At 40.7% G+C, this 121,896-nt stretch overlaps 9 protein-coding genes and 1 non-coding gene across 14 annotated transcripts; 4 read left to right on the forward strand and 6 right to left on the reverse strand.

Annotated features, from left to right (window-relative positions):
• Positions 1–54,653: 54,653 nt before the first annotated feature.
• trmt11 (tRNA methyltransferase 11 homolog) lies at positions 54,654–62,180 on the reverse strand. 3 transcript variants are annotated; one of them, XM_053881207.1, is made up of 13 exons: positions 62,101–62,175; positions 61,793–61,858; positions 61,544–61,617; positions 61,325–61,406; positions 61,156–61,248; positions 60,943–61,077; positions 60,721–60,877; positions 60,223–60,303; positions 59,972–60,136; positions 59,741–59,813; positions 59,516–59,650; positions 56,685–56,805; positions 54,654–54,877 (listed from the first exon to the last, which is right to left on the reverse strand). In XM_053881207.1, exons 1-13 carry the CDS (start codon positions 62,173–62,175, stop codon positions 54,749–54,751), a joined length of 1,386 nt encoding a protein of 461 aa, XP_053737182.1. In that variant the 3' UTR covers positions 54,654–54,748. The 3 variants fall into 3 exon arrangements, with proteins under 3 accessions (XP_053737182.1, XP_053737183.1, XP_053737184.1); XM_053881208.1 differs by lacking the exon at positions 61,544–61,617 and having other exon boundaries at positions 62,101–62,180; XM_053881209.1 differs by lacking the exons at positions 61,156–61,248; positions 61,325–61,406; positions 61,544–61,617; positions 61,793–61,858; positions 62,101–62,175 and having other exon boundaries at positions 60,721–60,873; positions 60,943–61,060.
• Positions 62,181–62,584: 404 nt separating this feature from the next.
• si:dkey-29b11.3 (actin-binding Rho-activating protein-like) lies at positions 62,585–64,239 on the forward strand. Its single transcript, XM_053881140.1, has 2 exons — positions 62,585–62,705; positions 62,903–64,239. The coding sequence occupies exons 1-2, from the start codon at positions 62,680–62,682 to the stop codon at positions 63,411–63,413; spliced, it is 537 nt and encodes a 178-aa protein (XP_053737115.1). The 5' UTR covers positions 62,585–62,679; the 3' UTR covers positions 63,414–64,239.
• Positions 63,798–66,538, reverse strand: hint3 (histidine triad nucleotide binding protein 3). Its single transcript, XM_053881141.1, has 5 exons — positions 66,394–66,538; positions 65,910–66,027; positions 65,647–65,716; positions 64,829–64,955; positions 63,798–64,494 (listed from the first exon to the last, which is right to left on the reverse strand). Exons 1-5 carry the CDS (start codon positions 66,514–66,516, stop codon positions 64,447–64,449), a joined length of 486 nt encoding a protein of 161 aa, XP_053737116.1. The 5' UTR covers positions 66,517–66,538; the 3' UTR covers positions 63,798–64,446.
• A 1,106-nt stretch (positions 66,539–67,644) lies between these two features.
• Positions 67,645–72,215, reverse strand: LOC128768429 (nuclear receptor coactivator 7). 2 transcript variants are annotated; one of them, XM_053881311.1, is made up of 7 exons: positions 72,094–72,215; positions 70,823–71,024; positions 69,598–69,747; positions 69,371–69,523; positions 69,200–69,295; positions 69,010–69,083; positions 67,645–68,439 (listed from the first exon to the last, which is right to left on the reverse strand). In XM_053881311.1, exons 1-7 carry the CDS (start codon positions 72,117–72,119, stop codon positions 68,301–68,303), a joined length of 840 nt encoding a protein of 279 aa, XP_053737286.1. In that variant the 5' UTR covers positions 72,120–72,215; the 3' UTR covers positions 67,645–68,300. The 2 variants fall into 2 exon arrangements, with proteins under 2 accessions (XP_053737286.1, XP_053737287.1); XM_053881312.1 differs by lacking the exons at positions 70,823–71,024; positions 72,094–72,215 and adding an exon at positions 69,854–70,791.
• A 10,978-nt stretch (positions 72,216–83,193) lies between these two features.
• trnav-uac (transfer RNA valine (anticodon UAC)) lies at positions 83,194–83,266 on the reverse strand. Its single transcript has one exon. It is a non-coding gene; the product is annotated as a tRNA-Val (tRNA).
• A 2,952-nt stretch (positions 83,267–86,218) lies between these two features.
• Positions 86,219–92,687, forward strand: gnl2 (guanine nucleotide binding protein-like 2 (nucleolar)). Its single transcript, XM_053881258.1, has 16 exons — positions 86,219–86,421; positions 86,684–86,768; positions 86,854–86,948; positions 87,028–87,167; positions 87,613–87,797; positions 87,857–87,923; positions 87,992–88,150; positions 88,224–88,337; positions 89,042–89,170; positions 89,260–89,364; positions 89,445–89,603; positions 90,137–90,244; positions 90,316–90,752; positions 90,831–90,892; positions 91,992–92,068; positions 92,148–92,687. Exons 1-16 carry the CDS (start codon positions 86,358–86,360, stop codon positions 92,295–92,297), a joined length of 2,136 nt encoding a protein of 711 aa, XP_053737233.1. The 5' UTR covers positions 86,219–86,357; the 3' UTR covers positions 92,298–92,687.
• Positions 92,288–95,948, reverse strand: LOC128768399 (axonemal dynein light intermediate polypeptide 1-like). Of its 2 annotated transcripts, none has more exons than XM_053881261.1 (7): positions 95,825–95,948; positions 95,586–95,689; positions 95,201–95,343; positions 94,962–95,131; positions 93,348–93,526; positions 92,625–92,789; positions 92,288–92,559 (listed from the first exon to the last, which is right to left on the reverse strand). In XM_053881261.1, the coding sequence occupies exons 2-7, from the start codon at positions 95,670–95,672 to the stop codon at positions 92,524–92,526; spliced, it is 780 nt and encodes a 259-aa protein (XP_053737236.1). In that variant the 5' UTR covers positions 95,673–95,689; positions 95,825–95,948; the 3' UTR covers positions 92,288–92,523. The 2 variants fall into 2 exon arrangements, with proteins under 2 accessions (XP_053737236.1, XP_053737237.1); XM_053881262.1 differs by having other exon boundaries at positions 95,762–95,929.
• A 1,218-nt stretch (positions 95,949–97,166) lies between these two features.
• snip1 (Smad nuclear interacting protein) lies at positions 97,167–101,488 on the forward strand. Its single transcript, XM_053881260.1, has 4 exons — positions 97,167–99,228; positions 99,608–99,728; positions 99,896–100,428; positions 100,829–101,488. Exons 1-4 carry the CDS (start codon positions 99,095–99,097, stop codon positions 101,079–101,081), a joined length of 1,041 nt encoding a protein of 346 aa, XP_053737235.1. The 5' UTR covers positions 97,167–99,094; the 3' UTR covers positions 101,082–101,488.
• On the reverse strand, positions 97,207–98,692 carry LOC128768400 (axonemal dynein light intermediate polypeptide 1-like). Its single transcript, XM_053881263.1, has 6 exons — positions 98,468–98,692; positions 98,199–98,335; positions 97,964–98,133; positions 97,718–97,896; positions 97,440–97,604; positions 97,207–97,370 (listed from the first exon to the last, which is right to left on the reverse strand). The coding sequence occupies exons 1-6, from the start codon at positions 98,546–98,548 to the stop codon at positions 97,335–97,337; spliced, it is 768 nt and encodes a 255-aa protein (XP_053737238.1). The 5' UTR covers positions 98,549–98,692; the 3' UTR covers positions 97,207–97,334.
• Positions 101,489–102,257: 769 nt separating the features above from the next.
• On the forward strand, positions 102,258–118,344 carry si:ch211-1i11.3 (mitogen-activated protein kinase kinase kinase 5). Its single transcript, XM_053880739.1, has 28 exons — positions 102,258–102,642; positions 102,708–102,847; positions 103,219–103,406; positions 103,473–103,641; positions 104,560–104,666; positions 104,746–104,916; positions 104,983–105,095; positions 107,883–108,042; positions 108,109–108,259; positions 108,856–108,960; positions 109,152–109,201; positions 110,178–110,273; positions 110,388–110,472; positions 111,046–111,179; positions 111,713–111,840; positions 113,777–113,913; positions 113,992–114,097; positions 114,939–115,096; positions 115,173–115,374; positions 115,448–115,619; positions 115,791–115,956; positions 116,034–116,213; positions 116,318–116,423; positions 116,678–116,906; positions 116,983–117,089; positions 117,471–117,568; positions 117,641–117,717; positions 117,962–118,344. Exons 1-28 carry the CDS (start codon positions 102,312–102,314, stop codon positions 118,041–118,043), a joined length of 3,948 nt encoding a protein of 1,315 aa, XP_053736714.1. The 5' UTR covers positions 102,258–102,311; the 3' UTR covers positions 118,044–118,344.
• The last annotated feature ends 3,552 nt before the right edge of the window (positions 118,345–121,896 follow it).

The following is a 121,896-nucleotide window of genomic DNA, read 5'->3' on the forward strand; positions in this document are numbered from 1 at the left end:
CGCTTAAAAAAAAACCCCAAAAAAGTCGGTGTCTCCTTTGATTGATGACATTTGTGTCCATGTGTGCTTCGCTCATGATGGCGTTTTCGGCCTCACGCGTGGGGAGTCACTGGCCTCTCAGCTGACTGCCGCTCCATTTGAGCAGATCTTCGGTCCGTCGCTGTACATCGTGAGCACAGGACTTGTTTACAGCTGGAAATAATGAACTATAAAGTAAGAATGCTTGAAACTCGATTTGTGAATTCTAACATGCATTCGCTGGCGATTGGTCACAGACTGTGAGTTGCACAACCACAGTCTCCCGTCCTGCGATTAGCAGATTTGTCCTTATTCAACCCGACCTGCTTCGTGACTTGCTGTGCGATAGAAGAGAAAGAATCGTGCTGTGAAAAAGACCTGAAAAATTCTCCATTAGCACATCAAATTCAGAGTCAGAAACTTCCCTTCTGTTTTTTAGTTTTGAATTCGGAGATGAGGACCAGAGACCCTGATTGACGTCACGGAGGTCTGGCGAAATATTTCCAGTCTTCAGGTGTTTGTTTTTCCTCAGTGCTCAAGAAGGAAACAGGTACCAGGTGGTTTTTCATGGAGCACAGGCAGAAGACTGGCGCGGCCCTCACCATCTGATGCCGGCACGAGTGCCACAAACTCTCACAGCAACCAGATGAAGCTCTGCTCACCAGACAGACACAGACACACTGTTTGACACAGCAGGTAAACATGTTCAAATTTCACCAACACATTCGCAGGGATCAGTTAACACCATAGTAAATAAACAATCAATAGTCTTTGTTTTGTGAGATGCGGCGCTGCAGGCCAGATTCAGGAATTATTTCGGATTAATGCTTTTAGATTTTTCACAAAGAGAGATGGTGATTTAAAAAAAAAAAAAAAAAAAAAAATATATATATATATATATATATATATATATATATATAAATACATATATATATATATTTTTATTTTATTTTATTTTATTTTATTTTTTGCTAAGAATTTATGATTTTTTTTATTGATCTGTGTCTCATACTAAGGCTAAGAAAACCAGATTCCCCACCATCAAGTTAAAGCACAGATTTCAACACTACTAGTTTAAGCAGTAGTTGCTGGTTCATCCCTGCTTAAGCAACAAATGTAGCATAAAAAGAGGAAACCCAAAGGAATTCTGGAGAGGCGGCGGCTGCAGAAGAAGCCTTTGAAAGGTGAAGCCCCTTACTCTGAGAGCGCGCAAGCTGCCGATGACAAGGCCAAGATGGCATCTGCTGATAGGACCTGCTCATCAGCACCTTGATTCTACGGGCCACAGAGGAGGTGAGCGGAGAGTTCTATAGTTACTCTGGACTTCTTAATGGACTCCATAACAATATTTTAAAACCGCTATTTAGAAAAGAGCTGCGGTGGCATCACAGGAAGCAGCTTGATTTATTAAACAAGAAGTAAATGTGTGATTGTCCAGGACACCACAGGCAGTTAACCTGTCCGAACATTTCACTGTGGTCCGCTTCAGTGAAAATAAACTTTGAAACTTGCTTCTCCTGCTCTTTTTTGGTGGGTAGGATCTGAACTGCCAGCTTCATCCAAGCCACTCCTGTCTACAGACGCTACATCTAGACAAAAACATTGATCATTTGAGCCTAAACATGGTTCTTTTAATCTCATCAAACCCTTAAATAATATCTTAATACAGTATCATAGAGCAGTATAGAGCAGTCATAAAGCATCATAATGGATTTATAAGGATTTATAGACGATGTTATGAATGTTTATAATAATGTGTAGTAATTTATGACAAGGTTTATAAATTATTATTAGTAGTGGATTTAACTTAATCTATTTAGATACTTAACCATAACCCTAAACCTTAAACTAACCACTCAGTATAATATTATTGGAAATAACATGACACTTTTGTTTCCAATTTTGCACCCAACTAATACAAGTAATACGAATGAACTTTGTAATAAGTTGTTATGTGATGATATGAACGTTCATGACATCTTCTATGGAGCTTTATAAATGCATTATGATGCTTTTATTGTTTTTTGTTGGATAATAGCTGCAATACTGTTTATTTCTTTATAGTTAGTATATACATTTTTTTGGTAGTACATTTTTCTGATAAGTATTTATCTCATATTTATTTATTTTTGGACATCCAGTTTTTGTTTTTGGAAACCGGAGACCAAAATTTCGTTGCCATGATATAGTGATATGTTTTTGTGCAATGACAATAAAGAAAGTCTAAGTTTATGAATGAGCAAATAATTCATTATAGAAGTGGGTTTTAAGCAAAATGAAATTGGAATTTGCTGAAGAATAGTGTGTGGTGCTTTAGATTTTCGGGTGTCAAAACTGTCCAAGCCATGTTGACGTGGACTCCATATTGTTTTGATTGTTGTAGTTGCCGAAAGAACTTGATGACTTCAAGACATTGCGTACTGAAAGAAGAGATCGTGATAAATTTAGTTCAGCAATGATAAAATGAATGGCTTAAAACTAAACACCAAAATGCAATATAGCCAGCAAGAGTGAATGAGTTTAGTTAGCGTATATTCCCCAACTGATATCAACACGTGACGGCAGGATTCTCTACCTCTGGAGAGGCTTCAAAACAAAGTAGCAACAAAGTAGTAAATATTATTTGGGACATGGCAAATGTGAGGAGCTCAAGATAAAGATGTGCTGTCGTCTATTTGCTTTTACAACAGCCAAACATCTCTATTCAGTCTCAACATATACTCCAACTCAGACTTAATAGATCGCCACTCAACAACACCCCAGAGTTAACTGCTCTACAAAAACAGAGGATGTTTTAACTAAATCCAGTAGACACCAGCGGGATGCCAGCTTTTTTTTCCCCTGGTGTGGAAAGCAGATACACCTCTGTATTTAGTTTGGCACCGGACTTCACCTCCGTCTGCTGCCAAACATGTTCCCTCTTGGAGCAAAAAGGCAGGAAAAACCTACTTGTACACACGATGACATGGATATATTTTACACACATCTGCTCTTACACACGTGTTGTCCTAATTCAGCCTGACATATTGCATCCAAACTCCAGCTGCTGGACAGGTGACACACTGGCTGAGCGCAGTGTCTGCAGTGTTGTTTAAATGGATTTGAAACAAAATCCTTTTAGATGAATAATAATGACAGTACGGTAAAGGAAACATAGAAAGTCCTGAAATAATCTTTAACAGTGACTTTTGTCCCTCAATAGATCAAAAACATATTATACAGTTTGCTGCAATACTCCAATAGAGAGAGAGACAGGCAAGGGCATCCTACCCAGCGGTTTTCAAGTCTCTGCATTAACTTTGTGTTTCAGCTTTTTGTGAGACTCTAGACTCTTCCTCTACTGAGTGTGTGTGTGTGTACTTGGTTTATCCTTACTTATGCGGACCGATTCTTGACAAAACACCTCCTTGTGAGGACCTCACACCTTTGTGGGGACAAATTCAAGGCTCAATTTTAGGATGAGGACGTCAAAATAACTGGGTCATTACATTAAGCTTTAAGTTTGACTCCTGGTTAAGGTTAGTCATTTGTTTTGGATGGTTAGGCATAGTGTGTGTATATATCCAAATACAAACCTACCAGAAACCAGCAGAATTACTGAATTATCAAGCTATATGGACAGTTATCTTCCACCTGTTGACACAATCCCGGCTGGGCAGGGCAAGACACAGGGGACACACTGGACAGCTGTGGAATCAAGCTATCCATTTGCTATGATGAGCATATTCAAATTCATTTACTGTCATGTAGTGATGAGGCTCAGGAGAATACATTGACAGCTGATTCACGTTTATCTTGGAGTGTGTTCTCTTGGAAGAGTGCAGTTATCAGCCCCCACGGGCCTCTCACTGTGGTCGGCTGCTTGAAAACTTGGACGCAGAATAACACAACAAATCAATACGGCAGTCCATGTGCAAACACTTTTGTCCGGCCACTATACAGACGGCAGTACACAGAACCTTTCTGTCTCCCAGCTTATGTGCTTCAAAGATTATTTAATTTATAGCCAGTAAATAATTTGCAAAAATAGCTACAATGCAGCGTCTAAAATTATGTTAATGAGAGAATCATAATGGTGACTTTCGAGATCATCTATATCTATATCAGAGGTGGGGAATTCAATTTCCTGAAGGGCCACATTAGAAACTGTGACTGTTGGGGGCCATCATCGAAAGAAACTCAGCAATGACTACAAAACATGATGGGAAAATATCCAAAATACATACTGAAGTAACTAGGACAAAATGAACCTAAAAATATTTCATTTCATATGCATTTAATTTAAATCTAAATCAACATAACTATGGACCAGTGGTTCCAGATTTAAAAAAATATAAATAAACAGTTTATTTCAAAATATATTTTCAATATTCCTTTAATGTATTTTGAGGAACAAGAAAAACACAAAAATAGCCAGTGAAATCCAAAACAATAATAATGCTGAAGTGGTGGTGGTGACTAAAATAAAGAACAAAAAAAAAGGCAGGAAAATTATAACATATCAGTTATAGTTGTATAGTTTCAGTCTGACTTCTAAAGGGCCACGAAAATACATGCAAAGGGCTGCATGTGGCCCCACTTTGCCCAGGTCTGATATATATCATGTATAAATGTTTTTTAGGATTCATTTGTGGCACAACTTGAAATATAACTAGATTATGCCCTCCTTTTTTCCTTCTTTTCTTCTAATTTTTTTGTCCCAAAAATATGTTTTGAAAGAAAAGATGGAAAAAAAAAGTATCTAGGAGCAGTGCCACTGGAAACCATGGGGGAAGTGTTGCTGTGACTACCTGATATGCAGCTCTGATGAGACACAAAGGACAATGGCGGAAATTCTCCATCCTCCATCTGACCACCACCTCCTACAATGCTGCCTCCGCTTTGTCTTTTGTGCGAGAAGTACAGTATCAGTACTTCTGCCATGTTCCATGGGTTTTGAGTTTGTCGTAAATTTTTGACTGTGGGCTGCTCCCTCTGGTGGATATATTGGCGAACAGCAACACCAACGTAAAGAACGCATGGAAGCATGTGATCAATCGCAGTAACAATGTCTGAAATGGACGGCCGCAATTTTGTACGTAAATGGAGCATAAATGGACCTAGTGTTCCACAGTAATTACAGACTTAAATCTCATTTCAAATGTACCTGAAAATGCCACTTTTCTTGTGCGTAACCTGTTCTCAAAACATGAAACTATGACCTGCTGCGAAGACGAGCGTTAGTCGCGGAATGATAAAATCCTTGGTTTCGAAGCAAAATAAGGTCAAAAATGTCCTTCTCTGCTAAATTAAATCTCTTTCAACACCTGACTGATGCCTGCTCCGATGGAACGTGACCGCAAACATCATGCTGTCGGTAAAGAACAGACCGGTGTTTTTTCAGTTGCTACCACAGCTTACACAGCGCAATACACTGTACTTGCATGAGTGGAAAATAGCACATGGGCAAGACGCGGGTCAAATCCCAAACCACACTGTGTGCAAGAATCCAACATGCCATGGACAGGTGCACTTCAGCAGAGAGTTCCAAGAAGGTCTCAGAAGGCAACATTATTCATGCTTGCATTGAGAATATTGCTGATATAATTCCCTCCACACAGATGCGCAGTTAAAAGCGCTAGTGGAACTTGGGTATGCAGGTAATGGGCAGAGGCTCTGATCTCTAGTTTCTTTTCATAAATCCCTGTGACATTTATATATTTTCAGATTGTAAACTATACATTCAGACCAAACGTGAAAACTTCATGGTTCTGTCTGTATCTGTATGTGAACTGGCATTCTTTCCCTTAATCTTGACTGACGATCGCTTTCTCTCTTTACTTTCGCCCCCTTAAATAAAAATAGTGGTTCTGTACGTCTGCCAACATCAACATCTAATAAAGCCCCAAGATAAACAAGGACCTCAGTCTACGGCGGAGTTGATTTCATCCCTGAGGAGCATCGGCCAACTCCCGTCCATCTGCCCAAACACAAACCTGCTGCTTCCAGGGGGGAAATGGAGAACATGAAAACAATGCTGTGGGACTAGTTTTGACTTGGACTGTCTCAAAATATGATGATGCAGAAGTGTGAATATCAACTGGACAGCCGTCCCTCTGTGTTACCTCTGTCATCACACCTGGCTGCTTGGCATCTCCAGTTTGGCTGAAAAAGAAAATGTCTAAAAAGAGCTTCAAGCTTGTTTAAAAATGATCGCTGTCACTGTCTCCGTGTCAGATTGTTGATATAGTAACTGTGTTAGAAATATGCTTCGTGGTGAACGGGTGTCCCATCTCATCCCAAACACTCAAAATGATTCTGGCTGTCAATGCCGCGTTCGCAAAAAGTGCATCATTTCCAGGAAATGAAATGGACAGGTCATACATTGTGCACCCCGACATGGCCCGAATAACGGAAAACTCCAATCTAAAATGTCACATCTATCCTTTTATCTTTGTATTATTGGTGCGATTTTTTTTATTCATAAAAATATACTATTTTTTTTTGACGCAAGTATTTCTTCTGAAAATCCTTTTTTTCTTTTTTCTTTTTTTTTTCTTTTTCGTTGCCTTTGATGTTCATGTTCTCATCCACTCTCATCCAGATTGCTTGCTACTTCATCCCAGCACGCAGATGTTTGACAAGAGGTCATCTGGAGTACCAATAAACACCAGAAAACAATTCATGCAGTGCGTGACTTCTGATAAAAAAAAAAAAAACAGACAAGAAATCTGTCATTAAATAAGAAGTTTGTATTTCATAATCTGTATGATATGTATAATTCGGGAGTGAGTGATGGTTCAATGTTATTATTAAATAATAAAAAAAAACATCTGTTAAGTAGTCTCCATCAGGTGCAGGCTAAGTTTACATACCTCAAAGTCAAAAGTCTGAAAGAAGTATTTTATATTTTTATAGTTCATAAAATATATATGAACTTCATAAATCGCATTACCTAAGTATTACCCAATATATATTGCTTTGACAAATTCCAGCGCTAAAATAAAACTTTTTTTTAAAAAGAAAAAAAATAGATGACCATAAATAGAGGAAGACACTTTTTGTATTATATCATGTAGAAATATTACTAGTAAATATTACTAGAGTTTAGAATTAATTTTTATTTCTTTTTTATTTTCTTTTTTCCACTATTTTTTTGCCGAAAAGAAGTAAACTACTGGCCTATTTTTCTGTCTGTGGGCACATGGAGACAAAATGCATAAATGTCCCCATACATTTAATCGAGGGATCGAATGACTATACAAGCCCAGTTAGTATGTTTGCTGCATGGAGTATTCATAATTGTGCACAGGTGGCTGCAGCGATTCCTTGCACCAATGGAAGAAGACCCAGGAAGCATGTTTTCCATCCTTGCTTCAGAAGGTTTTGTTTTGAACATTCTTATGTGTTTTATTGCCTATTTTAAATTGTTCAAGCCATCTTCATAATACCGCCACAATATTATAGAACTTTGCATGTTACTGTATTTAGTACATGGAAGCTTGAATCAGCCCCTAGGTGCATTGGACTGAATAAACATATTTGAGGAGCCTCATTTGATTCGTGTCTGACATGATGGCAAGACTTTACTCTGGGAAGGGAAGAAGGTTTTTCCTGTCCCAAATACTTCTTCCAGATGAGACGAGTATACTAAATAAGAAACAGGTTTCAGTGGCTGAATGTGAAGCAATAATCCATCAGATTATTTGATGAAGCCTTTGCTCTCAAATCTATCCCACCTGAGCTTTTAAAGGCTGAATCTGTTTTGGCTGTTATGAGGATCTGCTGCCCGGGGTCACTGCACTCACTAAACACCTCGGACTCTGTTGGTTTTTTCTGACTTCATCGTGTCTTCTCCTTTAAATGCTCAGCCCAACAGAAGCTGTTAAAACACTGCTCGCTTTATTAGTCTGGCACGGGTCTGATCATGGACGCTCAGAACCAACAGTCATTTTAACTCCATCGTCTCGTGTATTCTGAAGGCACCTGGTAAACTCCACTGATTAAATTAACAAGTATTTTTCTGCAGTTAATTTGGAACAGGTTGCTGCTCTTACCATTACTACACAAAAAAAAAACAGTCCAGCGCTGCCAACCCACAATAAACACTTAAAACCAAAGAAAAACAAAGTAACACAAGCCAGTTCTGGCTCGGCCAAAATATTTGAAGGATTACAGGGTAGAAACAAGTTTCCCCTCAAGAACAATAGTTTCTTGAATTGTAATTCCTTTCAGTTTCCTGGAGTCAGCAGGATCTTTTTGGGGGGTAAAAGAACAGTCAGTCTTTAATTCAACTCAAATACTTGTAGCTTTAATTCCATTATTAAAAGAGTTCTTGCAAACATGACCTTTATTCACTGCCAGGCCGGACTGCAAAAGACTGACAGCTCAAGGAGGAAGACCACTGGCCAAAGACCTGAGGACAGAAGTGTTCGCCAGGTCAGAGGACAAAATTTGACTCCCTGGTCACATGGTTCCGGCAGAGACGGGTAGAGGAATACAACATGTTTTTGAATGTCAATGTCATGATTAAGGAAAAGATTCAGGGTTTTGGTTAAGATGTTAAAGGAACTTCTTAAACAACTGTAAGCAGAATAAATAGAATTCATTCATTCATTTAATCCACATATTCTTGGGTTGAGAGGCAGATCCACAGTTTATTTATTTATTACATTTTAGTCATTTATTTTATGTTTTTTTCATTTGTTTTTTGTTTCATCTTATAGCCGTTGATTCTCCTTACTGTTGGGATTAAAAGATTAATGTATAGAGTTAAACAGTCATCTATTAACATTGGACTGTGGTGGGAGGAAACCAGAGTGCCCAGTGGAAACGAATGGAGTTGGAACAATACGTACACATGGTTGTTTATGGTAGAGCTGTTTTCACTTAAATTTATCTTTACTACTTAATTTCATGTTTACTTGGATTTTACGATGACTTTTCTTTTTTATGAAATGATATAAGTAAAGTGTGTTGGGGGAAACTGAATACATAAATCCACACAACAGTTCCCACATTTCATGTGGCGCTCTGGTTCCTAAATTTGTCAGTGTATTATATCCATTTTAATCTGCAGAGCCTCAAAGGTTCCGGTGGGTGTGGCAGCAGCGGCCAATAGTCTTCAGCCAGAGAAGCCGCACAGACGCTCGGAGACGACTCGGCCAGAGTTAAGCAGACCATCTCCATCCCACATTCTCACTCTGTTCTCTTCCACTTTCTCATTGCTCCTCTCAGCGTGAGGCGCATTGTTGTCCGAGCTCCTGCGGAGACAAGAAACAACCTGCTCGTCTTATAAAACCCCCATAACCAATTTCAATTCTCCAGCTCCTTCCAGCATTTGCTTGATCTAATTAAATTTGCACTGAGTGGTCCTGGGCACTGGAAACCTCCTTTGTGAGGTCTCTTGTGAGGGACAGGCAAAACAAATGGAGACCCCCGCAGGTGGAGATTAGAAGCAGACCCTCCATGTGGCTTTTTTTTTGTGTATAGGGGAAAAGGGAGTTCCAGAGGTCGCGAAGGTAGAAGTGAGACAAGGGGTCTGTGGTGGATGTGGTGGGCAAGGAGATGGAGACAGGCGAGACAAGGAATGGAGAATGGCGACCACAAAAGACAAGTAGGAGGCGAATTCATGGCAAAAAAAAAAGAGACGGGCGGAGGGATGCAAGGGAAACATGGAGGGGGGGCATCTATAGGCGACCGCTTGTTCACATTTTCATCCAACGGAAATGATGAATGACAAGATTGAAAAAAGAAAGTGACGACTTCAACAATAAGGATCCAATTCTTGCTGCTACAAAAACTGAAAACATAAAGAACAATAGAGGGGCAGTAAATTATTAGGAGACATGTTTAAAACTCCATTGTCGCCTGACGCAGCGTCAGTAAACAGGCCGAGGTTTTCCTTTCTTCAGGAGCCTTCTGCCCTCTTCGGAGGGAATCCCATATCAGTGGCGACAAATTTCTCCTGAGTGTTCCAGTGTGGAACACTAGCCCAATTTTGAGGTCGACTGACTTAATTCGTGGCAGATCTTTCAGATTTTCGCAAGAATACTGGTGGTTTGATTACACTCTTTATTCATACTTAATAGTGACAGTAATAGTTCACAGACCATCGTGTCATTTTATCATCTAAACTGAACCTGTTCCAGTAACTTGGAGGCCCTGACATGAGTGCTGGAAAAGTTGGTGTTCTTCAAGAGGGACGTGTGGGGAAGAGTCAGAGAGAGCTCGGCAAGAAACCAAAAGTTTTCAATCTACATCTCACTTTTATTTTAAAGGAGGACTAGTGACTCTCGAGCGGCTTATTTCCAGCTGTGTCAACATGGGGATGTGTTAAGTCATCCATAAGTGGAGCCTCCTGTACTGTAAAAGAGCATCTGCTTGGCAAACAAATAAACACAGTCACTCAGGCCTCAAAACCTGCTGTTATGTTATGGTTGATGGACACATACTCACACGCAGACACACGCATGCAGCGTCATCAGATGAAGCGTGACCCTGGTCTAGTGGTTGCCATTGTCTTCCAGCAGCGTGTCGTACTGTGCATATAAAGATACACTCATATACTGTACATGTCAAGAGCAGTGGTGGCAACATCTCCATAAAATAGTGGTTTTCATGATCTCTCGCTTTTAGTCTTGATAAAGAAATTCCTCTCCTCCATAGTCTTTTCAGATGAATGCCAGTGACGTCCTACTGAAACAAAATATATATACTTTCAAACTTCGCATGTGAAGACTGAAGAACATATTGAACGTGTTTTTACTTGATGTTCATCATTGTATTTCTTGTGACAATGACATAATATTTAGAATCGTTCAGTCTGTGATCTAACAACACAGTGATCTTTGTACGTACGTATCTTCATCAATATGCTCTGAAGACCCATTTATACTCAACGTTACCTTCGGACCTGGATACGGACGGAGCCTTTTGTGTTCTGTGTTCATTTCGTCCGTATTTTTAACTTTTCAATTCTAAATATAACTTGATTTTGTCCTTCTTTTTTCATTCTTTTCATCTGCTCTATAGAATCTACCTGAGAAAACATAACAATGGCGGAAATTCTCCGTCCTCCAGTCGCGATATATGTATCAGCCAATGCTGCCTCCGTTTCATCTTTAGTGCGAGAGATACATTATCAACACTTCTGCCACAGTCGCCATGTTGGTTTTGGAGTTTTTCATTGTCATGAACTTTTGACTCTGGACTGCTCTCCCTTGTTGATATATTGTTGAACAACAACACCAACACAAAGACTGCATGGAAGCACGTGCTTTGTAATGGTAGCAATCTCTGACACGGATGTGTGCAATTTTGTACATAAAGGAGCATTAAACAGGTTTTAATCATGATCCTTCCTTCGCTGCGGTGCAAGAGATATGAGAGGCGATACCTTTTTAAAACATCGTCCCGGGGTTCGTATTTCTGACATTTCATTTTCATTCTCAACAGCAGCATAAAGAGGAACGCCAGGGAATGTCCACAATCGTGATCTGGAGTGGATCCCAAATCTTCAGCATCCACTGGAATGACACTGCTGACTATGTAGAAAGAAGATAAGTTGTTCTTTCCATCTTTTGTCAAAGAAGAAATTTGACAACTGAGGCCCCATATTGGTGAAGGAAGGATGGTCATATAGGCTCTATTACCTGCTGGGACGATAGTTTGTGACAAGAAATGAGAAAACAAACTCTCCATAAGTGCACATGACTCCTGGCTTGTTCCACCATTGGATATCAGGAGATCCAGCTGAAAACCACCTAGTGAGGGCGTGAAAACATCTTGGACCAATTCCCATAATTCAAAGGAGTCTGCTGACTTGCAGGCTTTCTTTTCAAGTCCGATGTATATCTGCTAGATATTTGTTGGTTTTATTAGAAGGCGGTACTTTGATATGGGAATGAAAGGCGGAAGAGCGGCATATGTGGCGGAGTCTGTTGCCTTCTGATGGATGGCCTCAGCGCGCAGCCTTGCCAAGTCTGGCTAGCTTCACACAGCTGGTCACTCTATCACCCCCTTCTCTTTATTCCATCTTCCACGGTGTCTTTCCTTAAGCTGCTCGATGCATAACTCACACCAGAGCACGGCCACTTCCTTCCTAAAGTGAAGCGCAGGAAGATGAAGGGTGAGATCCTCCGTGCCGTGACGGGCCGTGTGAGTTATCCCTCACATCCGAGACGTATTCTTCAATGTTCGCACTTCTGCTCCGCTAATATATGTGTACACTGAAAGCACGATTCCTCAAACCTCCCAGAAACAGCATGATTTGTGTCCCGCGCGGAGACTGGGTCAGTGTGCTCTTTGATTTCAGCAGCACTGCCCTCTACTGGCTTTAAAAATAGAGCTGCCTAAGATGATGACTATATGCCTCCATTGCAAACACATTGCAAAGACATGTTTTAGTCTTGCATGCTGTGTAACTTAAGAGTGTGAAGAGGATTTATCCTCCTCTTTAATAGAGTACAGACTGGATAAATAAACATGGAGGGAGACACACACACGCTACGGTCCTATCCCCGACTGCCCAATTAGAGTTGACAGTAGGATTAAGGAAGGCTGACTCCCGGGGTCACGTGAACTCTGTTGATACAGTCTCTCTCTGGAGACACGCACGGGACTGATAACACAAAGAGAAGCATGTGTGTGTGTGCGCGTCCATAAAGAGTATAGAGAAACATTTGTTTTCCTGCGCTGTGTAGCAGAGCATTTGTGTGTAACGTGTGTGTGCACCCGGAAAACGCACCACAATACCCTCTCAACAAAAACTGCAAGACCCCTTTAGGTGTATTAAGTTACGCTCTAATCCATCATGGTATCAATGGCATCTATCATAACATTCTATCAACTGTGAATTCCAACATGCCAACAGCTACTGTAGGTCTCTTGATCCGGGCCACAAAAAAACTTCTGGTTACTTTTTTTTTTGTCTTAAAAAATTCTGGAGAAAAGAGGTGCCCCCCGGCGTCAAACCTCACTCATGTTTGGTTAGCAACAGAATATCCATATCTCATAACGCCGCTGGTCGACCTGGACTGGTTCAGCTGAACTTGTGTGAGCTGCTTTAGTCAGCACGCAGCAGATAATGGGCCTCAGTCTCGTCGGTGGCCCGCAGCCAACTATTTTGTTTTCTTCAAGCGGAGGACGAGAGGGAGAGAAAGTGAAGGTGGTTACTCAACCGTGTGTCAGCGTGTAATGCATTACCCCGGTTAAGTGGCATAAATTGTTTACTCGCAGCTATTAAGTAATAGTCAAGTCCAAATACGTGCAGGAGCCAGAAGATACACAGATCCGATGTCAGGAGGTGATAGTACACACACGTACACCGCCACAGCACGCACACTGGTTTTGACTGGTTTAAAAGCATCTGACATGAACTGGTTTGTGCTAGAAAGTTTCATTCACTCATCTGTTTTCTTCGCCTGACGTCACTCCTGAAGTGAAGGATTTATAGAGATTCAGCCACAGAGTCCCAGGATATTGAGCCACGAGCAGCTCTAATGTGTGTGTCTTTAAGACATCAACCTTGCAAATCTGGGAAAAACACACGTTTTTTTTCCTGATGTGGGAGGTGAAGATGGACAGATGTGTGTGAAAGGTTGCTGCCGAAGGTGTTTAACAGCTAGATGCAAACAATCACAAAACATCTGAGATAAGACTGGTCTCCTGAGAGTAGCAACTTATGAGGTCCAACAACGAAATGCAGGCCATCGTTATTTTAAACAAATAACTGATGGTCCACATTTCTCTGGCTGGGAAATGGGTCAGGGGTCACGGAGGACTGACGCAGACTTGCCGTTCAGGTGCCAAACTTGAGAGGAAAAATCCAATTAAATGCATTTTTAAAATTTATTTTAAATCCAGTTATTTCATATATATGGAGTCAGTATGTGAATAAAATTGTTCACCGTTTAATTATAATTTATACAACTAGTTTAAAATAATAAGCATGGATCAGTGAAAATTACTAAAATACAGATAATAAAAAATGTGATTATACATATTGGTCAAACTATAGTAAGTATCGATACATTCGTGGTTTAAAGAACCTTGAATGTGGAAAAATAAAACAAGTGATAAATAAATAAATAATAAATCTCTCCAGAAGAATATTCAAAACAATGACATGATGACATGATACAACAAATAAATTAAATGAATAAATAAGAAGAAAACATCACAAACATTACTTGAAACTAGCAGAAAGGGGGACATTTTCACCCATTGTGTTTGAGTTTGTCAGAGTAGTACAGGCCGAATGTGGCCTTAGCAATGTTGGACTCCACAATGGAAGCATCGAGGAGCACTGACACAGAAAATGGTGTTTCCTAACTTCGCTCCTTCTAAACAAGTAGCTGATGTCCATCCACTCCTTCAGGAAACTGATGCCACTCTGGTAGATGACTGTGGCTCCCAAGCATCTCCACCATCCACACGGAACATGGGGACACCCTGGAAAGGTGGCCAGTCTATAACAACTGTAAGAGTCTGAAGTTGTTATTTGAAAATAAATGGAATCTAAAGGCAATGTAAGAACAAACATCTTGAAAAAGGACCGGGTAAAACCCCAAGTATGACCACATCACGGTTGCGAATCCATGACGTAGTCAGCGTACTATTCGTCTTTCTTTGAATAATAATGCGATGAATTGAGTGTGAATTTGTGTGGTCTCTGGTGAGTCGAGTATTTTCTGTCGTGCTCCAGGCGTGGGCTAACTGGCCGTGGTGCATGTGTGCGAGCTGGGCTCCATGTGGGGTGTTCTTTGACCTCGGCAGCCACCAGAGACATCATTACAATCAGCCACAGGATGGGCGTGAACGTTGGTCGGACGCCACAGAAAATGTCAAATCACACTCGCTGTTTTGATATGGAATCCCTCCTGTGATGTGAAACATTCGCCGAGGCCTCCGCCAGCGGCCAAGCTCGACAGCAGCTCAGAGCTTAAAGTGTAATTGAACATGAAAAAGGTCTTTTTCTCGCAGCGTTTCCTTGGCGGCGGCCGCTGGCTAATGAGGGTATTGATTGCACTAACACATGCTGATGAAGGATCAATGGAGCAGGCGCCGCGCCGTGACATCTGTTAACAATGCTGCGGCGTGATGAAATGAACGTGGGCCCAGGACATGTCATCTGTCCTCCTTTCCTTAGCTGGAGCTAACTTACATGCTAATGGTGAGAACCGCGGCGGATTCCAATGCAGTTATTTCATGCATTTATCGAGTCAGTGTGTGAATAAAGTTGCTCACCATTTCATTATAATGAATACAACTAGTTTAAAATCATAAGCATGCTGCAGTGAAAATTACGAAAATACAGATAATAAAAAAAATGTGATTAAAAAATTGGTCAAAATGTAGTAAGCATCGATACATTTGCGGTTTAAAAAACATTGAATGTGGAAAAATAAAACAAGTGAGAAAATGAAATAGTCTTAACAAAAAAATATATATATATGTTTAAAAAATCTATATAATTTATAATTGATATTTGGTTTGTTTTTTGGTTTTGTTTTGTTTTTTTAATATAAATATTTCTCCAGAAGAATATTCAGAGCAATGATAAAAGATCAATACCATTATAAACACATCATAAAAACAAAAAAAAATTGAATTAAAGAAAAAAGAAAACATCACAAATGTTACTTGAAACTAGCAGAAATGCGAACATTTTCACTCACTGTGTTTGATTTGGTCAGAGAAAGGGCCGGAAACTTTAGATGGAGAACTTCATTTATAGTCATGTTTTTCCATCCGATTTTTCATGTCATTTCAGTGGCACGTTGCACTCTTGCTGTTTGGGTTCCCATTCATCCTGGTCATTGCACCTGGCACTCACTCTTATTAGGTTCATAGGAAGTAAATTGGATTACTATGTACAGTTTTGTGTGGCGTGAAAACAACTGGCATATAATGGCTGGCAATTTCCCTAATGTTTCAGAAAGTGTATTACTACTAGCCCTTTTTAAAAGCTACAAATATTGGCCACGTACATTAAATATAAGCAATATAATTCAACAAAACAAATACTCACATAGCAAACAATGATGGGGGGAAAAAGGCACCATCGAACATTACTTTTTCCATCATCCTTTGCCTCAGCAAGTCCTTGCCGAGAAAACGCCAACACTTGGACTAAAGAGTCCTCACTGACTGGAAGGACAAAAGACTCATCATCATTGTTCCTCTCTGCCGAACACTTCAATATGTTAATAATTTGCAGTACAAAGGAGCTGCAGCCATTAGTGGCATTTATTTTCCTCTTTTTAGTTTGTGGTATTAGCTCATGAGCTGGACTAAGGCTAAGAAAGCACAGCAGCATCCTGCTGGTGTCAACCGTGTTTATTGTATTACATATGGACAGGAAGGGTCCCAAGTCCTCTCAGCAAATGCATTCTGAATCCATCAAAGGGTGACTGTGATTTAACCCCACATCATGAGACAGAATAATGAGAAACACAATGAGGTGATTTCACAGCGTCGCAGCACAGCCTCGACTCATTACTCCTGCGTGTTCACTCGGAGAAGGTGAAGGACTTCATTTAGTCAGGCTTGAGTTAGTGACTGACCAGGAGTTGTTTTGTCTGTCTATACCCACCGGCAATATACGTTTTACGAATCCAACAGATCAAGAACATATAATGTTTTCACTGTGGCTCAGATGAGTGTGCAAGGTAAAGAAGAATGTAAAGCGTGTCTCAAACACGAGGCCCGGGTGTCAAATATGGGTCATTTTACGTGGCCCGCAACAATCTCAAATTCAGTTGGTGAAATATTCACACATACCACACATTATATATTTATTGTCCCAAAATGACGCGGAACACAACTGTCGGGCTGTGCCCGGATAGAGCTTCTATCTGACCTATAAATCGTAAATGTTCGACAAGCTTATCCGCCATTCGTCAGAGAATCCTTATGTCCAGGATGTGTTAAAAGTGGGTTTATCCCATAATGAGGTCCGAAACCAGCCAGAGCTACGATCGTAAATGTTCAAAATGTTCAATATTTTGGCCAAACATCTTTTCGTGTGAGGAGAGAGTGAGTGCTCCTGACTTGAACTGTGACATGGCACAGAATGCAAGCAAACTTAAAAAAAAAAAAAAAAGAAAGGAAAAGAAATACGCCTCTTTCGGCTTCCAATTGAATCTCATTTCGCCCCCTGCGTTTGTTTCTGAGGCTTCCTATACAGAAAGGACACTGGGTGGGTTTACGGTCTTGCCTTGGTTCCCTCTGTATACTCATAAGGTTCTCTATATACTAAGTAGCTTTAAGCATGAAGTACCGATCACGCTCACCACCCCATCCTCTTGAGCATCTCGGGCTGAGGGGACCTCATTGAAACGCCTGTGGGTCAGCATGCGACACACCCGGCTGACTTCTACGTCAACACTGGACACAAATGTTCACGCAACCACAGTCAATATGACTCGTTGGGATTAAGAATGTGTTGAAACATCAATTGACTTGTGAGAACAAGTGTGCTGTAAGCTAGCTCTTGATCATGACACGTAAAGATGACAATGTTCAGGCTTGGAACAAGCAGTTTTCTATGATTATGAAAACAAATTCATCTGGAAAATGACAAAGTATTGCTGCAGATGGAGGGGGATTGTTAGTAGAAACAAAAAGTGACTGTTAATGTGAGCGTGTTTGAGTGTCTGACTAAAGACCTATCCAGCGTGTGCCTTGCCTTTTAACTACTGAAACTGGGAAAGGCACCAGACTCTAGCAACCCTGTTGTGGAAGTAGATACTGGTTGAATGCATGAAAACAGTGTTTTCATAGAGGATTTCTTCTCATAACTGTGAAAGGTCCTGAAGCAGACACAGGCCAGACCCAACAAAGGCAGTGAAGAAGAAACGCATAACTGACTCTCTCACTCAGATCTTATGGAAAACTTTCTGACCCTTACACACATTCTAAGATGCATTTCTATCTGGAACTGCAGGTGCACACACATACAAATTCACACACACACACACACATGCTAATCACTCACAACTGACTTTCCTCTGGCAGCAGATTTATTTATCAGATATCCGGCATGTCAGATTTAAGTTTCTGATACCAAAAGGGTATGAATAGCTACCTTCTCTTTCTCACACACAAACACACGTCCACCTTGGTAACGCACCGCAAAGGTCGCTGAAAACCTCTGAACTTCGTCCAAGGAAATTTTCCCAACTCTGCTAATGATTTGGACGGACAGAAAAAACAAACAGCTTTTCCTTCTGTGCCTGCTTGATAGCCATTTGGGTGCAATTTCCAGCTATTAATACTTCATTTTCATAATTGCCGGGTCATCTCACGGGTGTCTGGGTATTTCTCCAACAGCTGGTTTGAAACAGAGTTTAGTCTGGCCAGGAAGATATTGCAAGATCGGGTCTGGTTCTAGTTAAAACACTATATCAAAGGTGATTTTCGGCACTTGTTTGATTTAAGTATTTACTTGCAGCAGGTCTGGAATACCACATAGATGTGTTCATCCTACCTGCGCTGCGCTGTGCCACTAACCACAAAAGAACAAAGTCATCATCCAGAGACATTCTGAACATGTTTTTAGGAAAAATAACAATATTGTATATACGTATATATATATTTCACAATGGAGAAATTCATTGTTCCAGAGTTGAGAACAAAGAACATGAGGCAGGAGGAGGGAGAAAAAGCAACTCCCAAACTTTGTTGCCATAAGCTCATGTGAGTGAACAAGTCTTCGACCATAGATTTAAGCTTTGTGTTTCCTGAGCCGGTTTACAGGTTTTCACACGATGATAGTGATAAGTAAAAACAAAATGGACACTGTACAACTATGCTTTGAATGCGCAACACAGAGGCGACTCGTATCAGTCATGTTCTGCCAATAATATTGTGGGGTGAAATTATACACGTGAGGGGCTTTGTCAGGCGACCGCATGCGCTGAGACAGCTTTGAGTTCTCAGAGCAGGCAGTTTTGGGCAGCACCCTTGTATCTCTCACAAGACTCTATTGCAGCATGGGGCAGTCTTGTCATTGCAATGTATGCAATATAATGAAAAATATTTCCAACATCCAGAGCCTCTTCATGGAAATGCAAAAACCCTCTCGTGTTATTTAAGAGGACTATTTTAAAAGTCAGGTCCTTATCACTTATTATTCTCACTCCAAAGGGACACTCACATCAACTTGCCATCCCATGTTGGGCTGAGAGGTAAACCAAGTCTGTCTACTCAAGTGTGTCACTTGGTATATAAAGCACTGCAAATGATCGTATACTGTAGTAATATTCCACATTAAACAGTAGATTCGGTTTAATGAGACAATTCCATGATTCCCGTCGCGATTCCATGGTCGCAGAAATCATAGGGCCCTAGTCATCAGAATGTGCAGCAAAATACGTATGTATTTAAGTAAATTCCTCAATATTAAAGTCTGGATTTTATGTTTTATTTATTCTCATTTCATTATCAATGTACCTGTGTAACACTATTGTAATGCCTGAATGAAAAAACTGGCACAGTTCAGTACTGTTCACAGTCACTGAATGGGTAACTTTATGCCACCCATAGTACTTGCATATACACGGTATATAATAGTGTATCCACCCATAGGCTACCATAGGGTGTTACGTAGCTTAGCCCCTAACTCAGGGAGCGACTTAGCCAAAACAAGCAGTTCTTAGCATTTTGGGATATTGTGGTCGCCTTTAGTGTCTAACTCCCACAAAAATTGGTGGTGGTGGTGGTCAAGATGAATGTCACACATCCTACAACTGTCCTTTTGAAACAGCGGGAAGGAGAGCGCTTTACTGCATTGAAGAACCTTTGCTTCAACATGGGACGCAAAAGTCCATGTGAAAATAGTCACTATTTGACACCTTGGGTCTGAGTATGTGTTGGTTTTGGTGTAGGACTCGAACCACGAACGTTCGACTCCCACACCAGAACCAACCTCCGTAAACATTCCTCTAGCTCCTGAAACATTTGTCGCCCCCCTCCAAAACCGGGTCTCACCTTGTCCTACAGTGGTTGGTCCGAACACCCCACAGGTTGTTATGTACAGCTTTCCATTGTTTTAATGGAAGCTTAATCTCCAGCTTCCGCAGTAGACTTCTCACGATGACCAGGACCATGTAGGTGTGCCACAATCTCTTTGAAAAATGGTGCAAGATGTAAGATTGTCGTACGAGGGCATTTAAAGCACTCTCAGCGTGGGATGCATTAGGTTCCCTAAAGATATTGCAGTACGAGCGTGCGAGGTTGCGTGAAGGACAACTGTAAACTTGAAACGCAAGGGTTCACTTCTCTGCAGAGAAATGAGACTGCAGTGTTTTGAAACCAAACAAATTTCTTCTTAAGTTTCTTGTGAGCACTAAACAATCATTCCACAATGAACCCATAAGAATGAAACAAAATGACTCAGGGACAAAACTTTAAAATCGCATTTATTAAAATAACTTATTTATAACTTAAAATAAGTGCATTTATTGAAGGTTCATTACATGAATATCATGAGTTCCAGCTGTGTCTTTTCAAACCTGATTCCCAAAGCAATTCCCCGAACCAGCCAATATACGAGTCAACACCTTTGTTATTGGTCAAAGTTTTGACTGAGGCGAGCTCTGGAAGATCATCCGTCTGTCAGCCACTCGGAGTCCCAGCGGAACAGCACGGAGAGAAATAGAAAGCCAGCATTTTTACAACTTTCTTGTAGAACACGGCCAAGAGTTTTTGTGTTCAACCAACCATCAACCGTGGCAGAGGCCATGCCAGTGCAGGGGAAAGAACAGCCCCTGCCCAAAGCCGCTTGTACCACCCTGAAAGTCCTTTGCGTATAAACAGCAAGATCCAGATGAAAGTTTGGTGTAAAATACTTTGTGACATTTGCTCATTTGTAAATGTCAACACCTTTCCACGCCATCTGCGCGGCTACCAACGCAACCAGTTTATGTATAACTGTAACAAAACAATTTCCAGCGTGAGCCCTGTGGAAAATCTGCGGAATTATAAACTGTACAGGGGCTACTTACGAGATTTCTCTTACTTTGTGTGACTCATAAATGTCAGATATTAAAAATTAAAGGCAAAAATAGGCGCAGCGGAGCTGGGTTTCCTGAGTTACTCATGCTCCCACATGACCTATATGCTTTCATTGCTTCTCTCCATTAAGGTCAGTGACAAGAAATCTGATCAGAGGTGTTTACATGCCATTGGCATCCAACAACATCAAATATCAATATGAAATAGACAGCTGCATGTTGGCGTTTTATTAACTGAAGCTGAAGAACACTACGTTATGAGTGGACACATTATTTGCCCATGATCACCATGAATACTGATGGTACTCTCAGATAGGCTGCATCTCAGTTTGTGACATCTGTGAAGCACTAACCCGTACATATTTTAAAAGAGCCAGTAAAGAGAAAACACTATGGAATTACAGCCTGATGTGGTCTAAAATGACCTTTAGGGTGTAAGTCTCTTTAATTGTGAGTGCGCAGGTTTGTGTCTTACGCACTAGAATCTCAGGACCGCTCCTCTGTCATTACTAGCATGACAAAGTGTTGGTTTGGAGCCTTTTTATACTGAACTTTTTAAAACAAACTCACTGACCTGCAGCTTTAAAATACAAATCCCAATTAAGCCACGGAAAAATATGGTTAACCAAAAGCTCCGGGGGCAAGATCAAACCAGAATGAAAGAAAGGAAGCCAATGTGAGGAAGGCAACCACTTCCACTCCGAAATCTACGCGATCATGTCTTTACTGCAGGATTAGACCCCTGTAAAGAAGGGTAGACGCAGTCTGATTTTATATGCAACTCAGGTCTTTACCTGGAGCCCGTAAAGTTCTGCCAGCTGGCTCCAAATTGGATTTTACAGCTGTTAAATTTAATTTGAAATATTCTTTAATTTGTACATGCAATTTAAAAGTTGCAGAACATTTTACAAGAAAAAATAAATATGGCTGAGCAATCCAGTGTTCTGTGCCAGATGTGCACGTCACTCAAAGACTGGAAAGGAAAAGGCCCTGGGATCGTGGGCGTTTGTCAGTCATTCAGTTTGCAAAATAGCTATTTTATTATCACAGACTTCATACATTTTGATGAAATCTTTGGGAAATGGGTTAAGGATGTAAGAAATTACCTGCTGGATCCATGAATCATTTGAAGATTTATAGTCTTCATTGTGCAGAAGGTGCTGCCTCCTGATGTCCTCACGAGTTACTGCTACCAATGGTATGTAAAATGCTTAAAACATGATACAAAAGGCACTGCATTAGAGAGATAAAATAAATGTAGGGCAATAAAAACCGACTGTTCAAATGTTTTGGGACACTGAAGAAGACTGAAGAGCATCAACAGAATACACAGGCAATAAGAGCGGATGAAATATACACATACAGTATATAGCTCCATAACAGGGATGGAGAGATTCCACAAACAAGCCATCGGAAATAAAACTGCAGGGGGGTTGTGTGTGCATGGAACCTAAGTGCAAGTGGTAACCACCAGCAAAGACACTTGACTAAGAGAACAAAGTTAAAACAATTGATTCATACATGAAGGAGACTCTAGGGGGAAATAAAGACATCAGCAAACCAGAAACAAACTTGAGAAGAACCGAGGAATAAATTGAGAAACGGAGAACACAGAAGGGAATAGAGAATGACAGACACTGGTTGTAAGATATAAAAGAAAGTCATATGGTGATCAACAAGGAAATGAGAATAAAATAAGCTGAGGAAGCAGGGACAACAATGGGAGAGAAAACAGAACTGCCTCACAGACAATATAACTATATGAAGCAAAAGGATCAGGAAGTGAACAGTGCAATACGCGGAAAGAACAGTGGAAAGAATAATTAAGAAAGATCCAACATACTGTACTTGCATGGGAGAAAAGACAAGCTGCTGCAGAGCAGAAGCTCTCAGGAGAAACAAAGGGTCTAAAACAGGAAATGTACCAATAAAATAAAACCAAAATGAAAGTGGATAACGGAACGTGAATTTGCGAGATGGAAAGTCACCAACAAAATATATTAAATATAACTGTTGAATGGATAAACACATTTGAACTCACCAGGTCATTGCTGCTGCCTCGACTTTAGTTTTAATGTGGGAAAATAAAAGGAACATAAGGAACATTTTGCTCACCTTTCCAACAATACCATAAAGTTGGAATGGCAAAAGAACACACAATACACACTTTGAATCGGGCGTCAAATACATGTTAAGACAGTCCAGCGACCCAAACCTTTGGAAGCAAACAGAGGATTTGGGGTCCAGGTGGCTGGAAGGAATCACAAGGTGTGTGACAGACAAATGGTTTCTGATGCACTGTTTTGCGATTTTCAATTGTCTCATCTCTTTAGTGGCAATTGCTTAAATAAGACAGCCGAAATCTTCATGTGACAATTACTGATCATTTCCTGCTGACCCACGTTTTCAAAGAGAACATCGACCCACTGCAAGGCACAGCCCAAACATCTACGGTTACAAACAAAACCGAAACAAATTTAAACAACTTGTGAGAATTTGCTGAAGGAACAGGATATTCCTCAGCCACCTGTTTGTTGCGATCATTAGCCGACTGTCTGGACAAGACGCGGGTCGTGTGCTGAGTGCATCTGGCACGGCTTATTATAGCACGCAAGCTACTGCATTGGCAAGTCACCATAAAACCACACGTGTAGTAGGTCATATCCACTTCAGTCTGTACCATTAAAAGCTGATTAAAGACATCAAACAGCCTCTGTTGCAGAAGCGCTCTTTTGCCTGGGTTTAGGGGAAAACACTCGGTCTCTATAAACAGTTCTGGTTTGGACTGTTGCGGAGTGATTGGTGTTGTACTGTATTAATGTGGTCAAAGTTCGTCACTGTGATGGCACTGGAGAGCTCGGTGTTTACGGAGGAACTGTATGACTCAAAGGGACCTGGAAGTGCTGACTGGGCGCGTTACAGCCCACATCACTGAAGGACTTTTGCAGGGTTTCAGTGACCTTTGGACTGAACCTAATCATAATATTTGAATGTGATAAACATGCTGTATGTCTCAGTCAAAACTATTTTGTAAGTTGCACTTTCTTCTAATGATGAATGTGTCGATGATTAATAATGCTGGAGTATAACAACATGTGATTGTGATTCTGTTCTGTGATTCAGTGTCTTCCATTTCAGAGCCCACTAGGTGGCGCTCTCTTTGGACTTGGACAACCATTTCAATGAAAACTCACACTGTTTTCTAACCAAAAGCGCCACCTACTGAGCTTTGAAATTGAAGACACTGTTTCACGAAGCCTCATCAGCCCCATCACTATTTCTTTTATATTAATTCACGACAAATAAACAACTATATTATGACAAAAACATGACAAAAAAAAGTGAATAGAGTGGAGTCGTTCACCCATGAGCTTCCTTAACCTAAGATGCATCATACAATGCATTGAATGAAGCAACTTCCACCCGAAAAATGAGCTCATGGCTTGTGAATACTAGTGAGTGCTAATGAAGCTTCACGAAACAGTGCCTTCCTTTTCAGAGCCCACTCGATGGCACTCTCCGTTCATAAACCTTTTGGATTTGAACAACCATTTCAATGAAACCTTACACTGTTTTTAAACCATGAGCGCCTCCTACTGAGCTTTGCAATTGAAGACTCTGTTTCATGAAGCCTCATCATTAGTGAATATTGAGAACTGTTGGCATCTTGAAAAACAACATCAAATAGAAAAGTAATTTAAAAAAAAAGAAAGTGTTGTTGTTGTCACTTCAGATGCAGCTGAAAATAAACCAAAGCAGCCGCCACGATCAGCATTGCACACGTGGTAGGTATTGTTCATTCAAGTTGTTTCCCCCCCACACACACACCACCCCCCCAAAAAAGAGAAAAAATTTAAACATCTGCAAGGCATTTGCAAAATTAAAAATAAATTAATAAATAATAATGGGCCCTTGGTGCGCTGCCAGGATTGCGGGTCCACTTTACTAGCATGTGGCTTCTTGGTCCGTGCTCATTTACCCTGCTCTCAGGCAGCAGGTCGGAATGAAAGCGACGAGCCCAGGGGCAAATCATATTGACTAACAAGGACTTGAGCGTCAGGCTTTTTATTTTCGTTTGGTTTTACAAACACACATAATAATCCCCACTGAAGTGCAAATGCGTCCGTGCCTGGTAAGTGGTGAATGCGAGTGTGATTATAATGTTCTACATGCCAGCTGTGGATGATAAGAGACACGATAAGACGCTAATGCGGAAAATATTTTCGAGCCAAACTTTCTCACTTTCACTGTGGTTTTTAGACTCACGGTTAGTGAGGAATATTAGCGTATATGCTCTGTGATTTATCCGTTTATATCAAAAGATTTGACGTTTTTGGTTTCATAAATTTGAAATGTACGTGGACTTTTCCACGTATTTCACTTATGTTTCCTATTGTGTTTCATGTGGACGCCACTTGCCATCAAATAAAGGGACTCAACACTTAGTACGGGCAACTTCTCAGTCACACGTGTACCGTATATACTTTCATGATTAAAAAATAGTTTTCATGTTTGGTCAGAAACACAGGAGCAGCTTGGTAGCAGCTGCCGTTTTATCTGCAAGTTCAATCAAACACCGACTCAAATCATCACAGCAAACTTTCATTTTTTCTCCCTGTGCATTCATTCATTGTGTTGAAAGATGCTATTACAAACACAATTCTACCACAGTAAGAAGTTTTTTTTCCCTTTTTTCAGATAATTAGCGGGTCATTTCCTGGCCTCCACACATTTTTCCGACTCCATGGTTGGTAGTGATGGAGGCTTAGAGCCTTGAACTGCGATCAAAGCCCCTTCATACACCATTAAGCAGGAAGTGCTGCTATAACGACTCCTAGCTGTTGCCAGTTTTCACACCCTTCTTGAGTTTTCCTGGATCATCGCCCACCAGACAAAATCTTTTCAGTTTCAACACATTACTCAAATCATTTGGGGAATTTTGAAGTCAGTGTCTCGTAGTGTCAAAAGAAGACTTCATTATAAATTCACAATAAAATATACGTTAAACACAAAGCTGGTATTACTATGAATGGTCTACGAATAAATGCATTATTCAATCAAGTCCCAAGATGCTTTCAGTCAGCATCACACATGTTTCTTCGTCTTCCTTCTCTGTCGGCATTTCCCATCACCAGCTGCCACAACAAGTCCTCCTCCTTCACTTTAACCTATATGAGCATCACCTCCGGACACACCAGTCTTTCTTTCTGGTTCCTCCGTCTCCAACATTTTCTGTCCAACATTATCTACAGTCTCTCCTCTAGCATCTTCATATCTGCCCCCTTCAAACTCTACTTCTTGCCTGCACTCTCCTCTTCACCTCTGTCTGTCACTTACCATTTATCTGTCTCAAACTCAAACTCATCTGTTACACTTTTTCTATTCGGCTTCACTGGTCCTTCATCTCTCTCCTGACTAAGGGGAGTCAGTTAGAGAAAACTGCACCAAAGTTTCTCCTGCTTCCTCTCCTGCTTTGTCTGAGACTGTCCTTCATCCACATAAGAGGCAACGTTAGCATGATCGACATTTGCATGCACTAACTACCATTAAGTCAAGACCGATCATGAGTCATTTGCTTAAAACAAGCGTAATGGAGATGATGATTTGTATCAGAGGTTTTATATTTCACGACTGGCAACATTGGCAACAGTTTTGGGGAAGCACAACTCCACTAAACCTACTACATTAACCTTAATTCTGTCATGGCTGCTTAGGAGTCAGACCCAGCTGCTGAATTGTTTGGGAGAATGAGATCAATTTAACTGATGTATTAACAATAGACAAATAACACAAAGACTAACAGGAACAAGGCCACTAACCAGAACGTCGGCACCAAAACGCGGAGCGAGGAGAACACACAAGGGCAGGGAAAAAAACCTGAAACAGAAAACAGGTGAATAAATAACTCAAGCCTGACTAAGGTGAGACAAACGCACTTAACTTAACTCACAAGACCTAATAAACAGAAAGCACTCATGGTGGAATAAAACACATTCAGAGAAGGAAATAACGGTAACGGGAGAAAATAAAAAAAGGCACAAAATTTAGCAAGATTCTCACAAGAGAGCGGAGTCGCAAGGGAATTTACCGTCGGAACGCGAAGTAACCATCTGGCAACATGAGATCGCAACAAGCGGTAGATAACGTGGAGAGCTTGATAAGTAGATGAATGGCAGTCGCGTTGCTCAGGAAGCTGGAGGAGAAGAAGGAAAGAAAGAAATAACAAAAGAAAGAAATGAACCCATATTTAGGACCTTGGAGAGCCCTCCTGACAAACAGGATTGCAGCTCGAGTGCATTTCAAGCAACCTGTGCCTCTAAATGCTAATGGCAAAATTCTCCTGACCCAAATGAAAGCTCTTACTGTCGAAACTCAGAATCCAAAAACCATGGGTCACCAACTTTTAAGAAACCGTGAGCTACTCCAAGGTCACTGTGTGACCAGAACTTCTACCATCGGTTCAGCACACACCTCTGAATTTATGATATATAATGCATGACAAATGACATTATACAATAATTACCAATGATGCAACAAAAAATGAATCACAAACTCAAATCAGATAAGATGGTTATTACATGAAAATTTAAATTATTATTGCCCGTGGGCTACTCATTTGGTCTATGTGGGCTACCTGGTGAATATGGTCATTATCTTGATCTACTGTCTAACCGACACATATTCACTCCCATGGAGTGAGCAAAGTTGACTTCTGTGTCCTATACTGCCGACCTAGACAGCTCTTAGTGTTGCGTTGGGTTTTCAATTGAAGTGCATGTTCTGCATTCTGCGGCCGGTTGGAGTTAACCATGGGATGTCGCCTCTTTTCATTCTACATACAGTAGAACAACGTGTCAATAGCTATTTAAAGCCTGTCAAACGGCTGTGCACGAAGGAGGAGAATCGCATAAGGGGTAATAAATAGCAGCTGTACTCCAATATAATTCAGTGAGGAGAACTTCTGAACGCCTCCCCTTGTGCCTCATGCTCCCTCCCCATTGAAACACCTATCTACATGCAACGCTGAAAGCGGATTTTTGGCAAAAATCCTCTTTCCAAACGTTAATACATTACACCGTGAGAGTGAGGATGGGTCGGTCTAATGCTCTCCCAACTGAGCTTTTTCCTGCCTCAGACAATGCGACATAATAGCGATTTTTACCATGAATATTTCAGTCAAATGAACTGACTGTAAAAGACTATGCAGCCAAAGAACACTTTTTAGCTTGTTGTTTATATTGCCATGATCTCGTCACACTTACTGACACATTTATTTCATGCATTTGTCCTTATTTTCAGCCCCCTGACATTCTCATTGTTCCTTCTGTCTCTTGGTTGAACGGCCCTTTCCTACAGTCACACTATATGACATTGATCCTCACATGATTTAGTTGCCCACCTGTGTATATGCTGCCTACTGTATGTGGTGAGAAAACCCAATAGACAAAAGCATAATAAACATCAGCTCTGAAAATAAATGAAAAAAGCTGACTTTAAAACACTGTGTTGGATGGTGCAGTTTTGTTCCTCTACTGGTGAATGGCTCCTCAACACTCCTCCAGTCTCAGAGGGGAAAAGCTTCCCCTCATTTGGAACTTCTGGATGTCATTTTGGGACGGAGACTGGGCAACCTGAGGGCACAGCACTCACGACCGCATGCTTCCACACACACATAAACGTACGCACCAAGGCTGGAGGAAGCCAGGGGCCTTTCAAAATAGATCAGTCTAGTGTGTGACAAGTGCTGTGTCAGCTCTAATTCGGGCCTCTCCGATGACGAATCGCACTTGTAAGCTGCTCACTTCCATCCAGGATTAGTAAACGCTACAATGATTAAAGCCTAAAAACAACACTGTACAACAAAACATCTGTGCCCAGAGCTGCATCCGTCCACATACATTCATGTTTCTTTTCCCCTTCAATTAGGCTCAGATGTGATCATGAGTCCCGGCTCTCTCTTCTGAAGCGGTCGTCCTCTCGTCTTTGCTCTCTCGCACACAGGGCCTGGAGGAAAAAGAAACTCTGATATGTCATCTGTTGACCGCAACCTGCTTCCTTAGACCTCCGTAGTTGATAGCTGAGAAACATAAAACAGGTGCACGCACACACACACACACACATCCAGCACTGATGGAAATGGCCCCCAGATTTTGACAGTATGTTCGGAGGGAGATTTAGAGGTCCTGCTGAATATCAATATCTCCTTCTCTAAACACCGACGCACATGTGCAAAAGTGGGCATCAGTGAGACCCCATGTCTGCACGCTGAAAGATGAATGAAAATAAATATTTAGTAATGCTGTCTGCTGGAAGACAGATGTAGTTTTTGCAGACAAACAATTATCCAGCAACAGACCAGCAGGTCATATACATTATAGTTTTTGTGGATCAGGTTTCCTGGAATTTACATTTTGGAACGCTGGGATTGAAGCCTGCACACTGACTTTTTAATCCCCATGAGAAAATAACCTGAGCGTTCATACACTACCTTCTTGATGGATAGTTTCACTTTAAAGTTATTTATATTTGACAGTCATGATTTCCTAAGCCATCATTCCTTTGACTTCATTTACCCCGGAACTAGATCTGCTGGGACAATGTACAGTCTATTTTCAATAGAAAACATACATTTTAAGGTGAAGGAAGAAATATTCACAATTAAGAACATATTTTTTAAAGGCATGGTTGTGTAAATGTTGAATCGTGCTAACAAAGCAATAAGATGGAAATCCAACAGAAGCATTCTAAGTTAAAATGTATACATTGAAACATTTTTATTCCTTCATAATCATTTTCATCAACATTAATAAACTGCAGTAGATTATTGAGAGCTAGCTGATGTTTATTACTTACATGTACTTAATTTGATCATGGTAAATAAAATAATTGCACGGTAAAACGGTCACTTAAATTATGTAACTGTAACTATTTACTGACATTTTACTGACATGTTGTAGTCATTATATAAACATATATAGATTCAAGTTCAAGTTCAAGATGTTTATTTGTCACACATACAGTAAAGACATGTAAAGATATATATATATGTCTTTTTTAATAAAAAAAAAAGCCATTGCAAATCTCAGGAAGAACTTCAGAACAGTTCCATGGGTCTTATCTGGAGAAGCCTGAAGCAGTGTCTTCCCCCACTGCAAGTGTGTGTAACATGTTATTACAGATATCTGGGTTAGTGATTTGTCATGGTTTCGAAAGCAGCAGGGTGTCAGACAGCAAGGCAAGCATTTTAATGAACCCACTCGTTTAAAAAAAAAAAAAAAAGATTTCATGGCCGACTTTTCAATCAGATAATATACTCTACATGATGAAAGTGTTTCCTCAGTAGTTGTGGCAAATTTTTATTTCACTGGAAATTGTTGGTGACTTTTTCCACAATAACAGGAAGCTTTGCAGACTGCAGGATCCTGATCCAGAGCTGGTCCAGTACGTTTGACATACGGTGAAATTGTACAAATCCTCTTTTCCTCTGACTGATAACACACAGAATTTCAGTATGTTTATTTACCCCACCGATGTCACTGAGGGTCAAATATGGCAAACCGTAATAACATCAGCTCAAACTCTGTTTTCCTCTGTTGACTCTCAAACGCTCTGAGTCACTGAGACCATTTAGCCCCAGCTGCCGCCTCTCCACTCTCCACCATAGTTGGTCTTGGCATAATGTCACTGTGGCAGACAGTTGTGATGGCGGACGCTTCTCCCGCCCGAGCAAACACACACTCAAATGAAGTACCTGCTATACTCACAGCTCAGTTAAATCTATAGTAGTCGTTCATGCCCACATCTTTAAGTGTGAACTCATTGAGGCTTTCGCTCTCAGCATTAATCTCTTGTGGTTTCCTGCTCACAAACACGATACATTAGAGTCAACGATTCATCAATATTTGCTTATTTAAACAGGGTCCGATTTCTGTGTTTGGGAACCTCTTAATCTGTACTTTTTGGAGCACACAACTGAAGAAAAAAAAAGAGAAAAGTGTAATGGAAAGTGGTCTTTTTAAAAAGGGAAAGGGGAGCAGGGTGAGGGAGTTTGTTTGCATTCCCACGTCGTGTTTATACTGTATCATTGGTGTGCCATGCAGCGCGGCCCCACGCTCTCTCTCTCTCTCTGTGTGTGTGAATCATTCTTTCTAGGATTCTGGAGGGGTGAGGGTTGGAGGGCTCTGACAGCTAAATGAAACCATTAGTACAGAGAAGCAGCGGGTTGATGACATTTCATTCACAAAATTCAGACCAGCTCAACCTGCAGCGGAGTCGGACAGACGATTGAAAATGTCACGGGAGTTTAAAGCAAGCCTGTCGATAATGACTTGTGAGTTTCTGGTTTCAGCTCCGCAGCGATTCATTTGAACTGTTTGCAGTTGACTGACTGCTCAAAAATGAATTGTGAGCCTTTGTGTTCGTCACCAAACCGCAACATATAAGCACAAGTTTTTACTGATTTCTGTTTATTTGAACGTTGAGCTGTGCAACGTAGATTTCCATAAATTTGTCAAATCGTGACACTTTTTTTTTTTTTAAAGAAGGAATTCAGTGAGAAGGCAACCAGATTCAGGTTTTATTTATTTATTGTAATTTCAGTTGTGACTTTGTAGTGTAACAGAAGTAGAAGTGTGTTACTCTTAACATAAACATTAGTGCTTTAAAATCTTTCATCTCACATTAATATATGTAGGAAGGCATATTTTACAGCTTACTTTTTCAGCTGAGTTCACACTTTTTCAGTGCTATAATCATAGTATATAATAATAAATCACAAATATGTTTATATTATCCCATCTTTAATGAAAAACAATTGTAGCAAAATGTCTTTCCCATCATCTTTATATGACAAAAGAAACGTTCAGGAAAGTTGGAAACTGAACTTTTCCATCAGGTGAATGAAGGAACAAACCTCCCTTAACAACCAGTCCACAACAACACAGCTGCAACAGCAAAAAGCAGCCGGTCCATTCCTGTGGTGTCGGGGTCCGAGGGTGTCAAGAGAGCTGACCCCCAACGCACAGCAAATAAAATTGATTTACTGCTGCTTTGCTGGCTGCGCCGCACTTTATAAAACTGTCCGAGACAGAGTTATGACCCGGGGTAACACACGTATAGACACACATGCATGCAGACATTTGCACAAAAGTAAAACCTTGTTGCAGAAACTTGAACATCAATACACGTGTAGTGCCACGGAGCCCAGCCTTTTAAGGCAAGAGAGGGGATGCTCATAAAAATGCTAATCTCTAATGATGTTTCAGGACTTATGGCTGAAGAATGTACTCGCAGTGTGTTCAGGGTTCCGTGCGAACAAAAGAGGCGCATCTGGATGGTGCTTATGGACTTCTTTTCTCATGCAGTTTTTCTTTTACACCAACTCATGTGACGAAATTGGCTCCTGGGTTGAATTGAACACAATAATGTTGACCCTTTTTTTTTTTTTAAAGTACCAAATCCAGTCTTTGTATATGAACTTGAAATGTGATTGAAATAAAATGATCTGTTGGTTTAAAGTGCACAATGACCAAACAATAGACCTCCAAAAATGTGGATTATCTAACCAAACGACCTCCTGCCACTAGAGTGCACTGTTTCTGACTCAGCTGTTGCATCTACATTGAGCACCGTAGTTGTTAAAAATACCTTTTGAATGTTCCGAATAAAATATCATTCGGTTGGAGAAGCGTGTGCAGTGGGAGAACGTTAATTTCAAAACAATACAAAACAAAATACAGATAACTGGAACAATGTTTTAATCTTTGCGGGGGGTGTTGCAAGGTTATGTAGTTTGTTTACAAAATGAAAGCGGACGTAGCGTGGTGGAAGAGTCTCTTCTTCTACGCTTATTTATAGTTATTTTATGTCCACTTTTACATGTCAGAGTGGTTTGGTTCATATTGTGTCATTCAAACAGCCATCAGAATACATTCATTTAGACTGTGTTTAACAGGTTAAGTTGAATAGAACGGAGGAAAGAAAGATGGAAGATGATCTGGTGTCTCAGGATGACAGGCACTTTGCGTGAGGAGGGAAAGGCAGATTCTTTCACCCTCAAACCTAGTTTCAAACTAAATATTTAGTTCGCCAAGCAAAATTTTTATTACATGGTTATTATGGATAATAAATTTAGATGTGACAACTGAAGCTACAAATGCTAATCACGTTAGCATTACAGTGTTTTCCCGCACTTATACCACTGCCAAAAACTTCACGAACATATATATTGGAATGATACTTATCAGCATTGTAGTACAGTAAAATTGCCTTAAAGAACATACAGTTTTTATGTACCTTTTACGGTGCATATCCAGCTCTCGGTCAGTTTGCGACACAAAGCAATACAAATGACATAAACGCCTTGTTCAGGAAGACACACCCTGCTCTCTCCTGGAATGTTCTTGGAAAGGCAATGGCGTTAAACTTCCTCTGCCTGCATGAGAACTTACATGCATTGTCAATAGATTTGGGTAACACTGAGCGTGAGGGTGAGCTAGGCATCGGCACTAGCTCCTAATGCTGCTGCTGCCCCTCACGCTCCCCCCATTTCTTCACTCAGGCTGAATCCCTGACACTGAACAGATGTGCTGTGTTTTATCTTGTCTTGACACAGAGCTACTGAGCAAAACCCCGAGATCGGAGTCTGAGCATGAGCCTAATATAGGTTTCCAAAAGGGCTTGATACCCCATCAGGAATGTGTGTTATGGAAATATAATAATCAGGTGCCAAAAGGTCTTTGACGTTGAACAGATATCCTCTTCAGATTGAGCTTAAGAGAAACAGCATGTTCAGTGTATACCAGGGAGTCAAGCTCTTTGGAGGTGAGTCAAAGAACAGATTCTTGTCTTAAATGAGAAGCACAGCTTTTCCCCCTTGTTTTTATTTTGCAGTTTCACCCTTTAATTATTGAATCCAAGACCATGGTTCTCAAACAGAAATTATCAAAGTAATGGGTAATGGGAATAAATCCCAATGTGGTTTTGCATAATATAATGAACCCCTCATGATCAGATTGACTTTTGAGTTCCGACCCGTTCAAAGGTGACATCCAGGTTAAGAGGAGAGAAGTAAATCAAACTGGACCTGCTCTGTCCACAGGTGCAGCGCCTATTCTGTTTCAGGCCGAGGTCATTGTCTCCCCCGCTGAGATGCGCAGGTATGAAGAGAGGGATGAAGCGACTGGAGGACAGGTCCCTTCAGCGCCTCTTTGGGTTGGACAATAGCGGCTTCTGCGCGGCCAAACGCTGGCTGAGTGTGTGAATAGGGAGGATTGAAACTGTGTGTGTGTGAGTGCACACTAACCTTCCGACATGTCAATACCTCAGCACACACAGATGTCATCTCTGACCTAAGGCTGACCTCACTCGGTATCTGGTTCACCTGTCCACGGGGGGGACGTGTGCTGTCAGCTCATCACTCTCAGCTTGCATTGTAGCTCACGGACTGTAGATGCAAGTCAAACTCTCTGCTGTCCAGCACTGCCTCCAATAGAACTGTTCCTTGATGCTGTTAATAATCCTGGGGCGATGTAATATTCATATGAATGTGTACAACAATTTAGTGGCAATAAAAAGGACACAATACAGTTCAGCAAACTACAATTAGAATTTGTGAAGCAAAGAGCTAAAATCCAGGGCAACACAAGCAAACAGAATTGGGAACCTTTGAAAGCGATTGTGATGATCACCTTAGCAATTGAGCTGCAAGAAGCTGGAACGTCATTTTAACAGAATGAAATGAGACGTTACCCTCATTATATTGATTTATTGTATTTTATTGACACTCAATAAAGTAAAATAATACAATAAAATGATTTTAAATTATGAAATAAAAATGACATATTTGTTATTAAAATAACATATTTTACATAAAAAATGCAAATAAATAATAAAATTAATAAAATATATATTGCTTTGAAATGCCTTCACTTTAATAATAGTAATAATAATAATTATAATAAAACGTTTCTCAGTAAAATATGAATCACATTTTACTACTATTTTATTATATTAAATGTATACATTTATATATTAATTTAAAAAGTACACTAACATTATTAACATCTAAGATATTCTTAACTAATAAAACATCTTAACTGTTTTTCTTTTTTTTTATTCAAGGTTTAGTGTTGATTTGAAACAAACTTTTTGGCCTCTTTCAATTAAAATTAATTTTGTTTGCTGGAATTTCCCAGCATGCATTGCAGTAGTATATACTTGACTAAACTTTATTTTATTATACCATAATACCAGGAATAGATGAGCAAAAACATTTGATGTGCGGCTTGTTGGAGCAGATGCTGCTTCATCACAATGTGCTGTTGAATATTTCTTTCTCAGTTCTGAGCGCTTATCAAACCGTCGGGCAGTAAGACATGACGGACATCCTGGCTCTCCACTCGGGTGCTAGTTTTACGTCAAGTTACCCCTTCACCTCTATGTGACACTCATCCATCCACCATCGTCACAGATGGGACTAACAAAGAGTACTGGACCATTTGAGCGGCGCGCTCTCCACACAAAAGGTCACAGAGGATAAGTATGTGTCCGTGCGTGTGTGCGCGCGCGTACATGTGTCATGACAGAGAGATCCATAGTTTGGACTACTTGGCCTCTGTCCTATCATCAAAGCACACAGGTGAGAGCTGCATTGTGGGTCCTGAGTTCTCACATTACCCTTTCAACTCGGGAGGCACATCAAAGTACAGGCTGAGCACAGACACGACACACACACACACACACACACAGGAACACACAAAAATTTGTTTAAAAAAGACCCCACTTTGTCAAGGGGCAGCACGACTTATGTGTCATAAGATCATTTGAATTTAGCCTTATTGTAGGGTTTATTTTCAGCAACATCATTTATTGACAACCACATTTCATCATCACACACAACCATAAACGTGTCCTCACCAGACAGTGAGATCAGCAGGGTTTGGGGTAGGGGGGTTAAAAAGTATCGGCTGCCGTTTTAAGTTGGCCAGTATGATTTTGGAGAGATACCAGCGATGAGCTGTTAAGTCTTTGGGCCTATCGCGGTGCCTTTTTTGTCCCCCCGACCTGCATGAAGCACACCTGTCGGGCGGTGTTGGTGAGGCAGTGGGAGGGTTCCAGGTGCCCCAGAGGGAGCTGCAGCTCATGCTTCAAAAAATTCCCAAGCATCGGGAGCATCAAAACTCAAATCACATATTGCGATCTCATGCTTTTATTAAGTTTCATTCCATTTCTGGGCCTGGCATTTTAGTTGCAAATAATACTAGTCAGACAAAGACAAAAGTTTGATTCAATAATCCATGATTATTGCCTATGAGATCAAAGGCAATGTGAACGTAATGAGTGAAAATAATAAACACATATCACATGGTCTTGTGATCACATTTAAATTATTATTATTTTCTATCATTCATTATTCATCCGTTCCCCCAAACACACCAGAAAACCAGTCCAGATATAAAAATAGCTGAGAAAAATGAGGTCAAGATTCCAGCTCCATGTCACCTGTCGAAAAGGGTGTGCAATAAAATAACAGTTATAATATCAAAGTCAAACAGAAGTGCTCAAAAGTTTGTACAATGGCAACAAAATTTTAAGCCCAAAGAAGACCAGAGTCCAGGCCCAGATAGAGGGGCTACAAATGAATGAAAACGTCGAGTCAAAAATGAACATTCCGGAATAATTCTTTGCGAAAGGCCTGACATGCGTGTAATCGCTGTGTACGCTCACGTCCAGCGCGCTGCTGAGGACTTGGACCTGAAGTTTGAAAGTGAGCCATGCTGGTCAGGGATGAGTTGCAGAGAAGCCTCGGGTGGAAGAGCGGGTCATTCTCATAAAAGTGACTTACAGTCCGTTCTGTCAGTGCAAACAGATGTGCGGAAGTATCATTCGTCTACGTGCACTTTTAACTCAATTACCTTGAATAATAGTGAACAGGTGAGTGCTGCTCTCTCTTCAAGTGTTGCAAGCGCCACCACAGAGCGGGTTTATTAGAGGACCCCTATGGTGGCTCCAAGCGGATTAGAACATGATGAGGGAGCGTGTGATGGAAGATAGGACGAGCAATAAATCATCTTTGATCTATTTTAAACAGGTTATTGTAGACAAAGAGTCAATGTGGGTTCCCTCTTAAGCAGCTCAGCCTGACTCCATGCCTGGAGGTTACGGACTACTGTCCAAAATTGTCTTCTCCTCCTCACCCTCCTAGGCGCATAATCAGATCCAGGAGCAGCAGCTGTGGTTTACTGTCAAGTTTATTGGCCACAATGGTTGATTACACGGCTTATTTATGAGCGTCGCAAATTAAAAATGTGCAATGGAAAATGTGATAGGGAAATAAACCTGAATAAATAAACTGATAGATGTATCAAACATGTAAACAAACACTCACTGCTGGAGCAAATTCATGAAATGGTTCACTCTTCGGTTTTTAACCAAATACATCAGTAAGAAACACATTTACATTGTAGTAGCATCTCACACACTTCACAGTAGGTGAGTTAAAAAAAAGTGGTGGGAAACCATATTAGATTGTCTAATCTCTAACTTGAATGCTAGGTTTCCTTTCCTTTTCTTTAAGAAAAATGATGAATAGATAATAGACAAATGCACTGTGTGAAGTTAAAAAAGGGTATTCGCTTTGTCACATCTAATCAGGAAGCACAGTAGTTCAGTTGGCCACACCCACTGTTCTCTGGCGCCACCATGCTTTCCTCATCCCACGTCATGACTAAAGCCCTCTTCTGACTCTCCTGTAGCCCTTACCTGCCTTCAATATACAGTAAAATGGGACAAGTCCTGCAACTGAAGACTGAAACCATAGCATCAATTCAACTGCACAAACCTCAAAATCGTGGTGCCCTCGCCATGACCCGCTTTTGTTTTGGTTTTCTATTGGCTAGAGTGTTCTTCCCCTCTGTGTCTCCCTGACCTTCATCAGGTACTGGCACACACTTGGAACCAATCGGCAATCCAGCTTCCCACCTGCTGCTGAAACACCTGCTGGCACCAGATCCACTTCCTTTCTGTCCTCTTACAACCTGGCTTCTGGTGCCTGTGCTTTTTGAAGCATTTTTCTGCGGCTGCACTTGTTTGATTCTTCTATTTGTGTTTGGTGACATCCACCTTATCTTCTGCTCTGCTTTTATGGTATTGTCCTGTTCCATTACTTTAGGTGAATGTTTGTGTTTTCCATGAACCTGTGCTGACAGCCATGTGCATTGTGTGTTTCTGTTCTGATAAATGTTCTGTTTTTTGGTTCTCTCCCGGTTCACTGACGATTATGTTAAAATCAAACCATGTTCAATATCAATATCTCGCCTCCAACTGGTCCAATTTAATAATTTTTGAATTTTTACTTTTTAAACCTCCTCTTAGTTGGACCAGCTATGTGCCAGTTTATGGTCATAGTTATCCCCACTGCTCCAAAATCGAGGCTGAAGTCAAAGGAGACTATTTGTTCCTGGAGCCATGAGCAACATTTCTGTAAAATTGAATTTAAATCTGTTCAATTTTTTCAGTTATTTTGCTTAGAGATTGATAAATGTAAATAAGGCAACCTTTTTGATTATTGGTAACACCGCAGCTTTCACCTGAACAACAAGGAGATGCAACAGCAAATCACCTGAAGTCACAGAATAGTGGTCACTAAAACATTCTGCACTGAGTTCGTCTGAAGTGCCAGTTTTTTCAAGCCTATAAGTAACTTTTGTTCCCCCCCATGCCATCAAAAATATACAGAGAACTGCACTGGGAACTTATTATTTACATCTCATCATTAGTATTAGCATATTGCTAGTATTTTTTTACTGTAATTGGTGCAATAAATGTCAAACAAACCAGCTTCATTGTTTTTCAGTCTGTTTGCTTCTTGGCTACGTCCATTTCACTGGAGTGATGAGGTGAACTGGAACTGGAGAGAAGTTCTGCTGATGACCCAGGTGCTGTGACTGAACACGGAATAGAACGAATAGAACTTTACATAACGTGGTTGGTAAACTGTTTTTGTGTGGAGGAGGGATGTGTGTTTGGGGAAAATTGCACAGAGGGAAGCAACACTGGAAAGCACAGCAAGCACTGCACAGACTGGGCTACAGCTCGGTTACTGTCAGCCACAGAGCTCGGCCATCTGTTTGGAGTCGGGGGGGCTGCTTGTATTATCCACCATTTAGTTCTGGCACGGTCAAAAATATTACGCAATTAAGTTCAATATGCCTCGCATACGACCCGAATCTATGAGGCAGGGGTCACCAACCTTTTAGCAACCGTGAGCAACCCCTACTGGCTACTGCATGATAAATGATATTCCTCTCAAATACATGTCTTATCGCCAAGTTTTCACAATAATTGGTATAACCAAAAATGCAATCACAAAATCAAACAAAATGAGGTGGTCATTACATGGTTATTATGTTGTTATTACATGGTTATTACATTTATTTTTTTATTTTTTTAAACGCTGTGGGCTACTCCCTTGGTGTTAGTGACTGGTTAAGGGGGTAGAGGTCTTCAAAAAAAAATCTGTGGATGTAGAATCACTTGTTCCCCAGCTTCTGCTGTCATATGCCATGCCATGCCACATGCATTCTATCTTTCTATGACAGAAATAACGTGAACGCCAGCATCTTGAGGGGCCTATAGTCTGCTAATGGAGAGTCTTTGTTGGACACTATAAAATCTTTTTCAACAACTACTGTTTACCAAGATGATAATACAATATAATTGTGTATATAGAACATACTAACAGGCTTTACTGCGTTTACAATCTGTCTGGTAATTCTAAGCCTCCCATACCTTCCTGTCTGGTGTGAATGAAGGTGTCAAGGCTGAATCCAAGACATACAAAAAAGGATGGAGACGTTAAAGAGACATTTGTCAGAGAAGTAAAAACGCACTGTTTTATTTAAGATGAGCCTAAAGGTGAAATAAAGTTAAAAATTGCAGGAAAGTGCTACTGTGGAGCTGGTCTGTTTATATCTCACTTCATCCAGCAAGTCCTGGATCGTGTCAGCCGCTGTCCCTCCTGAAGGCTGAGAGCACAAGAATTTAGCCGAGACACTGAAGACACATCAGCGCCAAGACGCCGACATTGGCATCAGACAGCTCACATTTTTGTGTGTGGAAACACGCAAGTGTGTCCAGACATCATTAGGAAAGCACTATTTCAGATGACATCACTTGTTGGGCCCAGATGAAGGTTCGTGGCTGAACGTGGAAGGGAAACATTATCATAATTAAATGTTATTATAATTTTGGAGGGTAATACAATTGGAAAAGGACGCAGTGAAGCAATGGAGCGGTTCTGTAGGTCAGCCAGCAGATGTCGACTGAATGTGTCAGCAGAGAGCACAGGGTTTTGGAGGCGACCATTTTCAATTTGTCCAGAGGAAAAGCGACACCATTGTAATGTACAAATAGTCTTAAAAGAGTGTTGTCTTCTTAACTATGCATTTTTGCTACTTGCTTATGGACTTTGTCTTTTTTTATTTTTATTTATTTTATTTTTTATTTAAGGACCTGTATGTACAGTATGTCAGGTGTTTTGGTAAGAAAAGGCAAAAAAAAGCATGCCACTCTTTATGGTTACCACTTACTACAAACTTTAAATGCAATAATTTCTTCGTTTTTTTTATTTAATTTTTTGTTCTTTTTATTCATTCATTATTTTTTATACTTTTTTTTGTTTCTAAGTCATTTTGCTATTTCCGTGTCTTCACTTCTCCTGAAGAACAAGAGATCTGTCTGTATTATTATTATTATTATTATTATTATTATTATTATTATTATTATTATTATTATTATGTGTCATTGTTTTTTTCTGCAGGTGTTCCAAAGTTTGGACAAAGTTTCATATGGTTCTGCCCTGGAAACAAAAGTACATATGCTCCATATTCATTCCCATTTTTCTTGTCAGCAACCAGCTCTGTCAATGAGTCACCCGATGAAAACATGAATTTTGTCAGTCAACCAAGTAATAAAACAACCACAAGCCCCTCCATGTTCTGCTTGGAGGAATATCAGCGCATAACTTTCGTCCTAAAGAGCACGCAGATGCACTATAGATCACGGAGTTCAGCGCACAGTCTGTCATATACAAGTGCAGCCAGCTGTTAGCAGTCCGCTAGCTCCAGAAAGGACCAGCATCGATCTTGAACACAGATGTGGATGCTCTTGGTCCTTAACATTCAGCTCACCTGGTTATCAAGTGTCATCACGGAGACTAAAACAGAGTTCAAGTCTCTGTGACATAGTGGAAATGGAACTCTAAATGCTTCAGTAAACCGGAGCGACAGTTTCCACATTGTGGTCTGTTGTTCTCTGGTTGTTAAGACCTAAAAAAAAACCTTCATAGTTTAGAGCTTATTTCAGAACAAAGACGAAAATACAAGTCTGCAGCAGAGAGAATGAACCAGTTTCCAAATTTCATCACACATGATCGCACCAAGCTATTGCACTATTTATTGTAAATGGACGTGAATAAATCAGCAGTTTGGACTCGGTTCAAATGGCTGTGATTCATATGTGAGTTCTGATGATGCCACAGATACATTCTCCGATGAAAATCCAGACTTGACTTCAAAGTTTTGGAGAGCGCCAAGCGCTGTCAAAAGTGCGCTCGCAGCCAAGTGGAAAACATTACTTCAGTTACTTTTAAGTGTTTTACAACCTGGCAAGCACCATGTTTATTAACAGAAGACAAGCAGCGCCTATACAGGTGCTCCGACTGTTTCCTATAAGGATGTTTTATTCGTCTTTACATCCCAGTGATTTAAGTTAAGCTAAAGGAATTAGAAGGTTTTAGTGCTTCAGTGTTAGAAATTGATATACAGTCAATGGTTGGATGATTGAAAACTCACAGCTGTCCAGTGATAAAGTGTAGCTACTGTCGATAATGTTGCTCAAATCTGACCGAAGTCAGAAGTGTGAACTGGTCCTCTAAAGTGGAGGAACAAGTGAGCAACATGGCAGCAAGCAGCAAGATCGGATTGAAAAGATTGAATGTCTTGTGTGCAGTGTCAGGCACTCCGGCATCCAGGAGAGACTCAGTAGAAACACTGCTTCCCCTCCACAGTGAGAGGCTGAATGTGGTGTCTCTGGCATCTTTTAAGTGTCTTTGAAGCCTCCCTGGGACGGTAGAAATTCCCTTGGAACCTTGTCTGCTACCACAAGGATCACACTAAAATTATTACTTCCACCCAGGAGGTTGTGTTTTTGACAGTCTCTGTGTCTTTGTTCACAATAACTTTGTGTGTCTAAGTGAAATTGGATAAGGAAGAAATATTAAATTGTGGGAGTTATAAGATACGTTTTTTTCACCATCAATTCAGGCATTCGGAACCTTAGATATACACACTTTCAAGGTCTTCATACTCTCTGAGTGCGTAGGTGTAAGGCTTCAATGTGCTCACCTACATGGACAAGGTTTGATTTTAGATCAGGAAATTAGGTATTCGCTCTGTAATGGACCCTTTTTTGGCAGAGGTGTGTGCTCGCTGAGTGCTTTCTTTAGTTGGCCTTTGAGCAGTAAGGATGTGAGTCTATGAATACCCCCATGGAAAATTGCATTTGGACTGTAGGACAGCTCCACCTTTCGCCTCACTGTTTTGGAATAGCTTCCATTGACTCTCCTGTTTGCCTGGGAAGAAATCAATACAATTTCCAGAAGTTTCACATAAGGGAAGCCTAGGCCTCTGTGCCTGTGCTGCTGCCCCCACAACCTATAACACCTATTTATGCTCAGTCTTCTGTACAGATCCGGATATGGACAGAGGCTTCTGTCTATACTTTTCATCCATTTCGTCCGTATTTCTGCGTGTTTCCACAAAGCTTATGGACATGAATGGTGCAGTACCACTGGAAACCGTGGGGGCAGTGTTGTTCCTTCCAATATGTAGCTCTAATGAGACATGAAGAAGACATAACAAAGGTGGAAATTCCATTGGCGATATATTTAACAGCCTCACCGACAACACTGCCTCCGTTTCGTCTTTAGTGCAAGAGGTATATTATCAATACTCCTTCCACAGTCGCCATGTTGGTTTTGGAGTTTGTTGTAGTCATAAACTTTTGACTGCTGTCTGCTCCCCCTAGTGGATACATTGGTGAACAGAAATGCCAACGCAAAGAACGCATGAAAGCACGTGATCAGTGACGGCAATGTTTGAATTCCGTACATAAAGGGAGGATAAATGGGCCTTTAGTGGTGGAACTGGATGAATGCCATTGAATTGTGAGAACAAATAGAACCACACACAAAATCTGGTGGAGACAGACTTACAATTTAAAACCTGAAATTCAGGAATTACAATTAGAAAGGGTGAGTAATGCAACATTTGAGTGACTTTTTAAGAAGGAAATCTGTGGATGTGGATCATCAAAAGATTTGTGGGACATTTTACATGTATCTGTTAAGTGCTGCTTTTGTGAAGGATCACTGACTCATGTGCATTGTGAGCTTTATGGCTTAGATGTTCGGAGATCAGGAAGACATGGCTGGTTGGATGCACATGGAGAGATACTGTAGACGACTGCTGCCCTCAACAACAGGATGCTGACCCACCATCGCCATCCCACTCCAGCTCATAAAGTCTACATGACCTAAGAACATTCGCGATGAGGTCACTTTCCAGAGACATCTGCGGGCAAACATCCTCCACTTACGCTGGGTGACATCTTTACAGTGGAAAAACATACCTCACATCTGGGAACATCACAGTTGGTGGTGATGCCATCTCGCTGGCCCAACGTTGGTACCTCAGGTTGATCTTGCCGCCTCATAAAAGCAGAGAACATCTAAGCGCTTTTTGGATCCAGGTCCTAATTCATTCCTTACAATGTGATGTTTCCAACGCCGCCGCCACCTTGGTAGCCTCCTACTTGGCATGTATGCTTTTTATTATGGTTGTTTTTTTCTTTTCCCCCTCAGTGATTGTGATCTTTTTTTCAAGTATTCGATGATGAATGACTATGGTGTCCTTGTAAGAATCTTTAAAGTTCACCGAAAGGTGAGTTACCTCTTTGTAGAAGAGCAGAAGTAAATATAAGAGGCGCGCAAAATTACGTCAGGTTATGATGCATACTTTCATCCCGCTAGCGTGTGGCTAGCATATGCCGTCAGGGCTAATTTGTCCACATGAATCACAGTGCTACGCTGCTTTGTTTCGAGAGGCTTCAGAGGAATACTTTAAATACCGATTCATATGAGACGCATTAATTCTCCATGCGCTTTTCAGCCACATTAAGAATAAAGTGCAAACACCTACCAACACCTGCCACTCATGTTCGCCACCGCTGCCGCTTGGCAAACCTCCAGCCATCCCGTTTTACTGCAGGTCCGTCTGGAACGTTCTGATGAGGTGCTAAGTGTGTAGTAAAGGGCGAGATAAAAACGCGTCATGGTTCCATCCACTCTCCGGCACTCGCTTCATCACTTGCCAAAGGTTCTCCACAGATGGTCAATCCAAAACCACAATAAGGCGCTCAAGAAAAATAATTGCTACAGCAGGAGTTCCACGCATCATTTGTATCACATGGACACGTAACAGTTGTGAGCTGGTGAAGAGGTGGGCAGCCAGCTCTGTAAAAGGAGTGTTTCATGTCAAGCTGACATCAAGAAAGGTGGTTTTAATGTTTTAAAATCTGTTAGAAATGCAATCATCCTGTTTACCATAGCATGGTCTACCACCTAATACTATACTTGCAGTACTGGAAATGTCTTCTTCCATTTCCAACATGCTATTTTAACATGAACCTGAAGTTTGCAAAGACAATGTCAAAAATAATAATCGGAAATCATCTATCTCCTCCTCCGTGACAGACTTCAGGGACCTTAGACTAAAGACAGTAGGGTGCTGGTTGGAGGAATTTCACCATTTCACCATTTCAGGCTGATGTGCTGACCTCACAGTCGCCCGATAAATCCAGGCATGTGGACCCTAGACAGAAAAAAATCTAACCTTAACAGAGACAAAAGTAACCTCAAGATCATTTAGTATTTATATATATATACAGGTATATACATTTTTATTGACCTTGCATGCCAACATCGTGTGGTCACTTTGTCGCCAAGCACTAGACATAAGTCACTGTCACTGTTTCATTTCAATATTGACATATATATATATATATATATATATATATATATATATATATATATATATATATATATATATATATATATATATAAAATGAAGCCAGCACCAGTGTGTGGCATATGGTATATTTGCAGCGCCTCTATTCATGTATAGATTGTACTAAATTCAGTCCATTTTCTTCAGGCTACGCAGGCAGACAGATAAATGTAGTAAAAATGATCCATGTCTGCACGTTGGCTTTATATGCCCCTCAAACATCAGAGTGGGCTGGATTGAGATGTTTCAGAAGTATTGGAAGCAGGTGCAGAAGAAGAGTATCATTAATCTAACGCTGAATTATAGATAAGCCCCGTGTGCTCGACTCAACTCTGGGCAGGCTGGAGATTCCAAGGGTGAATATTTGATACAAGTTTGAAAATGGTTTTGAACTCATTTTTCCCTCCAATCGGCATAAAGCTTTATTAATACTATTTCATTGGAGAATGCAGATATTTTAAACAGCTATTTGATCAGTCATTGAAACAAAATGGCAAAAAAGCAAATGGATAAAAATAAATCTATGGCTCCTTCTAACCTTCTCCATGGGGTCATGGGGACACTCTGGACAGGTTGCTGCACAGAACATATAAAGACAGATCACCACTCAGAAAAAGCTTCACGCTTCGAGTATTAAAGAGACAAGGACTCATTTCTAATTTCTCCTTGAATCTGTCTCCACTCCGTGGCTACAGATACGGGAGCTCAGACCCAAGCCACAGATCCGAGATTGGTTCTCAGATAACACGCTATCGTGAACATATGATGCCAGCAGGTCATGTTTTGGAGGCATTTGCAAAACACACAGGCTGAAAATTGCTTGAAATACCAACACGGACCAGTCAGAGAGGAAAGCATGCAAGATATCATTGACATCTCAATCATTACTCAGGAATAAAACTGCCTTCTAGACACTATATAGATGACAGAAACTCCCACAATTTAATGGTATAAGAATATTCAATTTGCAATTTTATATATGTATATATATATATATAAAATATACAGTGTATATGTCCTCTCCATATATAGATATATACAAAATGTATGATCTACTTTGACAATGTTATATCACAAAAATGTCACTTAGAACAAAACATATTTTGAGCAGAAAGTATCATGGCTTACTATTTTTCTTTTGTAATATTTAAATATCAAATACATGTAAAATTGCATCTGACCCAATTTGAACCCCATAAGCCTGTTGTCGTTGACCGGTTGTCTCTAAGTCAGGGCAGGTGAGGAGAAGAAAGAGGCAGGAAGGGGAAAACCAAGCTAATAGAGCGACAACATGGAAAGCCCCCCATGAGCGAGGCAGGTTTGGGCTTCGTTCCAGCCTGAACACACACCGGCTGTTGTGGGTGTGCATACACCTACACACATTAACTGTTAAATGTTTCTGCATGCAGAAGCTTATACAAACACACATTTTATTGATTTAAAGCCATAAAACCCTGAAACAAAAGCAAGGCAAGAATGTCATAAAAATCCAACAGTGACAAACGTTTCATGGTGAAGGATCCAAACACACTGAGTAAACAACTGGGACCAGCTTCCCACCAGAATCACGTTACAAACTATAGATCCTGACACGCAACCTACATCCACATCAAAGTCAGGATGAATGACTGAAGGTTTGGACGGCTGCGATGTCCTCCAGCGCTGAACAACCCAGCAGAAATCACATGTGCATTTTACGTTTCCTGCAAACCTGGCAACGCAACAAGCAAAGTCCGACGGACCACCAGGGTGCTTTGCCGTCTCTAAAAATTGTTTATGTATGAGGGTTAGACGAGGTAGCGGGGCAACAACTTCTAAAACAAAAATAAGGAGGGAGGAATCAAAGCCCGGTGACACTTCAACACTTCTCCTAGTGACAACATGTCATATAATTCAATCAATAACAGTCTTCAATTTGGCGGAAAATGATGTTTAATACAGCTTTAGTTTATCCCGCTGTATTAGGAAAGTCCCCTCAACACTTTCAGTCCGTTTTATTGCTTCACTGAAACAACATCTGCAGCGTGAGTTTTTTTTCTTCTTGCTGATGTAGCAGTTCTGGGCATCTTATGCAAGGTACATGGGTGGACATGAGAGTCGAGCCAAAACTGTGCCCAAGCTGAAAGCTGTAACAACAAACACTGACTCAAACGTTCTGGTGTATTTGGTCACATTTCCACACTGTCAGATACTGGCAGGGCCGCTTTGGACCACAGGTTGAGTGGGAGAGAGAAAAAAATTTTGCACTCCACACTGATGCATTCATCATATTAAAAAGAAGAGTTTGGGGTCAAATAAAACTGACCTCTTATCTTGCTCGTCCGGCCTTTTGCTTCATTATAAATAGTGACACAGCTGCCCAGAAATACTTGGTCAGTGAGTGGTTCCGAGGCACCTTTAGGTACTACTTTCAGGCCCATGACAGAGTTCCTCAAGTGGCAGTGTGATATGTATGTTGTATGTATTTATATGTAGTGTATGATGAGGTCAGGCAGATGAGGTGAAGTACGAGTCTCCCTGGACTATGATGTTGGTTGATGATGCAGTGACATGGGAACATGGAGGAGAGGTGGAGCTGGAAGGAAAGATAGTGAAAGTCAACCGAAGTAAAACATAATACATACTGTATGTGAGAATGAGATGGAGGAAGAGTGATAATAGTGGTAGCAACAGAGTATTTTTGGATCATACACAGTAACAGGCATAGGAGAGTGCCTCCAGCTATGGTAGCTACACAGACACTATCTGAGTGACTGGAGGTTAAGCCATCTTGATGAAGCTTCATGAAACAGTGTCTTCAATTTCAAAGCTCAGTACTGTCGGAGGCACTCTTGGTTTAAAAACAGTGTGAGGATTCATTAAAACGGTTGTTGAAAACCAAATATTTATGAGCAGAGGGTGCCATCTAGTGGGCTCTGAAAATGAACACATGGTTTCATGAAGCTTCATTAGCTGTTGTTAACATGATACATTAGATATGTGATTGAGGTCCATGTGCTCTTGCAGCCACCATATGACCTGAACTGAATCACTCATGGACAGTACCGTAAAACCGAACGTAAATAGCTCGGCGAGTAGAAAAAGTGAGAATGGTCCCTGTAAACCCAGCAAGCGATTGGCAAGATAGTTGCGAGGCCATATTTGGCTGAGAAACCGTGGATGCATTGAAGACATGACAAAGAGAGGTGTGGGCGAGGAGGATGTAAAAACAGGTTACCAAAAGAATTTTTGGTACAGAAAAAAGGCCTGTTGTTCCTCATCCACAAAAAATCAGGATATTTAGGTCGGTATGTAAAAAGTAAATGACAATAAAGACATAAATGTAGGAATTAAAAAGACTTTTTTATTTTTATTTAATAATAAATTCCAAATCTGTTGCGGGGTGGGGACAGCTAAGGCTGGTACCAGTCCTGTGTGAAATCCAGACACACGTTGGACAAGGTGAGTCTCAGGAAGAAACATACTGATAACCTGGGTATCAGCCAGTTGAAGACACCTGCAGGTGATCTGGGCTCAGCTGGTGCTCACCTCTGATGCGAGAACAGGTGCGAGTGGAACGCTTGCCAGATGAAACCTCAGAACACAGTTCAGCGATAACATTGAAGGGAGGGGTGCGGAGTGAGGAGGAATCACCCGAAGATTTGTCCTGCAAGTATCCGGACCTGACTAACACACACATTCATCGATAACACATTCCACTCATCCGAGTGTCCAGGAGAGAAGTGAGGCACAACATCTGGGATGTACGCAACCAGCCGCGTTAGAGGACACAGGACTAGAACCTTCAGCATGACAGATAGTGGGAGTTCACCGCCATAAAAACCAGCATAACGGAACGTCTTGTAAAAATCCACCAGGAGAGGATGACCTTGAAGAGGATGTCGTGATTTTTAAACAGAGTGATTTAGTCTTTGAGACTGATCCAATTCAGGAAACAAGTTTTTACCTCAACACGCAGAGGATTTGTGGGCCTCCCTTTGTTTCCGGGTTGAGTGTTTTGACTGCAGCTGAAAGCAACCCTTCTGAGTTAAGGGTGAAGGTGTCATGTTGAAGCACATGTAAGGGTGTTTTCATAGGTTAGGTGATCCTGTTTTCCTTATCAGGTGGAGAGAGCCTCATTGGGTAGAAGAGCAGCTCAGTCAGAGAACATGGCTCTTGGTAGGAAAAGGTGTAATGTTTTGATCCAGGTAGAAGTAAGGCTCAATCCCATGTCACACCCTTAAAACTAGCCCTTGGTTTTGAGTGGCCTCCACTATGAAGTGCCCTCCAAAGACGTAGTGAGAAGTGATGGATGTCCTTCGTGCTTCACTTACAACACGCATCAAGACAACGTAAGTGTCATTGGCTGCCATTTTGTTTTCTGTGTTGGTGATGTGGAAATGCCAGCTCCAGTAATTTTGCAATCTCTCGCATCAGCACTGATAATCTCACTTGGTAAGGTGAACCAACGGAGAAGAAGTGGGTGGAGCCAAAGCCAGCCTCACTGCTATTTTGCGGTGATACGTCTATTCGATGTATGTCGACATTAATTTTGTCGGACACTGTTGACTCTTTTGGTCACTAACGTGTGAAAGAAACTCAGTAAACAGAAGAGTAGCCCATGTTACTAAAATGTCCCAGTTGTCCTACCCCACACTGTCTCCATCTGTTTCATGTTATACAACTCACACTTCCAGGGTATCCAGGGAATCTAGCCACACTTCATCTTCCCACTTCGTTTCAAGCCTCCTCGGTTTGAAGGGATCATTTCAATCGATGTATTGGGAGACACTACACGTACGTGTGAACCTGCAAAAATTAGTGTCAGCGGCGACGCTCAAAGAAGATCCATTACGCCTCCACATGAGATGAAGCCAGTCCAGAAGGCTCCAGTCAACACTCGAAGTCCACTCGAAGGCCTCCCAGGTGAGGCATCCAAATTGTGGCGATCCAAGACACACTATAGAGGTGCATTCTTGCAGCTCTTGAAGACCTTGGTCCACCCCTGGATTCCGGGAAGAAGTCACTCTTGGGCCAGGTTTTCTGCATCCTTGTGGTGGTAGTCAGTTGGTGCTCAGAAGAAGACGGGTGTCTGTCCCACTGATAGCAGCCCATGTGGTCCTTCCACTTCAGCCACAGCCAATGGATGCTTCTTACTGCCTCTGGCTGAAGTCCACATCCATTTCCTAGTCCTGGGCTGCATTCTGCAGACCTGGTGGTGCAGGGTTGGCCGGCTACTTCTCCACCTCATTTGGATCTGCCTCAGCTAAGACTGGTCTTGCAACCCCTTGTTGAGATGGTAGGTCAAGTCATTCTGACACGTCAATCCTAGATGAGGCGGTAAGGAAAGGTTTTCAAGAATTTAGACTGTATCGAATTGTGATTCCATAACTTGGTATCGGGATCGTGCTACCCTCTTCTACAAATGGTGCGTTCCAGCTGTGCGAGGGCCTAGGAAATCCCCAGTTACGCAACTCCCTGTGATGTCCCTCTTGGAAAGTGGGAGAATCCTCAACACCCCAAGTACACAATCCAAGATGGCTTGTAAATGGGAAAAATAAGTTTTGAGTTAATAAAATATGCCGAAAAGAGACAAACATGTTCCACCAATTCGTGTTTCCTAGTTGCAAACAGAGCGTGTATTTGTTAAGAAGTGGCTTATGTCCGGACACGGCACCCGTGGGAATCGCTTTGGTGGACGGCTCAGCTCCAACTTGCCACATTCAAGGTAACTGAAACACAGCGTATGACTCGGAAACCGTCACCTTTACATTCATTCATATATTGGTGTGAAAAAAGCGGTCGCTGAAGGATCATTTTAAAACGGGAGCTCAGAGAATTAAACTTGTTCCTCTCCTCATTTCCTTTGGCTCCCTCAATTTCCCCCCGTCAGCCGGTGAGACTTGTAAAGGACATTAGTAAGAATGTCAGCGGGCGGGTGTGGCGGTCCAGGTTGTCATGAAGGCATCAGGAAGGCTACCATGAGTTCCCTCCTCACTAGTGTCTTACATTTAAGGCATTAGTGGTTTAAGACAGGGAAGCCGAGGAAATGTGTCAGAGCCACCATGTTTGCCATCTTGGACTGTGTGTCTGTTTGCACTGCTAAATGTGTGTGTTCCCACTTGGCAGTTTGGAGTCATTAAAAGAGGGCGTGAGGGAGCCAACCAGCGGTTTCATGTCATTAATGAAGAACAGCACTGACAACCACAGAACCCACAGTCGCAAAATTAAGCGCATATGGACAAACATCCATCGACTGTTTGCCTTAGAAGCCAAACTTCTGCTTCATGCCGGTGGTATTAAGTATGAAGAGCCCATAAATAAATGAAACTCTCACTCGCACACTCACACACAGTCGAGCAATAAATTTTGCCAAAACAACAATGGATTTGTGAAATCCTCTGAAGGATTTAAGAGAAGAATAACAGGAAAACAAGGAGATCCATGAACCACCCAGCGGTTTGTTTAAAGCAAAGCCTCAGTGGTTAGAGGGACGATAAAACTGGTGATATAATAGCCAAAAATGTCTTTGAGGCTAGGTGGAAGAAGGAAGTTCTGTGACAAGAAGTTCAGTCACCCCCTTTACTTCCTGGATCAACAACCCTTACCACTTCCAGAGTGTCTTGAAGAGGATGTTTTGGGTGTTTGGAGCGGCTCTGCACTTTCTCAAAGAGACACAACTGTTTGTTTAGAAGCTGCGCAGCGTTTGTTATCGGCAAACACTCTGCAGCACGACGTGAACGCTGCTCAAGTTTGTCATCTAGTGGTGCCGACTTCACCTATTCTGGTTAGAGTTTCACAGAGCAGCGGAGGATGTGACACCAGTGATTTGTTGATGGCTCTTCCTCCCAGACGTTGAGATAACAGCTCTCACCTTACCTCGATCAACAAGAAGTGAGAGGCTTCCCGGGGTGGACGAAGGCAGGAGAGCGACCCGAGGGCAGGGGCGGAGGGGCCAGGCAAGAAGAAGCGGATGGCTTGCAGGTGTCCCCAGCTCCTCTGGCTATGGACAGGTGCGCTACACCTGTGTCACATATGTCCACTCGCCCCCCTCTGCAGGTGTGGGGCTCAGATGGGACACTGGCCCACAGCTGTGAGCTACCAAGTTACACTTAGTCCTGCTTCCTAAACCAAAAACAGTTGACCAGCAGCACAGCGAAAGAAAGAGAGGAAGAATGATACGTCATTCCCACAAAAAAATGCCTGGATTTAAAATTGTGTTAGTGAGCTGTTCCGGCGAAACTAGTTTCATTTGTGCATGAAGGTGATTCTTATAGCGCGCTGGCTGATCCACAGCACTTGATAATCATTAAGGACGATGGAAGAAACCGTGTGTGTTAACAGTGACATCTAGCGGCTGTTCGGTCCGGGGGCGACACGGACACTGAGTGAGCTGTTTTGAGAGTCAGATGAGCCTAACACAAGCTATATATATATATATATATATATATATATATATATATATATATATATATATATATATAGCTTGTGTTATATATATATATATATATATATATATATATATATATATATATATATATATATATATATATATATATATATATATATAGTATCATGAAACTATACAAATTGTGTTTGATAAATAAGTTTTGAACTGGCTTATTTATTTATTTGTTTTGTTTTGTTTGGGGAGAACTTTTACTGCGAAATAGTGCAATATTTATAAATATCTTAATTTTTTTAAATTTAATTTTAAAATTAATTTACAGAATAACTACAGAAATTTACTGTTTATACGACTAAATTAAAAAAAAAAAAAAAAAAACGTTCCTTTTCTTAAAAAGTATCATTATATAATCTAGGAATATTGAAATAGGAATGTTGACATTTCAGGGAAGAGTCATAAAAAATAGTCAGAGAGGAATAAGAAGGGTAAAAACACAGTCAAATAGATTAATGATTCATACACATTACAGCATTTGTGCTACGACTGTATCCAACCATCTACACTTGATGTTTACTTAGGGGACTTTGGAAATCAAAATGGACTTCAATAATAGACTCCGAAACTTGTCAGGGAAAAGAAAATCCAAAAACAAAGGGGCACAAATTATAAATCAAGTTGATGATGAAATTATATGCATGTTCAATATGTATGAACATAAACTATACATTACAAAGAAGTAAAGAAGGTGTAACACAAAGATGTGAGTGGGGAAAATGCACTAGGAATTAAAAAATGAACATGATGAGAACATGATGAAGAAGAGCAGGGGGCAGAGGGGCAACGCGTCCATTATGTTTAGTTCAGTAAATAAATAAATAAACAGCAGATGTAACGGATGGCAGCGAGAAAATATTTGCTAGTTGCCACCAAAACATTTTTATCGCTGCAGGAGTTCGCCAAGAAACCGCAGTTGCATGAGTCAGAAGCCCATCTCACATATGTAAACACACACAAAGAGAATTTCCTCAACGTCTGGACAACATTAGGTGGCGCAGAGTGGAACCCCCCTTCTAATTATAGTCTGCGTTGAACAGGGGGCTCTTTAGAACATTTTATCACTGAGTTGTGGAAGCACAAACACACAGAGCATGTTTCTGACAGCAATATACAGCAGCTGCATCACGTCTAGAGTTGCGCAGCAGGAAATCGACTTTTTAAAGATGTTTTACGTGACAATTATAAATAAAGGTTTTGAACTGCGCTGAGATATTGATCGGCTTTGCTCGGCCACCAAAAAGGCCACTGTGGGAACTGTAAACAGAGCAGACCGCAGATGATGCTGAGCCGGGTATCAAGTGATGGAACCTGGAACTGGGCTCCTGTGAAACAGGGCAAACGGGGAAGTGCGGTGCAGGACCGAGGCCCGGCTGATAAACAAAGTGACAGAGTGATGTGTACGGGAGTCTGCCGCGTCGCTCTCCAGAGAAGAATAATGAGCAGCTCTGCATGTAAACTGCGGTTGGAAAACAACAAAAGCTGCTGACTGCTGCGGCGTGCGGTGAGCTGGAGATGACCCGTCCTTCAGGTTCATGCCTGCGCAGACATTTGTCGCTGTTTAAACAAGCTACTGTTCAACAAAAACACAGAGGGGGCCTGGATCCCAATATATACTGGAAACGGAGTCAAAAGCCGAGCTTTGTTTGCTTGTAATTGCAGTTTTTGCGGATCGGATTTTGACACTGTTGAGTCATTAATCCTTGAGTCAGAGTCGGGTCATGAGTGCGTAGAAGAATTTGCTGACACAGCGATCCACCAACGCTCAAGTCAAGTGTATGTCGATCGTGCCTGGATTTTATTTAAAGCCAATTATTCTGCATCAAAGTCCATAGTTTTCACAGTGTGACAAGATACTTCGTGGACATGGAACATGAGAACTCTTGACAAAAGCGCCCCATCTCGCTAGGTCGTGGGTTCAATTCCCATTTGAAGCAACGCAGGGTTTTGAGTGAACATAAATCCTTACAGTATTGAGTGTCCATGTTTGGCACTCTGGTTTCCTCCCACACAATGATGGCCTCAGGAAACAAGCAGAATGAAATCAATGACAATCTTGCAGGTGGAAATATTTATTTCAAAACACGATCAGGATAAAAATGATTCTCAAAAGAGTGTAAAATATCATTACAAAATATCAGCAAACTTCGCAAAGCTTGGATCAATCACTCTCCATTGACGTCTTCCTTGCCGAACTTTTTGTTGACTCCACTAAAATACTTCTCCCTGAAAGCATTGTGAGCCTGATAGGGTTTGAAGCCAGGGTCTGATAGATGAGCCACACTGTCCGAGTCCTGTGAAAATACAGATCTATTACAGTCAACAAAATACACCAGCGGTCAGATTACACTCGTTGAAATAGGGTTGAAAGAAAATATTGATCCACACACATATCGCAGTACAACATTGAGTCAATATTTTGAGTCCAAAAAATATATTTAGTTCTGGTATGCAGCACTCCTTTGATTTGCTTACGTTCAGACCCCTATGATAAAGGGAAAATATATTCAGTAGAACCCATATACTGATATTTTCTTTTATGTGTTTGGAGCCTTGAAGTCACAAAAACTCACAAAAAGTCATAATTTTAATACTATTTTTAGAGCAAATTTGCATGAACAACGGAGACTACCTTCAAGCTACAAGCAAATCGAATCTGTAAACAGCCACAATAGTACAACAATAGAACAAAAATGTTGTTTCCATGCAGAACCACAAACTAAATTCTCAACACAACCTCAGCAACAGACACAAGCGAAGCTGCCAGAGGGATATTAGGTTTAACATCTAAATAAATAATAAATGAAATATACGACGATAGGCTTAGGTTTATATGTTTGTATATGAATAATAATAATAAATGATATTTTATACACCAGTGAAAAATTGGCTAAAACATGGCAGGTCAGACAAAATACATTATATAAAATTGGAATAATAATATACCTGTGTATCTTAGTGATAAGGCAAAATGTCTGACATAAACAAAGTAAATGTTCCTCATTGTTTTTGCCTGTTGGAGCAGAGCTGCGCGCACATGTGATTTGAAAGCAGGATTCTGTTAGTGGAGGAATAATAAGAAGCATGGATAAGAAGGAGAGGTCTCATTTTTTAACACTGACTGTGTGATTATTGTGAATAAATGCGGTAAACGCCAGCCAAGGCACAGATGGAGCCGACATGCTTTTCTGTTAAATTGGGCGAGTTGAGTGTCACCCATGAGCAGGGCCATCCTGAATAACCCCGTCATAAAAAAAGTAACACGCGCAACAATTTTTATGGATCTGTTTGCTATGAAAACACAGAAACGACACAAACATGACTGAGGTTGCACTGATCCGGGGGCCTTAAGGATTGGACAGGGTGGAAAAGAAAAAAGAAATGGAAATAAAAAGGTTCAGCAACACAAAAGTGTCATGTTAAGTTTGCTCATGGTTAAAGAAAAAACACTGATAAAAAGTGAAATGCACATGAAATTCACGATTCACAGTGAGACGGTACGGAGACAGCAGAAGAGACAGTCGCTGGTTCGGCCAAGTGGTTACACAGAGAGCAACAGCCAACACACTCTGGCTCGACATAAGCCGAGTTACATCGCTGCTCCTGTTCAGGCTCACTCACAGATGAAACCACGGGCGATGTGATTACGCAGACTTCCTCAACAACTCTTGAAAATATACATCAAGAGAGGCTCCAACATCCGATTACATGGTGCGCTTCAAAATCATTCGCATGTGCGAAAAATAAATCCTTTTTCTCAGGAAAAGATCTGAGTAAACAATAATCAGAGAGGCCAGCCAACACAAGCGTGTTATTGATTAAACAGCATTTTACCATGGATTTATTCTTTTTTTAATGTGCCGTTTCAACAGTGTCTACAAACGCTCTCGCCTACGTTCGAGTAGAAAAATTATTTTGCATTGAGGCGACATCCATCTTTGGCTGGGTGTCCTCACCGAACACAGGTCCACATCAGCTTGTGAACTCAACCCTCAGTCCTCATTGAAGCTCTTGCTAAGCCACGCATTTACAGGATTCAGTGCAAATAAATGAGTCATATAAATCTGTCTTTCTAGAGAGAAACATAAACATCACACAGACCTCTGGCTCCTTGATCTTCTCCATGGTGATGAGGCGTCGAGACGTATGGCTGGACAGCGTCTGCTCACAGTTGCTGACCAGCCGCAGACAGGGATGAAGAGGAATCATCTCCTCAGTGTACCTGGATGGACGTCAAGCCATGAGGAGAAGGCAGATGCTCATTTAGTATGTATTTATTTTTACTACAATTCAATTGTAGTTGAATTCTGAGGAACCTCGGGCAAAGCGCAATTGTGCTTCATTGAAAGTCCTGCAGAAAATCCCTTTTAAATTGTGAAAAACTGTAGCTATTGACACTTGAGTATCTTGGCATGATATTGACAGAAAATGTACTTGTTTCAAATGACTCCAGCAAGGGGTGGGCCATATGGCAAAAATATTTTATGATCTATTTATTCATTTATTCTTAATAACTTTGGATTTTATCACTTCCACTTATTACTTTTACATGATTTAATTTTAGTTTGGGGAATTTTCAGAAAAATCTTCAATATTATTTGCTTCATAACAACATCGTTTCTTTATTTCTTCACATTTTGGAGCGCATTTACCTGGTTCTGCATTTAGTTTTTGGTGAACTTTTAGCAAATCATGAGCGTCAGTAAAGTTTTGAAGTGAGATGTCGCGTGAGCTATTAGCTCTGTTAGCTCAGTTATCTCTGCGGTGCAGACAATCTTTGCCGTCGCAGTGCAGGAACACTCTTTCTTGCATGAATGTGTGTAGTCAAGTTAGAGGTGCATCAGGTTTAGTTGGACATTTCACCGGCATCTTCGCTGTGAATGAGATGGAGACGGAGTTCAGCTGTGAGTGATGCCAAAGTCAACATGGTCTGAAGTGTATAGAAAGAATCCATGTGAACATGTTCTAATTGTCCATGGTTTAATGTCATCATATGAAACTGGATCATTTCCCACGCTGCACCTGACAGTCGAGCCGCAAAAAAACGCTGCTTAGAGGATGAAAAGTAGCCTGAGATACAAATCCTTCAAAAGATTCTTGGATGTATGAATGTTATCATCTCTTCCTACCTTTCTCAATACGTCCTGAAAGATTAACTGACAGTTTGTTAACTGACTGACACACTAACAATGCAATAACCACCTTGGCAGAGTTCAATAACTGTTTCATGTGTATCAAACATGTTTTTATCTGAATTCACTCATGTTTTATAAAAAAAAAAACGTTCTCATTTGGTCAATCACAGTATCACATTACTGCTGCTTTGGCATAAACACAAATGTTTTCTAAACTACCTTCAAGCATCAACCTCTGAAAAACTATCCCAACATGGCTCTCTTCATGAGGCGCAACATATATTATATTTCTATTCCCAGTTACAATTGCGCCAGCACTTACTCTGTTTGGATTATAATTAGGTTTCAGGAGTGTGATGTCAGATCCGAAACAGTTTGTGATTCTGCATGCAAAAGGGGAGGAAAGTTCAAGGATCAAGGATTCATTTTGTCATCTCAGCCGCACACTACACTCGACACACACACAAACAGGGGTGACAGAAAATCTGCAGATCAGGCCCGAGAGACTGGTGCCGCTCCTGCTTCTATACACAGCTGTACACGGTTCAGATCCTTCGCACAACTCGCCTGCAGCCAGACGTTTATTTTGGCAGATCACCTCGAGAGGAACACAGTAGATGAGCGAAGACAAATGTGTGAAGGTGCTGATGAACGCGTGTGTACGTCCTAATGTATACAGTGACACACACTCATGTACGCAAAGGTAAAAGTAAAACAACCACTCTGCAAACAGCGGCAGGGTGAAAGATGATCTCATCTCCCTTCCTGATTTACAGTTGAAAGACTCTTGGCCCCGCAGCACTTTCCTCCAGGAGCTGGAGGTGCTGCTGCTTCAAACACAACCTTCCAGTCAGCACTTCAGTTTCCGCGAAGGCAACTGTGCTTCAGGTTTGTTGGATGAGCCGACACATAAAAAGGTGCTCACCACTGTCATTTGTGGTTACACACGGAGCAGCTGTTTCAGTTTGAAAGATAGTGTTTTTCTAAAGGAGAAAACAAGGGGACAGACTGCACCTGTCTTTTTACACGTCCAAATGGTTCTGGTTTCATGGTTCATTCTGGTCATTCAGTTTTCAGACTGAGAACACACACAGTTTTTCACAACTTGGAAGACATCTTGTCTTCAAGATGGGAAATTCAGTTTTCCATTGACAACCTCGAGTCAGTGAGTCTACTTATTCATGACACAGTTTACCGTATGGAAAACGTGAGATGTGGATTTACAGACTCTTTATGTAAAAGATGAGTAGTTTAGCAATAACAACCTGAGACTTAAAATGATAAAACTGCTTTTTAGAAAAATCCAGTTGCAAATAGTGTTATCTTTCAAACATTACACAGATTTAAATTATGGATTTCCAAAAAAAGACAGTGATATTTTTACATTGGGCAGAAGCGCTATACACTGCTGATGGTAAAAATGCTAACGCTGTACTGATCTGTTCATCGTTTATGGTGCGCTGCTGCCCCCTGCTGACGTAAGTTTAAATTACGTACGGTGCTAAATTGTGCGCCATCAAACTGTAGTTTACAATAAATAAAAATATCTCCACTCTCAAAGTTTAAAGTAAATACAAAAACCAGGCAGATTGTCTCCAAACAGAAGTGTCCAATGCAATATTGGATAATAATAATAATAATAATAATAATAATAATAATAATAATAATAATAATAATAATAATAATAATAATAATAATAATAATAATAATAATAATAATGCAGGTAGAAGGAAGTAACTGACATTATTAAAAGGCAGTGAGGCAGTTTTGATAGCAGAGATGTTTGGATCAACTCACTCCGGTCTGTAAATCGGCAGCCAGTAAACCAGTCTTCCACCCATGACCAGGTGCTCCGCAGAGAAGTTGAGCAGGTCAGTGAAGATGTCGCTCAAGTGGTAGGACTGTGAGACAGGGACGTGTGACTCGGCATATCTGCACAAAAGACATTGGCAAACCATAACAGGCCAACCGATACACATGAAAGAACATATTGGAAAAATAAATGGAATCATGAGCACTTACATGCCGTCGGCTGGTTTGTTATGGTCCTTGTGGGAGCCGGTTCTTCTGGTTGACTCACGAACGCCGTATGGAGCTGAAAAAATGAACAAGGTTAAAATTTGATTGATCCGACGCACCTTGTTTCTCAGTCTTCAGCAGGATGGATTTGCTAAACAATATTTTGGTCTAAAATCCCTTTACATCACAAGGAAGCCGCCTGGTTAAGCAAACAGTAGTGAAGTCAGGACTCACGGTCCGTAATGATGGCATCGAACAGAGGCCCCTTCTTCCACACAGGTTTGGAAGCATCAGACACCATCACATCAACATACATCTTCTCTGTTCCATACTGTCGCAGGTTGGCCCGGATGTTTTCATCAGGCCCCCGCCACTTCTGGTCTTTACGACTCGACCTTCCTGAAGAGAAAAAAATCATATAAAAATCTGATGAAGAAAGTGATTGAAAGTAATTTTAAGTTTATAATATATAATAATAAACCTACCACGGCCATGAATAGTGTTGTAGTCGATATCAGCGCCGCAGACGTACGCCCCAAAATGGGAACACGCTACCAGCAAGCTCCCTTTGAAGCGTGAGGAGAAAACAAATGGGATTCAGTCCAGGACATTAAACATTGTTGCTTTTAAAAATCAGTTATATAAGCCAAGTATTTATATGCAAGGTGGAAATGGAAAAACAAAATGAGAATTTAATTCATTGTATGAGATAAAAATTGAAGAACCTTTTCAAATTTTTGTCTTGTATGGAACTAAATATAATTTTTTTCATATACTGTACATTTATTAGTATTTTGTTAATTCCGTGGAACATATTATATCCCATTATATCCCATTACATTGTATCTCTGAGTGGTTTAGTGCTCATTGTAAATAAAAGCTTTTCACTTTTTTTAAGTTTCTAAATCAAGTCTAACTGAAGCCGTTGCTACTTGTGGCATATCTGGCCCATGTCCTTGTGAATATCATTCTGAAGGACTCACCAGTTCCCACAAATGGGTCAAACACAAGGTCATTCTCTTTGACCATTGCATGGTTGGTCATTATGAAAGAGAGTCCAGCATCCATGCTAGTGTTTCCAATGAAGTGTCTGTTCTTCACGCTGTGGGATCGGATCAGCTCCCGTTGTCCATCTGCTATCTGTGCAGGGGGACATTGGCTTACTGGACTTTCAGATGAAGTTGTAAGGGGTCAGCGGCTCTTACCCAACGACCAAAGTATATGTAGAAAGGGTCATCTGGAATGTTGTTTGGATCAATGCCATAATCCTCCAGTAAACAGAAGACATGCTGTGGGTTCTTCAAACTCACTGTGCCTTCAAATGGAAGGTATTCCAGTGCCTTGGGGAAGAAAAAAAACAGGAATTTCCATAAATAAAAATAAATATTAATGTAATGCAAATATATTTGAACACTCACATCAATTTTCTTAATTCTCTCTGCAAACTCAAGGGTTTTGTTGAAGGTGAAAACATTAATTCTGTATGATGAGTCTTTCTGCAGGTACGGTAACTGCAAACCAAAGAAAGATGTGCAGATATTGAGTCAGAGTTTCATTAATTGTACATGATTTTCCTTCCCAACTGACCATGTTTTCAGTTGGATATTTGAGAAGGGATTCTTTAAGCTCACTATGTGTGTGTCCATGACCCCACAGTTCAAATGCAGACCTGGAAATTACAGCAAACAGAACACACTTGTTTTTTGTTTATAGACCGAGTAGTGTGGGGGCTTCTTTGTGTATATACAATTACCATTGGTGACAAGACTAAAATGAACAATGGAAACATAAAATTGAACGGCTCACTTGGCACAAACAGATCTTGCCATTACTCCACAGACATCCTCCTCAGACAGATCATTCAGACACCAGAAGGGAGACTATCAGAAAGAGAACAAATGGCATTACTTCAGGGCAGCATCTCTTCTCTCTGTGCATCTCTCTCCTTCAGCTTATCTTTTCAGGTTATAATTTAGATTGTCAGATGCGTAGGCAACTTTGGAAGTGAGTATTAAGCAAAGATCATTAGAATAAAGGGAAAAGTCAAATGAAAACCTTTTCATCGAATTTCTCGGTGGCATGGAAATGTCTTCCTCTGAGGGTCAGAAGAGACTTGATTTCCTAAAAGACATAACACGGAAACATTAGAACTTAAGGGCGTCTGTTACATACAAATTAAAAAATAGCTGCGAATTGTGGTACTTTTATATCAGTATCATAATAAATCACTGTACCAATGTATTTTCAAAATAAAAACACCATTCATTCTCGATTGAGTTGCATATTACCGTATACATTTAAATTTATCAAAGACTGTAAAACTCTTTAAAACTGAGGAAAAAGCCACAAAATGCCAGGCATACCGGTAACCTGAAGTCTAAATTATCTTGTGCAAGATGCAGTAAATACTGTAAACGTGATCGTCCGGGGGCCGCCATTTTTGTTGCGCTCAAAACAAGTCCGGCACAAACAAGTGTCAGTGAAAGTAGTACCGCATTCAGAAACCATCTCGCTAATCATACAAAATAAAACTATAATGAGGAAATTACTATCTGAAATTGGACGTGTATTTTTATTAAATGTAAAAAACTTATAATTGTCCGCGCAGCACAATTCAAAATCTATAGTTTCCTCTCCTTTTGTACATATTTTTATATATATTACATTTTTAGATCTAAATGAACTTTGTTTATTTTTATTTTTCATTTTTGGCGTTTAAACCAAGCGGTCAGTTGCGTGTCTGGATAAAGTCTTGTAAGCTGCTTTCATTTTAGTCATAAATAGTCCCGCCCTCTCTGCATTGTCATTGGCTAATCAGATAATATCTGAATGCCATTGGTCGATCACGCCGTTTCTGTCTGACAGCGTTCCTGCTGCTGTCAGCGCTGATGCTACTGGACTTTGAAACACCTTTATATGAAGCAAGAAGCGCATGAATAACAATGTCAACCGACGATCGGGGTTTATTGTGAGTCTTTTTATGTTTGCTTCACTTTTAAGGGGTTTAAAGACGTTTGAAAGAGCCTTAGTCGCGGTAAACCAATCACGTTATATTCAGTCTTATACTTTTGATTTTATTTTTGTTCTATATGTAGTAGCTGCTGCTTAGCAGCGCCTCTTACACATGCCCTTAAAGTTGTTCATTTGTTTTGTTTTGGTTCCCAGGACAAAGCAGCTGATCGGTACAAGTCAGAGTGATGGAGCAAGGGGAGCTGCAACTAAGCTCTCTGAAGTCTCTGCCAAGAACACAGTGTCAGTCAAAGGCTTGAAGGATAACTGGCAAAAGTGGTCCAGCGAGCACCAGCAATACCAGAAGAACAACCCCTTTAGTAATGACACAAGGACCAGCCCAGCGGTTCTTCAGAGAGGAGAGGACGACTATGGCAGACCTCAGCAGGGCTCCCTGACGGAGCGAAGAGGAAAGGACGCCCACACACACGTCAGCAGGGAGGTGCAGGAGTTATGCCAGGTGATCAGGAACATTGGAAGTCAGAACAAGGAAGACAGAGATGGAGTGACAGTGGAATTTGGGAGACTGTTTGAACATTATGTGAACATATCCAATAAGCTGGTGGGGATACTTCTAAGAGCCAGGAAGCAGAAGTTGGTGGACTTTGAGGGGGAAATGTTATGGCAGGGGAAGGATGACCATGTGGCCATCACACTACTGCAGTAACCACGCACATTCATTTAGTAGTTTGGATTTTCTAAAATTACTTTTAACCCTTTTAAAAACAAGTGGTAGCCATTATTGATTAGACTCCACCTGAAGACCGCAACCAATGTTCCCGAGATCATAGTCATTGGGCAATTTATTGGTAACATTTTCAATACTTCAGTCGCTGAAAGACAAGGGGAATGGAGCAGGCGACTTGTCAGTAAAAAGGGAACATGATCTCTCTGGGCTCAGGTGCTTCTGTGTCTGTATATGTTTCAAGTGTACCTTCATTACTGACTGACCTCCATCAGGACAACTGCATATATTGGTTGATCTCCTGCTAATACAATGTTCCATGAAGAAAAAAACTGAACTGAGAGAAGACAAGATTTTGAACAAAGGAAACACAGAGCTTGTGTGTTTAATTCAGCAGCAAAACCCTTTTATTATAACTGAATATTTATCAGGTAACATACAAGTACACATCACATATAGTAAAAGGTTGCATTTAAGCCCCTGAGAATCTGACTGACAGATTATTAAAATTATCATATAGGCACATACTTCAAATACTGAGTAGTCATTTTAAATACATTCTCCAAGAAAGGATGATGCTGCAGGATGCTTCAGTATTTTAGACACACTTAGATTTTTGTATTCATTCATTCTTCTACACACTTGCACATAGTACGGTGATGTTTCATATTAATATACATAATTTATCTAAAGTTACATGGGTAAATATGAATAAAAGAAGTGTCATTTCAATGATCTGCTCTCTTGTTATGATGTGTAGTGGATCTCTATCTAAGATTCACAGTGTAGTTATATTTCGCATTAAAGCTCAGCGTCTTCTTTGGCGCCATCTCCTGCTTGGTCCACGAAGTACACGCATATTTGTCAATTATGACTGATGCACTAAGTAAAAAAAAATGTCACATGCAGGCACCATTCCTTCAATCACAGAAAAAAATACATTCAGAAAGATATTATATTTGTCAAGAAGGATTGAGGCATCAAAACAGAAGAGCAGACCATCAATAAATATAAATCAGTTACTCTCTTCTTTGGAGTTTAGAAGCTCAATCAGCTGGTCAGCCTGGAAAACAGAAGCAGATTTTTATCAATATCAGGAAGGAACAGACTTGAGCCCAACCTACTGTACACCCAGAAATGCTGACGTACAAAATGACAGGGTTGTTCAATCGATCGATATTTTCCTATTACAGCTTCCTTCCTCCGGTACAAACAGAAACAATGTCGACTCTGCACAAATATCAAACTGAGAAGTCTCGCTCAACTATAAACACAGTTATAAATAGGGCAGTATTCTTGGCACTGCTTTTAGTTTTCCATTCCAGGGTCTTGTAAAGAGATTTCCCTGATCTATTTTTTGTGTGATTAAGTACACATGTACACAACATTTAACTTACAGTGACGAACCAGTAGGAGTTCAGTCTGTAGAAGAAACGAGACATGAAGCCCAACTGACTGGCAGGCGCCAGGACGTGGAGGTGCAGGTGGGTGACGGAGCAGAAGGGGGGCCAATGGAAACCAAACCTGGGGATCATATAAACAATTAGGTCAATCATTTTTTTATACAAACACTTGAATAAATCTGTGTTTTTAAAACAACTGCATCTCAACTGACAACCAGAAAGTTGGCATTATCTTTCATTAGATCTGGTTAATTCTCAAAATAATAATCAGGTACAAACAACAACAGCAGAAAAGATAAATACATTGCAATATATATTACATGTACATTTCACTTGCGCAGTAAAATACGAATTAATGTTCATTTCAATCACCTCCAATGCATTGTAAATGCCTTACAATGTTGATGCATTGATGGCTAATTTTGAATTTGTCATACAGACTGACTATTCTCACACGTGTCTCCGGGCAACTTGTACTATCCATATATTTATTTTGTTTTAAGAGCACTAACACATGAGTCGTACAAGGTGACGGTTTTGAAGATTTCGACTATGAAACTGACAATGTAATCCAAACTAAGCAGTCCAATGACGATGATACATTTGGCTACGAGTAATCAGAAAGCAATGCAGAAAAAATATATATTGTAAATATATTTTGTTATATCTAGAAATACAGTATTGAAATGTGAAGTTACACCATCCCACCACAAATGAATGTAGCCGAAAGTGATCTAATCTTTAATGGATCGGTCACAAGCTCCATTTGTCTTATGTGCAACTGTATTTACAAATGACAGCGCAGTGCTCACCTCACATCATCAAGGTCTGTGAAGTCGTTTTTTTGCAAGATCTCGTTGCCCATTTCCACCATGCGTTTCACTGGAGAGAAAAATAGTGCTTACTCTGAAGTAGTTTATCATAAATACTAAGATTTATATCCTGTTTGTACATAATATTGTTTCAACACTGGTTATACAGTATATTATAGAGCAGATTCCTGCCATATCCGTTATAACACGTTATGTGGAATATAAGAATATAATATAATAAAGAACAATACTAAAAGATTTACCCAATGGTATGTGTGATTTGTTGAGCGATTTACAGTTCCCAACGTGTTTGGTTGGAACAACGAGGTAGTGGTGCGGGGCGCCCGGTTTAATGTCTCTGAAACATGAAATCTCTTCATCCTGAAAAATAGACATTCGTTCGAAAAGTCATCATAAAATGCGACCGTCAACAGTATGCAGTGTTTGAAACCAGATTATCTGAACAGTTTTACCATTAACAATTGTCAAAACAATCCTGGTGTTCAGGGTGTGACTGGCCATTAAGTCGGTGCACTGGTCATATTATGAAAAGAAAAAAATGACAGTCGAGTATCAATAAATGTATAGAAATTCCAAGCATGACAAATTATATGACAAGCCGTGTCAGATGACGATTATAAAAAGACAGGTGCACCTTTACAGGGGCGTTAGCCACAAAGCTACAGCTAAAGCAAGTAGCTGAGGCTCACTTTAATGCCGTGCGCAACATAAAAGCATCATTCTTACACAGTGAAGAAGCTCAGTTCCCATTTCGTTGTTAACAACTCTACAAAAAATACATTTCTTGTCATATCCTTCCGGAGGAGTGTTGGTTGCGGGGATATTTTGTGCCTCTTCAGTTCCAGCCATTGTTGACGCTCGACGAGACCAAAGTAATCGAGCTCTAAGCTAATCGAACGTCAGCACGCCGACTGTAACGTTCTGGTCGGAGGTGAGCACGAATTCCGAGGGCACTAAAGCAATGGGAGAAGCAGCAGCAGTAGTAGTAACAGTAGTGAGGAAATTTTTTTTTACTTATTTTAATGAGGAGAAAGCAGTCGTGTTGCCATATTTTCTCTACGTGACGTGTTATCTGACTGGAACCGAACAGAAAAAAATAAAATAATGACTAATCAGAACACAATATAAAACAATATAAAGGGACTTCAACTGAAATTTCTGAATTGTTCAGTGATTTTTTTTCTTTTTGTCTAAAGTACAGAATGAGGAAGAACGTCATGATCGAAGCATTACTCAGGACTAATACCGACCCTCTATGACTGAAATAGAAACCGATGCCATTTCCAAAACACCAATGTGTCTTGTCTTGATGAAGTTATAAAGCATGACAAGACACAAGTGAAGAAGTAGATAAGTCCTAAAGCAGCAATGTGTAGTTTAAGAATATGTCCAGCTTTTGTTTGCAAGTGGAATCTAGAAACATCTTTCATTCAACAGACAAACAGAATACAGAGGTCTTCCTCTGTATTCTGTCATTGAGTTGTATTGTTGAACACACAGAATAAACACAGAGCCAGTCTCAAACACGGTAAGTCCCACTTCTTATTTTGACGTCAACAGAAGATGTTACACAGTCAAAGGGAGTGTTTAAAAGACAGCTGGAGAGTCTGTCTCCGCAATTTTTGACTGTTCAAACTGATAATTGTGATTTCAGTAAATATGAAAATAATCTATTTATGTCTAAATGTTACGCATTGTTGCACCTTTGACTTCATAAGACCTATTGCGCAGTTGCTTGGCGGCCATCTTTATTTATTTATTGTGGCCTGCCTTTTCTTTTCAGTATGTTCAATCGTTGTAGTAAATGACCTTATTCTTGACATGTCAAATCAACTACCTATTACACACTTCTTTCTTTTATTATTATTATTATGACTATTATTATTATAGCCCTGTGATCAGATTCTTCTTCTGGTTTGTGTAAGATTTCAGTCTCAGTCTTCAACATCCAATAAACAAACAGGAACAAGGAGGCGATTTTGTTTGCTTTGCGCTTTAATTCTTTTCTTAGGAAACACAGTTAAATACATTTTAAATAAAAACATGTGAACCACACCGACTGTTTTGAAAATAAAAAAAGAACAGGAGAGTATTCAAACATGGCTGGTGGTCTATAAAGCAACAGCTGAAGTCCCTTCTCCCGAAGACATATTGCAGATAAAACATAGTGCAAATCTGTACTATTTTGTTCAAACATTCTTATCGAGTAAATCCATGGACCTCTGACATCAGCCTCACTTAATGTAACAATCATTTCTCATGCCGCAAAAATATCTTAAAAATATAGTTTTTTTTCTGAACTTTTTAACCAAACAGTTAGTTAGCTTTGGGCAAGAAAGCTCTGTACAACTTTGTCAGAGAGCTGAGCATACTCTTCATAAGTAGCCAGTAGTTTACAGCTGAAAGACCCTGGAATGTGAGAATCGAAGTGGCTGCTCATCTTCAAGTAGGAACAGGTCCATATGGTTCACAGACGTGCTGTGAACCAGCAGAGCAGGACTGGAGGACGTGGGAGGCAGCAGCCACTGCACCAGTGGTGGAAAAACCAACCACAAGTTTCGGTATCGTCACTTCAGATAACTGACTTTTTTTCCCCATTTTTTTTTCTTTTTTAAAAATCTCATTCACATTGTTTATTTCTGCAGCGACCAGACCTCCAAGTCCTTCACGATGAAGTCCATCTCACTGGAGAGAGGAGGGTTGTGGAAGGTTGGGCAGGAGATACTGGATCCGCGGTACAGGTTGGCATCCAGCCACAGTCCAAATCCTCCGCTGTAAACACAGAGAAGAAGCACTTGAGCGTCCCAGTTCTCAAACAGTGGCACTAACATAGAATCTTCCCAGATCTGCAGCACCATTTCACACGCACACTCACTATTATTTATTTTCATCTTAATTCCATTTGACAAGTTAATAAAACAAATATTAAAAACAGAATTTAAGCTCTGGTGCTGCTCATCCATATTGAATATGCTTTCATAAACCAGAACTAAAAATATTTGTTGACCCCTGAATACTTTTAAAAGCTTGTACAATGGTTCATCTTATACGTTAATACACAACATTATAACCACCTAACATTCTCTATTCTATTTTCACGTCCCAATTATTTTATATGTCATATATTTTTCCCAACTGCTGTGAGAGATCATTTGAATACACATATGTAATATGTGTATTCAATATGCAATGTATAAACAGAATGCAAAAATTCAATTCAAATTAAATGGATACATTATGTGTTCTGGGAGGGGTATAAATATTTAATTTAAAGGTTAAGCATCATATTACTATGGGATAAATGAGGCAGGTGTGTCATATTTGTATCAAGCTGTTACTCACCCTCCTCCTCCGATCTGCAGGGAGTCGATGTTCCCGCTAACAAAGTAGGAGTTCTCACCGCTCCACCTGTAAGCCTTTAAAAGCAAAGTACAACATAAGACCCTTCACTCAAACAGTGACACTGTACATCAGTTAAACATTTCCAATATCTATACGTTCGTTACCCAGTAAAAGACAATGTTTCACTGACCTGGAATTCTGGGTTGCAGCTGAACAGGAACGTCTCTCCAGTACCATAGCAAGATGTACTGACTCTGAATGGATCGGAAGAAAATGCCCCGAACACCTGAAGAGAAAAACGGAGTTGGTCATGAAAACTGCGTCGGGTCTTGTTGTGACGGAAGTTGAATAGGTTGCAAACCTTGTTGTTCATGTCTTTGATGACCAGCAGCACCGGGCTGTCCAGACCCGCCATGTTCCGGTAGAGGGTCTTCAGGCTGCTGCCGTGGATGGCGAGGCTGTAGACCAGTTGCCATGGGTACCCCTGAGTCCTGGCTGGCATGTGAGAAGCAAGCTGTCGAGAACACCAAAATTATTTCCTGAACTTCTCCATTTACGTCCGGACTTGACCGTGGTGGTTCTACTTACGTTCTCCATGTGGTGGTCCTCCAGCAGCTGGCTGAGGTCGCAGAGAACGGGAACAATATCCTCGACTTCCTCGCGGTACTCATGCTCAGATTCTGACTCTTCTGAGCTACACAGACTCAGGCGACGCTTGGCATCCTTCACAGTGATAATCTGGAAGAAAAGAAGGTCAAGTCAGAAACAATACATCTCCACCTCAAGTTTGAATGACTCAGTTCATATTTCTTGCATGAAGACACAAATGTCCCTAAATCCCCACCTTCACATACGGCTCCACACTATCACTGGCATAATAAAAAACCTTGATATTCTCGGGGAACCCCCTGGTCCTTCCTGTTATCTTCATCTCCTCGCTTCTTCAGACTCACATGTTTAGATGAATGAACTGACTGGCCTCATGTAGTTTTATACCCTCAAATGACTTCCTCTTTCTGAGTGTGCTGCCATTGGTTTGTTGGCAGGGATGGATAGAATCTGATTGGTCTGCTCCTGCAGGGAACGGTTTTCATTTTCGGGAAAGAGGAAAAGTGTTGCGCAATCTCAACTGACGGGGGTGTGGAAGTGTTGCCCATATAAAGAGCAAAGACTTTCCAAAAGTGGGTGCAGCAACATTTACTGAAAAACAGAAGGTAAACTGAGGAGAAGAAAAGCCCAAGCCTGCCGAGATTTGCTCTCTACCATGCCAAATTCATGTATGAGGTGGGGATGTTTGGGAATAGGGAGAGCATGGAATGTCCACAGCATGCCTTCAGATTTAGTCACCTAGATCTGGATTGTCTAATGCTGCTGACCTAAATACTATGGTGTATATAATACGGTAAAATTTTTAATTTTCCTCCATCTTTTCTTACAGTCTGGCAGAAGTTATTTCATTATTAGAGCTGACCTTTTCACTCACGTTTTTTAGCTAATGGTCATTTTGATCATCTTAAATGTGTCACATCCGTTTTGTGTTTTCTGTTCTGCCTTTCTTGCAACATCAGTTGCTGAGCTTCCATGTTGTCTTGAAGTCCTTTCTTGCATCTCACTGTATTCACCTTTAACAATGTCTTTGTCCTTTGCGATCATAGGGAGCATCGGTGAAATCCATGTTTTTATATTTGTGGTGATATTTCTTTTACTAACAACCTAGTACATTTTATTTTCATTTTCGTTTAGAATACGTGTTTGTTATTTGTGATTCACTTTCTAAGCACAGATCCCCTGTGTCCTTCATTCATCGTCTTACCCTCCAGTTCTGGACGGCAGGGTTCAGGGGCTTGCTGAATAGTTTGCTGATGGCGGTGGCCTTGCCCTCCTCCACCACCATGTACCGACTCTGGTTCTTCTCCTTGATGAGGTAACGGGATTGGCGGTGCTTCTTTGTCGTCTTGTCGCTGCTGTACATTTCTGGTGACCACTGCACGAAGAAGGTGTAGAGATGGTCCACTCTGTCGAGACAAACTTGGTGTTAGTTCCGGAGAGCTGGCTGCATCAAGTGTGTTTTCCCAGGATCAGCTCCAACAAACAACACCCTGTGATTGAATGTGGAGTCGTGTCGTGGCACGACGTCCTCAGTGAGAGTGACTGCTGTGAATGTCTTGGGCGTTGATCATTGATCGCAGTGGATTAAATTTGCAGAAGAGCAAATACAGAGAGATCAGCAGAAAGAAATGCTTTCATTCCATATTTATATAAACTTTTCACATGCCTGTCACTGTTAAAAAATGGTTATACATGGTAATAATAGTCTAAATGATCATGACAGAGAAGTGAAGAAGAGGAATTCTGCGTGTACTGTACTTGTCAAGAGTCCAATTTGAATTGGTGACACAATATTGTTCATTTAATTGTCAGTGATAGTCAGGTGACCTTTTAACCCGGCTCAGCTGGGCTATTTATTAGGTGATAAAATAACAGACCAACTATCACGGTGAAATTATTATTATTACTGCATTATTACTTTGTTATTTAATTGAAAATGTTGTTTACTTATTTTTTTATTTCAAGATAATGTTGCACAGACAGATGCATTGAAGCAATGAAATGAATATTGTTTTATTTTTGTTACTTTTCACATTTGACATATAATATTGCTGATAACTATTATTAATTAGGTGCCAGTTTTGCAAAGCGTCATGATTTTAAAAATGAAAAAGCTCATTGTCAAAATAGGTTAATATATTTGGAGCTCAGTGGACCAGTCTTGCGCAACAAAGAGCTACCAAGGGGGCTACAGGAAGGAAACGCTGCGAAGCTGTGCGGGCGCTTTGCCACGCATTGTTCATTGCAGGGTCTGATTCTGCACAATTTGATTTGTAATGCATGAAAAATCACAACTGATCTAAAATAGAAATGGTTTCGAGCAGCCAGCTTCTTTATAAAAAGTTACAAAAAAAACAGCTGCTGAAATTTAGCATTATAGTGCAGAGACTCTACATCACCACATGATTCACTCAAATGCATGCATCAAGGCATTAAAGCAAAGTCCACGAAAACATGCTTCTCAGTTGTACTTACTCTCCGACGCTGTATGCGACTCCCATGGCTGTAGATGAATCTGGATGGTAAGAGGTGAAGGAGAGAGAGCTGGTGTTAGGAGGCTCAGTGCAGCTGTTGCATGTCCACTAAGAGCCACTGACACCTCCTGCCTTTTATACCCTCGGATCAATGGCCGGGTCAGATAAGCCCCGTCGACTGTAAACCCTCCCTTTCTCCCCCGACAGCAACTCTCAGCATTTCACAATGAGAGTTGGTGATTAACCTGACCTGCTGGGAGTCTGCTGCCCTCCCGTTGGCCCTCGTCCAGACTGTAACTATGTCAAGGCAGTGGCTCGCTGACCGATTGAAGTGGCTGCACACAGAGATAAAGAAATCTGCCTGGATGGCAGGGATCGCTTTTAATTCTTCACAACCTCTCTCTCACGCGCCTCATCATTCCAATCGACGGCTGCTTTTGCTTATTATGTAATTTCATTCCTCCTTACTTGGACCATTCACACATACAGTGGTGGAAAGTTTTCAGGCACCCAATGCTTTCTTCTGTGTGCTGATGGTGATGATTTATTTTTTGTTCATATTTGAAATCACTCAGTTTTGTTACTTTGTCTTACAAACAATAAACAAAAAAAAAAAAACATTCGTATTTTGGAATTTTGGAACACAAAAACCATTTTACTACATGATGAGTGCGTCAAATTTTTTGGTCTTTTATTTTATTTTCCGCCACTGTACAGTCTTAGACACAAAAGTACTAAATCAATTGCATTTCTTTACACTACAAATATTTTAGTTAGTTAGTCTCCAAACATTTTCCTTGTATTTCTCTCCTTCCATTTTTTGCTTCTTTCATTATCGGAAAAAAATGTTCATGAAGACTATTAAAATGTTTTAATAATATTTTACTCCAATACTACTGCCATGTAATTTTTTCATTAATATATTGTGATTTGAGGTGTCTTTTTTAAAGGATCTTAGCTAAGAGTCACTTTTATGGCCGTTCATAACAGTAAAACACAAAGAATACTGAGACATAGATCAAAGAATAATAAGTTTCTTGACACTGTCTAAACCACAGTCTGCAATAAGGACATAAAGACATAAACTGTTACATAGCTCAGTGTTCCACACACACACATAATGCAACACCACGATAAAACAGTAAAGGATGCCAGTTAAAGTTGAGTAATCCAGAGCAGTTTTTCTTTGTTTTCAGAACAGAAAATGACATTTCAAATGCTCTGGATTGATGAATGTTGAAGCGGCAGTGGCCAGCAGTGATTAATCTGTGTGAAGATCAAAGCTGACGCTCGGTTTCGACTTGTCTCCCTGAGAGACATTTGCATTCAAATGCATCGAGAAATTGGTTTAGGAAATGGTGTTGATTACACTCATGAAAGCCATCATTAGTGTGAATTACTATCAAGCCAATGCTAATTTAGTCTCCCTCATTCAAACCCACCAAACAAAGAATCATATTGAAAACTTTGAAATTTGTTTGCGTGAGTGTGTAACAAATTTTGCACAGAATGGAAAATGCAAGCTGAAGCTTTTCCGTGGTAGAACAGGTTTCTTTAAAAACACAACTGCTATTGTTTATAGTTCAGACTACAAGTCCCATGATGCAGCAGCTTGTATTCCAAATTAAACATTTCAGTTCTGGCTGTTTGCTCACCCAAGACAGAACACAGACTTATCAAGTGTTAGCTCAGGTTTAAGCTCAAATGTGTAGATTTAATCAAAGATGAGAGCCGCTATCGCTGGTCAGAGATCAATAAACAGGCATTCTTCTTTTATCACGTGTCAGTGCTCACTGTTGTCATTATGCTTATGTTCAAACACGATCACAGGCACGTCTGTTCCGTCTATCTGACTGTGGATACCGGAGCAAACACAATGAACGTGAGGAACAATGGATCACATCATCGGAACGCTCCGCTCCGACCAGGAAGTCCTGCTGATGGGATTTTCAGGCCACTCAGTTTCACTTAGATGCTTCTTCACGGAAGTTGAAGTTGTTGAAAACAAATCTATATGCAGTTACATAAGCAGTTCCATTGTTTCAGTCGTGGCTTTCAAGCTTGTTCATGTTTAGATATCAGCTTAAAAAGATTACAAAAGAGGACACCGCCAGGTCAGATGTCAGCTGAGGGGCTCTGGCTCAGGAGGAATATGAAGGAGATCAATATGAGCTCTCATCCTTCTTACAAATACATGCACGGACCCAGCATGCTTTTGGGTCATGTGCACATGAAGCCGTTGTTTTTTTTCCACTTTTTTTTAGGTCTGTTTGCAAACTGGGGAATAAAAGTGATCACAAGAGGCAGAAATGAAATTTTGTTCACCAAACACTTGAGAAAGACAATCCTGCCAGCAGCAGCAGATACTGAAATTGCATTTCCCATCTTTAGATATGTATTTAAAAAAATCAAAAATCATTTTTCGGTTTGTTTTAAAAGGTGAAGACTTTTAATATTGTTTATTCAAGGAGCCCCAAATTAGAAGAAGCACAGCAGCAAGACACATTGTGAAGTCAACTCAGACTTTGTCAAGTGGGAGACCACTTTGCTGTGTCCATCACTTCTTCTGAACAATATTTAGAACTTACGTACAAATAAATAAAAATAGTAACTAAATATCCTTGCCGCCAGTGGTCCAAAAATCCAAGATCAAACAGAGTTTTAATGTGGGGAAGAAACTTCAGTGAGAAAAATCTGTGAAATATGCAGGGAAATTTGGAAACTGATTGAAAAGGTTTAACTTGGGCCTGCATTCACAGTCCTTACACAGCAGTGCGACAAGTGGAGGAAAGTTGAGCCTGGAAAGACCTTTACAGTAAATAACTTGAATACAAATATAGTTAAAACTTAAGCGGTGGAGGCGAATTGGCCACATTATAAATTCTATCAAAACATCATCTGCATACAGAGAAATTTTGAGTGATGAACCATGTTCAAAGTTGCCAGAAATGGTTATCACAAACAGAGGTGGTCTTCCTATCTAGTTCAGAAAGTATTTTTCATGACTGACGCTCGGGGAAGAGTTTTATCTCGGAAATACATTCCTAAACAAAACCCAAATGTTGCACTCGTTCCAATCTACTGCACTTTCAAATAGGTAAATTGGTTCTTAGGTGTTGTCGAAGGATCCTCCTCACCTATCTTCAGGCCTGAGACAGTCTGTATACGAAAATGCCATTGAGGAACAGTTTCCCATGAGGTCATCAAAAAAATATTCAAGTACAGACAGGAGTCTCTTTTTTTTTCAACCGGCCTCTGATGCAGATTCTGGGAGAAAAAGTTCAGGCGTCTCAGGTATTAATCTTCCAAAACTAATGTCCAACTTTTGTGTGGTTAGTGACTGATATAAAACATAGCAGACTGATGAACTACTTTGATGCATTTTAAGAAATATTTAACCACTAGGTTCAAAAGTGCGTTTAACTGGCATAAAATTTGGACAAAGGAAAAAAAAGCACTTCATTTATGATTTTTGCAATTCTATTAACATTTAAAACAGTAAATAGTTTATATTACTGCTAGTAATGTTGAGTAACATTACAAGCAAAACAAGCACACCTCAGCAACTTATTATTTATTCAACTTTTGCATATATGTTTTGTTCTTAATACTTAATATAATAAGGGTGCAGCGCTCGATCTATCTGTAATTGCACTTTGCCCCTCTCCAAAATGAGCTGGGTGACATGCACCTGCAGTTAAATACCTCCCACAAAGGCCGATAGAACTGCTTCTCTACTTCCTCTTCTGCTGGGCTTCTCCAGGCACATCCCTGTGATTCCTGTTTTTGACCCAGTTCGCCTTCCTGACTCTGCGTTTCTCTTCGGGCTCTGCAAACTCGACCTCCTGATCTTATGTGCTTTCCATGCTTTCTTTGTCTTCTGGGTCTTTTTTTTCTTCAGCTGGCCTGCTCTACTGGCCCTTCCTGTTCAGTGTTGAACTCACTTATCACTTCATCCCCAGCCACACGGTTCTCCCTCACTCTGCTCGGGCCTCTTTTTGCCTTTATGTTTCCTGCTTGGGAGTCTTCATTTAAAGAGATCAGTATGGATTAAAGAAAAGTAGCGCGTCAATGAGTCACGAAGAAGAGCGAAAGGTCTAAAATAAGTCGTGCTGTTCCTCATATATACATTATGGTAAATTGAAATATGAAACATTTATTTATTTATTTCTCACTGTACTTCATTGTACTTTGAATGAATGCATCAACCGTCACGGAGATTAAAGCTAAGTTCATTGACAACCCAACAAAGCAAAAGGGATGGAAGTAACTATCCCCTTTCCCACAAAAGGTCCTCAGTGGATGCAGGTTTGTGTTCCAACCCTGCAAGCACATTGAGGTTAACCAATCAGGTGTCAGCTGAAACAACCAGCACCAAACTGATAATCAAGTGATGGCAGCCTTCAGACACCCGATCGGTAATAAGAAATCCTGTTGGTTGGTTGGTTCAGGACTGGTTTGGCTCGGCTTCTCCTGAGTCCTGCTGTAACATGGACATAGTTGTGTTTTCACTCTCAGAGGTTCAGAGGTTCATAGTGAGGCTGTACCTCGGTGGATGTCTATGGTCCAAGCAACACATTGTCTCTTCCAAAGTGTCAAATAGTCACTTTTTTTAATGAACTTTTTGTAAGATGTCGGCCTTCCATGTTGCGCATAGGTGTTTCAATGGAGTAAAAAAAAATTCTCTCTTCTTTGACATTCAGTGTGGGTTTAATCTTAACTCTGCCACACTGCCTATAATGCCAGGATTTGCTGCAGACATTTACAGATCTATCTTTGTCCCGACCCTCACCTATGGTCATACGCTGTGGCAGAAAGAACATAGAATACAATACAATACAATACAATAGAATGACTTTGTTCTTCCCACAATGGGGAAATTTGGGTTACAGCAACAAGCATTGAAAATTCAAGATATAGACAAAGCTACAATACAGGTATATTCAACACGACAGAAACAAAGAAAGCATCTCGGGATCCCCCAGTCGGAGCAGCTAAATGTCGCCCAGGAGAAGGGCGTCTGGCGCAGCCTTTTGAAGCTGCTGCCTCCGCAATCTGGCAATGGATAAGCGGACGAGGATAGATGGCCGAACATGTGCCTCAATTGAAAACCTAATGCAACAAACTTTCGCTTCACCGTGGGATGCAAAAGTCCTCTTGAAAATAGTCACTACCTGACGCCTTCAGAGTGAGAATGTGTTGCTTCAACTAGTCGCAGGTTAACAGGCTGCAAAATGGGCCTCCTGCTCCACTGCTACACACTTAGATGCCAACTTTAAAAAGTATGACCTCCACTAATTCAAGCAGATGATTCAATGCACTGCAACATTTGAAGAAAGATATACAGTAAAGTTTTGGCAGCAGTTGTGCCATTTCATCATGGGGCAGTCTTTAAGTTTGACACATGAATAACACGTTTATTCAAAATGGCTAATCCTCCATAAAAAAAATATGGCACCAAAATTGTGGGAACAGTTGCTGCTGACTGTGAGATTTACCTCTTGTCCGTGTCCTATTCATCAGTTCCCAGACAAATTCAGTCAGGTGTTGAAAAACCAAATGCTGAAGAGGATCACTGTTGTGCACAACTGCACTCTGTTCAGACAAACATGTGTTTGCTTTGCCCTGCCACCTATTGTTTTCTCCTCATGTCAGTTATTTCTCAAAGGGCGTGTGATGGCAGCCGGAGGCAACAAGAACATGGTGTGTGGTTAGAAACGTCCAGATTTGCAAGGTTGTATCATCAAGTCCAAACATGTCAAACACATGTCATTAAGCTTTGATAGGCATTGAGCCACAGCAGAAATGCCACTTTCATGAGACACCCAGGCTGCACTGCAGCAGTTGTAGGTGTTGACGTTACAGTAAATGATTCAATTTAATTGGTTTTTTTTCTGTTCGACTTCAGACAATTCAATAAAAATTCATCCTGTTTGACTGTTATTTTCAATTTGGCACCTCTTCTCTCGACTAAATCTGTGAGTCAAAACCCACTCAAACCAGAAGAAACTTTACTTTTGACAAGGCATTCTTTGAAATACTGCCTTTGACTTTTCCTGAACATTTTTAAACATCTTAATGTTTTTTTAACATATGCTTTCTAAAGTACGTCACCACAACAGGTTGGAAGGATGAATACAGAAGATTTAATTTGCCCAGACTATTTCTCTAGTTAAGATAATATCATGTATGAAATGCAAACGATAAGAAGCAAGTTCATGCTGGAGTTCAAACAGGCAGCACAGGTCATTTAAAAGTGACTCAACCATGTGTGAACCCATACTATTGATTTTAACAATCCAAAAGTCCAGTTGTGGTCGCTGGTAAAACTATGAACGCTTGAGGACATTTTCACAACCTTTGTGTGTGTGTGTGTGTGTCTATGTGGTTTGGAGAGAGACAGAAGTTTTCAGTTATGGATTAAACATTTCAGCCTGAACATGTACGTCCCAGAGATCATTCGATTCGGGTGAAAGTCAACAATAGCTGTGTTATAAAGATAATGAAACAGGACTGAGCACCTGTTGATCGATGCTCCTGACGGCTTCTGAGTTCAGTATGTGTCTGGTGGTGAAAGTTGCTTATCTGGTACAGTACAATACAATAATAAATTGAATAACAATTGAATAACACATACAACTACTTGACAATGAAATTCCCAGGAACAACAACATACACAGCACAGGCATCGCTCACATGGTGGAGCGGTCGTCTTGTGACTGGAAGGTTGCTGGTTTGATTCCCTACTCATGATACGCTTGTGTCAATGTGTGGAGCCATGGCTTGATTCTGATGGATCTGCACTCATGTTGCATCACAGACACAGGTGTGCGACAGTGTAAAGCATTAGATAGTTGCTTAAGATGGACCTCGGAAGTACCATAAGTGGGAACTAAATCAAGCAAACTTTGTGTCTTTTGTTAAATAGACACTTTTTATTTATGCGAATGAGGAAGATGCCATACGATGAATGAAAAAAATTCACTTCTGGATTCGTCTAAATTAATAAACCTTTCTAAAATTCTATTTTTATACTCATTCTGACAGTCTCGAACTAAGCCTCTAGCAAGTTGCTCATTTAGTGGGATTAGCCCACCTAAAGTGGGTTAGCAGTTTTGTTTCTCATGTGAGCAAATCTCCACTCAAGTTTTGACTGAGCAAATTACACCAAAGCTGTGTTTGCCATCCACTTCTTTTGAATAATGTTGGATTCTATGATGTCACATGAATTTTGACAAGGGGCTTTCCTGAGCTCAATGTGTGGTTTGTCACTATTTCCTGTATTGTTTTCAGTTTTTTTAAAGCTTCTTTTTAAAGCTTTAAGGGTTTTCTGAAGAAAAGTGAAACCCGAAACTTGAATCAGAAAAGAGATATTATTTTTATCGTAAACTAAACTGGTCTGGTGAATGTTGCGTTCTTTACTTGACATGATGAAAGCGCCTCAGGTCACCTTCTCTACTATTGAAGGCAGGACCTGCTGACTCAGGGATGTTAAACTTTAAAAACCGTCTGTGACGTTTATATAATGAGGGAATCAGCAGGTTGTAAACGGCAGTTTTAGGCTTGATGACGTTAACTGTGCTGTGTCAGCCGGGGTTAATGAGTGAATCTCAGGAGAGAGAACTCTTCCACTGACCCACATGCGATACAAATGCTGTGTAGTGTAGTGTAGTGTAGTGTAGCGTACTAACTAGAGAAATACCGGGGGCTCAAAGAAGAGCTAGAGAAATCCTGGAAGGTGAAGGTATTGCTTGTGGTGATCGGAGCACTCGGGGCAGTGACCCCCACACTGGAAAAGTGGCTCCCTGGAGAAACATCAGACTTGTCACTCCAGAAGAGTGCAGTCCAAAGGAACAGCTAAGATACAACGCAGGACCCTCAAGCTCCCAGGCCTAGAGGACCCGAGCTGAAGAGGAGTAACAACCACCCACCCCACCTGGGAGAGGGTGAGGGAAGAATATATATATATATATATATATATATATATATATATATATATATATATATATATATATATAGAGAGAGAGAGAGAGAGAGAGAGAGAGAGAGAGAGAAAGAAACACATGAACAGAACCAAAGAACAACCTGAAACAATACTATAAAATGAGAAAAAAAATCACCTAAAATCTAAGTTTCAGTCCAGTAAATCACTAAATCCACGGTGATCTTTCTCAACTAAACATTTAAGTTATAAAAGTAGTTGAAATTGCATACTTTATAATACAGAAAAATAAATGTTTTTTGGGCAAACAACTAAAAGAGAGAAGGTCAAAACAAGTGCACTGTGACACCATTATTGGATTATTATTTTAGAGCTATATAGGAAAATAGCTCTAATAAACTGAATAAAAATAAAGCCTGTGAATAAAAAATATTTGCCGGTCTGCTGCGTTGCATGAGTAGAAGTCCCTTGTTTTCAAGTTGCCCGTGGATTATCTCCATCATCACAGGTCCTCTGCATCTATCAGTTCAACACTACGAGACCTCTTACACACTTCCCCTTTTAGGTACACAAACCCCCTTGCGTCAATTTCTGTGAATAATTAACATAAACTTTTGAGGCGACACACACACACAATATCTGATAAAATATTGCTGCCTTACCTGAGAATGAATGTCAGGATGCCACGTCTGAAGTTGAAAATGCAGTGTTGTTTTTTCACAGGTTTTGTTTGTTCATTTGTTTTTTCTGTAATACACCTAGTGACGTTCTAAGCTTTGTTTACCTCCATGAAAAAGGAACGTTGACAAATATTTTTTCTTTTTATCTCAGTCAACAAAATGAACACAAGACAATGTGGCAGATGAGGAAAACGCATTGTTGCCTTTCAATGTAGATTCTACTTTGTGAACACATGAACGCCTCTAGCAAGTTCATTATGTTGGTGCAGTATCGTATGTCTGCACCTTCGCCAGAGTCCAGTCGAACTGAGGCTTCGCATCAGCCGCGCCAGTCTCCTGCTCCTGAGTGGAGGATGTGTCGGCAAAGATCATGTCACAGTACTACATCGTCGAGCTTGTTCCGATATGACAGCTGGAGAAGTGACCAGGAAGAGAGGTCCACCTACACGTGAGATGAGTCTTGAGGGGCAGATGTACTCAGATCTAGATCAAGCAGGTGGAGCCAACACCCTCAGCGTTTTACAGTACTTCTATCTTTAAAATATCATGCAGCAATCATTGCATCCATGTGCAGTTATTTACAGATTTGTACTGCCTAGCTTGTACCCACAAAATTGCTCAGATATAAAGAGCACATTACCATATTCAGGGTGTGTGTAGTGAAGTGATGTAATTTGCCTTTTTTTTACCCCATTTTAGCGTGTCTTTCTCGCTCGGCATCACGCACATTACACCCTTGGTAGTTCCTAAAATAAAAGACTAGAAGACATTTGAAAGACACCATAGGGCACAAATGTCCTTTTCCTCTCTGAAAATCAATACCACATTTTGACACTGAGAGGTTCAGGGGTTGTGGATGTGAGAGCGCAGAGGAGGTCACATCTTTGAGGCGCACGCTTCCTTCCTTCCTACACTGCTACGTGCTACGTGCTTGCAGGAGTTTTGCCGACACGGCATTTAGATGGGATTACATAATAATGTCAAATTTCTCTTCACGTCGTCAGGTGAAGGATTGCTGATCTACGACGCGAGTCATTCCTGTTCCAGTAGAAGCTTCACCAGAACATCAGAGCAGTTAGACACATTTTTTTTCAAACGTCCTCTATTCTCTTCTCTGTTGGAGGTGAGGGTCACGATTACGCAACAACTCTGTGGAGGAGGGTGGAGGAGGGGGGTGAGACAGACTGGGACGGCAAGGAGTCAAGAAAAAAGGTCAAAACTGCAAATAATACAAGAAAAAGAAATTCTGAGATGGCACCTTGAGAGTTGCAGTGCATTATGGGATATGTCCATCAATGTCATAAGTTGGTATATTTTCTGAACAATTTCTGAATGAGCAACTTTCCCCTTTTGAACAGTGCTGCAAATATTCCTGCATCATTGAAACCTCACAGTTTTACAAATGCATGTTTGTACAGGGACGGTATTTTTACATGTGTGTTGAACTACTTGTAGTGAAGGGGATTTAAAGAAGGGTGAGCATCAAGGTGAGAAGACACAATGGGCAAAAGATCGACAAAATGACGAGAAAAAATTACCAGCATGTAAACTGGAGGGCAACATCGGAACAGCTCTTTAGCAGCAGGAATTTTGATTTCAAATAAACTTCTATCGGTCCTCCAGCCCAAATTATAGATCAGGGGAAATATTGTAGTGAAAAATAGATGGTTTCCCGACATCTTCAAAATTCATTGTATTAAATAAGTATGAAATGTATTCAGGCTTAATGTATATAGTAACATACTGTAAAGACAAGGCCATGGCAAAAAAGCATTACAATTCAAGGAGAGAAAAATCTGTCAAAATAGCATAAAAAATATAATAATAATAATAATAATAATAATTGCTTGTTTCACAAATACAAGCGCAAACATTTGAAATTCAGTCGCATTTTCAGTAATGGTGAAAATATAGCTATAACTTAGTTTGTTGTTTTGGCTACACAAAGGTGAATAAATGAATTGCAACAGTGTGAACTTTGAAAAGTCAGACGGCAAAACAAATCTTCTGTTTGCCTCTCGTAATGGCGGGTGGATGCATCATTTTTGTGGACTACACACAGCTGAGGTAAGTATTGAAGAAATTGTGAGGACATGGGCCGAAAAATACAACAATTCACACATTCATATTCTAGAATTTACACCGACAAGGGTGCATGTCTGGAGCCTGGCGTAGTGAAGCATCCATGCCTAATAGCAAAACTGGTGATTTATAAGGTTTCATGAAACCATGTTCTAATTTTCAGTGGCCACCCGATGGCACTCTTTGCTGTAATCTTTCTCTTTTACCAACTATTTCTCTGAAACTGCACATAATTGTGAAAGCATGAGCGCCACCTACTGAGCTCAGAAACAGGCATTTACACCTGCAGAGAATTGAAAGACATCAGTCAGCCTGTGTGCATATTTGATTTGTAGCAGGAAACACCAGTCCAGGGAGATCTTACAAAGATGAATGTCCACAGCTTTAAAAGTCTTACTGGTTCCACTGGGGATCGAACCCAGGACCTACTGCGTGTAAAGCAGACGTGATAACCACTACACTATGGAACCAGACACTTCAAGTCGTCTTCGACATGAACCTGACCTGCACCTTTTCATAATTGAAACTAAAAAAGAATTAAGGAAATAAAAGGAAAATAAAAAAGAATTAAGACAAATAAAAGGGGAAAAAAATAAGGAAAATGAAAAATAATTAAATAAACATAATACAAAGCTACAGTTACGAGGAAAATAAACTATAATAATAAAACAAAGATATGTAGAAAGACAAAATGCCCTGATAAGTTTCTTGCATGCAAGCATGGAAATATGTTTATTTTGTCATTCCATTCTGTCTTTTTCCCTATGTTTGCCGTACAGGTCACGCAGGCCTGAGGTCGGTGCTGTCCTTGCAGATGTTTGCAGAGAAGGTGAGAAAGTGAAATCACACTGGAGCAGATCTGTCTTCAGCGCTGGCACATATTGACAAATGTGTGCGTCAACAAAGTGAGTCCTCTGCTCAGCACGTTCCCAGAGTAGACCTCTCTGTGTCCACGTGTCCATTTATCAGTGGCTGCACATGCCACAGAACAGAGAAAAGTAATAATGACTTTCCCAGATAAGATACCTTCAGGTGTGGAGATAGTCTGTTTACAGAGCTTAAGTGGGATATTGTACGATGCATTGGAGCAAAAGATGAGAAACCAAGTTATTTATTGACGTAGTTCAGATCAGAACCGACAAATGGGCATCCTGGGAGCCATAATCGGACCCTTGAGGACAGTGAGACTCGCTCAGAAGCTGACCATGTAAAGATATTGTTTTCAGTTGACTGTTCCACAGGCTGTTTGGCAATTTGAAATTGTATTTAAATATTATTATTTCACTGCTTGTCTTTAATTTCAGTTTGAAAATATTATTATTATTATTATTATTATTATTATTATTATTATTATTATTGAAAATAATATGAATTATAATAATCTTAATAATAATAATCCCTGTGCACACATTCATGAACATAGCTGCGAAGTTCGTTGCATTTTGGATATTTGATCCATTGGATATATGAATCTACACACAGTTCAGTGCAAAGATTTTTTTGTTTGTTTTAATTTTACACTTGAGGGACTCCCTCAAAAAAATAAATCCACACACACAATTAAAATGATACAATTTACAGCACGTTTTTAAATTCAAAAATTGTAATAATAAATAAAGAAATAAAAGTTAGAAAAAAGAAAGAAAAGTAATATGACAGTGAAAGGTTTGTCGTTGTTTTTTATGTCATGTTTTCCATGCATATAAATGTATATCGAATGCCTTCGCCAGGTTCAGAACATTGCCTGACATGCAAGTAGATGATCAGTCAGCAGTTTAATCTAAGTCACGTGAGGTTAAACATGTTGATGTTGCTGTTGTCATTAATGTACCAAAGAGGCCGCTATGTTCCCAACCTTCACGTGCCAGGATTTGATCCAAGTCTTGTCTCAATGACAGTGACCCACTTGTGTTTTACACACCAGGACAAGGGAAGCTGTAATCTTTTTGCAGGACATTGTGTTCTGTCTGCTAGTTGGCTTGATCTGCAGGAGTAAATACCAGCCAACAAGCAGCTCAAACAATCTGTTTCTGCAGACATAATTTGTTTATGCAAAGATACAAAGTTAATATTCAACCAGACTTTGCGCTGATTATTAAGTTGAGCTGCAACGTTGCACGCTGCTGCCTTTCACCACGATGAGCTGTGATTATTCTATGTTTATTTATTATGAAACAAGCATTGTCAATTGTCTGAGTGCACATCACAAAGAGGGACTAAATTCGCTTAATATGTTCAGACTAATGTGGTGAAGCACCACCTAACTTCTAGTACTGTAATAACATTGTCATTGTGCAATGACTTTTTAATTTATTTATTTTTTAATTGTGTGTGCGTCTGTGTAGAGATGTAGAAATTCTCAAGCTCATACTTAATATTTATTTTTTTAAATGTTCTGAAGCGCTCGTCCATGTTTAGAATGGAACTGTTTGAATTCTTTTTCCACCAGCATCTCCTCTTTATGTCTTCATTTAACTGTTTCTCTTGCTGTGCTGCATCCAATATATGCACAGATTGTAGCACACTTGTAGATCATAGCAATAGTGTTGTTCCTCATGCATCATTTTCAATTTACATCTCACAAAACTGTTGCTGTCACTGGAAAACCTCAGTCTCAGTCGCGGTCTGCACAGGAAGTGGTTACTCGACACGTAAAAAATAGATGCGCTTTATCAGGTCTGGTGTTTCAGTTCTCAGGTGAACCATTGCTCTTGACCTGGGAGTTACACAGATCTGCCAGTAAATGGCGGCAATCTACTAGCAGAGCTGCACACCAAGCACTTTATTTTGTGCCCAATGACTGACACCTGAGGAGTTATGGTCTGCGACAATCCATTTTCAGAAAAGAAAAAATTCAGATGCAGAACGAAGAATGGACTTCTCCTTCTGTAAACAATCAAATTGCTCATGAGCGTGGTGTTTTTATTTGTTTAAGGAATTTTGCTCCATCAAAACGCACTGAAAACAAACAAACGAATCATTTTATTCAACGAATTCATACCAATCCATATTCATGGAAATGCAACGTCAGCTTTAAACGATGACTTATACCTTTATTGTCCTCTTGCGTTAGTCCTTGCTTGCTGCCATCTACTGGCAGAGCTGTGTAAGTGCGGGCGGCAGCTATTTCAATGCGGACAAGATAAAACGACAAAAGTGGGGGGTAAATTGACGCAAATTCTATAATTATTAACGCAAACACAGGTATGAAATGTACAGTCTGCTGGTGTTGCGCCCTTGTGGAGACATATAGGATATTACTATTAGTTATTATGGATGAATATAGTACTATACTGCATGTTCCAAGGTGTAACACATTAAAATACAAACTAATAATATCATCTTTGGTTGTCGGCCACTCGCTCGCTCTGACAGGGGGCGGGACTTCCTCGACTGTCGCTCGTGGTCTGACGGGCTTCCTGTTTCCAGCGTAGACACGTGCGCTGTGTGGTTCCGAGCAGAAGGCAGAAAACCAGCAAGAAAAACAAAGGCTTTGGCTCTCGCTCCTGTCGCGTTTCTCCTTCTTTTACCGGCGAACCCAAAGCCGACTAAACAGCCATCATGGTGAAGCCAAAGTATAAGGGGAAAAGCTCCATAAACCCCTCGACATCCAGTTCCAACCCCGGTGAGCTAATCGCCGTTAGCCTCACAGTTTGTTTATACGTGGTTGTTCCCCGTACGTGACAGTAGTTGTATCGTAACGTTGAATTGAGATTAAATATGACAATCTATGGCATTATAGACACATAACTAATTCACATTAATGTACCTGTAAAGCAATTCAATGGCAATGTTAGTGTCGTCCAGGAAAACTAACCCGGGCAGTGTAATAACGTAGGTTTTCAGGCGTGAATTGTTCAGTATGTGCATTTCTTTTACTCCAACAGATCGTGTCAAGGGAGCTGGTGGTCAAAACATGAGGGACCGAGCCACGATAAAGCGTCTGAATATGTACAGACAAAAGCAGAGATGGTACCGTCATAACTTTTTCTGCTTGGGTTATTTGTTAGTATTATTTAATTTCAAGTGGTACTTATGTTTCTGTGTTCTTTCCCAGCGATAAACGAGGAAAGGTCATCAGACCACTACAGTACCAGTCAACGGTTGCTTCAGGCACGGTAGCCAGAGTTGAACCCAATATCAAATGGTTCGGTAGGTAACATTGTTATATTTGTGCAGCGATTGGTTGATTGATGAGTGTGGATAACGGGAAGTGTTTCAAACCTTCTAGCAAATACTCGTGTGATCAAGCAGTCGTCCCTCCAGAAGTTCCAGGATGAGATGAATGCCGTGCAGAAGGATCCCTATCGTGTCGTGATGAGGCAAAGCAAACTCCCCATGTCCCTCTTGCATGATAAAGTTAAAGCTCATGTGAGTAGTTTCAGAAATAGAAATCCCCGTCTTTGTCTGTGGAGTAGCTGATGTTGGCTCCCCACTGCACAACTTGCAATGACAGCAAGCTTTACCAATGACTGTGTGTTGGTAAAAGTCTCAGTCTCAATAGCTGCTTGCTCTTTTTCAAATCTTCCAAGAACAATCTGCGCAGATATTACTGATGTTCAAAGCAGTGAATTGACAGGTGTTGTGCTTTAATTTTATTAAAATACAAAAAACAGCAGCTTAACAAATTCCAATCTTTGAACTGGTCTTGAATAATATATAAATTGAGGGAAAGCATCTATTTAAAATGTTATTTTTCTCAGTAAACCGTGATCTTGACTGGCTGACTGTGAGCAATGGCTTATCAGTGCATGTGGTCTGAACAGTTATTAACAAAGAATAGATTCATATTTCTTGGCAACACAATTTCTTCCAGAACTCCAAGGTTCACATTCTGGACACTGAAGGCTTTGAGACCACATTTGGACCGAAAGCGCAGCGGAAAAGGCCCAATCTGATGGTGGAGGATGTGAAGGACCTGCTGGAGCAGGCCGAGGCCTCAGCATTGAGTTACAATGCAGAGAAAGACACAGACCTTGTGACTGAGGACACCGGAGTCCGGTAAGACTCTTCAAAATCCGGTATGATTTTTCAGCAAAGCTAAGGGATTTATCCCACAGGGAGGAAGCACGTGAAGAAATCTTCAAGAAGGGTCAGTCGAAGAGAATCTGGGGAGAACTCTACAAGGTATACATTTGTTGTTTATCATCATCATCCCTTATTAAGAAACTGACAGCTATGGTGTGTCTCTCTAGGTCATTGATTCATCTGACGTTGTCATCCAAGTCCTGGATGCTCGTGACCCCATGGGAACCCGTTCCAAGAGCATAGAGCAATACATAAAGAAGGAGAAATCCTGGAAACATCTGATCTTCGTCCTGAACAAGTGTGATCTGATCCCCACATGGGTCACCGTAAGACTTTTTGCTCGTGTATTGGAAATGACTGTCAGTTGTTTCTGTGGCTAAAGTGGCATTTCTCAACCAGAAACGGTGGGTGGCAGTTCTCTCCCAGGAGTATCCCACACTGGCCTTCCACGCCAGTCTCACCAACTCATTCGGCAAAGGATCCCTGATTCAGCTGCTGCGACAGTTTGGAAAGGTAGACTAACCAGGGGTTTGAGCTCACCTGGCGAGACATCGTGCTGACGTGTTGACAGAGAAATACCCAGAGTCGTACTGATCCAAAACAAACAACTTGGTGCCATCCACATCACCTCTAGCTCAACGCATCACATGTAAAGATTTACACTCTTATAGTCTCGTCGAAACCGCATCAGATGGCAGAGTCGCCCTGACGCGTGACGGATGGACGTCCAGGGTCGCAGAGTTGTATGTCACCATAACATCTCACTTCATCACATGTGCTGTACACACTGCCATTTTGTTTTATGTTGTATGCTCAGATCATTGTTTAAACGGACACAACAGAAGTGTGAAAAGAAACCCGTTGCACTTTATGATTGCTGTGTGTTTGTGTGTGTACACATTTTATCTTTATTTTTTGAGAAAATGGTCTAAAACCGGGTTGTTTTGAAGCAAATAATTTTGACTCAATTTATTCTCTGAATGATCAATATCTTCTGATGAGCATATGCAGCAACTTGATTTTACTTCTCTTCTTTAGATTTTTATATGTGTGGGGTATAATATCTCTTTGTATCGTAATAGCGTTATATCATGATAATATTGTATCGTGACCCAAGTATTGTGATGCACATCGTATCGCCAGGTTCGTCGCCAATACTCAGCCCTAGATTTGATGTATAGTTCGACCGAATGAATAATAATTCTTAAACCCTGCAGCTCCACACAGACAAGAAACAGATCAGCGTTGGTTTCATCGGGTACCCCAATGTTGGCAAGAGCTCCGTCATCAACACCCTGCGGTCAAAGAAAGTCTGCAACGTGGCGCCATTGGCTGGAGAAACAAAGGTAGAGCATAGAGTCATGGCATTTCCAATTCTCCCACTGTGGGATGAATGGAGGATATCTACTCAAACTAATTCTGATTTAAATTTTAGGTCTGGCAGTACATTACCTTGATGAGACGCATCTTCCTCATCGACTGCCCCGGTGTGGTCTATCCTTCAGAAGACAGTGAGACTGATATCGTCCTCAAAGGAGTGGTGAGTCGTCGCTAAACGTTTTCTGCTAGATCTGGATCTGCTCAACACGTACTGTAACTGCTGCTCTCCCCTTCATAAAGGTTCAAGTTGAGAAAATCAAAAACCCAGAGGAGCACATCGCAGCAGTTCTGGAACGCGCCAAACCGGAGTATATTCAAAAGACGTACCGAATTCCCACTTGGAGCTCCGCTGAAGACTTTCTGGAGAAACTGGCGTTTCGCAGTGGGAAGCTTCTAAAGGTCTGTTATTGGTCCTCAGTGGACATTCAGTTCCAACTTGTGAGACTTCTGTTTACATCCCGGTCATGTTTCAAACTGAAGTCCACGGGGACTGCAAATACTTTGTTGATAAACTAGATTGACAACAGGGCATGTTGATATAGTGTACTGCGAAGATCAGTGTCCACACTTTGCCCTTCATCTGGCTCGCTAGTGGAGATTATAAATGTCAAGACTGAATCTGGAAAATTCCTTAAAATTGATGTAAGTTAGAGAGAAGCCAGTGAAAGATGGTAGAGCCAAATTCAGACTGTCTCCTGTGTTAGTCTGTGGTGAAGGAGGACAAATATTTTGAAGCTAGTCACAGAAAAGCCTAAAATTATTTAAACATTCTTTGATAAAAATTTAAATAAAACTATCAATGACTGTATTTTGCAGAGCTTAACACATGAGAGTTGGGTGATAGTTTAACACATCTGATCTTGGTACATCAAGTAAAAGGACATTTATGAGAGTCATGTGTTGTTAAACGTCTTGTTTCTGCCCCTGTGCAGGGAGGTGAACCAGATCTGGCCACAGTCTCCAAAATGGTGCTCAATGATTGGCAGCGAGGACGAATACCGTTCTTTGTGAAACCTCCTGGGCCAGAGGGGGATCAGGAGGTAAGGCTCGCTCCTCTGTTCTGTTTACTATACTGGTCCTCTAGTTGTGCTGATCATGCATTTGGTTGTAGGAAAAGCAGTTGGTGCCAAACCAGTCTTCAGAGGAAGTGGAGGAAATGCAGGAAGAAGCAACTGAGTTAGATGAATCCCAGGACCAGAATCAGAGGCAGAAGGAGCAGGTTCAGAAGATCCTGTCCAACGTTCGCCAGAACTTTGGCAAGATCAACGTGGCACCGGAGTTCAACGAAGAGGACATGGTTCCTGTGGAGATGCCCGACCTGAACTTGTCCGACTTCTCCGACTCCGAGGGAGACGCCGAAGAAGACGAGGACGAGGAGCCAGAGAGAACAGCCGGAGACAGCCAGGGAGAGTCTCCAAACCCTGAAGCCACAACCGATGGCAACACCAAGAAGAGTTCGCGGGAAGTGATCCGCGAGCTGGATGACAAGATTGCCAAGTACAAGCAGTTCTTGGACCGGGCCAAGCTGAAGCGCTTCTCGACAATCAGGTCCGTGAAATCCAGTGCATAGTTTCTAATCTGCTTAAGTTACTATTACGCTTACACTGGTGACCTTCTTTTTCACAGGATACCAAAGGCGTTTTCGGACAAAATATTGGCGGATAAGTCTAAGAACCAGTGCAGAAAAGGTAAATACTTGAGTGATTAGAAACATCTGTCTTCGTCTGTCATGTTGAATGGTACCATCTGTTCTCCAGCCTACCCTGATCACAAGGCAGGGTCTCGCTCTCGTCTTGTGCTTTCTCCACCAACTTTGTTATGCAGGGACTAAACTTCAAGGCAGTTGCGTTGTCGATTGAATGCCTAGTATTTTGTGTTAAATAAACCAGACAGGAGACGGTAGTCAACAACAAGTGACGTTAGAGCTGCGACTAGCGGCGATTCGGCAGCGAGTCAACCTGTCACCAACTACGACTTAACTATAAGTTGAATAGTCAGCAACTTGTCTTGATTATAGTGTTGTAAATAGTATGTAAATTGTTGAAAAAACTTAGTGTTGGAAACATCATTTGAATTTTAATTGTTCAAACTGTGGTGTAAATAATGTGTTCTTTATGAAATGGTCCCATGCTGTTGACATTTTGGTGATGTTCCTGAAGCCTCAGCTTACTAGGAAGAGAGCGATAACATCACAACTCTTGGACTTATCAACCCAACATTGACTTATTAAAGTCGATTACTAACTAACTTTTCATTACACAAAATTGAGCTGATATCCAAGCTTTATTAAAAAGGTGTTACACAGGCAATTTTATAGCAAAAAATCTTACCGTGGACAAAAGAAAGATTTGGCTCTCCCTGTTCTCAGATCAGTTGTACTGTCTGGTGATCAGATGTACTGGATGGGGATGAGCGATATGGACAAAAAAAAAGATATCACGATAAATGTACATTTTGGTGACAATTATCATGATAAATACATTTTCATTCTATTCCATGTGTTGTACACCACAGTCTCTCTTGAAACTGTTTTATGATGAAAGTTATGAGTGGAGTTTGTCTCCCATGTCGTGGTCTCGTCATGTTCATGTGTGAAGGTCCAATGCAGCGAGTGTGCCACGTGTTTATCGAATTTAGCATGAGATGCAGAATTGTCATCGCAGAGATTGTTTTTGTTGTTATATCGTGTACAATATTATACAATATTATATAAGTTATCGCCCATCCCTAGCACTGGAGCAATCCCACATGGGGTCATGACTCACTGCTGATATTTGTTTCACTTAGTCTCAGCTCAGAAGGCTCAAAAGAGGGCAGCTGAAGAAGAGGGGTCCAGCCAGAACCACAAACTCTCATCCAAAGAGGTAAAAGATTCGGACCTGCCAAAAGTGGTCAAACTAACATCGTCAATAAATGTCTAAAAACCTCGCTCTGTGTTTACAGAAAAGGGCGTTGGATCGGGCCGCGAGGACCAAGAAAGTCGGCGTTCGCTATTATGACACACATAATGTGAAAAACAAGAATAGAAATAAGAAGATAGACGCCCAATCACAAACAGCCGACCGAAGAAAAGCAAAGAGAGCGAAGCACTGACAAGCATCATGGCTAAACTGTTTAATATAACACTCAAAGTACAGCACAGGAGAGCGGGAGGTTGTTGCAATGAAATCACATCCATATCTGCCTCCACCTCCAACTGCTTGCATTCATTCATCTGGACTCTTGATGTTCAAGAGAGGATTTGTCTGGCCATTAAGAGAAATAAAATATTACAGCGTCACAGTGATGATGCTCAAGAAAGAATGCAACCGTGTTTCCATTAGGTCTTTGGTGTGACGATCATTTCCAGCTGAGTCTGTGAAACCGATCAGAACGTCAGCACTCGTTTTTGGTTACATTGGTGCATTCGATTAAACTCACCGTGAGATCGTCCTTGGCCGTTTTCAAGAACTGGATCTCATCTCTGTGGTTATTTTCCCTCAAGTATCGTCTCTCTTTCCCTTTCCTCTCCGTTTCCTCACATTTGAATTTTTGCTCCTTCACCTTCTGTTTCAGCTCCTTCACCTCGTTCTCCAAGTCCAGGATCTAGCGGTGGGACATATGATGAGGTGTACATTTATGGTCATTGCTGTACTTCTGACATATCAGAAGCGAATCATTGTTGCACAAACAATCCCAGAGTGTGAGCTCACACTTGTCAGGCTGTCTCTACTTATAAAAGTCTATTTGTTTTGAAGAATTTCCACTTACTTTACTAAGTAAAAGTTTGTGTGCGGTGTAATTTAGGATGTATTTCTGGCCCCCAACCCGAAGAAACAGTAATGGAATAAATATACATCCCGTTATTTATTTTCAAAGTATTAACTTTCAAACTAAGTTTTCATAAATATCCTAGAAATGGTCATTTTATTGGTTATATCAGCGGTAACAGCATCTTTCGTCATTTTGTTAGCTATGAGCGTTTCCTGTTTATGAAACAACGGAGGTCTCTGCTGGACTGTAGTTCTATTTGCCCATCAAGATAGTATTTTTGCTTTGTTTTGATTGGAAAAAAATAGTTTGAATCACTGCTTCCGAGAACAAATATTTATCACCTGAACCCATTCTCTCATCACATCTAGATGAACTAAACAAGCTGCTTACTCTTTGCTCGACGTCCGTCTTGTCCCTCTTGGCCTTCAGCGCTTTCCGGACGGCAAAAGCAACACTGCTCTCGTAGAGAGTGTGATAGGCAGCCATGGTGAGTTGGATCTCATTCCTGACCCTCAACAGGAGCAGCCCTCTCTCAGCACAGTTGATGGTCACCTGCCTGATCAGCTCATCTGACATCAAAAGAAGACAAGGTGTCTGTATCGCCAGCTTTTTAAAATGCAGAACCCCAGCTCGCTCTACTCAGAGCCTCTTGACCACAACCTTTTTTTTTTTTTTTATTAACAATTTACTAAACAAGAGAATAGAACATCATCATCAAACCTTAAATAAGAATATTCTTATAAACATATAGATGATATAAAGAATATACAGTAGGTCACTACAAATATGAAGTTAACTTAAGACAATAATATCGAAGAGAAAAAAAATAAACATCGTGCCCACGATTGCCAACATGTCGGAAAGCTACTATAATTGAATCTGTGTTGCTGTTCTTGGATCTAAAGTTGAACAATGTTTCGGGTCCTTCTCAAAGGTACGTCACACCAAACACTATGTGACTGTTTTAAAGTCAACGGTGCGACAGCATTTGTAGTCTCAGAGCGTTTCTAGTAACACTTCTCCTGTTGAAAAAGTTACACGTTTTGTCAATCATAGTCCCGATTCCACCTTGCTTGCTGCTATTCACTCACTCAGAAGGACCCAGAGACGGCGATGCTCAAATCTTTTCTTATTTCTAATATACAGTGGAACCTCGGTTTTCGAACATCCCGGATTTCGAACAAATCGGAGTTCGAACAAAAAATTCAAGATTTTTTTGCTTCGGATTTCGAACGAAAATCCCTAACTCGGACGCCTGACTGTTTTTTCTTCATATTGAGGTGTAAAACCTTTCCTGCCTCCGCACTGGACCAGTGTCACAGGGGAGGTGCTCGCTCTCCACACCTCCGAGGCTGGAGCGCTCACTCCAGGGTTTGATGTCCTGTTGTGGGCTGGAGCTGGGACAGGGATGAGGCGAGTCTGGGACAGAGCGTTACTTGGTTTATGACTTTGTCACAGCCAAACTGCACAGAAGCGCACATTCAGAGCTGGACACGCACCGGGCACCTCTTCACTTCTGGAGAGACGTCAGTCACTGGGCAACCCCTCCCACATGCAGCGGCCACACACATAGAGGAACAGCGCACCTGCAGCAGACACTCTACATTCACTCCTACAAAAGCCTATTTTAAGGCTTGGAACGCATTATTTCTTTTTCCATTAATTGTAATGGGAAAAATCGATTCAAATTTCGAACAAATCGCTTCTCGAACGGCCGTCTGGAACAGATTGTGGTCAAGAACCAAGGTACCACCGTACTTCTGATCCGCCAGTTGACTTTCACCACTCTCCCCCAGGTGGTCAAGATACATTTTTTATCGTTTTGGGAACTAGCAACCACTCGTGATGCGTCAAGTCGCTATATTGCATTTGGTACAGTATAAATGCGTCTTCAGACTGTGAGATCAAAGTTAAGCAGGCTTGTTGAAAGGCAAACAATAGGATATCAACAATCAGTGGAGGCGATCTTGTTTTTGGAGTCCATCACTCAAATAGAGTTCTCACCAAAACACTGCGTGTAGAGATCCCTCCGTGCCGGACACAAGCCCGTCTCTTTCGCCTGTCTCAGCTGCAGCTTAGCGTTCAGCTGCTCCTCCAGACTCATGACGTCTGGCCTGGTGCAGGGTGTGGTGGAAACCTTGAGCAGCCACAGCTGATTCCCTTCCTTCCATTCCCTGCCGTTAACAGAGGCTCAGTAAAACAACAACGGGGGTTGAACAGCGAGTGGAGGTGTCTGTGTTTACTTGGGCGGGAAGATGTAATTGAGAATCTCCTCGTTCTCCTTGAAGGCTCCTTCAGAGGCAGTTTTGGGTTTGGGTGGCGGAGGTACGGGAGAGAGGGTGGAAGAAGGTGGGTCGGGCTTCATTTTCGAAGGACGTCGAGAGTCCTGGACAGACAGTGTTTGGTTTATGTCTGCACTCATGAGGTTTTACTGATGCTTTTGACTTCTTTTATCATGTGACCAGAACCTATTCATTGTTAAACACTGGCTAGAGATGACACTACCCCGGGAAATGTTTGCTCATATAGTCCACTTCTACATTTCTCTGATTCAGTTTTTCGTTAGAATTTTATGACACGTAATGTAGATTGACTGACCAATAACAAACTTCAGAATGCTTTTCTTACCTTTGGGCTCTTCAAATCTGTGGTCTTGGTGACCAACATGGCCGTGCCATATTTCAGGAGAGACTCACCCGGCGTTATAGATGCCATCTTGTTTCAAGAACAGTCTGAACACACGTTCAAGCATGAAAACAACTATCAATTCAAGATACACTTTCAATAGTTCATGGCAAACGTACTTTTGTGAAGAGAAGGTGTTTGAATTTCAAAAGTTCAAGTACATTTAAAATGTGATTCCATACCTCTGGATAGCAGAGAGGGGTAGCTAGCTAAGCTAACACGGGAAGTAGCCTAGCTAATTTGTGTTGTGTCCTCTTGCTAAGTGGCAAACAATAACTGCTTAAATTAAGCCCAACCAACTCCTTATTTTAATACTTTTTTTATTGTTATGTCACTTTTGTTTTGCTTCTTTATGACCTCACATCCTCCTTTGTTATAAATGACAAATATTTCGTCGCAACCAAGTCACCAGATCCGATCCCTTTAGTCTGGAGTCTCTAATAAAGGACTGTAGAGTCCTTTTACACTTTAAATGTAGGCAGCTCCACAAGACAGAGAAGGCCATTGTTGTCTCAGTGAGGCGACTCATTGGATCTGAATTTGCTCACCACCGTTCGCCATCATCTCCGTGAAGACAGTCACAGTTGAGATAAGGCACAAACATTTTGACACCATGACATCATGGTGACCTCGGTTATACATTTAAAGTGTGGGCTCCACGTGAATAATACTTTTTAATGATGAAAGATACTATAAAATTGAAAGGTGACACTTAAATTATAACAAAGTGAGTGGTCAAAGGTGCGTCACATAAGTGTTTGAACTCTCGCATACGCATTACCATGAACAAGTGTGTTGAATTGGGAAAGACAATGAACCACAATATCATTTTTGTTTGAGCAACTAAAAACTGAAAACGTTTAAAATTAAAACAAAGTCATAACTACTTCTACTTACGTGGATGTCGGAGTGGCAGCTTTTTTTTTTGTTTGTTTGTTTTTTGTGTTTGTTTTTGGTTTGTTTTTTTAATCCAAGGTTGAGTCACTGCGGCAGCAGGAGCTCCTAGGCCCAGGCTTCCATCCCTCCAGAAACCTCCAACTCTGAAGGACTGCAAAGGTTGTTCTCCAAAGTGATCAACCTGCTATAATTTGACTCGCTTCCTGATGATTTAAGCTGTGAACCCGGAGATCAGTACCACGTACACCTCCCACTACCTGATATGGGTACACAACATCCTCCGTGACCAGCTCCACAAGCAGATGTAAAACATAATACTATGTTATTATTACTTATTACTTTTAATAATGTGTCGTTATTAAAATAAATGCTGGTGCACGAATAGACAGTACCTCTCTGTTTGCATAGTTTACTCTCTGTATACACAAATGAATATTTGTGTTCCATTGAGAACATATTCTAATAAATATATGCCGTCTGCAGGTGAAATGTGGGGAACGCAAGGAAAAGACAAAAGCAAACTTTATTCATCATATAATGGAACGATCATGGGTTATTAACAGTGAAACAATAAAGGGGAAAAGCAAAAACTATATATATATATATATATATATATATATATATATATATATATTTTAGCAATGAAATGTTTCAATATTAGCTTATATTTAATTATATTTCCCAGTGTTGCCTTTTGCCTAATGCAGCTGGAAATTTGGAAATATGTTATCTTTTAACACGTTTAATGGCTTGAATGTTTTGGTCGAGAAACCAGAAAGATGTGCCTATTGAGAGTTACTTCTTGAAAGTAATGATCATCTCCAGTTGGTTCTGTGAAGACAGCAGGGTCAGCAGTGATCATCTGAATCTGAGTCATCATTTTTTGAATAGGAAATTCACCTTCAGCTCCTGGTTTGCTGCTTTCAGGAACTGTATTTCTTCCATGTGCTTTTTTTCTTCCAACTGGCGTTTTTCATTCTCCCTCTTTTCAATTGCATCACATTTAGCTTTTTGTTCATTCAGCTGCTTCCTCAGCTCCTTCGCCTCACTTTCCAACTCGACAATCTGGAGACGGAAAGTCAAAGTTGCAGACGTTTAGACTCGAGAGTCAAGAGGCATTACATGTGCAGGAGACTGTCTTTCAAAGAGCAGAAGTGAAAGTAATTCAACAGCGTTACTCGTTTCTCCACGTTGACTTTGTCTTGCTCGGCCTGCAGCGCTTTCCTGATGCCGAAAGCAATGCTGCTTTCGTACAGAGTCTGATATGCAGCAAGGGTCAGTTGAATCTCATTTCTGACCCTCAGCAGCAGCAGACCTCTCTCCACACAGTTGATGGTCACCTGTCTGATCAGCTCATCTGCAACACAACATTGGATCACATTATCATCTTTAACAAACTAAACAAGCCTTTTTCTCTTTTTTACCGAAACACTGTGAGTAGATTTCTCTGCGGGTCGGGCACAGTCCAGTCTCTCTCGCTTGCTTATGCTGAAGTTTCAGATCCAGCTGTTCCTCCAGATTCATCACGTCTGAGCGTGTGCACGGTGCTGTGGACACGTACTGCATCCACAACTGATTGTCTTCCATCCATTCTCTGAAATATCAATCTCATCTTAACAGCTCGAACCTTCAGCATTTGAATGGACTTCAAACATGTACCTCGGTGGAAGCATGGCGTTCAGGATCTCTTCATTTTGCCTGTAGCTGGACTCCGTCACCCCGGATTTGGGTTTAGGAGGTGGTGGAACAGGAGAAAAGTCAGACTGCTGGTGCGGGCTCATTTTTAGGGAACGTCCCTGTGTTCACAAAGAAAACGCAAAAACTAACAGACAGCACAAACTTCACATTAAACATATTTTATTACAAGTACAGCTGTAACAGGAGATGGTTAAAGTTGTGTAATGCTTTTTCCCCCCCAGTAAACTCACCTTTGGTGATTTGACATGTGTGTTTTTGGCGATTAAAATGGGTGTATCATATTTTAGCAGCGAATCAGCTGGTGGTATCATCGTGCTGCAAAAGTTTAATCCAGTTTCCAGAAGCTGGTGCGCAGTGTTTATGTTGCTATGGGAACGTGGATCCGGTGTTTCACTGTAATGTGTCCGTTTCGCCAAAATGTAGAATGTTTAATTTATATATACATCTCAGCCCAATAATCACGTTTGCCATCGCGTTTAGAGTGAAATTGTTTATTTCACATGAGTAGTGTAATGATGTGTTGCCCTGCTGTTCTGAAGATAGACATGTAAAACAAAAAACAGTCTGTCTTTTCTGTATTTTTATAGTATTCAAATTATTGTATTTATTTTATATTGTCTTTTTTTAGCATTAGTTTTATACTTTTGGGGGGGAATGTACGGTCGCTGGAGCAGCGGAACCAAACACACACACAATGTGTCCTCACGGGATTATTTTTCCGGTCACCACCGGAAGTCGTCCATGATCGCATAACGTCTGATGTGATGGTCTCATGCGCTTTTGTTCGAGTTGTTTTGAGAATCTGCGTTTGATTTACATCGTTCGTATCAACGTCGCTCTCTGAAACAAAAGGCAGGATGGCCAAAGAAAAGAAGCACCGAAGACGTGACTCGCCGGAAATGAGAGTAAAGGTTAAGGAAGAGAGGCTGAGTCCAGTTAGGCCGAAGAGTTCACGACGCTCAGCGAGTCCTCCGAGAAGAAGAGCGAACCGGTATTTACACTCAGTTTAGCTCACCCCACATGCGGTTTTTCTTGTTATACTCAAAATACCAGACGACATGTGAAGAACACGTGTGCTGTGAATGGGTTATATAAAGCCGTGTGCGAGCACTTTGGAACGGATTTAGATAAGATTTGCAAACACTACTTGCTTTTACAACCTTGCATTTATACATTTTATTTTCTCTTAAAGTCATCCGATTTGAGTAAACAATGACAAGTTCACTGCATGACCTGCTTTTAGTGCGATTGAGCGTGTCGTAAGCAGGACGTTAAGTTTTGGACGAGAAGTTGAAACAGGGCCCGTTGCGGTGGGAGAGAAGTCAGTTACATTCATTTACAGTGTAGTTACGTTGTGTTTTTTTTTTTAGTTCACCTCAGAGGGCAAGAGATCGCTCACCAGCTCGAAGAGCAGCGTCTCCGGCCAGGCGCGGCAGCCGTTCACCAAGAAGTAGAAGTCCTCACCGTGGAGCTGAAGTCAGGATAAAGCGGGTGATTAGGTTTCTGAATACTTCCGGTTAAAACCAAGTCTTTCATCAGTCACATGTGAACTGTCGATCTGACATATTGTAAGGGTGATGTTGTATGTGGTTATAACCCAAAATCATTATGTAAGTTGACTCGCGATGACCAAATAATGAATGTGTTCTTTCTGAAAGGAACGGGAGGAGCATCGAGATGATCGCAGAAGAAGAAACGAGCAGCCGGAGGAGAGACGGAGCCGGTGGGAGTCAGACCGACCTCAGGAGAGGGATCGCAGCCGAGAGAGACACAGAGAGCGCCGCGCACTGGCCTCGCAGCAAGAAGAGCGGCAGCAGCACGACGAACGCCGGCGGGAGAACCGACAGAGGCGAGAGGCGGACGGAGAGCAGGACTTTGGAAAGCCTGAAGGCCAGAGCAACAGCCCTAATGCTGCCCCCGCCGAGAAAGAGAAGCCAAACTTTGGACTTTCAGGCGCTCTCACAGAAGACACCAACACATTCCGGGGGGTGGTGATCAAATACAACGAACCACCTGAGGCTCGTATTCCGAAAAGAAGATGGCGCCTGTACCCCTTCAAGAACGACGAGCAACTGCCTGTCATGTACATCCACAGACAGAGCGCCTATTTGATGGGACGGCAGAGGAAAATCGCCGACATCCCCATTGATCACCCGTCTTGCTCCAAGCAACACGCCGTGTTTCAGTACAGGTAAAACACACACCTGGATGTGCAATGTGTTTTGTTTCGGCGTGTTCATGGTGACCTCATGCTTGAGCTTCCTGTAGCCATGTTGTTAATCCAGCACCCTGTACAAGGCTGTAAAAACAGGCCTTTCATTAGACTAGAAGTGCCTTCTAATGCGTGTAAGAGGCAGTTTTTGAGCACACATTATGTTCTGCTTGTTTTGGGTGGCAAGCTTCCAAGGAGGTGTATCACACCTCATTATTTAATCCTAGTTTACTGGCTCCGGAGCAAGAGCCATTTGAAATACCTATGTGGTATGTAATTGAGAGCCAGCTTCAAAGATCAAAACAAGTTGTGTGCGCCCTTCATATTGTTTATTTTTGTTTATTTCGTGTGATTTCATGTTTTTTCTTATTTCTTGCAGGCTGGTGGAGTTCACCCGGTCAGACGGCACCCCCGGCCGCAGGGTGAAACCCTACATCATCGACTTGGGCTCAGGCAACGGCACCTTCCTCAACAACAACCGCATTGAGCCCCAGCGCTACTACGAGCTCAAAGAGAAAGACGTGCTGAAGTTTGGCTTCAGCAGCCGCGAGTACGTCCTCCTGCACGAGTTCTCCGACACCAGCGAGGTGGACGCCAAGCTGGAGGAGGATGACGAGGGACTGGACGAGTAGTTTGACCTGTCTGGATATATGGTTGACTTTACTTCGTAGGTGAAGTGGAGGTTATGATTTGTGCTCTCTGTATTTAGCTGATTATTGCTGAACCCTGCCACAACCCTCTCAAAGACTTTGAAACTCAGGTTGTTTGTACATTGTCATGTTATTACACAGTATATTTTTAGATCAAGCAAACGATTAGAACCAAACATGCAGCTGAACTTTTCGTCATTGGCCTCAATGAATGTAATCTCAGTTCCTCCTGTCATGCATACACAACTCTCTTCTATTCTGTTACGGAGGAGGAGAACAAAGTCAGTGAGTGCTTTTTGTATATACACCCGCTGTTTTGTTTTGTCCACACAACGTTGATGTTTGATTTTCATATTTGTAAATAAACAAGTCAGAATGGTTTCCATTCATTCACTGCGTCTCTCTTTAATGAAAGAAATAAAGGCAGAGACTGGACAAATCATGTGACACAAATCTATATAAAAAAAAAAAAAAAGATATATATATATATATATATGAAATCGTATAATCTATAAAGGCCACTTGAATTTAATTTGCAATAGTTGATATGAACTTGTAGAAGAGCCTGAGTTTCAAAAATGAAAGTTGAAGTTGAATTATAACTGATGTGACTAAAGTGCAACCGTTTTAATGTTTAATGAAGTTGAAAATTACACGTATTACAGATTCAAAGTCGTATTTACCTGATTTTTAAAAAGGCATTGAAATGCTTATGTTAGAAAATGTTTGATCTGAATTAATAAATCGTGATTTAAGTCGAAAATATAAATAAACAAAACTGTAATAAGCCATGAAAAGAGAGATTACAAAGTCAAGACAGAGCAAGGTAAATAAATATAAAAAATATCGAAATGAATTTAAAAAAGGATTAAATTACAAAAGTAGGCGCCAACTTGGCCTGAAGAAAAATAACAAGTTGCAAGGTCTTGAACTATAAACTATCACAATGACGACATGAAAACTTTAAGTCTGCATTTTGTTCGATGGAATCCGTGGTTTGAATCACGTTGTTCTGTCAGTGAAGCTTCGGTAGAGGTCACGAGAGAGTCGAGCAGGCCGGTTTCGGTGTCTGCAGAAGCAGCGGGCGGAGCTCAGCAGGGAGGGGACAGACCGGAGTCTGGAGTCGGACGGAGGCGTGGATCCACCTGGGGAATTTTGTGGATCCACTCGTGTGAAAGTGTCGTGGGACATGCACTGAGCAGAGTGGCAAAAATGTACACGACTGAGCGCCGGCGGATGAGTCTCCGCCACGAGCTGAAGCGCAGAGACCCGGTGTGGGTGTCCGCGGGAAGTTTGTGGCAGGACGCGTCTGCGATCGAAATGAGCTCCGGTAAACATTCCGTCTCTCCGCGGAGTCGCACCAGACCCGTGTCCGTGGCCTATATCACCAGCCAGGACGCGTCCGTGCCGCACACCGAGGAGAACTTGTCCCTGAAGAGTCTCGGTGAAGCCTGCGGGGACGCCCACGCCGCGCTGAAGACCATCCCGTTCGAGAGGCTCTCGATGGGCACCACGGAGGTGCTGGACGGATTCTACAACGCAGGCAAGTGCAGGCATGCGAGGACCCGCGAGGCTCCACGCAGGCTGATCCTCTTCTCATCTCCTCAGACGTCGCAGTGGTGGAGATCACCGACTCTTTCTGTCAGCCCTCCATCTTCTACCATCTGGGAGTGAGGGAAAGTTTCAGCATGACCAACAATATCATTTTGTACTGTTACAAACAGGACAGTGATCTTCACGCCATCAAGGTCAGTACATTAATGCTTCTGATATAGCCTTCAAAAATCTCCATAAATTAGTTTCAGTTGTGGATTTCAAAATTAATTAAAACACGTCTAAGAAATTAAAATAAATAAATGTTTATAAATATCAGTTTAAGACTGAATGAAACTAAATCAATTGGGAAAGAAAATATCTTCATAAAGCTTCATAAAATTAAAATTAATACATGAATGAAATGTTTACATTAAATTAGGATTGTTTACATGATGTTTACAATTAATAAATCTGTAATAACCCACATTAAAATGACAAATCGTTCCGAATCCAAGTAAGTGCAGTTCCTATAAATTGTTTGTGGTCGTAATCTTGTGGTTCATTGAGATTTCTGTCTGCACAGGAGCAGTGTGGGAGCTACACCTTCATCCCCTACGTGGTGTCGCCTCAGGGCAAAGTGTTTGCCTGTGATGCCTCCATGATGACGGGCATCAAAGAGTTAATGCAGCCCAGTTTCCAGCTGGAGCCACTGCTGACCCCTCTGGTGGAGAGGCTGGTCCATCTGTTCAACAACGTGCACGTACAGTCCAGGTTTGGTCTCACAGGTCTCGTCCTCGTAAACGCAAAGGCGATTCAACTGTGGTCTGTTCATGGCAGCGAGTATTTCCGGGAGTCTGTCAGACATGAGATCCGGATGGCGAGAGAGAGACTGACTGGGAAAGATCTGAGCGACGAGCTGAGTCGCATCCAGCAGCGTCTGGACAGCGTGGAGCTGCTGACCCCAGATATCGTCATGAACCTGATGCTCTCATACAGAGACATCCAGGTGAGTGCTGTGCTGCTGAACCTGTTTGAGTCGTGCATATACATTTCATAGATCTTATTTTTGATCATATTGCCTAAAGGCTTTCATTTTTATTATTGATTTCATTGTTTTTTTTACCTCTTTGTTGTACTTACTCTCATGCGTCTTTTTCACTTGGTGTTGGAGTCTATCCCAGCTATTTGGGGCAAAAGGATTGAAGGCACCTGGATAGTTTTGTTTTTTGTCATCACAAGACCATTAAAAAAAGACCATTAAAATAAAATAAAAGTTTCACTAAAAAAACTCTTAATTTTCTGTTTGCATAAATAGAGATAAAAAGTTTTAAGAGTAGGAAACAAAATGTTTTGAGTGAAAATTCCCTCATTTACAAATAAAATCGAGTTATTGATGCAACAACATTTAGATCTTATGTCACAGTAAAAGCCATTTGAGATTAAAAGTAACAACTAAAATAATCACACTGAACTTAATATTGAATTTATTTATGATTTAAAAACTTGTTTTAGGTTTAAAATAATGCAGTTAATGAAAAAGTAATTGATGCACTAAATAAAACAAAAAAATATGTAAATAATCATTCAGAATAAAAATAGTTTTTTTTATCTTAAAAGTCGGTTTCAAAGATAAAAAAACACATTTAAACTCATTTTTTTTAAAGGATTGTCCAGCTTTTGCATCATAACAACAATTGCAGTGAATGAAAGTCGATATAAATATACAAATGAAAGACTGCAAACTGCTGTGTACTTACATGAAATGAGTTTTAAAATACTAATCGTACGGGTGACACGTGCGATCGTTATCTCAAATCTGAGTGTCGGGTTATTGCTGCTGTGAAAGGCAGGGTCAGATTCAAAGCGATATCTGGTGTCACTATTGTTTAAATGAAGTAAATAATTCAGCCTCTTTTGTGTGCAGGACTATGACTCCATGATCAAGCTGGTGGAGACTCTCAATGAGCTGCCGATGTGTCTGGTAGCAAGGCATCAGAATATCAAGTTTCACTACATATTTGCGCTCAATAGGTACCGATTTAGATTCAGGTCATGTAATCCTTGGATATTTTCTTTCTCACCCTCATTCAGTATTTGTTCCTCTAACCAGGAGGAATCATCCGGGTGACCGAGCCAAAGCTTTGAAGGAGATTCTTCCCATCGTGGAGTCCGGCGGGAAGGTGGCCTCGGACGTGTACTGTCTGTGTGGGCGGGTCTACAAGGACATGTTCATGAGCTCGGGCTTCACTGACCAGCACAGCCGGGATCAGGCCTGCTACTGGTATCCACACCTGGTGACGCCTCTCTGCTCCTTTCAGTGATGAGTAATTCCAAGTATCACTTCCAGGTATGGACGAGCCTTTGAGACCGAGCCGACTCTTCACTCTGGTATCAACAACGTGGTGCTGCTGATGGCAGCAGGTCACGAGTTTGAAACTTCAATTGAACTGCGCAAAATAGGTGCATAGTCACACTGTGGGAGAAAACATTGTGATGCCCTCATATGAAGGGTTGAGGTGTTTGTTGCGTCTACAGAAGGAGTCGCGTCCTCACAATGCAGCTACCATGGCAAAACAGAGAAACAGACAAATTTTATTAGAAAAATTATTTTGAATACACGACATTCTTTAGGAGAAAAGCAGTCATGATTTTTATTTATTTCGCTGTATAAGTCAATGATCTTTTTCAGTATTGAGATATCAGTTATAGTAATGAGCTCTGTGGGACGGCTGCTTGTAACAGCATGACAAGGCACGTCAAAGAAACAGAGCTCGTGCTACAGCTCTCTGCCTTGAGAGCAATGAATCTTCCGAATATTCGTGGATCCAGACGGTTATTTAGAACACTACTGATGTAATGTTGTGTTTCTTGCTCCGTTATGAATATTGCCCTTAATTTTTATTGAAATCTTTCCACCTGTTTTTCAGTTATTTTGTACGAAAGCTCTGAACTGCCATGTTATTTTTATTTATGTATTATCTTGTTCGTACAAGATAATTCTTACGTTCGTACGAGAAAAAAAACACGTTTGCACGAGATAATTATTATGTTCGTACGAGAAAAAACATGTTTGTACCAGATAATTATCACGTTAGTACAAGAAAAAAACACATTTGTATAACATAATTATTACATTCGTACGAGAAAAAAACACATTCTTATGAGATAATTATTACGTTCGTACGAGAAAAAAACATGTTTGTACCAGATAATTATCACGTTCGTACAAGAAAAAAAACACATTTGTATAAGATAATTATTACATTCGTATGAGAAAAAAACACGTTCTTATGAGATAATTACTGCATTCGTATGAGAAAAAAACATGTTCGTACAAGATAATTATCACATTCGTACAAGAAAAAAACACATTTGTATGAGATAATTATTACATTCGTATGAGAAAAAAACACGTTCTTATGAGATAATTATTACATTCGTATGAGAAAAAAACATGTTCGTACAAGATAATTATCACATTCGTACAAGAAAAAAACACATTTGTATAAGATAATTATTACATTCGTATGAGAAAAAAACACGTTCTTATGAGATAATTATTACATTCGTATGAGAAAAAAACATGTTCGTACAAGATAATTATCACATTCGTACAAGAAAAAAACACATTTGTATAAGATAATTATTACATTCGTATGAGAAAAAAACACGTTCTTATGAGATAATTATTACGTTTTATGAGAAAAAAACATGTTCGTACAAGATAATTATCACATTCGTACAGAAAAAAAAATGTTCGTACAAGATAATTATCACGTTCATACAAGAAAAAAATGTGTATGTTTGTGTGATAATTATTATGTTCGTATGAGAAAAAAACATGTTTGTGTGAGATAATTATTACGTTCGTACGAGAAAAAGACATATTCTTACGAGATCATTATTGTGTTCGTACGAGAAAAAAGCACGTTCATACGACATAATTATTACGCTCGTATCACATTCGTACGTGAAAGAAAACACATTCGTATGAGATAATTGTTACGTACGTATGAGAAAAAAACATGTTTGTGTGAGATAATTATTATGTTCGTACGAGAAAAAAACACATTTGTATGAGATAATTATCACGTTCATACAAGAAAAAAAACATGTTTGTGTGAGATAATTATTATGTTTGTACGAGAAAAAAAAATATTTGTGTGAAAAAAAGAAGGTTCATATGAGATAATTACGCTCGTGCGAGAAAAAAACATGTTCGTACAAGATAGTTATCACATTCGTACGTGAAAGAAAACACATTCGTATGAGATTATTATTACGTTCGTATGAGAAAAAAAAACATTCTTACGAGATAACTATTACGTTCGTACGAGAAAAAAGCACGTTCATACGATATAATTATTATGTTTGTACGAGAAAAAAGCACGTTCATACAACATAATTATTATGCTCGTATGAGAAAAAAACAAGTTCATATGAGATAATTGTTATGTTCGTACGTGAAAAAACATGTTCGTACAAGACAATTATCACGTTTGTACGTGAAAGAAAACACATTCGTATGAGATAATTATTACGTTCCTATGAGAAAAAAACAAGTTCATATGAGATAATTGTTATGTTCGTACGTGAAAAAACATGTTTGTACGAGATAATTATCATGTTCATGCGAGAAAAAAACACGTTCGTATGTCGTATGTCTCTTTGTCGTCCTGGAGCTTCTTAAGATGGTCTTCTGACAGTCCGCGGCTTCTCAAGAAGCTGCGCACGATACCATGGTGTCCGTCCATTGAGAAGCAGCTGCTGTCAGAGCATTTGCTCGACGGTCTCCGCTCATCCCACATCTGATGTACAAACGTGTTTTTTTCTCGTACGAACGTCATAAATATCTCATACAAACACGTTTTTTTTTCTTGTACCAACATGTTTTTTTCTCATAGGAACGTAATAATTATCTTGTAAGAACATGTTCTTTTCCCCGTGCAAACATTAATTGTCTCATACGCACAAGATAATACATAAATAAAAATAACTTACCATGGCAGTTCAGAGCTTCGGTAATTTGGGACAGACAGACATAAATAAATGCCTAGCTACTAATCCAATAGCGAAACTCGAAGTATCCACTGGTGACGTGATCACGTGTGTAACTGATTTGAGTAGTATTTTGGCTCCAGATATAAACACATCAGTGGGATGCCAGAAAACACATGTTAAAGATGCCTGTGTGAGTGTGAGATCAGTTCTGATGATTCATCCTGGTCTGGTTCTCCTCACATATAGGTGTCACCATCAGCTCCCTGCTGGGAAGAAAAGGCAGTTTGGAAAAAATGAAGCAATACTGGGATGTTGGATTTTATCTGGGGGCCAATATCCTGGCTAATGAACACAGGAAAGTCATCGAAGCCTCAGAGAAACTCTACAAGCTGAAAGCCCCAATATGGTAATGGATAATTCAATCCAAAGTGAAAAACCTGCTCATGTTGACTGTACTGTAACTGTGTTTCAGGTATTTAGGATCCATCATGGAGACTTATATTCTTTACCGTCAGTTTGCTAAACCTCCAGAGGTCAGGTCTCCGAAGCAAGACACAGTGAACTTCTGGATGGAGATGCTGTTGCAGGCGTGTAAACCAACCGTGTCCACCAGCCGCTGCCCAGTAAGATCAATATGTCCAGCCGGTGGGGAACAAAAGTGGGACAAGAGGGCACATACTGTCAGATGCAGACTTCCTCCTGGGGAAAAAAAAAACAAAACAATTTTTATTCAAATTAAATGCCGATCACCAGCTCCAAGTTTGAGGGTGGGAAAAGGTGGTTTTCCCACTCAGGTCAGAAGGGAGTCTTTGCCCCAAGAAGAGGAGTTTACGCATCAGGGGTCTTATGTGTGGGATCAAGTGATTGACCAAAGGATCAGGCAGGATTCAAGTGGCCATGGTCAACTTTGTCCACAAGTAGTGATGACCTGATGAAGCTTCACGAAACACTGTCCTCCGTTTCATAGGACACTAGATGGAACTGTCTGTTCCGTAACCGTTGGATGACTATTTCAATTGAACCTCATATCATTTTGAGCTTCCCTGCTGTGACTCAGATAAGCAGCAGAAAATGGAACGATAATTTTAAAAAAAGTTATATTGTTTTTTGATTTAGAGGGTGAAGGTGGGAGACCAGTTGAGAACCACCACTGACCTTATAACAGACCCTCCTCCACCAGTGTGTAATGTAAACAGTCTAAAATAATGTGTGATTTAAGGTGCTAATTCTGGAGCCCAGCAAAGTCCTTCAGCCGTCCCTGGTGTCGGTCAGCGAGGAGGACGAAAGTCGCACTGTCCAGTTGAAGCACATCACCCCCCTGAAGGTATGCCCTGTGTATGCACCCAACCAGGAAGAGGCATTTCTGGTGAATATTTAATCAGTGTGTGGGCGAGCTTGATGTGTCTGAAAAGAACCTTCGTGCTCTTGACTTGTCTGTTTTACATACAAAGGCTGCGCTGAAGTTGCTCTACATACTTTAAAGCTGATTTGAACGGGTGTGTTCTGAATCCACAGAAAGGCTTGCATCAGTGGACTTTCCCGGCGTCTGCAATTCGGGGAGTGAGGTAGAGTGAAACAAGTGCTGACAGCTTTTAAATATCTTCTCGCAGTCGTGGGTGTGTTTGCACCTCCGGGGAACGGCGGGACTCAAAACACCGGCTCTTCTGAGCAGTCGTTGTTTTTCCTCTCACTCCGGATTCCCCTCTCTCGATCAATGACGTTGTACTTTGACCTGCTGTGTCATCACCGACTTTTCTTTCAAACCAAGCGGCCGCTGTGTCGCCTTCAGACCAAAACTCAATGAAATTCTTCTTTAGTGTTGACTGTGTTTCAGCGCGGTATGAGTCGAGCTTTAAGAGTGTTTAAATATTCAAGGCTAATATACAAATATTTGCAGAAGCCACTCGCGAGCATTCACTTTCCTCTTTTCTTTGCTCCGCCCATTTCAAACATGTGAATTAAGAGGAGTGACAACACAATAGAGATGCGGTGAAGCAAAGTGGTCTGAAGCAAAGGATTATGGGACATAAGAAATATTAGTAAATGAGAATAGAATTTGGATTTGGATTAATGGACTGAAAAGTGGCATCTACAGATTTAGTTTGCCCCAAGAGTTAGAGACGTGCGACAGGCTGAATCATAGGTCCCATACCATTATTAGATGTTACATGAAATTACTAGTAAATGCAGATTTTTGTGGCCATGCCCCTTTTGTGGCCAGTATATATATATATATATATAAATAAATTCAGACGTATTTCAAGAAGAGTACCTGACTTGGTTTCATTAAATGTCATTTAAATTCAGAAATGTAAAAACAACATTAGGTGTTTGTTATATCCTACTTATCAGTACACTCCATTTCTTTCTTAAAATTTGCTTATTTTGAATGTATATATGGTTTGTTCTCCTCAAAACCATTTTGCCACTTAGGACTGAACATAAGCGAGCATCAGTGTTGTGCCTAAAAATAATACTCAATCACACGCTGTCTGACAAATGATGATGCAGGGCTCTTAACGTCCATTTTCTCCTCTGAAGTGCTTCGAAGATTGATGAGCGAAGCTGCTTCCTCTATGTCCACTACAACTCGGACGACTTCCAGATCTGCTTCCCGTCCGAGGTTCACTGCAAAGGGTGAGTGACCGCACCCTTGTGCGTGCGCATCATTGCCGTCCGCTAAAAGAGTGATTCGGTGCTTCAAAAGGAATCAATAACATCAGATCTTTCCGTGCATCTTTCTCTTTCCAGGTTCTGTGAACTGGTGAACTCTTTGGTGCAGCAGGTGGAAGACCCCACTAAGGACCTGGAGCACCAGAGTAAGGGGATACTGGAGGTCAGTTACAGCCCTCATTCCTGGGAGTTAAGACTGGTGGCTATTTAGGGCGTAGCTTAGCATGCTAGACGTTGGGGCAAAAATGAAAAACATCAGTAGAGTTTGTTTGTTGTACAATGAATGTATACAATACACGTTTTGGTTTTTATTTCAGTTGATAAACCGTGTTTATGCTAGTTTCCCACGACAGGGAAAACTTCAGTTGCTGTTACAACCGTGTAATTGATCAATCTGTCCCTAAAACAGTCAGATAAACAACCTGATCCACGTGCTCAAATCATAGCTTTAGCCACGGAAGGTTCCTCATTTTAGTTTAATCATGTGGTATGAAGCGGTTTGGCATCCCGCCTGTGACACCATTTGTTGTTTTGGAAAACAAATCAAGGTCCTGTCTAAAACAATATACCATGATGGCATCATCTTCCACAACCTCTACTTCTACTATACTTTATTTTATATACATCACAGTTCACCTTCGAGGTGAGACCAAAAGTAATCTCAAAAATTCCACATCCCATCTCACCAATATCTCCAAGACTGTCACTTCTCAAAGGCCTTCTTCTCATTCTGCAGTTCATCTACGAGACCAATGAGAACGGCAACAAGGTGATCCTGGGGAAGGGGACCTACGGGGTGGTTTATGCAGGAAGAGATCTGAGCAACCAGGTCCGCATCGCCATCAAGGAGATCCCAGAGAAGGACAGCACGTACGAGAATGACTCACTCCGCTCTTGTTTTTCTGAGGGACAACAAACCACAGTGATTCTTCCTGTTGATATTCCCCCTATGATCCCCAAATTTGGACATCACTTGGCAGGCGCTGCTGTGCTTGCTTTATCTGAGAAAGCTCCTCTCTTACCCGGAATCCGTGGGGAGGTTTTCTGAGTTTCCCAGAATATCATTTTCTTAAGACGATGCAAAAATATGTGTGAAAGTAAGGCCTATATGTTTCATTTTATTTAAATATATTTTAAAATGTGAAAATATTTCCCTCATATTTGTGTATTTAATAGCTTTGCTAAATTATTATTAATTTATTTGCTTATTATATTTGTTTTTTTAGTGTCATTCATAAATATTTTTTCATTCTTGTGTTTGTTCTTTTTCATCTTCATACACGTTTCTTGATGCTAATACTTTGCTTGAGGAGTTTTTAACGACAGTTAATATGTTGACTGATGCTGTGTAATTCAGATTGTAAATCTGTTTCAAAGTTATGCCTTATGTCTGGCTCTCTCAGGTATTCTCAGCCACTTCATGAAGAGATCGCCCTGCACAAGAGACTCAAGCACCGGAACATTGTCCAGTACCTGGGATCTGTGAGTCAAGATGGCTTCATCAAGATCTTCATGGAAGAAGTACCAGGAGGTATGAGTTGAAATTCATTTGTTACATGTATTTTTCACAACTGAAAACATCAAAGACGTCTGCTATAATATTTTTATTTATTTATTTTTATTTTTATTTATTTTATTTTTTATTTTTATTTTTATTTGGAGATGTCTGAGCTTCAGGTTTTGGAAGTGAACTCTTGCATTCAAACAAAAACAAAAAGAATCCTTAAAATGTTTACAACAACAATAATAATTATTATTATAATTGTAATATTTTTATAATTACGTAAATTACAATGCAGATTCAATAGACTGCAATTGTGTATGTTTTAATGTCAGAATATGAGATTTTCTTCTGTTCTTCCATTGAATTAAATTTGGTGTGCACTGGCATAATATGAACGTGTATTTTGTAAATTCAATATTAATTAAAGATTAATATTGAATTTACAAAATACACGTTCATATTATGCTTCTCCTCAGATCTGTTCACACTGTAATTCAAAGAGAGGGACCCTATGTGTGATATTATCACAAAATCAAAAGTAATCCATTTAGGAGAGATGAGACTCGGATGTTATGCCATCAGATAAGGCGGCTTCCTTGACCAGGATGTCGAAGCATTGCATCCACAGTCATGAACTGCACTCTCAGTAAAACAGAAAAAGAATGTGCACCTGAAAAATTCACAATGTGAGGTTTACTTTTTTGATCTGAAGAGATTTAATATCCAATAACATTTTGCGGTACTTTGGTCACATATCAATTTGAGCTGCCATTTTGCTGACATCAACAATGCTGGCCGTGTGACCTGTAAAGTGGGGTAACCAAAATGAGACTTTTTGGACCTTCCTCCACTTTCTTTTTAACATCATACAAATGCGTCCTAAAACATTTTAGCTCCTAGCATAGCAGGGCTAATGCCACGTATAAACTAGTGTGGTGTACCACCACGGCTTAAATAACAGCCACCCTGCTGCAACATCGAAACACCTCCAGACTTTCCAAAAATCCATGGAAACCCTGCATAGAATGGACTTAAGTTGGCTACATTTACAGCTGAACTCCGTCTCGCTTGTTTTTGAATGGACACAGATGGGAAAGGTCCATGCTTCCTTTTGTGGAGTTTAAAAAAAAAGATGTGATGTCATTGTATTTCTCCTCGGAGCCGGATGAGTTTTGAACCACCCACTTCCCCAGAAGCGACTTCTTGCACAACTGCACATCCGACTTTGAAGGTAGTGCTCTAGAGCCCTGTCCTAATATAGACTTCCTGTCGTGTGTTCCGTTGCCAGTCACCAAGGTCAATTTGTTCAGTTGGAAATTATTGGGATGAATCATCCATCATCCTATGTTTTTATTCACTCTCGTGTCATTTCATTGAAGCGCTTATTAACCTTTTATTTGATATGTGTATATTTATTTAGCGAAAAATGACCCTATTATCTTATCGAGACAGTTTAAATATGACACATGCATCAACATCTGAGGATTAGAATTAAACCCCAGGCCACTGCAGACAGTTAGAAGATGTTGAAACCAAGTTTAAAGTTCACTGAGTCGGAAAATCCGTTTGAAAGTTATGTTGTTTTTTTGGGCTGTTGGTTCACAGTAGCTGAGCAAGCGATTATCATTTAAAACTTCTTCCAAACTCCTGGACATCGCACTAATAGAAAAACTGAATTACAGACAAATATTTGTATTGTAGATGTGTTGTACCATGTGATAAAGTTGTAATGGTACTTTTTTCTTTGAAACTCTTACTTTGACAAACATCTTTTTAATGACTGTACAAATCAAAGGTGCAGAAATAAATGAGTGAAACACAGAAATACTGCAGCTATTCAAACAACACTGGTCGCCATCTGTACGCCATACATAACCAGGCGTGGAAATATATCCACAAATACCCTGCTCATGAAAACTGAGGGGATTTTATTCAAGCTTTTTATCCTTGTTTCTCCTCGCAGGGAGTCTGTCGTCGCTCCTGCGCTCCAAATGGGGTCCTCTGAAGGACAACGAGACCACAATCATCTTCTACACCAAACAGATACTTGAGGGCCTCAAATACCTTCATGACCATCAGATCGTCCACAGAGACATTAAGGTGAGGCAGTCTGTTTTTCTCATCCTCTTCCCACCTGAAAAGTTCTCATTTTACAGCCGTCCTCTCTGCTCCCTGCAGGGCGACAACGTGCTGATAAACACCTACAGTGGAGTTTTAAAGATTTCGGACTTTGGGACGTCCAAGCGCTTAGCAGGAATCAACCCCTGTACCGAGACCTTTGCGGGTGAGCTGCGCCATGTTAATGGTTTATAAAAAGATTATCAAACTATGGGCCGCAATTTAATATCATGACTTTAAAATCGAATTAAATTACTTATTTAATTTAATACAGGAGGCTACGGTCCATCCAGACCAGAACCTCCCGTCACAGGAACAGCTTCTTCCCCTCGGCCGTCACACTGTTAAATTCATGAACAGTCTTGTTGTTATGTTATTCTATTTATTTTATTTTATTTGTTTTTTTGTTGCACTTTATTCCAAGGCACTTTCCTAGTCAGTGGGCTCCCCACTGACCATGGCAATAAATTTGATTCTGATTCTGATTCTGATTCTTATCCTTGGGGCAGTTGTTTTCAATGGATGACTTAAAATTTGTAGTTGCATTTTATATGAACCCATGACTTCGTAGTCCATCATGATTCATGCGATGCAGTGAGCTAAGCTTGCTTCTACTGTGGAATTTCATCTTGTGACTGCAGACCCTTCTACCCTTCATCTCCATCCTTTCTCACAAATAAGACATGAATCAGAGAAACTTCTGTAGGTTTTCTTCTGTAGTCGTATCCACCACCTTGTTCTTTCAGTTCAAGGACAACTATTGGCTCAGCTCCATCCTCTGCAGGACATTAACTCCTCCTTTTAGGCTCACACCTCAATTGAAACCAGTACAGCACACTCCAACCTTCACCAGTTCTGGTGGTTAAAGTGATCGAGACATTTCTCTCTGGTCATTTTTAGGTGGGAGGTGAAAAAATAATGGGCAGTTTTCAAGTTCCAAACTACTATTTTGGCTCTGCAGCATGAGCGGACCGAATTGTGATTGACTTTTGATTATCTTTTTTAAGGCACTCTCCAGTATATGGCCCCGGAGATCATCGACCAGGGACCTCGTGGCTATGGGAAGCCGGCTGATATCTGGTCCCTTGGGTGCACTATTATTGAAATGGCCACTGGTAAAACACCCTTTCACGAGCTGGGAAGTCCTCAGGCAGCTATGTTTAAGGTAGGAACCAGTTCCTCAGAATGTTCACAAAACAAGCTTTCATGTTGAAGTCTGTGGTCCTTACTTCATTCAAAAGGTGGGCATGTTCAAGATCCACCCTAAAGTCCCTGAGTGCATGTCAGATGAGGCCAAGGCCTTCATTATGAACTGCTTCGAGCCGAACCCCGATGATAGAGCCACTGCCACCCAGCTGCTGCAGGACACCTTCCTGAGGTCATCGCCGAGAAAGGTCAAGGTCAAGGCTCCAAAAGAAACAGACTGTGACTTTCTTTCATCAGGTGGGATGTCTATGCATTTCCTTTTTCAGACGTTTTTAGGACATGTTTACAGTCCTCATCCTCCTTTCCGCAGGTGACTATCATCGCAGTTTGTCCGTGCCCATCTCCATCTTTGTGGAGGACACCGACTCGTACTCCGACTCCATCGACCTGTCCTGTTCACTGGACCTGAGAAGGCCCCAGTCCTGCATCATGGAGGATGAGATAGAGACAGAGAGCCCACCGAGCACCAACAGTTTCCTGCCGTGAGTGAAACTTCTGTCTGCTCATCAGAGTTCTATGTGTTTACGTCAGTAGCTGACCACAATGAGGCCTGACTTGTTAGTGAATCTACATCCTACAAACACAATTTTTTTCGCTGAATGCACCGTTTTTGTGACTTGTACTTGATGTCTCTGCCTCCATCTGCCTTCCAGGCTACCTGAAGATTCTTCTGTAGATCTGAGCAGTCCAGCGGCCACAGAGGAGAACATTGGTCTATTCATGTTGAGGAAGGACAGTGAGCGGAGGGCAACACTGCACAGAGTTTTGACCGACTACATCGGCAACGTGGTCTCTAATATTCAAGAGTCTGTGCCTCAGGTCAGTGTGAGGACGACACCTGCAGAATTCTGCTCCGAGTTAGAAAACATTCTAAAACAGAAACTTTTTTTTTTAAGTGTGGGGAGATCTTTACTGCCGAACACATCACGAAGCTCATCTGCTGTTTGCGAGAAAACATCAGATCCCCAGACAAGAGGCAGTTGACCAACGGTCTGCTGGAGCTGCGAGTCACGCTGCTGAAAAGCGCAGTGTCGCTCAATCGCCTGCAGGCGGTGCTGTTCAGCTTCCAAGATGCGGTGAGTTTTGATACTTTAGATGTAAATAGATCGTCTGTACTAGTCCTATAAATGATCAATGACTGGGCTGCCATATTCCATATATATATCTGTTCCACTTGCAGGTAAAGAAGGTGTTGAAGCAGCAGCAGGTGAAGCCTCACTGGATGTTTGCGCTGGACAACCTGCTGAGGCAGGCCGTGCAGGACGCCATCACCATTCTTCTACCAGGTTGTGCTGGTTAAATAAATCATCCTGATGAATTCTAGTGATGGTCTGAAGAAGCGCCAGTTTTTTGCCTTAATACGTTAAAAAATGTTAAAATTCACATACTTGACAGCAGTAAAGAGTTGCCTCTGAAAAGGCGGATACTGTTTCATGAGCACATCACTGCTGAATTCTGACCAATTGAAGTGAAAAGTACAAATATATACATACCTCGATACATCCCTGACTGTTCTGTGTTTTCTCCCGCTGACTCTCAGAGCTGAAGCTCCAGCTGCAGTCCTCGTTTGAGGTGGAAGAGAGCAACACAGAGGAGTCAGGAAACCCAGAAACCCCAGTCGCCCCTGTGCCCGACCAAAAATTTGAGCTCTTTGCCTCTCAAGAAAACCAAAATAGCCGACCTGCGTCCCAACCGACGGTCGCCCCGGACCTCGACAACAGCTGCCCGCTGTCCGAGACGCTAAAGGATCTACAGCTGGAGACGAAACGGTCTCACATCTCTCTTCTTGAACTCAATACGGCACCATGGCAACATGCAACTTCACACGAGCTCTTTTGGTTTCAGACTGCTGAGTCAGCTGAGTGAGAAAGAGCGGGAGTACCAGGAGTTACTGAGGAACTGTGTCCGGAGGAAGCAGAGTGAGATTGACGCTCTGAAGAAATGCGCTGAAGGTGACATTTTTGAAAACATATTTTTCATGCTTAAAATTTGCTTTGCTAAATAAGGGTTTTTTTTTGCAGCAGACTGTCCACAAGATGTCACTAGAATTCTTACATTGAAACATGAACTTGAATTAAATGGAAGCTATTAATATAATAGAAAAATCAGACCTTGTTCGATTCATGACAAAAGCAGTGTTGGAAGTGACCCTCTTCATGGCTGAATTGTCACTGACCACTCCTCTGCCTCAGGCCCTGGATTTTTGGTTCAACTTCGACAGGCTCAAACTTGTTTTTTTTTTTTCTCAGGAACGATTTTTCTGTCTGAAACATGCTTGTTAGATTAACGCTAGAATGATAATGTAACACGTTCTGATCTGTTTTCCCTCCTAGATGATGAGTCAGCGCCCCCGAAAAGCTCTAATCTTGACGTGAAGTCCTTGGTGGATTGGCTGAAGAATGTTCCCGTTGATCAGGAGACGACCAATACGGTTGGTTCAACTTCACTCTGGTTGAAAAGCAGTTTGGTGTTTGTTAACCAGAGCCTGCTTGGTGTGTCTCAGCTGCTCTCTCATGGGTTCACCCTGGACTGTCTGCTGGACATGGCCTGCAGAGATGACTTGATGTACTGTGGACTGAGGTGAGCTCCTGTTCCCACTGTTTCCATGAAAAACCACTAAGGGCACTTCAGGTTGAGTAAAAAAAAAAAAAAGAATTCTGGAAAAAGTAAATTTAGCACCACGTCCATGTGTCTTTTGTTCAGCTAAACAGCAATGTTAGTTTATAAGCTATGTTCAAATCTGTGAAAAAGTATTCACACGCTATAGAATAAAATATTCCCTTCTGTGTTTCTTTCCACTGATTCTTTTGTTTTCCTTTTACAGAGCAGGAATGCTGTGTAGAATCTGGGCGGCCATTACGGCTCACAGGAATGCTAACAAGGACAGTGAGGACACTCCTCTATAACCTTCCTATAGACAGATGGATGAACTGCACAAAAACTGAAGACAATCTCCACTCATTTAAACTTGACTCCACCACCTCCTTGTTCATTCATGTAAATATTAATTTTCAGTTGAGTTTCTGTTGTATAAACGTTCTCAGGGAGACCATGTGGAAACCTTTATGCAATGTGTTTAATATGAGAATGCCGACGAATTAGAACATTTCATCATCTGTATTGCAAACACTAGTTGTAACTACTATTATTATTTTTAATAAAAATGTTAAGAAACAGCCTCAGCCAAGACAAATAAAATATTCAATAAAAAAGGGTGTGAAGGTCTATGCTGTTGACTTATTATTAACAAGGCTGTAGCATTCAATGAAACTGTATAAACAAGCACTTTTTGGACAAAAATGCAAAATAATTATCAGACAAATTAAAGAGAATGTATGTGCATATGTTATGTCATACATTATGCAAATATAGAGGTTCTGAAAAAGGGCATAAATGAAATGTATTCATTTATATTCTTAAAAGGTCATACATTTGTAGGCACATACATTTCTTTCATAACTGCATTTTTGAAGGTTTAAAAAAAATATTCGATGGAATGTAAATGTACAACTATTGAATAAATGTTAAAAAAAATGTGATTTTTACAAACATAGGACAGAAATTGTTTTTAAAAAACTGTAAACCAAAATAAGCAATCTCTGGAGAAATAACTGTCAAAAATGTTTGTTTTAATTATTATTATTATTGGTAGTAGACATTGTTGTTGTAGTATATGCAGTATCTTGGGTACATTCTTTCATGTACGTCATGTACATGTTCCATGAAAAAGTAAAACTCACCAAATCTGAGTTGTTTTTGTTGAAAATGAAATACATATTTGTTGAAAGACAGAACCGTGCTCCAAATTTGAGAGAAGGAAAAAACGAATATGTTAAATAAAAGGTGCGGTGAATTTTTTTTTACATCATATGAGGTGTATATATATATATATATATATATATATATATATATATATATATATATATATAATATATGTTGAGATCAAAGACACAATGATAGCATCAAGGCTGTGCAGCAGTTCATGTTTGTTTTTCTTAAATGCATCTGGTGACTTATTCTTCCTGACATCCTGTTTTGATTCCAACAATAAAAACTCTAAATGGTTCCGACCAGCTGCCTCTCAGGATGTCACGTGAGCGTAGCTGTCAGTGAGGATTGTTGAGAGGGCGTGAAGTCGGTTGGCAGAAGTGTGAAGTCTTAAAATTTCCTCATGTGTTTTTAATACGATGATGTCTCAGTGGAAACATCACAAAAGACTTTGATTATGGCTTGAAATGACTGCTGCCACTACTATAAGACAAGAGCATATATTAGGGTAAAAACAAAAACAGTTCTTGATATGTGGAATGTTCTCAGTAGACGGTCATGACTTCACCTCCTTTTGGGCTTGGCCAGGTCTGGAATCTCTAACTGCTGATGGAATGAGTCACGTCTGACTTTGTTTTGAGCATGTGACTGTTAACGTCTGTTCCAAGAAGCATATTTTATGAAGCGAACCGTCAGTCTGTCAGGGCATACGTATATTTAGATCTGCTTCTTTGTGGGTCAAAGGTTCGTGAACTCACTTATGGATCACAATCTTTAGTTCATTACTGAAGGAATACGCAATGCAACCTCCTCCAAAATAAATTCATTGGACTGTAAAAATACAATGAAAGAATAAATCCATTATTAAAATGTTTCATGTTTTTATGAAATATTAAAATATTTAAATGAAGAATTAGTTGGTGTTCGACTAAATACACCTCTCTCGCACTCCAAAATGACATAGCAATGTGGACTTCACTATCTTTATCATGTAATCCAGGTAGTTACTGAGTACACCGCTCCAGCTCTTGCACTGATAATACGACAGCGAGGGCGTCTTGCTTGTCAGAAACGGGTCATATGACTCTTCTCGAGCAGAGAAAAAGCAAACAAATGACTGTGCAAATGGAACACCACGTCACTCTTCTCATGTTTGACCAAAGAAAACAAACGACGACACCAAAAAGTGTTTATATAATTGTCTGTTATGAACCCATTTGTTTTTATTTCCTTATTTGTCATGCCTGTTGCAAAGTACGGCCCGCAGGCCACATGGGGCCCGTTGTGTTTACTTATCCAGCCTTGACAGTGAAACTGAGCATGTAAACATGTTTTGATATTATATTGCTATATTGACCTAATTTCCACAATTATTTTTGTTATTTTATTTGACCCACACCTACACAAATAATTGTTCATGATAATTTTGGTAAATATTTTACTATTTCTGTATAAAACTTAAACGGAAAAATATATTTTCTTTGCCTTTTAGCATGTAAATTAATAAATATAACAATTTCCAACATTCCCATCTTTTCCTTAAATATTTGCTTTTATTTTGAAATCTTATTTCCCCTTAGGTCTGTCTGCAAATTTACATGAGCAACTTCATTTCTTACTACCTTAGATGGCTGCACATCACAGTCTCACTGCGTACTGTTTACCCCTGAGATTTCCTAGTAGATTTCTCTCTTCAATGCCTATGTGCTTGTAGCTGAACTGCTAGCTGTTAAACACCGAATGATTTATCACCAATTCATGCGACTCTTGTCCATCTACCTTTCATAGATCCCTTCGCCTCCGCTTTGTCTAAAGGTCGGACTAAACCTCTGATATTGGCATGATCTTTGGGGGATTGAGGACACTTCACCGAGGGGCCCCAGAAACATTAGAGATTACTGATCTCACCCTTGTCCTCCCCAGCCCTGGTCGAGCAACACTCCTGCACTCACCAGCTTGCTGTGCAGGACTCAATAAAATATTCATTAAGATTTGCTCCTTCAGTGTGGTTTGTGGCTTTAAAAGATGCATCCAGTTTAACAAAGATATGACTAGAATAGTCCTCCAAGACTTATGGGGAGCTTCCACACGACACAACATGATCGAGTGGCAACAAATTATAAGCACATTCCTGTCTCACTTGTCCCTTATTTTAGGTGACAGAAACATGAAAATGGCACTTATAAAGCCTCAGAATAAAACTCAGCATTTTCTGATTTCTTACGTTGAAATACACTTCGATTGTTGACATTAAAACCGCTGCTTCATTACTAAAGAGAGGCGTTTTAATCCCTGCAGTAACCCACTGGTCTGAATTAAAACGTCTAATCTCCCAGTATCTATTTATGTGTGTTAAACCCGTATTACGCATTTTACTGGTCATTGTTGAACCCTGCGTTCCATCACACAACAACAAACCTGCTGCTTTTGATGTGAAAATACATTTTGTAACACTTATAATAACTGATCAAAGCAAAGCTTTTTTGTGATTTTTGAACACACTCAGAGAGCGCAGACCTCCTCCAATCAGTTTGTGATTGTTTTTAACCCAATATTACCGCCGTAGATTTTTTTTCTGTATAATTTGAGACCTTTTAACCATATCATTGATAGCATCTAGCTTGGTCGGACAGCAGGGGGCAGTACTGTTCCCTCATCACACCTAGCATTTGCAAAGATGGTCGTGCTTCAGGTCTGTCAGAGTTAATGCTGCGTTCAAGTTGTCCTCAGAAATGGGAAATTCCCAGCTCTGCCTTGCAAATGATGTCACAACATTGGATTTCCGAGTCGGAAGGTGAGAGAATTTTCACCACGTAGAGTTCGCAATCCCAAATGGCTTCCGCAAAACCAAACAGGACATACGGTAGAAGTTTATAAATTAAATACACAGAGGGAAACAAACACTTTTGTATTTCCTCTACATCCCATAGATTTTCTCGTTGTAAACAAATATTTATCAAGAAGTTGCTTGTTTTCAGACAGTGCATGCTT

The sequence above is a fragment of the Synchiropus splendidus genome, chromosome 12 (assembly GCF_027744825.2).
Source record: "Synchiropus splendidus isolate RoL2022-P1 chromosome 12, RoL_Sspl_1.0, whole genome shotgun sequence".
Taxonomy (NCBI): Eukaryota; Metazoa; Chordata; class Actinopteri; order Syngnathiformes; family Callionymidae; genus Synchiropus; species Synchiropus splendidus.

What these genes read in the sequence shown, in the direction of transcription:
- si:dkey-29b11.3 (XM_053881140.1), top strand. Translation starts at nt 62,680, where the DNA reads ATGTCAACCGACGATCGGGGTTTATT. An exon ending in ACCGACGATCGGGGTTTATT is followed by an intron (nt 62,706 to 62,902) that starts GTGAGTCTTTTT and finishes TTTGGTTCCCAG; the next exon opens with GACAAAGCAGCTGATCGGTA.
- si:ch211-1i11.3 (XM_053880739.1), top strand. Translation starts at nt 102,312, where the DNA reads ATGTACACGACTGAGCGCCGGCGGATGAGTCTCCGCCACGAGCTGAAG. An exon ending in CTGTACCGAGACCTTTGCGG is followed by an intron (nt 114,098 to 114,938) that starts GTGAGCTGCGCC and finishes ATCTTTTTTAAG; the next exon opens with GCACTCTCCAGTATATGGCC. An exon ending in AGCACCAACAGTTTCCTGCC is followed by an intron (nt 115,620 to 115,790) that starts GTGAGTGAAACT and finishes TCTGCCTTCCAG; the next exon opens with GCTACCTGAAGATTCTTCTG.
- snip1 (XM_053881260.1), top strand. Translation starts at nt 99,095, where the DNA reads ATGGCCAAAGAAAAGAAGCACCGAAGACGTGACTCGCCGGAAATGAGA. An exon ending in CTGAAGTCAGGATAAAGCGG is followed by an intron (nt 99,729 to 99,895) that starts GTGATTAGGTTT and finishes TCTTTCTGAAAG; the next exon opens with GAACGGGAGGAGCATCGAGA. An exon ending in CACGCCGTGTTTCAGTACAG is followed by an intron (nt 100,429 to 100,828) that starts GTAAAACACACA and finishes TATTTCTTGCAG; the next exon opens with GCTGGTGGAGTTCACCCGGT.
- LOC128768399 (XM_053881261.1), bottom strand. Translation starts at nt 95,672, where the DNA reads ATGGCATCTATAACGCCGGGTGAGTCTCTCCTGAAATATGGCACGGCC. An exon ending in CAGATTTGAAGAGCCCAAAG is followed by an intron (nt 95,344 to 95,585) that starts GTAAGAAAAGCA and finishes CTGTCTGTCCAG; the next exon opens with GACTCTCGACGTCCTTCGAA. An exon ending in AGACGGACGTCGAGCAAAGA is followed by an intron (nt 92,790 to 93,347) that starts GTAAGCAGCTTG and finishes TCCCACCGCTAG; the next exon opens with ATCCTGGACTTGGAGAACGA.
- gnl2 (XM_053881258.1), top strand. Translation starts at nt 86,358, where the DNA reads ATGGTGAAGCCAAAGTATAAGGGGAAAAGCTCCATAAACCCCTCGACA. An exon ending in TCTGGGGAGAACTCTACAAG is followed by an intron (nt 87,924 to 87,991) that starts GTATACATTTGT and finishes GTGTCTCTCTAG; the next exon opens with GTCATTGATTCATCTGACGT. An exon ending in GCAGTGGGAAGCTTCTAAAG is followed by an intron (nt 89,604 to 90,136) that starts GTCTGTTATTGG and finishes GCCCCTGTGCAG; the next exon opens with GGAGGTGAACCAGATCTGGC.
- LOC128768429 (XM_053881311.1), bottom strand. Translation starts at nt 72,119, where the DNA reads ATGGGAGTCGCATACAGCGTCGGAGA. An exon ending in AGGACCACCACATGGAGAAC is followed by an intron (nt 69,524 to 69,597) that starts GTAAGTAGAACC and finishes TGTTCTCGACAG; the next exon opens with CTTGCTTCTCACATGCCAGC. An exon ending in GCTGCAACCCAGAATTCCAG is followed by an intron (nt 69,084 to 69,199) that starts GTCAGTGAAACA and finishes TTGCTTTTAAAG; the next exon opens with GCTTACAGGTGGAGCGGTGA.
- LOC128768400 (XM_053881263.1), bottom strand. Translation starts at nt 98,548, where the DNA reads ATGATACCACCAGCTGATTCGCTGCTAAAATATGATACACCCATTTTA. An exon ending in AACGCCATGCTTCCACCGAG is followed by an intron (nt 98,134 to 98,198) that starts GTACATGTTTGA and finishes TTGATATTTCAG; the next exon opens with AGAATGGATGGAAGACAATC. An exon ending in CAGCAAACCAGGAGCTGAAG is followed by an intron (nt 97,371 to 97,439) that starts GTGAATTTCCTA and finishes CTGTCTTCACAG; the next exon opens with AACCAACTGGAGATGATCAT.
- trmt11 (XM_053881207.1), bottom strand. Translation starts at nt 62,175, where the DNA reads ATGGCGGCCCCCGGACGATCACGTTTACAGTATTTACTGCATCTTGCA. An exon ending in ATTTAGACTTCAGGTTACCG is followed by an intron (nt 61,859 to 62,100) that starts GTATGCCTGGCA and finishes TATGTCTTTTAG; the next exon opens with GAAATCAAGTCTCTTCTGAC. An exon ending in ACATATACTTTGGTCGTTGG is followed by an intron (nt 60,878 to 60,942) that starts GTAAGAGCCGCT and finishes CCCCCTGCACAG; the next exon opens with ATAGCAGATGGACAACGGGA.
- hint3 (XM_053881141.1), bottom strand. Translation starts at nt 66,516, where the DNA reads ATGGCTGGAACTGAAGAGGCACAAAATATCCCCGCAACCAACACTCCT. An exon ending in GAACTGAGCTTCTTCACTGT is followed by an intron (nt 66,028 to 66,393) that starts GTAAGAATGATG and finishes TCTATTTTTCAG; the next exon opens with GATGAAGAGATTTCATGTTT. An exon ending in ACAGACCTTGATGATGTGAG is followed by an intron (nt 64,956 to 65,646) that starts GTGAGCACTGCG and finishes TATGATCCCCAG; the next exon opens with GTTTGGTTTCCATTGGCCCC.